The sequence below is a fragment of the Anopheles merus genome, chromosome 3R, assembly GCF_017562075.2.
Source record: "Anopheles merus strain MAF chromosome 3R, AmerM5.1, whole genome shotgun sequence".
Taxonomy (NCBI): domain Eukaryota; kingdom Metazoa; phylum Arthropoda; class Insecta; order Diptera; family Culicidae; genus Anopheles; species Anopheles merus.
In genome coordinates, this window is record NC_054084.1 from 26264950 (window position 1) to 26405728 (window position 140779).

At 46.2% G+C, this 140779-nt stretch overlaps 10 protein-coding genes across 19 annotated transcripts; 6 read left to right on the forward strand and 4 right to left on the reverse strand.

Annotated features, from left to right (window-relative positions):
* Positions 1–4077: 4077 nt before the first annotated feature.
* LOC121597825 (protein expanded) lies at positions 4078–52177 on the forward strand. Its single transcript, XM_041923988.1, has 6 exons — positions 4078–6076; positions 36029–36162; positions 37786–37931; positions 44949–45028; positions 45132–49011; positions 49088–52177. Exons 2-6 carry the CDS (start codon positions 36071–36073, stop codon positions 49708–49710), a joined length of 4821 nt encoding a protein of 1606 aa, XP_041779922.1. The 5' UTR covers positions 4078–6076; positions 36029–36070; the 3' UTR covers positions 49711–52177.
* On the reverse strand, positions 52044–55184 carry LOC121597826 (neutral and basic amino acid transport protein rBAT-like). The gene is made up of 3 exons (XM_041923989.1): positions 53968–55184; positions 52494–53899; positions 52044–52416 (listed from the first exon to the last, which is right to left on the reverse strand). Exons 1-2 carry the CDS (start codon positions 54525–54527, stop codon positions 52528–52530), a joined length of 1932 nt encoding a protein of 643 aa, XP_041779923.1. The 5' UTR covers positions 54528–55184; the 3' UTR covers positions 52044–52416; positions 52494–52527.
* A 2766-nt stretch (positions 55185–57950) lies between these two features.
* LOC121596500 (mitochondrial basic amino acids transporter) lies at positions 57951–62174 on the forward strand. Of its 2 annotated transcripts, none has more exons than XM_041921526.1 (4): positions 57951–58742; positions 59745–60041; positions 60777–61241; positions 61316–62174. In XM_041921526.1, exons 2-4 carry the CDS (start codon positions 60008–60010, stop codon positions 62032–62034), a joined length of 1218 nt encoding a protein of 405 aa, XP_041777460.1. In that variant the 5' UTR covers positions 57951–58742; positions 59745–60007; the 3' UTR covers positions 62035–62174. The 2 variants fall into 2 exon arrangements, with proteins under 2 accessions (XP_041777460.1, XP_041777461.1); XM_041921527.1 differs by lacking the exon at positions 57951–58742 and adding an exon at positions 59133–59611.
* A 34-nt stretch (positions 62175–62208) lies between these two features.
* Positions 62209–65447, reverse strand: LOC121596499 (coiled-coil domain-containing protein 40). The gene is made up of 4 exons (XM_041921525.1): positions 64013–65447; positions 63626–63938; positions 62930–63546; positions 62209–62649 (listed from the first exon to the last, which is right to left on the reverse strand). The coding sequence occupies exons 1-4, from the start codon at positions 65348–65350 to the stop codon at positions 62269–62271; spliced, it is 2649 nt and encodes an 882-aa protein (XP_041777459.1). The 5' UTR covers positions 65351–65447; the 3' UTR covers positions 62209–62268.
* Positions 65448–65953: 506 nt separating this feature from the next.
* On the forward strand, positions 65954–67987 carry LOC121597216 (zinc finger protein 1 homolog). The gene is made up of 5 exons (XM_041922817.1): positions 65954–66185; positions 66258–66504; positions 66564–66799; positions 66872–67018; positions 67091–67987. Exons 2-5 carry the CDS (start codon positions 66379–66381, stop codon positions 67833–67835), a joined length of 1254 nt encoding a protein of 417 aa, XP_041778751.1. The 5' UTR covers positions 65954–66185; positions 66258–66378; the 3' UTR covers positions 67836–67987.
* A 902-nt stretch (positions 67988–68889) lies between these two features.
* On the reverse strand, positions 68890–84754 carry LOC121597215 (calmodulin-lysine N-methyltransferase). 4 transcript variants are annotated; one of them, XM_041922813.1, is made up of 2 exons: positions 83821–84754; positions 68890–71275 (listed from the first exon to the last, which is right to left on the reverse strand). In XM_041922813.1, exon 2 carries the CDS (start codon positions 71103–71105, stop codon positions 69693–69695), a length of 1413 nt encoding a protein of 470 aa, XP_041778747.1. In that variant the 5' UTR covers positions 71106–71275; positions 83821–84754; the 3' UTR covers positions 68890–69692. The 4 variants fall into 4 exon arrangements, with proteins under 4 accessions (XP_041778747.1, XP_041778750.1, XP_041778749.1 ...); XM_041922816.1 differs by having other exon boundaries at positions 68890–71279; XM_041922815.1 differs by lacking the exon at positions 83821–84754 and adding an exon at positions 72126–72229.
* Positions 84755–93129: 8375 nt separating this feature from the next.
* LOC121596370 (plasmolipin-like) lies at positions 93130–96295 on the forward strand. 5 transcript variants are annotated; one of them, XM_041921246.1, is made up of 3 exons: positions 93130–93825; positions 94643–95146; positions 95231–96295. In XM_041921246.1, exons 2-3 carry the CDS (start codon positions 94760–94762, stop codon positions 95372–95374), a joined length of 531 nt encoding a protein of 176 aa, XP_041777180.1. In that variant the 5' UTR covers positions 93130–93825; positions 94643–94759; the 3' UTR covers positions 95375–96295. The 5 variants fall into 5 exon arrangements, with proteins under 5 accessions (XP_041777180.1, XP_041777181.1, XP_041777184.1 ...); XM_041921247.1 differs by having other exon boundaries at positions 93130–93802; XM_041921250.1 differs by lacking the exon at positions 93130–93825 and adding an exon at positions 94202–94224.
* Positions 96296–96438: 143 nt separating this feature from the next.
* LOC121596369 (T-cell activation inhibitor, mitochondrial) lies at positions 96439–98640 on the forward strand. Its single transcript, XM_041921245.1, has 4 exons — positions 96439–96574; positions 96654–97250; positions 97354–97666; positions 97732–98640. Exons 1-4 carry the CDS (start codon positions 96552–96554, stop codon positions 98350–98352), a joined length of 1554 nt encoding a protein of 517 aa, XP_041777179.1. The 5' UTR covers positions 96439–96551; the 3' UTR covers positions 98353–98640.
* On the reverse strand, positions 98565–99302 carry LOC121596372 (ER membrane protein complex subunit 5). Its single transcript, XM_041921251.1, has 3 exons — positions 99153–99302; positions 99035–99087; positions 98565–98959 (listed from the first exon to the last, which is right to left on the reverse strand). Exons 1-3 carry the CDS (start codon positions 99226–99228, stop codon positions 98720–98722), a joined length of 369 nt encoding a protein of 122 aa, XP_041777185.1. The 5' UTR covers positions 99229–99302; the 3' UTR covers positions 98565–98719.
* Positions 99303–102416: 3114 nt separating this feature from the next.
* Positions 102417–116168, forward strand: LOC121597981 (ATP-dependent RNA helicase me31b). 2 transcript variants are annotated; one of them, XM_041924374.1, is made up of 7 exons: positions 102417–102580; positions 105178–106592; positions 106711–106953; positions 107038–107116; positions 107208–107586; positions 107943–108590; positions 108818–116168. In XM_041924374.1, the coding sequence occupies exons 3-7, from the start codon at positions 106907–106909 to the stop codon at positions 108985–108987; spliced, it is 1323 nt and encodes a 440-aa protein (XP_041780308.1). In that variant the 5' UTR covers positions 102417–102580; positions 105178–106592; positions 106711–106906; the 3' UTR covers positions 108988–116168. The 2 variants fall into 2 exon arrangements, with proteins under 2 accessions (XP_041780308.1, XP_041780307.1); XM_041924373.1 differs by having other exon boundaries at positions 106714–106953.
* The last annotated feature ends 24611 nt before the right edge of the window (positions 116169–140779 follow it).

Here is a 140779-nt window from a genome sequence, read left to right on the forward strand (position 1 = left end):
AGAGGGGAACCCATTCCAGGGGATCGGATCGCGCAAATACGCAGCCCGGTTTTGTCGTTCGTCGCAACAAGGGCACGCCAGAAACGGAGGACGGAGCGGATGGGGGCTCGATCGAGCGAGAAACTCGGATGCGAATCATAGTGCAAAGAGAAAAGAGCCAAAGCACACATACACACACAAACACAGGCGGACAGACAGCGATTTACACAGCCTCCAAAACAACCAAAACTCCGGAGCGCAGCTGCTGCTGCTGCTGCGAAAGCGCGCCACAGATCCCCTGCCGAGGATCGAGATTCAGGAAACATAACCCAACATAAACACGGCTTGGCGACTACGGGCCCCAAAAAAAAAAAAAAAAAAAAAAAAAAACGAGGGAAGGTAGGCAGGGTCCCGGCGAAACAGGCACGGAGTGAAGCGATTGATCCGAGCACCCGGGTGCCCAGGGTGCGCAGGGTGGACAGGGTGGATCATCATCCAAAAGCGCTCGGCAAGAAGAGAAACACAAAAACTGCGCCACGATTCGATCGAAAAATGTAACCGAATGGAGAGCGCGAACAACAACGAACAACGAAAATATACAAAAACGCACACCGATGTATGTGTGTGCGTGCGCGTACGTGTCCATCGAGTGAGCAAACCTTTGGTGGTGGTTGCTGGTTGGCTACGAACGCAAACACGAAGGAATGTGCCGTGCCAGAGGGAGGAGAAGGGCCAAAAGAAAGCTATCCTAAAGAATGTGCCACCACCTGGAATGGAGGCACGGGAAAGGAGCTGGAGTGGCCGGGGCCGGGCTAGGGAAGGACGGGGAAGGCTCCGCTCCGGGGCAAGCGCAGACGTGCACAGCCAAGGTGATAAGGATGAGAGGTGAACATTTGCAACTGGGGGCAGATAAAATCCGCCAAGTATTTTGCTGAACAATTGGGAAGAAATCCCATAATATCGGTTCTTTTGTCCTCGAACCTTTCTTTTTTACGTTAAATAAATGTTAAAGTGTAATTTTCAACCATACTGGTAATATTTTTTTAATTAAACTGTTAAAACGATCCGCTTTTGTTAATAAAACGCTTCTTGTACGTAAACCACACTGCCCATCGCTACAGAATCATCCCCTAACCATCCTCAACGCCGCTTGAAGTATTAAACTATATGACTATAAACCAACTCCAGTGGCAAAAACCGGTTTTCACGAGCTCGCCAACGCTCGAAATCGGTGCGATTTTCCCTCGCTGGCGATCATTTTTGTAAGTCGTTGTGAAGGTTTTTGACGTTTCGAGCGAGGGTTTGTGAGGGTTCAAGATGGCCGCCAAAAATCGATTGTGTTGGTGGACAAAATTAAATGGTCAAAAGTAAATACACTCCATCACTCCCGCACCTTCTCCTCATTGACCCGACGGGGTCGTACAACATTTCATGTGTGTGCCATTGTGTTCGCTCCGTCGTCTTACTCGTAACATGTTACGCTATCGCATCAGCTGATCCCGGTGGTGGCCTTTTATATATAAGTATATATAAGTCTTCATTTGCCGGTGATCTTGCCGCTGAGGCAATCGAGGAAAGCCGGTATTGAACATTTAGCGGAGCTCTTATTAATGTATTTATTCCATGCCGGTTCTGACGCGGCCATTCGCGTGCCATGCCGATTGATGGTTACTAAGCTATATCTTACGATTGCTCTGATCTCAAAGCCATTACACATTTCTCTCCATCTCTTTCCAACTCTTTTTTCTGTCTATTTCTCTCCCTTTCCCTTGTCTGCTCTAGGCGTTTGTGTGTGCGTTTTGTTTTTTCACCTATCTCGCTCCAACGGAACGCTCGAATCCAGTCGATTCTCTTTGCCGTTGGTCACGTTTGCTGCGAGCACACGTACACGGGAGACACCATGGAGTTGTGCACTCACAGGCAGTATCACAAAAAAATCTGAAGAATGTGTTTTGGTTTACTATTTCTAATCGGATGATTCTAAATGGTGAAGAGTTACATGCAATTTTAATGTTATAAAGATTGTTTGTTGGGGTTTTTGTATTCCTAGAGTTCATCGTACAGTCTATTTCGGGTACATTAAATATAACGTAAGCGTAATAGGTTTTCTAAGCACGTATTCTTAAACAATTTATCACGGAAAAAAATGCGTTAATTATGTAGCAGACATGTGTTTGTAAATAGGAGAATTTCGAAATAACATTCCGAACTACCAATTTTACCTGGCGTCTCCACACAGCACACATTTTCGTTTAAAAGGCATTTCTTATAAATCCCCAATTGTTGATCACTTTGGAACAAAGCTCGAAATTTTTGTTCGAAATGTTCTACTGCCAGAAAGCCTTAAAAAATCTAAACATCGCCACGAAATGTACTGAAACCACTGGCGGAATGCTGTCGATGGCCTTTCTAAACCGCATCCCACCCAACGGCAACTGTAGCGATGCTTTTGCTCCACAGGACGGAACCCAAGAGTGCAATTTCCCTCCATAGTCTGAGCTGTTGTATTTTTTTTCCTCTTGCAGCCACAGCTTTACATTTCGCCTGGCCGATTTGTGACTGTGTGATTTTTTTTTTATTCGCTCATTCATTCCATGCCCCAGCCACTGCCACCCTTCCACGGGCAATCTAAACCAGCGGGGCCCTTTAAATGGCTACGTCGAACGTTCCAAATCAGCCCGAAATGGCTCTGTGTGTACGGGCGCAGGATTTGGAGGCTTCGCATAGCCACCGCAAAACATGGCCCGCACATGGGCGGGTTGGTTGAAAAAATGTTACGAGAAGCTTTTGCTATCTAAAACGAAGCGAACAGAGAAGGGAGGCCGCGGGCGGGAGCATTCGATCAAATCGAAGTCCACAAAACCCCTGCCCCGCCGCTCTCTTGCCACCCATCATCAAGATGCCTTCCGCGACTTTACGGTGGGGTCACGCGGTAAGAAAGACCCAGCAAGAGCCACGCAGGGAGTGAGCGAGCGAGAGAGACACTCTGACTGATGGCCATGGGACGGTCAGGCGTGTGAAGAGGGCAGGAAGAGCAGGCCTGCAGCGAAGTTCAAACCGCTGAGGTTGCATGCCAAGCATCCCACCAATACACGGACGGGCCGGACCGGTAACCGTGGTTGCAGGTAAAACGCGAGCCCCGGTCCACGATCGCTCCGAAGATCATGTCGCGCGTCCGCGCGCGCTGCCGAAGGTGAAAGAAAAGCGAAGCTGGCAAAAGAAAATAGACAGAAAATAGTTAGATGCTTGTGGAACAGCGCCCGACCTGGGCAGAAGGAGGCTGCAAGGCGAACGTGCTAGAGATAAGGGTGAAGAGAAACACACGGCGTGCGGGAGGTGGAATGGACCCGATGGAATGGGTGGTTGATGGGAGATGCGACCGGTAAGAGCGAGCGAGAAACACGAGCGATAGATCGAGCGAGAAGCAGAGAGAGATATAGCGAGAGAGAAAGAGTGAGAGAGAGAGAATGAAAGAGAGCCAGAGAAAGAGAGAGATAAAAAGAGAGAAAGAGAGATGGAAACCCCTACCGGGCAAGCGGAGAACTGATCGATGGAATATGGTGCAGGCGGTGTAGCGAGCAGCGCGGTTGCGGCAGGCCAACATTCCAGGCAGGGCAGGGCGGTGTGCAGCATAAAAGGAAGGAAAGAGAAGCCGGCCCAACGACCGTGCGGCAAACGGAGAAGCTGCTACACCGCTGTGTGTTTATTGCTGTAAGATTCAGCATACATTTTTCAGCGGTTGGCACGCACACCAGCGCACGAGAAACCAGTCTCGGAAACCACGCGATCATCAACAGCACGGCAGCGGATTCCAAAACGTGCGTACCAAAGCAAACCGAGCGACAATTACGCACGGAAATGTAGCACCACGCAATGGAGAGGAATGCGCGATGAATACTTAATAATTATAATGTTTCAAAAAGTTTTTCTATAACATCCACTTTTCAACAAAACAGAACAAAACTTTAATTAAATAATTTTTCAACAACCACACTAAACCACATCGACTGTAGAATAAAGCGCGCTACGCACTGTAATACCTCACAACTATACAAGGCTTCTACCCCGCGTGCAGCTGCCTGCCGCACGCTGCCCGACGCTACACCAATGCCAACGATACCCCATGGCAGCCATCGTTGGTGTGTGAGTGTGTGTGTGCGGGCGCATTCCAGCGCAATGGCGACGGACACGCAACAAGATGGCTTGTGGAAGGGGCAGCGGGTGCAGGTAGGGAGATAAAGGAATGGTGGCAGCCGTCGTCGTCGTCGTCGTCGTTAGCTGTTCGGACCCTAACGAAAATATTTCCAGCGCGAACACTTTCAATCTGCTGGAGAAACTCGACCGCAAAGGTTTTCCGCTGCGTGAGCTCAAACCGAGAGACCGTTCGCTGCGTGCTTACCCCTTTTTTGCGCCCCCTTGGAGTGCCTGTGTGTGGGTGTGAGTGTGTGTGTGTATACGTTCAAGAAGTGCGAGCAAGTGAGACACGCTACCATTGCTAGAAACACGTACAAGTGAGACCAAAAATTGAGCCGCGGCAGTAGCATCAGCAGCAGCAGCAGTAGCAGCAGCAGCAGTAGAAATAATATTACCGACAGTGAACAATCGATCGAGCACGTTTACTCGAACGCGTTGTCGCGTTGTTTTCTGAAGCGTTTAGCTATTCGCAATTCAATTTTCGCTAAATAATCCCTCCCGGCAGAGTGGCTTAAAAGTGGCTGGCTGAGTGTAGTGACGGTTTGGTGCCGTGACCAGGAAACGCCTAAGCGAAAGCAATCAAACGAAGCGATCTTTGTACAATATAAGTTCCACAAGTGATTTTACACGCATTTCTCGAGCTGTGTATTGCATTCGAGTAAAGCATACAGGCAAACAAAAACCATCAACCAAACACCTCAAGTGAGCAAAGGCTGTGCGAAAGGAACGGCCCATAACAGATACACATAATAGCAAAAGGGCATCGCTACGGCCGAGCAGGCTTGCCACATGCTGTGCTGTGCCTTCATTTCTGTTCCTAACATTCCTGACGCTTTGCAGACGCGTGTACGCCGTGGGTGTTGAATAGTGCATGTACGCGTCGTGTCAGAGGGGTTCTCTGATTTTTTTTTTGTTTTGTTTTTCCTTCCAAAACCCTCGGCTGCCTGTGTTGCATCTTCGCTTGAACAGCGAAGGGCAGAAAAAGAAGAAAAAAAACCGACAACAACTGCCTGCAGTTGCAGCAAGTGCCCCCGTTTCATCGGCAGGATCGATCGGCTGTGGTGTATGTGTGTTTGTGTGAGGGTAAAGTCGGGAAGAATTCCATTCGCTGCCCAACGGAGTCCCGGTTCCCATCTGGTCCGGCCGAGACCGGGTGTGCTGTGCCGTCCTCTATGCAAGGAGTGCAAGTCGAAAACATCGCTTCGAAAAAACAACACCAACCAACGGTAAAACGATCGTGAGAAACAGTGTGTTTTAGAGTGTAACAGTGTGTACTATGTGTATGGTTTTTGTGGTAGGAAAACAGAAAAATACCACCGTCCACGTTAATCAACCAGGGCAGTGAAAAGTTCAAACAAACCAACCCATCAAATCGTTTCTTAAATTCAAGTTTTGTTGTGCTTTTGTCCTAACTTCCGATCCGATCCGTGATCGTGTTGTGCGATCGAATAAAACGTGTTGGTGGGGTTCAGTGTGTATATTTGCGTTTGCCGGGGTCTGTGTGCGAGGAGGTTCAACAGTGCAAAAAGTGTGCCGAATACGGTCCAGTGTCATAACCGAAATCGGATATCCTGGGTTGCATAGCAAGTGAATCCATTTGGGGGGGCGAGCAGATAATCGAAATATTCGAAAGCGGTGTCGTCCATAAATCTACATAGTGCTCGTCTTGATTCAACAAGTTTTATCCAAACCTCAAACTAAACCGGCATCTGCTTTGCAGAAAGATAGAGAGAGAGAGAGCGAGAAAGAGAAAGGTTTTTGGTTTTTTTTGCTACCTTCTGCAAGTCGCAACAAACCAGAATACAGACATAGCATCCTTCAAACCGAGCTCTCCGAGAATCGGCCGACACATCTCCTATTGGATTGGTTTCTTTACGTGTGTCATCTTTATCCAGCATCAATGGTGAGTAGCTGAAACGTCTTTTAACAACCTCGACAAACCGCTTTCGACATCCACTATGATATGAGGGGGGAGGGTAGATTCGTAGCCATAAAACCGATATCACCAACTAAACATAGCCCTCCCCCCAAAATGGCTCTCGTAACATGGCACGGGAGAAATCTACATCACGAGCAAAACCTTTAACATTCATGCCTTTTTTCTGCTGCTGCTGTTGTTGTTGTTGCTATTCGACCCCGAAAGTGATATCAAACGCGGAGGAAAATAGCCTCACCATACCCAAAATAAGAAAACCGGTAAAAAAAGAACCACATTCCACAAGCCGAGAGTCGTTCGAAAAAGGCAAACCCAACCGCGGGGAGAGGGCGCAATGCCGCAACCAGAAACAAAAGGCAAGCAAGCGAGCGAACAGCACAACCACTCGGCGCATCGGTTTCGGGTGTGATTCACGGCCCATGCATGCTCGCCACGCTGCTGCCCTCTTACACGTACACACATGGGGGTTGGTTTTTTGTTGAAACAATGCCGAAACACGGCGATGACGTTACAGCCGTTCGTAGTCAGCGTTCGAACAGCGCGTCACAGTAGTGATGGGCGCGAGCGCACGCTCGCTCGCGTCTGTGTGTGTGCATTTAGTGTGCAGCGAATCGAAACAGAGCCACATTTTTGACATTTTTTGCGGCTGACTCAGCACACACGACTCTGACAGCCGGCCGACGCTGATGACTGTGTTTGTGTGTGTTTGGGTGTGTGATCGTGTCCAACTCAATTCATGCTAACCATAACCATAGGAAATAGCTCCACGAGTCTACTGATAGAGCAAAATAAAGGCAATTGGTCGGGCGGATGATGCGCTGGATCAAACGATAGACACAGCGAGCATTTGCTTGCAGCAGGTCGTTACGTTACGAAATCGCCATTAACATCTACGTCATTCCACGTAACAGTGATAAAATCGTTAATTTTATTATTCAAAACTCAATAAACAGGCTCTCCCGACCAGTCCGGCTCGGCTTGACCTCCGTTGAGACCTCGGAGCCACATACTGCCAGCACTGGTTTCCGCTATCACGAACTGTCTAGAAATCGCAAGTGAATCACTATCCCCACAGCTGCACACAGGCAAAACTGTTGGCCAATAACGAGTGTAAAGTTTCCACAATGTCTGCAGCGTACTCATCGACCACCGTGGTGGGAGTTTGTTGGGAAGCCAAACAGGGAAGCGTAACCTCGGTGCTCAACCTCAACCGCCTCTGTCTGCCGGAGGACTCGGTGCAATTAGCATATTTGCTCATCCCATATATCCACCGGTCCAGCCCGTCTGGCCATTGAGCCAGAGCCAGAAGGTCTAGCGCTAGGCGTGAGCGTTGCGGTGCGTCATGCGAAAAAGGTTCGAAATAGAAATGAACAGCACTACTGCTACGGCCGCGTTCGCCTATACCACGGCCAGCTTCAGTCTTCAGTGATCCGCTTAATCGGTCAGCTTATTATCGAATCAACGGAACAATTCGAATGGTGCAATTTGCTCACAGCACGCTGTCTGGGGGTGTGATGCTCCCCCCGAAATTATTGGCTTCCACTCCATCCATCTAATTATGTTTTCTGCTACAATCGGCAACAATTCGCTAGTCTGTTTTTTTTTCGGTTTTAAATTTCGCTCTCTACGCGAAGAATCACCTGGTTCCGTTCTACGAAAAGAATGGGCCTACTGCAAGCACACTCAAGAACTCGGTTGAGTGTATACAGTTTCATACAGGCTTACGTAAGTCGACTACTTCGGGAACTAGAACCGGGGCCGCGGTTCCGGTTTGGTGGAGAATGTGATTCACGCTCGAAGCATTCACACGTACGGTATGCCGGTTTACAGCTCATATGTTCCTATGACCTCATAGCTTGCCGGGTGTGCCTCTCTAAGCAGGGGGAAACAGTACCTTGCAATTCTTGGTCATAATTTTGGGCGTATCAAAAATCCGCTTTAACTGGAGTTATTGGACACGATGGACGAAACTCCAAACCGAAGATGCGGCATTTTGGAAGAGAAATCTAATTCAGACATTCAGATATTCATTTCATCATAACGAAACTGTAAACTTGACTACAAGCGATGCAAATGAAACGCACGCGCTAGCCATAACATCCCACTGACCGCTGGCTTGCGTTGCTTCGAATGTCCACGAGGTAGCCATACAACGCCTCGCCAAACGTGCAGTGGCACGCAAAACAAGCCACCACAACGCCGTGGCTGTAGTTTCGACAGCAGCACCACCGACCAGACAGGCAAGCATGGTTGATCGAGAGGAAAAATTATCTAGAAAAGGAAAATCACCCAATCCAGTGGCAGTGTTAGCAGCCAAACAAGACCGTTCGGTTGTGTTGGTCCAGGGAAGCAAAACTGGATATCTCTCGCCAGTCGCGCGCTCTCTCGCCATCCAATTTCGAAGCGATGGAAAGCAAGACACACACAACACAAAAAACCAGCCGGACTGGTTCGTTCGCTTCATTCCGTTCCGTAGTACGCGGTTTGGCCAGGAGGAGAAGGAGAATCTGTGGGTGAGTTGGTGGTTTTGATCGCAGCATAACCACACCACCCCAAACCTTATGTGCGACCACAATGGAAGCGTTTTTTTTTGTTTTTCTTGTTGGCGGGTTGGCGGGGAGGGTTTTGGTGGAGACGAAAGGCAGCAGCAAAAAAAAAACCGGTCAGGTGATTCGGGTGTGAGCGGGCACATGGTCCACCCGGAGAAGGGCGGAAGGTTTCATGCGCGGTAAATTCGATTCCGCGTTTGCAGCGCATTCGTGCCTTTCCCTATCCCTGCCAGCGTGTCTCTCTGTGCGGCTTCACTGCAAAACTATGCTCGAGCTCCACTCCATGTTCCAGCATCATGCGCTCGGTCGTTTGCGAGCGATCGAGGAACGCCCCGGCTGTGTTGGTATGCTGCTGGATGCTGCCTATCGCTTGCCGGTAGCGAAAGCGTGAGCCCATGCGCTGGCTGCTCTCGCTCGCTCGCACGCTCGCACGCTCGTTTTGCGTCTTGTGCGCGACTCCCCTGGTATGCTTGGTATGGAGGAATTCCAATGTCACATAATTCGTTCGATTCGCTGCTGCTGCTATTGCCAGTCGTTTCGCTCCCTTTCGCTTTGCCAAGCGGGCTCGAACCGGTGCGCGAGAGTGCGGATCGTACTCTGCAGCTGTGGATGACTGTTTGCATGACATTTAAGCGTACGTACCCAAAAGAGCCGCGATCTCGTTCCTTCGGTGGACACCTCAAAAAGCCTCATTTCCATCCTATACCGGGCCTGAAGGTGTCACAACAAAGTCATCAACAAGCCTGATCCAGTGCCTTATGCAACTGGTCAGCGTTAAACTAATCCCATCTTTACGATGCCATTTCTATCACAATTCGTTTCCCGGGCTGCTCATTGCAGTAGCAGCGCTACCACCAGCAGCAGCAACTATTGCCATGCAGCCATCGTAAAATGTCCACCCCGGGTCCGTGCTCCGTGACCTCTCCCTTACCTACTGGGTCGGCCAGTCGACGGTGCTTGTGAACGTGCAGGCACTCGTCGCCGCCGTTGCCGATGGTTTCGTAATCCAACCTCGTGCGCTGCAGTGTTGCTGCAGTTGCACACAAAACACCTCCAAGCCGCCCCAGGGTGCAAAGGGAAAAAGCAGGGTACTGCCAAAGGGTTGATGCATTAGCATAAACTCGAACACAGAAATTGTGGCGAATTTTCGTTGTTGCCACACCGCGCGGCACGAAGCTAAGTACGCCGCAAACTAGCCGCTAGCTTGTATGGACAAACGATAGAAAATGACCAGCCAATGCAACAACAACAGCAACCAAACTCGAATCGAATCGAAAAGAAAGCGTTCAACTATGGGCGCTTTGGTGTGGCGCTCAAAAAATTCCCCTCCTCCCGTGTGACACCGTTTCTGGGGTTGAGCAGCGCTGTGACGTCAAACTGCAAATCGAAAGGTGGCAGCAATCTTTACAGCCTAGTTTATTTGTTTCTTTTTTGCAACATTCCGTGCGGTTGCTGATTAAATTGTTTATTTATTTACCCTTTTTATGAGTATTTCTGTGTGTGTGTATGTGTCTGTGTGTTCGTGATTAGGACTATAAATGGATTTCATGCCATCAAATACGCAGCGATCTTCTTGCTCACAATCACTTTGTTGTGCTCTTTCACATACTTCTCGATTCCAAAGTAGGTGTTTTTCTACGATAAGACTTTAAGAGGGGCGAAACAGCGTGTTGAGCTACGCGATGACTATGCCGGTTGCCGGCTACTGCCTGTCTCTCGAGGTCGCAAGCCAGCGCAATTGCAACCATTTCGTCACCCGAGTTCCGATGATTGGCGCAATCAGGAAATTGTAAAAAAAACGCCATCCCGTGAGTGGCACAGTGTTATCGGTGGAATTTACGATACATTCTTAACCCTGCCGCTGGTGACGCTTTATTGCAGTACGCTTGCTCGGTGGCATCGCACGATCAGTTCGCCTGAAGTGACAGCAAAAGGGTACGCAACCCTCTCCAGGAAGCACTAGAACAGTCTAGGAAGCCCCTCGCCAATAATTGTGGCTATCAATCATTCGCCATGCTATCGTGATATAGCTTGAGATGGGAAGGGGAGAAGATCGTTTCACTTCCCAAAAGCCTCCGTTCCCGTGTTTTCCTGGGAAGCTGTCGCTGCGTTTTCTCAGAAGCTTTTTGGGACGTCCGAAAACGTGATGCGCTCGATTAATGAGCGTGCGGTTCCGATAATTGTTTGACACTAATTCATTCCGATTCGAAAATTACCACCATTTAAATCGTCATTAGACGGAGACGGTCACGGAGGCCGCATTCCTTCCGAGCTACCTAACCTGCCCCTGGAGCGAGGCTTTGGTCCCTGTTTTACCCTGGCTGGCTGCGCTGGATAAGTTTCACGTACGTTTGATGGCTTCTGGAAGTTGCCCTGTGCTGGGGGTTTGGTGTCGCCCGAAGGGGAAATAAAACGCTTCTCCTTGTAGGCTTGGTTTTAAAGCAAAAAAAAAAAACCTCTTCTCTAATGCACACGACACAAACAATAATAAATAAAGAGAAGAAAACACAAACACGAAACGATCGTTCTAAGCAGCATGTACTCCAGAGACACGAAAAATGAATGGAAAAGAATCCAAGCAGCAGTCGTCAGCCCGGAAACTGTCAGAATATTTTTCAAAACCTCCCATTTTCTACTCTTCCACGCTTCTCCTGCTTGCCTGTCTGGTTTGACCAACGTGTCCCGATGCACAACACGCAACTTGTTCGCATTCCGGTGGTGCTCGTGGTGTTGGTGGTGGTGGTGAAATTAATAAAATTTACCCCTTACCTTTTCTCGGTTGTTTCTCGTGCTGCTGCTCGTTCTACATTTCCCACCTTACTCAGATCGCTCGGGCCGTCTTTCCCTGGGGGGATTATTGCGTTTTTTGGGGTGTGCATTTTTGTTTTCTCCTTCTGAATGATAACACCCGAAGCACCGATCGCAAGGACCCCTAAAATTAACCAGAAGTCCGGTAACCAGAATCGACGGTGGAAGCGAAATGAATAATGAACCACCAAAGCTTCATTTTTTTTCATCATCTGTTCATGCCCAGCAGCAGTGACAGTGACCGCAGCAGGCTTCCCAGAACAAAAAAAAAAAGCAGTTGAGCAGTTGAACAGCAGTAGCCAGAAGAGAACCAACTAACAGCAGATGAATAAAAAAAAAGCGCTACACGACTTAGTCGAACGGTAGAAAAACGCTGCTTGCAATCCGAATGTTGCTCGGAGGGAGGAACGCAATAAAACGAACCTGTGGCTTCCTGTGGATGGCCTGAAGGATTCGCCGCAACCGCAAGCCCTGACAGGGTGTGGAACTTTGAGCCAACGTTTGAACGACGGTGCTTCGTTATCTTTCACCCGTTCATTATATGTTTTTTTTTGTTTCCCTCTTGCTCGGTTCGGTCCGGTTCGTCGTCTGATGCTTTGTTTTTGGGGAGATCTCAGTACGTCAAATCGTTTGTTTCGCCTTCAAAATTCCCCTCTTCTTGATGAATCAGTGCTTTCGCGGGCATCTTAGCATTCTTTGCGAGCGATAATCGTTTCAAACCTTCTCCCTATACCTTTGGTTGGTGCGCTCGGCCCAAAACCTGCTTGCGTTCGTCCTTCTGGCTGCTGGGTTTTACCCTCGCGCCATATTTGATCAATTAAAAATATGATCATGTTCCGGGGCCCCTCGACCAGCGCGCGTCACCTTGCCTGCGATGAATGTCCAAACGGGGAAATTCCATCACGCGCTTCATTGTTTCGGTGTCGGGCCGGTCGGGCAAAGAAAAACACGTTCGATGCGGCACGTCGGCCGGCCGGGTGGGTGGCACCAATTTCGCAACACATCCTGCACGGCTAATCATCGCTGTTTGCCAAAGCGCACAAATCCAATCGAGGTGTGGTGATGGAACGCACTCGCACCCAGAGACCGACCTTTTTTTTTTTTTTGCTCTGTTTGAACACTCTCCACACCACACCTTCCGCGGGGCTGTTGTTTAGGTTAGTGCGAGTGGGGTTGATTTAGTCCATCCTTAAAATTCCACCCATGGCGGTGCGGTGACCGAGTACACCAACCCACTTTTAACCGGCGCACGTGCAGAGGAAGGAAGTGAACGATCGTCAAGCCTATAGACACAAAAAAAACATGTGTCGAAACGACTTCCTGTTTGCGCACCATGCTAATCATTTTGAAGTTGTCGCACAAAACAACACGCTGCCCTATGTCCGTCGGGTGAGATGTTGCGTGAAGCGAAAGACAGTTCTGCATGCGTGATGGTGTCTATGCTGCTACACTCCCATCGGTACGGGACACACGGGATATTAGCATACGGCGGGAAAGCAATGGCGCGATAAGCACCTAGAAGACGCGCAAAAGCAGCATGTCCGCATGTCCGCACTGAGCTCTGAGCGGTACCGCGTTGACAAGACAACCTCGGGTGTACGCCACACCACCGGATGGCGATCATCGATGTGTTTTTTTCCCACGGGGCTAAAAACGAGACTGTGTCGCCACTTGTACGCGTTGCTCTTTTTTTTTCTTCATGGTCCGAGAGCATGGGGCAAGATCGATCGAGCTCGCGTTTTGATCTTCGGAGCTTGCCTCGAACGATTTTAATTAACCGTCCGGGCTCGCACCGGCCCAGCTGCAGGCAAATATTTTAATGATAAAATTTTAATTAATTCTATTTCTTTGCTCCCTTCCTTCCTTTCCTCCTGCTGAATCGATCATCACCACGATCGGAAAGCAAGCGAACGGATGGAAGCTGGTTTAGCTTTTTGGCTTTATTTTATTACCACCGAAAGGTCATAAAAAGGGCATCTATTGCGGTTCGCCGGGGTATGCTTTGTGGCTAAAATTCAATTCCATTCCGTTGGTCCTGTTTCGGAAAGATGATAACGAATACGATTCATTCAAAACGGAACACTGAATCTTGGTGCGATCAGTTTGTTGCGATGAGCGGAGACATTTCATAAAACGCAAAAGTGAATTAAGAATTTCCCCGTTCCCCAATTAAAATTGCGCCCGCGAACCGGGTTTGTCCTAACAGCGCACCCGAAAGCTCGTTTCCATTTTACGTGAAACGAAATTTTGTTGAACCATCCATTTGTTCGTTGGTATCGAACGGTAAGCAGGCTGTTTGGTTTTGCCCAAAAGCCTGCCAGCCGAATTTTATTGCGCTGTTTGTTTATTGAACGAAATGAAAACACACATCTTCACGAAACCACGCATCAGTAAGCCGAAACATGTTTGAAGCTCCGGATAATGATGCGAACCGCCCAGTAAGCTGGGACACCGACCCGGTTTTCGTGCCGAGCAGATCGAGCAGATACCCTCTCGCCGGCTAGGCTGTCGCCAGAAAATCCTATTGTGGAGGCTTTATCGGCATTAAAAATTTTAATTAAAATACACAAGTGTCGTCGCGCCCTCTCGACGATGGCTCGGCGGCGGGACTTGAGTGGGTGTTGTGGAAGTAGGGTGATTCGGCAGAGAGAGAGAGTAAAAAACACACCGAAGGGGGTTGCACCTCTCCAAAATCGGCGCCTTCGTTAGCTGGATCGCTCTTATCGCTTCAGCTTATGCGCCGTTTTTTCCACCCCTTTATTTCGCGTTCCAAAGTCACACACACACACGAGGGCGCGCGCGCGCGCGCTCACACACCCCTTCACTCGATCGACCATTAATGTTGGTCTCATTTTTTTCCAAATCATGGCGCCAACGATAAATTAGCTCGCGACAGATGGCGCATTTACGGAACGCGCGTTCGTGCGTGTGTGCGTGTGTGTGTGTGTCAGCAGCAGTGCACGAATAATAAATGATTCCTCTCCTCCCATGGTCCACCTTCCGCAAACACCTTCACGTGGGGCAACGTATGATAAGACGGCAGCGGTGCGGGGAGATGGGTTGATCTTTCGCGATCTCTCGCTCGCGCAAACAGGCCCGTTTCGATCGTTCGCGACCGAGCGCACGCCTTTTGCAGCTGGCGACAGGTGAAACGGCACTCGAAGCCCTCGAGACATCGAACCGACCGGTGGGCTAATGATGGTGTGCGCGAGCGAGCGGAGGACACCGTCCGTCGCTGTGGCTGTGGAATGTGGCCGCCAGCTCTCGAGGAGCCAGCGCCCGAGTCAATCGACAAAACCCGGCCACCACATTGGGAGTATGAGAGAGCGAGAGAGGCGGAAAGGCACAGCGACACAGATGTATGCCTCAGTTACACGGGGCTGCCTCTTATCCCGTGGTTGCGATTAGTCGCCCCAGGAAGTTTAATGCCACGAGGTTACGCCGAAGAGGCTAAATGTTATAGAGACAATCTCACCTTCGTGGTTCGGAACGTTACAACCGGCTACTTCAGCGTTCGATAGTATCTTTCATTAACGCTCGTCGCATCGCGTAGCCATTGCTATCGGGCTTTTGATCCTTGTCACGGCACCACCACCGCCCATAACGCCGTTCGTTCGATGCGTGCAGTAAACATTAACATTCAACAATAAATATTGATCTTGAGGTACGAACTTGAATTCCTAGAGCGCAGCTAACAGAGTACGAATGACATATTTTAGGATTGGACATTCTTATCTGCCCTGTCATGCCCGCCACTGGCCCTAGAAAGTCGTGATACAAAGACCCTTTTAAAGCTTCCTCTTTCTTTCACGCTCTCTCGCTGTGTGTCGGTCTTCTCCTTCCATCACGCTGGAGCGGTAAGATATCGCGTAAGTAACAGCCCGGCGTGATATGTTTCGAATGCAATAAATTCCTCTAACTAGCTTGCCCGATAACGCACACGCACACGCGCGCACACCGGGGGCTACTTGTGGCTGCTTAGGAAGGCGTTAACCCATATGTACCCTAGCAGCACCAAATATTTGTGGAATTCCAAAGACCAACTACATCTTGGGGACATTCCTTGCTGCATTCACAAACCGTCATCGTGGATGACCTTTTCCATCTTCGACGGTGGATCGGAAGAAAAAAGAGCAGGGCCCTCATATACTCTCAGCTCTCGCGAGTTGCGATAAATTCTAGACCCAGTACCGCTACACTAACCGATTCGATTGCTACGACCCCTTTGCACCAGCGGGATAAAAGGGGGCATTGCTTTAATCATCACCCACCCCACCCGGAGCGGGGTCTGCAGGCGCCTCGGACACACTTTATCAACCCCGGGCAGCATGGTCGCGTGATTGGGCCATAAAAATTCTTTCACCCGTCGCAGGCGCGGTTTTGCATGAGCACCGTTTTTGCGCTCCGGCTCTCCTCGATGGTTCGTACTTCCTTCTCCGTGCCATCCAGCGCTCAAAAGCGTCTTGTCAGCGAGTTTCTCGTTGCTCGCCGTAACGATCGACTGTATGGAGAGAGAGAGAGAGAGTGAGTGAGTGACAGAGAGGGAAAGAGCAGGGTATTGAGATAGGTAGTATTTGCGCAATGGGTTTGCGCGCCCTTTTACCGTCGTACCTCGCGCAATGCGCAGCGTTCGTCCATTGACCGTGTGAATGTGTGCGGCCGTTGTGGCACTATTACGAAATGCTCGCCACAGGGAAAGGAATGTGATGACCAAGAATTCGCCTTCGAAACCGATATGGGCCTTTCCCCCGGCCAGGCATGCAAAAGGCATTGATCCTCCACGTACCCCTCGACGCGTGGTACCCACTCCCCGGCACGATGAGATATAAACTTAAGATACACCCCGCGCTCATTACAAAAGTGCTTTAATGGATAATAGCATTTCTGTGTCGCCGTAACGGTGCGGGTATCTTTACAGTTCCTTCAACTCCACGACAGTTCATCGAACAGAAAGCGCGCTTATCGTTTATCACCGCGCCGTGACAGTGTGGTAAGTGACGACCGGGCGCTTTGCTCATCAGCTGTCGGCTGTGGGATGAGAGTGGCATTGTGCGACATGGAATATGATTTTCGATGGTATATCACCGATCTATCCAGCAGTGTATCACCCTCGAAAAGCGCCGCAAGCGACGAACCTAATTTACAAAACCAAGGACGAACACTACTAGAGGATCAAGCTGATAGAACACTGCCATTAACGAGTTCCCAGCATGCTCAGCAGTAACAGCTGCTGGGACGACAAGCTCATTGAGAATAGCGCGAAACGGACAAGGAATGGAACGGCACACAGACACGGGCGAAATGCGAAAGCTACTTCTACAAAAGAAAAACCAGAAATGTGAGCGACCGGCAAGGTATGCTTCCAGCGAGCCGCGCAACGTTCGTCAGCGGTAGTGCAAAGGAAGCGAATGGCAGGCAGGCCAACAAGGTGTCTCTATCTCCATTTCATCATAGCAAGCAGACCATTGCTGCATACCACAGCCAGAGCATGGCACGATGTACGCCAAGACGCCAACGACGACGACCACGTCCTTTTAGACTCGTTGGGCCATTCGAGGGGGGCGCTCAGTTGGAGTTAGGTGGTATGCCACCCTGCGCACCGTTGCTCTTTTCCTCGTTCCCTTCCCACTTTTTTCCGTGCCCAGCGGAGAGTGTGTTCAACTCTCCAAGTCGTTGGCTTTCGATTTTTATCGCCTATCATTTCCTATTCCGTGGAATGTGTGTGTGTACCTCACCTCACGCCCTGTGATCTCCGAAGTACAAGGGGACGGCATTTCTTCCCGTATTTCTTCTTTTTTGTTTTTTGGTTTTCGGTGCCAATACGGTGCCAATCGATCCGATGATGATGAGCCCACAAACGCCTGGTCGTTGCGAACGGAACCGGATTCCGCTCGCTTCTACCCTCCAAAGCGGTCAACATGCGTAAAAGTTTCACGGCAAACGTACCGACCGCACCGGAAGTCCACTGTGTTCGGTAGAGAAAGGGTAAAGATAGAGTGGTTCGTTTTGCACACCCCGAACATCTTCCAGCTGGGGAGAAACGTTCGGAAAAGTAGGTTGAAAGGCGCCGGTCGAAAATGCGACGGTGATTATCCAATTGCTCGGGAGCTGGATATCATGAGCACGATGAGTATCAGCGTCTTGACAAATGCTGCACTGGCGAGTTTACAGATAAGTACAAAGTTATGTCCCTCCAATTAAGCTCGCAACGTTGTCCGCTTTTCGGAGTATCAGTGATCGAGCTTTTGGGACGCAAAAATTAAGCCATTTCGTCGACCGAAAGCCTGATCCGTGTGCGTTCGGTATTCATTTGAATATAAAAATCGATCTTTATCTCCATCCGAGCGAGACCAGAGCTCATCATAATTGGACGTTCTCGTTTATACAGACAAGATGTTCTTGTTGTTGTATTTTTACAATCAGCCACATGCACATCCACACGACTCTCAAAATTACCAGGGGCCAGGGGCTCGCGGATCACGCCGTATGGCGCCTTAATGCCGATGTCACGTCAAGAGCATTCCCACGCCAACCAAGAGCCGGCGAGAGAGGAGCAACATGACAAACGTCGCCCGTAAGCCAAGATTAAGGTCCCCGCGTGCGGGTCTTTCTGGGGCGGAATTGCCAGAAAAGAAAAAGGATCCCCCCCCCCCCCCCCCCCCCCCCCCTCTCATATCAGGGACGACGTGCGCGCCAGGTACGCACGATTGAGTTACTTTCTCACGCAAAACTGTCCGCCTCATACCGCTGCTTCTTCCCCCTGCGCCAGCGTCAACATTTATTTTGTTCCCCGTTCCCCCGTTTGGTCGCTAATTATGTTTGGCGAACATCGAGCAAAACACGCATAAATTAATTAATTAACTCGTCGTACTGCAGGCAAACACAGGCTGGCAGGCAAAAATAAAAACGAATCACCAGTCGCTCACACACACACACACACACTCGATGACAAACGATCGGTGGTGGATGGTAGCGCGTGATCATTCGTTCGTTAGGAACACACACACACATACAGGAGAAAAAAGAAAAACAATCTTAAGCGTGGAGCGTGGCTCTGACACAGCCCGAGCCGTTTGGAATGTGCCGGGGAAAAAACGGTTTTAATTTTTCGCTGCTGCTGTTGCTATTGATTTTTCTTCCCTTAAGCTAATAAGTGCAAACAGATGGGGGAAGAAAGAAAACGGCACGTTTATATTGGGAACAAATATTTCCTCATTATTGATCGCTCCGCTAATGTGCACGTACAGAGGGACGCGCCGGAGAATGTAGTACACACCGAGCGCTGCTCGCTAGCTCGTACCAACCGCTGGGGTGTAGTGTGGCAACAGAGAACGCCACGTAGCCCACTTCCGTCCTGGGTCGGTCCGTCCTCCTCGGTCAGATCGGCACGTAATCAATTTCCACAAATCTATCACGATCGCGACACAGCACCGATTAATCATCTCTCACACGCAAAAGCCGTTCCTCGCTTACACCGTCGCGTCAGTTACCCGAGCCCGATCGAGCCGGACCGGACGCACCATTGATTTACGTGAAAGCATCTCATTTTTTGTTTGTTGCTGCAAGGAATGAGTGGCCTTCTCTCTCTTCTGGGCAGTAAATTAAACGTCATTTTGCGAGGGGGAAGCAAACATTCCAACTCGGGTGTGGGCACTTGATCCTTGAGCTGAATGGAATGTTGCGACCCAAAACAAAAAAAAAACAGACGACGAGCATTGAACACTGTGTCCGCCAACGCAGTGCAGAAGCATACCCGCATACCCGCGCACCGGCAAGACGAGCCACCTGTGTCCGCCCTGGATGATACATGCAAACCGCACATCATTCCGCGTTGCGGCCTGGCCTGGACTTCGTGAAACAACCCACGCCAGCGGGCGCCTACGCCCGGACGCCTGCGCACCGTCGCCAAAAATGGTTCGACAAAAGGGAAGAGAGAGCCACCGGGGTTCCGTCCCCGGCCCGTAAGGGTGATGAAACTTTTGACCGCGCACCACAGGCGAAACAAAACGCACACCTTAATGAGCGTTAATTGCTGATGAGCTGCCGAGTTTGGGCAGGTTCCGTGGGCGAACTTGTCGTTGATGATGATGTGACTCCCATCCTCGATACTTCTTTTCCATTGGTTGCGTAGGTGTGCAGAGAGGGTGAGGGATTTATGTTTGAAAAATTTGCTCCTACACCGGGGCTGTATGTCCTCTCTCTCTCTCTCTCTATCTATCTCGTCAACGAGCGATCGTTTGCCAGATTGAATGGAATGTGCAAGGCAACAAACGCAACCCCGTACGGCAAGAAACAGTTCCACCCGGAGATGATAGCTATCGCCCTGCTTAATTCTTTTCCCTTCCCCAGGGCCTACAGATGAGTCGGGAAGGCGCAATTTACGACCCTGGGTCTCCGGTGGGGGGTGGAAACAACCACCACAAAGAAAAGCCAGCAGGGAGATTAACTTATTAACAAAAATCTCGGTGGCGTGACGTGTGGGGCTGTTGGAGAAAATCGTTTCGGCGCGAGGGCGTTTCGATGGAATTTCATATGTATACATATTCATGCCAGGGCGAGCGACGACATCTTCGGAAATTATTTCACAACCACCTTCCTTGCTTTACCCTAAAGCGGGCTCTAGCTACATGTTACATTTTATGATCATTGTTATTGCACGCGGCGGGGAAGCGACCAGGGCGTCCCGAAAAAATATGCCATTTTAATTAGAAATGCTAATCACACAATTTATGGTCCCCGGGAGAGGCCCGGGAATGGTGACCGGGCCGCGTCTTTTATTTGCTCAGCGTGCGATTTGTTTTGTTTCTCCCAAAACTCGCCCGACATTGGGTTGGTGTGTTTTTTTTAAAGGATGGATAATTATATTGTTGTTTTTTTATGCGCTTGTTTCATCCTCTCTTTTTTCCCCTCCCATGCTCCTTTTCCTGTGGCAAAATACCCGCAAAGAATTATGATAAAGGTACCGTTTTTTCGCAGGTTTGCAGCGGCACGGGCTGGCGATTTGTATAATTTTCACACTCGCCGCAATTTTTGGGGCGTCTTCTTTCTTTCACGCAAATCAGCAAGACATTAAGAGTCAATGCTCCCTGTTTAGGCGCGCGAAATAAGGCAAGAATTTAGCATAATTTTGCAAACAAAACACTGCTTTGCCGTTCTAGCACGATTTTGCCAATTAGACTCGAATAAATCCTGTTCAGCCTACGCGCGGTCGCTTCCTTTTGCGTTGAAGAAAACGGATTTTCTTTTGTGTTTGTTTCACCGCTGTGTGGGGGGGGGGGGGGGGGGGGGCAGGAGTAGCACCCCCAATGTCCCACATTCATGTCCCCATGTCCAACCGGACCCATTTGGGAAGGTGCAATTAAGCGTTTCTTTCTGGTATGCGTTTTGCTGCGCTGTGTGTGTATCTGACAGCGGCCCCACTGCACGATTAAGACGTTCGTCTGTGCAATGGCCTGTCATAAAGGAGTCATCATACCATTCTCCATCCCGCCTGCACCGTGCGGGGTGCGCGCCATTTTACGCCGAAGTACCGAAGCAGAATTAATTGCGCCTGTAACCTCGGCGTCGTTTTGCGTTCGCGAAGAGCGCTTATCATCCATTGGCAATTGATTGCCTACCATTAACGCATTAATTGATCCCATTTCAAAATCCCGCTGGCGGATGGTGGTGGTGGTGCTGGAGGTGGAAAAACCTGTCCCCGGACGGGCTAAGCTGTCATGGCTGGCACCAGCCATGCGCTTCACTAATTGCGCGCGCACACACACACACTCTAATGCGCTCTAAAATGATCAACGCCTCTAGAGCCCGACCCGACGTGTAGCGAGCGTAAAAACGATCGCCCTTTCTTCGATTCGCACGATCGCTAAAATGCATTCCTATCTGTGCACTTGCTTTTCTGTGGCATCCCGGGGGGGAAATACGCTAATGCGCAAGATGATACGTACGCGATGGGGGATTTTCCTTTTTGACGATCATCCGTTTGGCATCGCAGCGCGTAATGATCCGATTCCGATTCGGCCCAAATTAATCTTCAGGCCGGCTGCCGGTAGAGAAGAAAATCAAAATCCCCATGTGTGTGTTTGTGTGTGTGTGTTTGTGTGTTTGTAACGGTTGGAAGCAAGCAATAGCACCACCGCCGTATGCTAGCCGGCACAAATTCCGCCTCACATTCCAGGGCAAAAATATTTTAATGATCGTGGCCGCCCGCGCGCACTCGCGTGAACTTCTCACCAACAAACAAACCAACAACAAAAAAAGCCAGGCAAGCAATGTGTTTACGCAACGAGCAGGCGAGTGTATCGCACACGGAATTCGGTTTCGGTTTCGATTTTCAGACCAGGCCGCAGCCCGGCGGCTGGCAAACATCTGTTTGCACCCGCGCACGGGGAATACAATGTTTACACATTTGCGCCGGTGTGCCGGTGGTGGTTGCGTGATCATCCGCCGTTGAGATTCACCTGCTACAGGAGAGGTGGAAGGAAAAGGTGGGTGCGAAATTCAATCCCAGCTCGTATTGCACCCGAGTACGTGGGGAATGAAACTCAAGCTAGCCAATAAACAATTAAATCCCAGGGGCGAGATGGTTCTGGCGGGTTGTTTTGTAGGTTTTCATTTGCATTATGTTATCCGCGTAAAAGAGTTTGAAAACTGAATTCTTCTGCTGATGTTCTTACTAGTGATGGGTAGATATGGTAAAACTCTGAAGTCAACTCCCATCCAACTTAAAAAAATTCGAGACTTTGAGTCGCACAGAGTCGTCCGAAGTCGTCCGGAGTCGGTAGGAGTCTGAGTTGTTCGAACTCTTCCGAACTCGCCCGGAGTCGGAGTCATCAGGAGTCGTCTAGAATCTCTTGGAATCTTCCAGGGAGATCCGGAGTCGTCTAGAGTCATTCGGAGACATCCAGAAGCATACGGAATCGTCCAGAGTCGTCCAGAGTCGTCAAGAGTCGTCCAGAGTCGTCCAGAGTGGTCCAGAGTCATCCAAAGTCATCCGGAATCAGAATCAACCGGAGGCATTTCATCTCGTTGGGTTTTTTTCGCTTTGCGCCTGCACTTCTCGAAACCCCGACTCAGGACGACTCCCGCCGACTACGACCGACTCTCAACGACTCCGGATGATTACCGACAACTCCAACTCCGGGCGGAACAAGTAGTTCCGATTTTCCCGAAGTCAGAATCAGAATAAAAATAGCCGGAGTCAGATTGGAGGCGTAAGTGTGCTCTAGAGAGCACACCACTAGTTCTTACACTCTTAAAGGAATGCTTTCCTCTTGTACTGTAGAATCTCACTCTTTCTCAGTGCTCCCAATCACCCAATCAGCATGCAGCTGTGCTGGCTGTGGGGAGAAATTCGAAAGCATTTCTCGCCCCTTTTCCAGCAACACTTGTCTCGTCCGCTCGACTAACGAAACGGAAACAAAACTACTACAACAGCACCTCTCTCTCTCTCTCTCTCTCAAATACACACACCTGTCTATACCATTTTGGCTCCACACTTTGTGTGTGTATCTCCCCCGTGTCGCCGGACATTCCTCTATCGCGGCAGACAATCAACCGTTACGCAGGGCCGCTAGCACCATTAATCATTGGGCAGATTAAGATAAAAAGAGTTTAGAAAAGCGTTTGCTACTGGATGCTGTACGGTCCCGTACACTTCTTAAAGGGAGTCTTGATGGATACGCAATGCTCCTTGTCGTGTTTTTTTTCTGCTTCTGATTTCCTCGTTCACCTCACCTCTCTTAGTGGAAGGCGTTGGCCAAGTTGATCATCCAGAGCCACCGCACCTTCCGGAGGCTTAATAGCGCAAAGGAAAAGGTTACATTCCCTTTCACAAAATCTCTATTTCATCGCGGCCAAAGGCGTTGACGAACGCCAGATCCGTTCCGGTGGGGTCGGTTTGGATGCCCGCGGTGCCAACCCGCGGCAAGGCAATCATCGTCGCCGTCGAGGCGATCCAAAGCTGGAGCGGCGAGAGGTGAACGACGGTTCGGCAAATGTAGTTGGGAGATTAATTTGATTGAAATCCACCTGATAGGAAATTATCGGTTTAGCCGGTGCCGCGGTGGCGAGGCGTGTCACCCGTGCCGTCTGTCTGTGTGCCTTGTAAACCGTCCCGGGAGGCGATTTGTTGGGTTCGTTAACACTGGTGTTGTTGTAGTTGTTTTTTTTTCACTGTTGTAGTTGCCGTTGTTTGCTGTCGGCTTATAGAGCTACCGGAGTTTACGGATCGATCGAGCATGAGCGCAGTCTTAACGGGTGGAAAACAAAGCGCGCAGCAAACGTAACACCTTCCCGCTGGGATTTTTCTTACGCGTTGCGGGGCTCGTTTTTGCTGGGAGGAAAATTAGGTCGAACTAGACGAGGGAAGGCAATTTCACACACACACTAGAGGTGTAACAAATGTAAACAAAGCTTTATTTATTTGAGCTTTTCCAAACACGCGATCGTGCCATTGCATTCCGCCCGAGTAATAAAACCGTACCGTGCAACAACAAAAAACAGCAAGTGATCGTGTACCGTAGGCAAACAGGCACGCTCAATTAAAAGTGCAACGGTGCAGCAAGCAAACACACCAATGACATCGACAAATATTGCACTTTCTCATTTCTCTCTCGCCGCCGCAGCGGCGTAACGTAACGCAAAATTCACTTTCTGCCTGGCCAAATAAGCCACCGTCGTGCGCTAGAGCTCTGTGCGCAAGTTCGCTCTATGCGCAAATGGAGAAATTCATACGCGCAAAGGGGATGAGGAAGGTGACAGTTGTAAATAAGCGTGTGGTTGTTGTTTTTTTTTTAATACATCCCTTCACTCTATCAACCTCCATTTTCTCCCACATTGCCCCCTTCGCGGATCATTCTTGTTGCTTGATGGGGGAGTTTCACACGCGGAGGGAAAGGACGTGTACGGAAAGAAAGTGCACAGCCGGGCTCCCACTGCCTCCCCAACGCCACCACCCCAAACAGCAACAACATCGGTCAAACAAACAATTCAACAACGTGTTTTGCTCGTTTCCTTCCTCAGCTGCATCGATCGCTTGTGTGCATCGGCGTGACGTTTGCATTCCGTTCCGGGCGTACCGCGTGTGTGTGTTTCTGTACCTTTGGAGCGTTGTTTTTATCTTGCTTTTGCCACTTCCACAGCGCAGCTTGGTGCACGGGGAGGAAATATTATTAACATACTCAAGTTCATTACCACCGCAGCAGTGTTGATTGCAGCCGAGTGGCTGGAGAAGATTCAGCAGGGAGAAAAACGGAACAAGAAGAAAATGGCCCCATCCAAGGGTTGTTTGAGGGGAGTACTGCAAACGCCCCGCGTTTTCGTTTCTAATGCCTGCTAGCGGCGTCAGTGATACTTCGGTTGCCGTTGTCTATGTTATTGCATCGGTCATTGGCCATTCCCGTGCAGAATGCAGCTCTACGCTGAACTTGCACGCGCCGAACTGACATTTCCGAGCTGACGTGACGCGGTGCTACAGGAGTTGAACTAGTTTAGCTCGCTTTATTTGCTCCAAAAAGCGATCGAACTCGGTTTCGTGCAATGTTATAACGTTGATATGTAGCTACCTACCTTTTCAAACCTTTTCTCTGCCCAACCATCACGATTCCACGCCGGCCAATCAAGGGGAAGCCTGCAAAAAAAACACACACCGTCGTGACTACTGACACTGGTGGTGGGTCGTGGTGGTTAGAGAATAATCCGTGAGTTGGCTGTTTTTTTTTCTATCTGCTCTCTCGAGCCAGGCCTCCTGCTCGAATTACAGCCATCCAACCCAAGACTCAAGACTTGGCCCGGTTCTAGCTTTGCCGCGGCCTGGTAGCTTATGGCGTTCCGTGGCGTTCCTACCAGCTGCCACTGCGCTGCCGTCCCTTCACTGTTCTAATGGCGGGCGTGCGGGCTAAAACCCTGAGCAAAAGTGAATGTACTCCCCGTAGGTTTGTAATTCAAGAATTGAGCTCCCCCGAAGTACCCAAAGTCTCGCAACAGCGTCTCAGGGCAGGGCAGATCGGTGGCTGGGCTTGGGCGCTCGGATGTGTTGATCCATTTATTTTCGTTTGTTTGTATTTGGCTCGCAAGTCACACTGCAGCCCTCATTAATCTCGTCAGAATATTCATGAGTTTATGTTTTTTTTCTCTCTTGTTTTTTGCAGGTGAGTAATGGTGGAGACAGCTGGGAGTTTGGCTGTGGCGTAAGAACCATTCGTGTGCGCTTATGCAAGGTTGGCTATTTTTGTTCATTCGAGAACATTGATGAAATTGGTAAGCAACTCTGATCACACGGGAAATCGTACTTTAAAACGGTGCAACTACTCAAACAGCGACAATTGCATCATCACTTAGCAATGCGTTAGATCGACACTATACTCCCCATGGCGCCCAATCATGTGAGTTATCATCGTGTCCAATGAATGCATGATGGCACCTTGGTCTGCCTTGCCACTGCTGCCAGCGTGGACATTAATATTCCACACCTAAAGTTTACCATTGCTGCACCCCTTGCCTCATACACACTTCTACACTACAGCGACGAAGGTGTGGTCAATTTTAAAAAATGCTCACGATCTCCAGCCAAAAATTCTTGTGCCAGCCGCCCGTGAGTATAAGTAAACTGTTGAAAAGAAAACAAAAAAAAGCGACGACGTGATACGTTTCGTCTCGTATATTGGCCAAATTTTAAAGCTCGTTTGTATGTACATGCATCATGCGCTGCCAATGTTTCGAGGTATTTTATGTCTTGTTTTTTGCCGGTCGAGGAGGAACCGCACCACCATGCTGGTGTGGCTGAGCTCAAAGTCATGCCGCAACAAGCTATAGTATGTGCTTCACGTGAGAACGATGAAAGGGCGCCGGTACACACATACAGACACGCACACACACACCCAGACGAGTAGTCACTATTTAGCATATTTATTGTAGCGCCAGGTACTACCATGTACCCAACAGCGCATACGTTTGAGGGTTGGCTGTTTTTGTTTAGTGTTGTCTCGCGCCACACACACACACACACACAGCAGTAGCAGCACCCATCGAACTGTGTCGCGAAGCGGATGAAGCGAAAAAACCCTGACCGTGCAAAAAGAAACCGCCCGGCTGTCCTCATTCCCGGCGACGTACACACGTACGTACGTACGTACGGCCGCGACCGCGACCGAAACGCAAACGGGGACCGCTCCCAGATGTTGGTAACTGTTCCATCGATGATCCGCGCAGGGCGAACGGTCTGGGTGTTACGGTTGAGCTGTCCCTGGAGCGCGTATACTGCGGACACTCATGCAGATGGGGGAAAGTGGGGTTGATTAGGAGGAAAAAGACGGCAAATACTTCAAAACACCGAACCCATCCGCCCCGTGCAGCGGACAAGTGCGCGTCCGATTGAGCGTGGATAGAAGAAGAAAAAAATGGCCACGCTAATACACACAGACTCTTTGGCCACACACTCACATGCACACAAGCAAGCCGGAGCCTGAGCATCGGAACAGGGTCTATATATTAGCAGGCCGGTTTGGAGGATGCGTGTGCGAGAAAGAGCAAGCGACAGAGCGAAGGGTTTGCCTTTGAAGAGGGCTGCGATGGAGGTTGCAAGTCTGCCGCAAGGTAGCCCCAGCGCGCACAACCTCAAACAACAACAACGGCGGCGACCACGGCATGGAAAAAGAGAAGGCAACAGCACACACACACATACAACAACAACAACAACAACAACAAAAAAACACGAGCAGAAAAATGAAGTGCGCGGGAGCGAATGATCACGCTCTGGAATGCGGCTGGCCTTCAAATGGCGCGTTTTGTTTGGTCGACCCGGACGGGGTCGGGTCGAGCCGGACGGTGCGCCCCGATATCATCGCCTTGAGTCTGTGTATTTGTACGTGCATGCGTGTGTGTGTGTGTGTATGTACGGGTACTGTTGGTTGAATGCCTTTTTTTGTACTACAATTACCTGCATGCGCTCTCGCCCGCTCTTGTTACGTACGATCAGGCAGGGTGATCGTCACAGGGAAGAAAGAACTTCATTAAAAAACACACAAACACACACATATAGCGGACATGAAAGTATCGACCCCAAAACATGGGACCTCTTGATTGGCCTGTATAAATGCATCTACCCCGGCTGGCAAAACGTTTATTTCATTTTGTAACCTCCTTCATTTTTCGATCACAACACACGGCGCGGCAGGTTCGTCGCTTAAAACCTGGCACTTTGAATCTTTCGTGTTTTTACCACACTAGATGAAGTATTTTCCCCCTTTTCTGTAGCCGACTTTCCGTTCTGTGGCGCATTAAGCAATGAATGTTTTGGAAATCCTTCCCTAATCCCTACACGGTTCACGCACGCTCCGGAATCTGGCATCTGGAAGGACGGCGATGCGCTCGAAAGCCGTACGCTGACGGGTGGTGGTACGTCAAAAGCTGCCTCCATGCTTATTATGGCTTGTATATTTAAAGATCTTCCAACCGTCCGTTTTGACGATACATAAACACATACAGACACACACCGTTGGCGTACATTGGTTAGGAGCGGGCCTTTTCACATTCCTTCCTTTGGACCGATCTTCGGGAATGGAATGCGTCGGACCTCGTCCGTCGACAGCAATGATGATGATCGCGATGATGATGATGATGATGCTACGTTTAATGTTTTGCTTCGCTTGTAGTGGAACGGTTTCAAGCACGGCGAGCGATGTGTCTGTGTGTGTGTGTGCCAGTGCCGAGGTACGTTGAGTTTTTGATAGCATTAATGTGAAGTGTTGCTGAGAATGGATGCGCGTCCTTGTGCTGCGAGCTAAGCGACGTGGAATTTCACAAATTCCTTGACGATGTAGGCAAAATCGATGATGAGAAAGTAAGCATCCCTTTTGAACGATGAATTAAACCTTCAAAGTTTTATAATGTTTGCGCATTGAACCGAAACAATTTACAAGCTGTCCAAGCATTAGTTCACTGTCGATCAGAAACCTCCCCGCGAACTAAAGATGATACAACCACCGATCACTTCAGGGTTCTGGAATTCGCCACTTTCTGCTCAAGGCCATAAACGTGCCACTCGTGCTCGAAAGCAGAGGAACCAAAACGCGAAGAGAACATCAGCACGAGCATCATCAAAAAGAGGTGATGCTTCTCGGGACGCGCATTTTTTGTGGTGGTGCTGCTGCTGCCTGTTGTGCCTGGATGGGCAAAAGCGATCGCGACCGAAGGGAGAAAGAGCAAAAGGGCACGAACAGCAAATGTGGCCAGTGCCTGGAGGAGCGGAAGGGGGGCCTGTTTCGTTTGCCTTCTTTTTTGCATCCCGCTTTCCCAATCGGTTGCCGAAACAATCTCGTTCAAACCGTTCTGTACACACCTGGACACCACCGCCAGTGCAGTGCAGTGTTTCAGCTCCTCCTAACGATGAGCTCCCAACGTCTTCTCCCCCTTTATTTAGAAGGAAACAACGGGTGGCTGCGGCGGAGGAACGGCTGAGCGAGGGAACGTCTCGAATTCTTCGCTCTTCCACTTCACAATTCTACCATTTATCATTCCCGGGTGGAGTGGAGTTTGCCCGCAGGCGAGCCAAACGGTGTACCCTCTGCCTCCCATGGCCGCTCCCGTACCCATCCCCAGTGGGCTAGATTTAATATTCAAGGATGCTTGTCTTTCTTTCGCCTTTTCAAAACCCTTTATTTTTGTCTGAGTGAATATGTTCGTTTCACTACCTTCTTCCTGCCCCGAGTACCGCCGTACCTCGCAGGAGGCTCGGGAGTGCTTTAGCCCTAATCGTACTCTCGGCAAGCCCCCGAAACAGTCGTCCGTTGGATTCTGGGAGCTTTAATTATTGCTTCTGGTGTTTTCATCCTTCTTGATCGCTCGTTTCATGTGTCCGGTGGATTATATCGACGCGACGCTGCAGAAATTACTGTCATTGAGCTTCGAGTGGATTGAATTTCTAACGATTCCTCCCTCCCTCCCTTTAGGGGTTTCTCCCGTAGCATCTGATCAAAACCCCCACGGAGGGACACATGGAGAATTAGACGTTTGTGGAAGAAAATTTATGTATATCCCTTCTGCCGTATTTATTGCTCGGTTGCCCGAGCCCGAGAAGCCGTTCACAAAACCACATCATTACACCTCTCATACCCCGGGAGAATGAAAGGGGCAACGGTGGGGGAAAAAATGCGCAAGCTTAACAACACCAGTACACACAACAACAACAACAACAACAAAAAGGGACCCTTCTCGCAGCGGGAACACACGAGCGACGGGCGAAAGCCGCAGGTTAAGGGCGTACCCTTTTGCTTTTGGAATTCTCTTCAAACAAGAGGGCACACACCTGGCACATCATCGCAGCAGCAGCGTGAAGACCATCAACAGCATCACTACCACCACCACCACCATCATCATCATCATCAGCGTCTTCGTCGTTTAGGATTGTTTGTTCTGTTTTTTCCTGTGCATTGAATCTCGAAGGGATGATGAAATGAGAATGATTGGAAAATGCGCAACAGGCGTCTCTCGAGCCTATCGAGAAAACCCGGGTAAGAGTTGCTCGACAAAGGGAAGCATCTGGAAGAAGCTCTATCATTCAAGCTCGTTTTTTTTTTACTCGTTCTCTGCTGCTGCTGCTGCTTAAACCACTCCGGAATGTGGCCAGCCTGGCAACGAGCCTGGCCAGCTTGGGGTTTAAAAATTAGATATGAATCTTAAAAGCCACAGCAGCAACAGTACACACTCAAAAAAAAAGCGCTCTGCACAGACAAGACGGTGAAGTTTGTTGCTGTGCCGTCGGGGCGTTGTTATTTATATTCCTTCAATATTCAGTGCAGCTCGTAGCTTTGATTTATGAACCTTTTGTTCCCACCCTGCAGTGCGTATGCTTCCCCCGTGTACTATGGAATGTTTGTATGTTAACACGGAAGTAATAGCATCCACTAGCAAGCAGCACGACAATGACCTTGCACTGATTGATCGCAGCCAGTTTAAGGGGGTTATCTGTGTGTGGAACTGAAAAATAAAGAGAGTTAATATAAATGATTGAAATGAAGACCCCGTCAAGATTGGCGTTTTGTTGAATAGACGTCATCAACGGTAATGGCGAATGCCGTACACTCTACACATTCCGCCTTCCCGTGTAAATACCGCCCCACGCCGCACCGCAAGACAAATTAAAAAAACAAAACCAAAGCACCTAATGATTGTTTAATTTGGTGAGGAAGGAATTTCTTTCGCTTGGCCGCGATCGCCGATGGAGATGGAATCGTGAAAACGGAACACTAAACCAGAAATTAAGTCAATAGCGTAAGTTGCGTGCGTCATCCACCCGGCTAATGGGCGATGGATGGGGGTTTTGGGAATGTTTTGCCGACCAGCACTGCGCACGAAGTGCTCACCAACGGCTAGACACCAACGTTTCCTGTGCGTTCAGGGAAGAGTTTGAATTGAAAGGAGTTAAAACAGATCAATATTAAACAAACTATTTCCGTTAAACGAAAGCGCATGGGCGCAAAACAATAATTGTACAGCGACGGAGCTTAGCTGCTGAGAGCTTATTGCGTAAATGGGTGCATTCCTATCCTTTCTCATACGATGAGATAATGAAATGCCCATACAAAAGCATCCATAATCCAGTTGGCCTCACGTGGTACCTACCATCCATGGTTGGGAATTCTTTTACACAATCTCCAGACGCTGGGCAAAGATGTGTAAAAGAGCAAAAAGCATTCCATCTCCATGGGCGTAATCATAACTCCTACGCGTAACGATGCACCCTTGGCAAAGCTGCTGCTTCCCCGCCTCCCCTGGGTTGGAATGTGTAGCCGCAAACCCTTACGGGGATGTGGATTGTATCATTTTGAATTAGCTTCCTTCTTTTTGTTCCGCTCCTCAACAGCACACAGGCATAACCTTTTATTCTCGTGCTGCAATTAGAAGGAGAAGAGAGCGAGGTAACTAAAAAACAACAACCACCAAACCAGTGTTGGTTGTAAATTAAATGCATCCAATACAGGGAAGGGAAGCAAATAAAAAAAACAAAAACGCTCACAAAACCCACCCGGTGTGCTAAATAGTGCCTTAGCGGAACGGAATGTAGCACCGTGAATGGGTCTCTGTGTGAGTGATAAAGCCCATGGAGGGAATGTTTGGATTATGTTATCGTTTGTGTGACGTTTCACATGCAACTGCTAACGCAAAACACTCGCCAACCCTCCCACCCACACGCATGCACCCCAGGAAGGAGTGTGAAACAATTGAATGTGAATAATGCCAGAACCCTTTAGAGTTGCGCATTGTCTCACAATCGGTATTTTATCCAGCAGCGCTTATAAAGTGTGAGCGCAATAAGCAAACACGTTGCTTCATTCCCCTTCAACCACCCCCCCCCCCCTTCCCCATACGTCCCATGTTGCCCCCGGGGGATGGGATGCATATTTGCACGTACACACCAGACACCAACCGGGCTGACGGGAGCGAGAGCAAATGCTGCAGGGGGAGGTGGATGCCATTTTTGCAGCGCAGAATAAAAGTCAGTAGCATGTGGATGCACATGATAAAGTACAGCAAAACATAATCACCGAGAGAGCGAGAGAGAGAGAGAGAGAGAAAGAGAGGCTCCCTGTTGTGTCTCAAACCGTAAAAATAAAATGCGGTAAAAAACACACACAATGATGGGGAGGGCCGTCTCTTCCCTGTCCACGGGAGCGGGTTGTAGCGCGCACGTGTAATTACATTTGGCTACTGGAATTTGAAAATTATATTGTCTGTCCAGCCGTGTCTTTTGTGTAGCAACCGGCAGCAGCAACAGCAGCAGCATCGTTGCCATCGCGGTGCAGCAGTTCAACACGGAAGTTGAACACAAGAAGGCGGGAAAAAGAAACAACCACACACACACACACACACACACACACACACACACACACATGTGATCTCCGACTGAAAAGAATCAGAAGGGGATGATAAAAAGAAAACCTCCAAAAAAACGCACATTTTCAATGCTTCTGCTCATCTTCCCTCGTCTTAAGAGAGGAGTTGGTCTGTTCTGCTTTAAGTCCCCATCCCAAAAAAAGAACAGTGCGTTTGCGTGTGCTTATAATCACTCCCTTGGAGACGCAAGATGGTGAAGAAGCAAAATACAATCAGAACGCACACGCACACACACACACACACACACGCACACGCACACACATACACGCACTCGATTTTCGATTTTCTCCCTCGCGGTTTGGGGTTTGGCTCGGTCATCTCAGTTTTGCTCCACGGCAGCGACCGTATAACAGGTTGTTATTAGCATTAAGTCAATCGGCCTGAATGTGGCCGAACCCCCTTTCCGATCGCGTCCACCACCACCACCCGGTTCGGTCCAAAAGGGACCAGCCCTATGTGGCCAGCGATCGTCGTAGACATCTTTCGGTGCTACCGCGCTACACACACACCAGAAAAAGAAGCGAAGAAGCGAGCGAACGCGCGCGCGCGCGCGCACTCACGGGCGATTCATTTTTCTCTTTATCACCTTCGGGCGGTCTTGGGGGGTACCAAAGACGGTCCCCCCGCTCTCCCGAAAAAAGCGTTTCACCAAAACGTTCGAAAACAAAACCCATCCCCATCCGAAATCAACCACCGACTATCGATCAGGCGGGGATGGAATGGGAAGCGGGATAACCTCGGGAGGGCCAACCTGGGCCGAACCTCGCGATGCGCCCAAGCGGTGGTAAAATCGGTTCAAAGATGGCACGGCGAAGAAGCGCGCTGTGCTTGTGTGTTGAATGTTCTTTTCTCCTGTCAGCCTGCCAGCAGCAGCAGCAGCATCAGGTTTTTCGTTCCGTTTCGTAACGAAGCGAATCTCGTCTTGTACGGGCACCCAGCCGGGCAGCAAGCGGCAAAGAAATTCGGCACGGCCCGAGGCGCTGTAGCACATTCTGGAGGGCGGCTTGAAGAAGGAGGTCTGGGGCCAAGCATGCGGAGAGCTGGTTTTTCTGGTTTCGATCTTCGTTCGGGTCTGCCGTCGGAAACTTCTTGAGGCATTGCGCGCGCGCGCTCGCATTGTTTTGGCGATTCTGGAACCATCTTTGCCACCAGAGTGCCAACAGCGTGCCATGTGTTTTCGTCGCTTCGTGAGGATGCGTTTGAGTGATCGCACTGCTGTACTTCGAAGATGCCCAAAAGGAACAATTTCCATTTTATGTAACACTTCGTGTCATGGTAAAAGTATCTTAAGAATATTTTTTTCATTACACCGAACATAGTCAAAATTAAGGAACAAAATTCAGTCGTTTTTAAAACGTAGATACATTTGTGAATAACGATAATCTTCCCCTTAATTCAATGTCGTTTCTCCTCGACGGCGTCGAGATCGGATGCTGACTATGGTGCCAAAACTTTGCTACAACAGCAACAACGAAACAGCTCGAACGAATGAAAAACACATAAACCCGATTTAGCTCACACTGTCCTTCGGGTGAGGGACGGAGGAAGGCTAGGGAGCGCTCCAACGGGGAAACACGGAATCGCCCAAGACAGGAAGCCGTTTGGACGCAAAGGCGTTAAGCGCTTCGCCCGCTTTCTTGGACTCGTGCGCGCGTATTACGCGAAACCCGCAACAAACGAACGATTTGTACGGCGGCTTAAGCGAGGAGCCCCAGCCCGAGACAGAATTATTTATTTTTATTGCTGAAGCGATACAACACGAATACAGTTTTCAGATCAGAAGAGTCAGAAGAGAAGAGAGATCAGAAATAGGTTTTTTTTCTGACTGCCCTTCTCACTGCAGCACGTCACAGAGTTTTTGGCGCGGTTTGGAAACGAAAGCCAAGCCAAATCGTGTGCCGCGAACTCCAACCCATGGCCCGCTTCGTCGCTTGGTGTTTCTTTAGTTCAGTTTTTTTATTTCACCCCCGATTCTGAGCGTACCTTTGCCAGGGTATTTTGTGTGCTCTCCGGCTGTATATGTGTTTTTCGTGTACCGCTTCTGCTTCCCTTTTCTCCACCGTCGCGTCGTTTGCACGATCAAACACCTCGCGCGGACGCGATGCTGTCCCGGTTCGTACCCTGCTAAAACCCTGCTAAGGCTTTCTACGAGCATGCTGGGGTCCGGCCCGGCCTGCATCGGGCTACCACCCATTACTACCACGAGCTCACCCCTCGGGCAGCGAGCGCCCAGCCGAAGAATGTTTCTTCGCCGTGCGTTAAAATCGCGCTCGCGAGCCTCGTTGCGCGACGCAGAAAGCGAACTTCACCCAGTCTGGCGTGGAGGGAAACGGTCGTCGATCCATCCAACACAACTCTGCCGCGGGAGGCGCGAGGCAGGACGATCATGATCATGACGCTCAAAATGACGATGGTGGCAGTGCCGGCGATGGTGGAGAGAAAAAAAGAGAAACGTCTGAACAAAACGGAACGAAACGGATCCACATTCCATCACCGGTTTTATAACCCGAAGGGATAAAATAAGTATATACACGACGGCGACGCGATGCTGCTGCTGCTGCTGCCGTTGATGATGATCGTGATGATCGTGGTGGAATCGTAGTCGAATGCGGCTATGCGGGGAGAGACGTTTGGGACGTTGTTATGTTTTTGGATCCGCGCGCCAAAGGTTCGGATGGAATGAATACGTGCGGGTTTCGTATTTTCGGACCCAGTTTGGATCACACACACACACACGCACACACACAGGAGGGGTTTTTCGGAGTCCCCATTTAAATGGTGATGATGCTCGCTGCTGTGAGCTGGAATAGAACTGGCGACGGTGATCTGCACAAGCTCCGGGTCGCTCTCAACCTTTGGGGGAAGAGGGACCGCTTTCAACCGTCAGCCAGCAGCTGGCTCTCACATTGTTGTCGTACGCTACGCTAATGCCGGTGCTGCGTGATTTGTGAAGCTTTCCCGAACTTTCAATGCAGTGAACGCAACAAACATCCCAGGCATCGCCATTCACACGGGGCTGTAGTGGAGCGGTTGAGAAGGATTGCTAGCTTTAATGTGGCTTTAACGATCCGTTTGCCTGTTTGCTACCCCTGCTCATTTCGAGCCTGGAATACATTTCCCCGTTTCCCCTCCAGTCGCTATCTCTGTACTAAAACTCAAAGATTCTAGCTGCCCAGGGATAAAGATCATTTTAAGGTACGATCAGCCACACCATTTAAAGCCATCTTTCTAACGCTAGGCGGATGTCCTGCCCATAACCGGCTGCTCCGGGTCCGAGGGAAACCGTCAAGCCTGTCAAGACACGAACGCCGCCGCCTGACGAAGGTTTTCCCTAATGACACCCTTCCGTTCACGGCCACGACGACTGCCTAAGACGTCTAAGACACGCAAACCTTCACAGCAATCAATTTCAATGCACATACAATGTTGCTGCACCGTGTACCACACGACATGCAACGTCCTCCCCCCGTTGCGTGAAACTTTGTTGCATTTCGAATAAAGCATTGGAAATAAGAAAAAGGAGAAAAAACCGATTACCAACGAGCCAACGATTTTCAGCATCCTGTTTGCTGGTCCAGCAAGGAAACTGCGCAAACTAAACCGTTTAATGAGAGCGTTTCCCCAAATTTAGTCCCGACACTAATGTCTGCCCTTTTCTGTTCTTCCCTTCCAGGAAATATTTCGTAAAGGTTACTGCAGATGGTAACGATGCAGCATGCGAGCTTTTTGTACCGTCAGCGCACCCTTAGAGGTTTGCGCACCACCCTCCCGACCTCTGCCTCCGGGTACCAGATTTCTAGCTTTAAAGTAAGTATTAAACCCACTGCACGGTAAGATAGATGCTAAGAAGTGTTTTTGAGAAGCAAATGATGATCGTTTGATGGTGAAGAGTTGGCTGCATTCCATTCGTTCGACAGGTATGCGAAAAAAAAAACAATCAACAATCAACAAAAGCCTCGTTGACCTTCGCCGAGGTCTCAAGCAAGATTGAGTCGCCTTATATCCGTCCCTCGCTCCTCCATAAGAGTGCCAAGCATCGGTGACTGTTTCCGATGCTGTCGTTGATGTCTTTGCTGGTTATGCTGAAACCCCGCATCCACACGATCGGCTTGTGTGTGTGTGTCTTCCCGGGTCGGAAATTCGATCAGTTTCGTTTACACACGGCGATGCTACGACGTGTGGAATGCGGTCGTTTGTTGGAATCTATTTTTGGAAGCCTTTTTTTACTTACAGAACACGCACCATAAATGGGCGGCTGGTAATAATCCGATTAGATTTCATATGGCCGACAACGCTTTGTTCTTAATTTCCGTAATTCCAGTACCACCATCTGCGCGGTGCCGTGACCTTGCTCGTGGCAGCCTCTCTAGGGCCAAACCGCGCATGGCCGACGATTGGCGCCGCACAGACGCATTTGGTTCGATCGTCGAAACAACCCGATCCCACCGTAATTTTGGAAATTCCTTTCGCGGGGTCGTAAAACCCCGATCAACCCGGACCAGAGCACCGGCTGCCGGTGACCTTTAATTTCGGACACACCGTCACAACCAGAACAAAAAAAACACAATCCGGAAGGTCCCCGGCAGCTTGTTGAGATACTGAAATTAAAGGAAACCTTTTTCTTTGCTGTTGCTTGTTTCTCTTTTGACAAACCGATCGACGGGGGTGACCCTCAGGATAAGGTTCCCGTGTTTGGGTTTTGGTTTTTTCTCTCCTTCCCCAGTTCAGTATCTGGTTGTTTTCCCTCATTTCTGGGCTAATGATGGGGTCATTGTGGTCCCTTTCCGGCCCAGCCGGCGTATGATACAGCCCAAAAAACCAGCTCAAATGTATGTGCCCCGACCCGGGTGCGTGGTGACGTTTGTGGCCTCCTTTTCACCCGGACGAGCGGGCGGCACTTGCACGACAACGACGCCCCTGTGCGCTCCTCTCGGTATAATCGAATCAATTAAAATTCCATCTCAATGACCCCATTAAATCGGCTATGACCATCATAAATCACCATACCTACCGTTTAGAGCGAACGCCCGAAATTATATGGTTTCTCTCCGCGGTGGTTGGGGTGGTCGGTTGGCTGCGTCCACCCAGCCCACAGACCGCTTGATTGGGGTAGGATGGTGTTTTGGAATCCGAGGAACGCCACCGGAACACTATTAGGCCAGGCTAGTGCCGGGCCTTTCTCCTTATACCGCCCCACGCAGTGGCCAAACAAATGCCAACTCACTGTGCTCACTCACACTTGTAGCTGTAAAAATGTATTGTAAACTGTTGTTTTTTGTTTTGTAAGATCGCTTTTTCGTACTGTGTAAGGCATGTTTCAAAGATATTGCACCCTTTTTTTCTATCAGTCGATTATTTTATATTAATTTCTTCTCCATTCTCCGCATTATCTCTTTTCTCCCTCTCTCTCTCTCTCTCTCTCTACTCCAGATTATTGGGAACACCGCAGCCACGCACACTCTACTTCCTAGTCGAAGCAAAAAGTCGCGTACGCGAAGTATACGCACAAACATGCCATCACTTCTCGAAGCAAGGCATGCTGGACACGGAGCTGTTCGGGCTGGCCGTACTAATAGGTAAGTGAAGGGGTCGCGGAAGTTGACCGAGGGGAGAAGAGGCAGCAGCACCAGCATGACCGCAACTCCACCAACCAAGGCTGTACAACCTGCTGGGAGGGGTCGTGTACTGTAGCGAGCGTCCCCCCAGCGATAATTAATCGTTTCTCAAAGCGTCGCTCAAACGGGGGAGAGGCTGGGGACCCAGAATTGGGACCCTAAGACGCTAAGGGCAAGCTAATAGAAAGAAGCCTTGCGTCCTGGGTTTCGGTGTTTCGAAAGAGGGTGGTTTGGGTTGGCTGAAGATCAACATCAATCGGGCAGTAATCGAAGGAGGAGAAGCAAAAGCAAAATCCCCCGAACGGTGCAAGGTGCTATTTTTTTGTTTTGTCTATCTTCCTTTGGGCAAGGCTCCCCTTTTTCTCTTGGTTTTCGGGGAAGCTTGGGCTGGAATGGCCGGCCCCATGAACACATTCCATGCCAACACTATCGTTTCTCATATACCTCTTGCTGCCGTCGCTCCATTGGGTGGAGATTGCTCCTCCATCCCTCGCAAGCCACTTGGATTACATTCCGATGATGTTGCTGATGATGATGACGACGACGAGGACGACGATGACGGCGACGATCTCATCTGGGCACGGTTTACGAGCTGTTGGGTTATTTTTTCCCTTTTTCTCGTTCGATAGAGAGGCTGGCATTCTGCGCGCACCGGCACAGGTTCCTATCCTTTCGTGCTTTTTGCTCCCGCTGTCAAAGCCATTGTTTTGAGGGGAAGGGGGGTGGGGGGCTGAGCTGAGGGAGCTAGGGAGATCTATTGTGGTTAGGCCAACCATCACCTGAACCGTTCGTTCGTCGAACAGCTTCGCTTGCTCTTCCACTTACTTTCCATTGGGAAAAGCGCACAAAACAGCGCTCCAATCGAAGTGGATTCCACAACAGCAGACCGCCGTTGCTGAGCGTTGTTTCGTTCCCGTTCCCTGCTTGCTGCTGCTCGACGTCATAAAATTTGATATCTCGCGCCTGCGCCATTAATTAAAAATAAAAAAAAGGTCTAAAAAGAAAGCAGGGCTTTCGGCTTCCGTAGCCTCAGAAGATCGGAAGAATGTGTGGGAGCTGATTGGGGTAGAAGGAATAGCGTTAAATGAGCATATACGTGCCGTATCAACTTCAAGAGAATGATAGAAACTGCTGCAAATTCCTTGTAATGTTGAGAAATGGGGAAGTTATCAATGTACTCCCCAATCAAGATTGATGCAACCAATCATTTCGCTATTCTTCGCTGAACTTCCAAACCAAACCCTGAAGCTGGAAAGTTTTAGAACGTAGAAGAATATCTCAGCTCGACTACAGACCAGACCTGCAGCCGATAGGGCTTTGCGACGCTTGCAGGGAGCAGGAAAACACATTTCTCAAAGAATTGGAGAAGGAAGACAACAAAAAGAGCAAAAAAAAATTGATCGCGCTTGGCATACACACACACACACGTGCACTCAAAACAGAGAGTCCTAAAGGTGGGAAGGAAGTTTGGGGAAGAGATACGGGCGGGCGCAACACCGAACCAGCTACCTGAATTACTGAAACACGCGTCTTATGTCTTTTCTGTGAAGCCCCTACTAAAATGAAATTCCTTGTGCCTTGTTTCTCGTTCCCGTGTTCGCGTTCCCTCCCTTTCTTTCCCTGTCTCTCTCTGTCTCTCTCTCTCTCTCTGTCTCTGTCTGTCTCTCTCTTTCCTTTTCTCGTTATGTTCCAGCCTCCAGGCAGGTCTTCTTTTTCGTCTTCTTTTTCTTCTTCTTGTTATTGAGTCGATCTTCAGCTTCAAACCCCTACGAGATCACTCTGCGCGATCTCTGGGCGTCTTTCCTTTCCGTTCCTTTTCCTACGCGATTGCGGATCGCGCGCGCATTTTTTGCCCTGCTGGGTGTTTGTGTGTGTGTGTATGTGCTGGTTCTTCTTTTTCCTTCCCCTTCCCCCTTTTCCTTTCCATTCCATTCCATTCCCGACTATGCCAAGGGACAGCAAGAAATGAAACCCCCGGGAGGAGGATCATCGACACACGGGAGGAAGAGGGGCTCCCGATCATCATCATCATCGTTCCACCGCTCGCCGTGGGGACGTCGTGGGGCGACGACGCCAAAAAGAAAATCCCCTCTTTTTCCTCCCCGAGTCCGTTGTCCACTAATGCGTACCGCTTCTTCTTCTTCCACCTCGATGCTGTCCACGACAGCATGGCTTCCCGCACCATCGGTTCCAACCGCGCGCAAGCCGGCCCAAAATGCCCGCATTCGCGATTCAATTCCCTTTTTCCCTTCCCCCCCTGCTCCACATCCGCTTCCAACTCCTTCTCGCAGCAGCATCATCATCGTCGTCGTCCCCCCGGGTCCCTCGGCACAGCCATCTGTCGCTCGATACTCTCTATACACATCGTTATCTGCATACCTTTTGGTGTGGCGTGGTAAGGAAGAGGCGAAACCCAAAGTGAAGGAGAGAAGAAAAAAAACATAATGCTTTTCCATGTGGCTGTGTGTGCCGTGTGTGTGTGTGTGCCGTGCCCAAGCGACGTCGTAATATTCCTTTTACCAGCCTTTTGCCTTCTTTCTCTTGCCCAATCTATCTGCCTGCCTGCCTGCCTGCCTGCCTGCCTGCTGCTGCTGCTGCTGCTAATGTCCCTGGACAGGTTTGCTTTGCTGTCCGAGCGCGCGGCAAACGACACCGAGCGGACGGGCTACAGCCAGAGAGCACAGCATCACCACCAAACTCTGGCCGCTCAGCGCAAGCGTTTTCTCTTTCGTGCTCACTAAAGCAATCATGGCCTACGGGCCCCGAAGTTCGCCACCTTCCCGTGCGTTCAGGTCTTCGCCTTCGATCTCGATCTTTTCACCGCGCTTCCTTCTGCGCTGCGCCCCGGGAGCCCACCTCTGGGACGCTGTTGGGATTCATGCTGTTTAAACTCGCCTACTTCCCTGTCTTCCCTGCCTGTGCCCGGCCAGTCGTGTAGCGTTCTTTTTTTTTCTTTGCTTCTTTCCTTCAATTCCCTGCTCTTGTTGCTCCATTCAAGCCGTTCCTTCTCAACCGGCCGGGATGGTGTGTTCATTTTACCTTCCTCGAGTGAATTTTATTATACGTTTCCGTTCCGAAAACGCTTCGTGCTTCCTTGCGAGCGTTATCCTTGTTGCTTCCTGCACCGTACGCGGCAAAAATGCGAGCAGAAGGAAAGGGCAAGGGGCCAAAGCGTCATCACCGCACTGGGGCGTTTGTTCGCGTGCAGTTTCGCCTCGAAGTTTCATTAAAATTCTTAAACTCTCTGCTCGATTTCCTCTGCCAGTGCTCTCCAAGCGAATTTTGGTTTGCAATGAAAAGAGTTACATATAAGCTATAAACTGCTTTGCCTCGCTGTGTGTACAAACGTGATGGGGAGAACGTTTGCAATCACCATAAACGTGTTGCGATGGTCTGGCCGGAGCAGCAGCAACAACCACAGCCGAAAAAAAAACCCATCATCCATCGCTCATACCGATTACCAATCGCAGTGATTGGTGTCAAATTATTCGAATATTTATTGTGCTCATAAAAATGTTTCCAAAAATCAATCTCTAGCATGCGGCGCGTCCTGCACACGAAGAGCAATGAAACTGCCGATTTGCAAAATTAATCAACCGTTGTGGCTGGGGCCCATCCAGCACAACACCTTCAAGTATTTGCCGACGAGAAGGAGCGAGAGATAGAGAGAGAAGGAAAGGGTCTGCTCGTTGCGAATTCCAAATAAAATTCTGAACAAGAAAGCAACAGGCAAGCGAGAACAAGTAAAACCCCCCTTTTGGACGACTCTCAAACAGTTTGGACAAACGAGAAGTATTAAAAAAACCCTTTTGGACAACTCTCAAACAGTACTTACAATCCTCAAACACACACACACGGCGATTGACCATGAAGCATTCCTCATGTTTTGTGCAAGACATTCAACGATGTTGCCATGTGTCTGTGTTTGTTGCGCAGTTAAAGGAATTGAAAATGTGATTTACATAATCGATTTGTATTTGTCATCATCAATTTTGCTTTTGGACATTGATTTTTTCATTCTTTTGAGGGGTGGGAGAGGGAAGAGAAGAAGAGGGAAGAGTTTTTTTTTGTTTCCGTTTTGTGCTCAATCCCAGTCCCATCATCAAGCAGCGTTCGTCGCTTGGCGTTGATGTCTTTTGAATGATGGCAGCAGCAGCAAGAGAACGAACCTCCGGTCCACTGGAACGTTCTTGCGCAGGTTTGATGGCAATCGATTATTTCAAAACGATGGTCAAATTCCTTTGCTTGGGACAATCATTCAAATTGAAAACTATTCAGATAATGTGCTATAAATTTAGGACAAAAATCATAAATTATATATGTGCGTACCTCTGAAAGACATTAATTAGAAATCATTGTTAACCATAGCGTAATGTTAATGGCAGTATAAATGTCTCTAAACAAGCAGATAGCAAAACACTGAATTGAGAAACATCCTCCCCATCAGCACAACGGTGACGTAAAGCTCGCATTAAAAAGCGTCCATCAAAAACATGACACTACCAGGTCAGGTCAGCCGAGTTTCTTCCAGCAGCGGCAGCTGCATCGGCATTCACAACAAACAACCAAACACACACACACACACACACACGCTCTCGACCGCTCTTATGCAACCGTGTTTCTGTGTTTAAAAATGTCACCGAAACGCACCGCGAGTAGCAGCAGCAGCAGCAGCAGTAGTAGTAAGACTGATAGTGTTTAACACCTTTCTTTCCGCCCGGGAGATATTTTTAGGCATCAACGAAACAGTTTTGTTCGCCTTTTTTTCGCCCCGCTCTCTATATGGGTCTTTCCTTCCCTCCCCCGAGAGCGTTCCACCTTACCTGGCCAGAATGTGGTTCAATCTGGTTTTTTAAAGTAGGTTCGTGCGGTTTTGTTTTTCACACCAGCCTAAGGAGCGGTGTTGCTCGTGTTGGCATCGAAACAAAAAAACGGCAACAACACGTGAGCCGAAAGTTCAAACTCTCCCGGGGTGGCAAAATGGCCGCTGGGTGGTGTGGACATCGCCTCTGTGTGTGTATGTGTTTGAGTTTTTTTTCGGGAGGCACCCTGACTCACAGACCGGACCATAACACTACCGTTGCAGGCAGCCTTATGTGGGCTCCCCCTGTGAAACGCGACCGTTCGATCAAGCGCGTGCAAAAGCCTTTCGCGGGCTGCCCGCCCGATCAATGATCTTTCGATGCTTGCAGGAGGGAAATGGGATGTGCTGGGAAAAGGGAGGCACCAAGCACTACCTGGAAGCTCTTTACTTTCTGCGGCATGCCTGTGTCGTGCGCTTATCCCTTCACTTCACACAGCTTTCGATTCATTGCCATCGAGAGGGCGGGCGAGCGCGCGCGCGCACGCTCGCTCGCGCTCTCGATCGCATAACCCGCTCGATCGGGACCGTCTTTCACCCCATCGTCTCCCCACACACGGGGTTGGACACACGGGGCTTGGTACGATCGGTGGAATGGGAGAGGAGAAACAGAAACTGGAATTCCACCTCCGCCTGCTGCCTTTCCTGCATCATCCAGCGGGCTCCTCGCAAAGTGTCGCATTCCCGCATTCTCTCCTCAGCGTCGTGGCATTCATTCAGCGAGCCGGTTGATCCGAATTCCAGCGTATTCCGCTGCTCGTATCTCGGAGCTATGCGCGAGACCCAACCCTAACAGCAAATCGACCAAAGCGACCAAACTCCATCACACACACACAGCCACAACCTTCCTCCGTCGGATCCTCCATCTTGTGGGTCGGGTTTGGAATTCATTCCAATGAATCCGATTCGATTCGATTCAAAACTCGATCTCCAACTCTGGAGGGAGGGGACTCTTGCGGGACTCTGACGGCGATGGTGTGCGTGTGTCCGTTCCGCGAACTCGTAATGGCAGTGTCTCTGTGTGTGTGTGTGTGTGTGTGTGTGTGTGTGTTTGACGATCAATCGCAGGCATTTTTATTTTTGTTGTTTCGTTGCTATTTGTCCCACGTTCTACCAGATCGCACTTATCGGACGGGACGTCAGCGGGTGTTTTGTAAAGAGCATCAGATTGTCTATGTTTCCAAATTTTTTTGTGATTTTCTGAAGAGATCAGTGGTTGAGAATAGTGTTAAACATAGAGTAAATTGAAGTTTAAGACTATTTCAACATCTCATTGACGTCAATATCATTATGAAGCCATATGTGCCTGTTTGAAGACGCAACTGAAAGTTGTTTTTTTTATTCCATTACAATCCTTTTGTTTTCTCATCCCCATTGAATGCGAGAGGAGAAAAATGTAGCTTTAACAACCCCGTGTCATTCCACCGCCACATCCTGCATTGTTGCGTTCTATAGACCACACCGGTCTGGCCCGTTTTTATCATCCCCCATTGCATTGCTTGAATGGATGGAATTCGTTCGCTCATCTCCGATCGATGACTTCATCCGCGTCATGGAGTACTACTCCTCCTAGCTCTCGCTCTCGCCCATGTATGTCCCACTCTGCTCTGCTTTCCCTGTTTACACCATGCACTTGACCCGTCGGAAGAAGTCTCGAGCCGGGGGCTTTGGCAGCAAGCTCTACCATATGGTATGCGTCCACCGCTTAGCGGCGACATGACGCTGGCGCCACGATAACATGGCGTCATATGTATGTGTGTTCTCATACATTGCACGACAATTAGGTGCATTGTTGCAATTGTTCCAGGCCTCTCGCGCTGAATGAAGCACTGTTAGCTCCTAGTCATTCCCGGAAACTTTACATGCGGACGCACACTCCACTGGGTGGTTTTTAATTACTGATCAAGAGGGGGAAGGAAACCTTGAAATACCTCTCCGCAGGCCTTCACTTCCGAGAATGATGGGGCCGGATATGGTGTGTTGCATTATTGCGTGTTCTTGTTTGGGTTGCAACCGTTACAGCAACTCTGTGGGTTCATTTCAATGTAATTCCATTGAAGGATTTTTAAGTAATAGTTACTAACCTTCCCTGATGTTTATTTTTTTCACCCCAACAGATGGCGAGTACCTGTTTGCCGATCCCGAGAGCAAACTGTCCAAGTACGGACCAAAAAGCTGGCGTTCCTCGCACACTCATGTAAGTGTTAGAATAGGGGCGTTCTTTGCTTCTCCTCCCCAGAAACACACACAGAAATGACTAATGACTGTTTTCCTCAATTCCAACCCGAAACCCCACACAGGGCCTGGACGCCAACGGGAAGCCTCTCCTGGAGCTACACTTTCGCGTGCAGTTCTACATCGAGAGCCCGCTCATGCTGCGTGATGAGGTGTCGCGGCACAACTACTATCTGCAGCTGAAGTACAACGCGGTCAACCGGGACCTGCCGAAGGAGTGCTCCGAGCAGAGTTTGCTGCTGCTCGGCGGCCTCTCGCTGCAGGCGGACCTGGGCGACAGTGCACCGGAGGATGCCGGTGCCACCCTACCCACCACACCCTCGATCAAGACGGCGACATCCTCGACTGCGACGGTACCGTGCAGCTCAGCCGCCAACCTGAACAGCACCACTGGCGGCGGCGTCCTTAGCTCGGGCGTTAGCGTTAGCAGCAGCAACAGCACAAGCAGCAGCAGTAACAGTAGCAGCAGCGCCAGCAGTAACACCAGTAGCGCTACTAACAGCAGCACCAGCAGCAACTCCAGTACCACCTCTGCCTGCTCCCCGAACCCATCGGCCGGTGGTGCTCCGTCCGTGTCGTCCACCTCGACAGCAGCTTCCTCAGCCTGCACTACCACCTCGGGACCTCCAGTCCAGTCCAACACCAACATCGCAGCGAACGATGGCGCAAGTAGCTCCACCACCACCACCAGCACCAGTTCGCCCTCGGTGGAGTACTTCCGGCCGGACGAGTACCTTAATCCGGCGCTTCGGTCTGCCTGGGGCATTGCGGCCGTCACCACGTGCCACCGGGACAATCGGGGCCTCTCCCGGGCCGACGCCGAGACGCACTTCATCCGCGAGGCGTGCAACCTGAACGAAGCGGTCAACGCGCACGTGTTCCGGATGAAGCAGTCGAAGAACGAAACCGGCCTCGGCACGGTAGCGCTCAGCATCTACGCGAAGGGCATACGGATCGCGCAGGATGGCAGCTCGGCCGCGACCACCTTCCAGTGGCCGCACATCGGCAAGCTGAGCTTCGATCGGAAAAAGTTCGAAATCCGCTCGGGCGACAGCAAGATCACGCTCTACTCCACGAACGACGACAAGAACAAGATGATACTGGCGCTGTGCCGCGAGACGCACCAGTTCTCGATGAAGATTGCTCCCCGGCTGACAGAGGCAATCAAGCGCGAGGAGGAGGAAAGCAGCTGCATCCACGGCTACCCGTATCTGTGCTCGCGTGCCCTCAACCTGCCGTACAAGAGCAAGAGCGACCAGCGCATTTCGGTCATCTCGAGCACGAGCTCCAACACGACGTCCGGGATCGTGAGCGATCGCGTCCACTCGGAGGACGAGCTGGAGATTATGATCAACACGCCGCCGACGGCGACACTGGCCGCGCCCTCGACGGAAAGCCTCGCACTGGCCCACCTGCTCGACTGTCCGAGCGTTTCGCGCCAGACGTCCTCCGTCGGGCAGGTGTCGCTCAAGGAGCTGGAGGGCACGTTCGCGGCACTGTCGGTGGGCCGGACGGGCAGCGTGGTGAATGCGGCCGGTTCGCTCGTACCGTGCAGCAGCGGCACCAGCAACACCAACAACTGTGCGAACAGTGACAGTGGCAGTGTGGAGGGTAAGCCCGACCGCCCCGGGAAGGAGTGTGAATCGTCGCCGTCGTCCCAGCACAACATCGGGTCGCAGTGCTCGTCCACCTGCAGCACGGTCGTGGTGGCGACGGACTGTCTCAGCCTGCCGCAAAGCTCGACCGCAACGAGCACGACCACGATCAGCAATGGCGGCGGCAGCAACAGCACAATGGTGCAGGCAGCGATCAGCCCGGACCGGCGGCAGACGTCGACCTGCAGCAGCCTGGTGCTTGGGTTCAGCCACACCGCCCAGAATAGTACACTGAGCGTCGCGACCAGCACCTGTCTCGATCACGACATCAACGAGGAGGAGGAGGAAACGCACTCGGGCGTGTACACGATCGCGCACGTGCCGCCGACGGAAACGAGCGGCGTGTACACGATGAACAGCAGCGAGCTGACCGGCCAGTCGTCCGAGATTGCCGAGTCGGAGTCGCACGAAAGCTCGCACTACGGCAGCTTCCAGCCGTGCCAGAGCGAGATGGCGGATCCGCTCGAGCCGGTCGACTCGGTCGACGGGGATTACCATCGGCCCCGGCTCGACAGTGGGCTGAACAGCGAGTTCCGGATGCGGTCCGACTCGACCGTCAGTGCGGCTGGGTCGTTCCGGGGCGATGGGAGCGATCCGACGGACAACAAGCATTCGCTGCTGAGTGCCGAGGAGCTGACCGATCTGATCGTGGGCCGCGGCACCTACCCGTCGCGCAAAACCGTCAGCCACACGCTCGACTCGGACTGTGACTACGTGACGCTGCCGCTGCCGCTCGAGGGCGAAAGCTACCTGCAGGGCAGCGAGGACACGGCCCCGACCGAGGACGAGTACGACGACGAGGTGCTGCCGCCGGCACCGCCCAAACGCATCGACAGCAACATGGCGGCGGCAGTGGCAGCTGCAGTCGTGCCGTGTCCTGCCCGGCCACCGCAACTCCCACAGCCCCCGGTCGAGCTGGCCCAGCAACAACCACCCCCGCCGCCACCCCCGTACAATGCGCATCACGAAACGACGGGACTGCGCGGACCGGACATACGATCGCCCGCGCCTCCCGCGGCCGCTGATCCGGAAGCGCCAGCCATTCCGTTGCGTGACCCACCGCCCTACCCGCAGAAACCGATCGCCATGCGCAAGAGTCCAATCCTTCCGCCAGCCCTTCCATCCGTCACACCGACCGTCCTAACGACAGCGCCCGTGTCCGAGGAAGTCCCAGCACGGTTCATCACAACCCGGCCCCAGATTAACATCCTTAAAGCGCACGCCAGCGTCGTTGGCGAAACGCCCAAGCCCAGCTTTGCCGCGCCGACCGTCAACAACATTGGCAATTTGGCGCAAGCAACACCACCCCCACCTCCACCGCCCGTGCCGACCGGCATTCCGGGGTATAATTTGCACCCGAACCACAAAGCCATCACCTCGCCACCGCCGCCCTACCCGGAGATGCCGAAACCGCCGCCCCACCGTACGACCGCCTGCGTGCTGCTGCCCGTCATCAAGCCGCGCCAGTACCACCCACCACCGCCGCCAACGATGCCACGGCAACCACCGCCTCCCCCGCCGCCCCACTCGCTGGCCACGGTGTACACCAGCCAGCTGGCCCGGTCCCAGATCGAGCTGTACCAGCAGCAGCTGTACAGCGACGTCGACTACGTCATCTACCCGATCCAGGACCCGTCCATCAGCCAGCAGGAGTACCTAGACGCGAAGCAGGGCTCGATCCTGGCGGCGATGGCCCAAAGCCCACCGCCACCGCCCTACCTCGCCTACCATACCGTGCGCGCACACAACCGCAGCTGGGATGCGTGCAAAAACCACGCGATCTATCGCAGCACGCCCTACCTGTCGATGGCGCTGTCGTCCAACTCGCGCTACGCCTCCACCCAGAACCTGTCCGACACGTACGTCCAGCTGCCGGGTGCGTACTCCCCCCTCTACAGCCCGTCGGTCGCCAGCCTCTGCTCCTCGTACGAGCCGCCACCGCCGCCACCGCTACGGCCCCGCCCGATGGTGTCCTCGAAGGCGAGCGCCGGCTCGATGCAGCCGAACGGTGGCGCCCACCTATCGATGGCATCGGCCGGCCCATCGCCCGCCCTGTTCGCCCGCTCCCGCTCGGACGATAACATCCTCAACTCGGTCGAAAGTACGCCCAAGATACGGCGCCATCCGCCGCCACCGCCGCCACCGCCGTACGAGAGCAAGAAAGCGATCCGGAAGCCACCGCTGCCACTGCCAACGCCGATGGAGAAGCTCATCCCGAAGCCCCCGATGGCCGTCCCCTCACCTTCGCAGCCGGTCGTGCCAGCGTTCAATCCGGAACGGCCACCGGAAGGTAAGCTGGTTTGGTTAATATTTTAAGCAGGGCAAGAGTTTAATAGAAACCTTTTATTTTATATTATATTTTGTAGTGCCAGCAAAACCGACACCACCGAAACCGAGCGGCCCGAGCGCGAAGCTGCAGGCGCAGATCAAAAAGCAGTACCCGGACTTTGACCTCAGCACGGTCGCGTCGATGGTGGACCAGCAGCCCGCCAACGACCATACCTCGATCGACATCAAAACGCTGCGGGAAAAGAGCAAACATCTCGATCTGCCACTGATATCGGCGCTCATGCACGATCGGTCGCTGCTCAAGCAGACGCGCGCCTTCGTCATGCCCAAGCACCCGAAAGCGAACGCCTCCAACGGACTACCGAAAGGGTCGAGCGGTGGTAGTGGTGTGAGCGGTCCCGCCAGCAGCACTGCCACACACAACGGCGAAGTCCCAACCAGCAATGGAGGATCTCCACCGGGCAGTCAGCCATCACCGAAATCCAAGTATCCCGTGTCGGGCCTATCCACCACGCAGCTGGCCAAACCGCGCAAGACTTCGGCCAGCCATCGGCATCCGAACGACAAGCTGCCGCCGCTGCCGGGGCAAACGGGCCCAGGGCAGACGGGACCGACGGCCGAGGGCAACAACTACGTCATGGATCCGACACCGACCCCGATCAAGCAGAAAAGCTTCAGCTCCTCCCAACCCAGTGCCTGATGCGGGAGTGCAAAAGGAGTCTACAACGGGCTGCTGCGAAGTTCAACTCTCTTTCACTCTTTCTCTATTTTTACCCACCGACAATGTCCTCTCTTTCTATCATTCTCTCTTTATCGTGGTTGCGACTTTTAATGAGCGACGCAAAGATCAGCAGTGCCAGCGCCGCATCATCATCAACAGTGCAGCAGTATTTTGTAGTATTTATTTGTTCACCATCTCTTCGTTGCGCTCGATATAGCGGACTCGATGCGGGTGTTATTGAGAGTAAGAAAATGGTTCAACATCGGATTGATCTTTAATGATATGAGGTAATGAAGCAATGGCAATATAGGGAAGGAGATACAGATAGGATGAAAGATCGAGCTGGAACAGTTCCATATGAAGGAACAAATGCGCTGCAAATAGGGTGAAAGAATGCGAAGGAGGGACTGGAACCGCAATGGCAACCGTACGAAAATGAAGGAAACAAATCAAACGGAAGGTATAATTGGAAAATTACTCAGGTTTATTACTCTTGTTTTTTTTGCTTTGTTTAGTTCTCTTTTATTTTTATTTTTTCGATGTTTGCGAATTGTACGTATGTGTCCGTGGGCAGAAGAACAGAAAGCGTATCTGTTTCACACTCACACACACAAACACTTTTGTTTTTATAAAACTTTTAGCAGTAGTATTTTAACGATGTAAATAGGGTAGGGCTTAATGCTGACGAGCTGATGGCAGTAAACGATATGCGATAATGTCAAACTCGAATCGAATTAAGGTATTGCTCGACGGACAATACGTAGACATATAGTTCAAGCAGGTGCCAAGGCAACGGAACAACGGATACATGTTGCCCCAAAACATGCAAGCACGCACGCAGGAGGAAAGAGAAACTAAAAAGAATCGTATTAAGATGTAGCTCGATGAAACTGGAGCCGAGAAAAAAAAACTTGAAAACAGTGCGGACAGCAAGGCGGACCATACGTAGACATGTAGTTCAAGAAGGTGCCAACACTCACAATACGGATTGTAACATATTTGCCCAAAACATGCAGCGCACGCACTAAGAGTAAAACATCCAACAGAACATGGTCAACAGGTCTTTTAAGCTACTAACAATTACGGAGAAGAAAGACTAATTTAGAGCCTAGAGAAAAGCGGACTGATCTTGCTATCTAATGGATATAAAAAAAACACACACACACAAAAGAACAAAACGAAAGGAATATCAAAATGATACAAGCGTGATGGTCAAATAGAAAGTGGGAAAGAATTCGAAAAAGAAAAGGATAGAAAAGGATAGAAATCGCAAAAGTGCATCAAATATTGGTAATAATGTTTTGATGGAAATTTTTGGTTTTTTTTGGGAACGTTATTATTTATGAAATTTTTAGAATTCAGTTTTTGGGGTTTTGCCTTATATTTTTTTCTGTTTTGGTTTGCAATGTTTAGTCTTATTCGGTCTTATTTTATCAAAATTGTTCTAACAAACAAAAAGGTAAAAATGGTAAACACACAAACACATTTACAAAAAGGATACATCAGCTCTTATTCATATAGGTTTATAGGTAGGACTCGCTTTATGGATTTTTGCTCAAATAATGGCAAAGATAGTTTGCCATCGTTAGGTGTTCTTTTCGCTTGGTTTTACTAGAGGGTTTGCTATCTATCGTAACACCGCCAAGGGACACGGTTACGTCTCGTCGCTAGTCAACTCCATTCACTGGAGTGCGATGGGATTGACGCACGACGACACGTGTCCCATTCGGTATTGGGCTAAATCGCAAATCTCGGTAAATAACCTGAAAAGATTTAAACACGGGAAGAAAGGAACAATGAAGCAGAGAGAGTGTGTGAGAGAGAGAGGGGAGAAATCACTTGCGAATGTATAAATAGGGAGAGTTTTTTTTTTTTTGGAAATTATCTTATTTCTTACTTTCTGGTTTGGGGGAATAACAGACAGAGTCGTGCCTCCGGAGCGTCCAGATAGAGTGACTAGACCGGTACTAGTGGTAGATTTTAATAGCTATTTAATCCGTTCTGTTCCGCTGTCCAGTGAGAGGGCGACAGCGCAGGGGAACGGTAGATTTAAGAGAAATCGTTCTCTCTCACACACTTTTTCTGTCTCTCTTACCGGTTCCTGTAAGCTTCTTCATCCATTCCTAAAAGCGCAGGACGTTAGATAGTTTCCGCTAGGGGGAAGGAAACGCCAGCATACGAAGTTCGGATATTCAGAGGTTCAGGAGGATCGTTAAGTGTGTAGTGTAGGATAGAGGGAGCACCGATCGGACCGTGTCCCGCTTTACGGTGTACCGCTTTGCGGAAGGATTTGCGTTTTAAAATTTCCAACTATGCGTTTGTTTCTTTTATTAACAAACTTTCAATATACAATTATTATTATTAATAGTGTAGTTTAGATGTTTAGATAGGCAACCAGCAAACCAGCAAATAAAATCTAGAGATCTAATGAAACAATACAATTCAACATTTATGGTGGTCGTGCGTTTTTTATCCTTTTGCGAACCCGCACTCGAAGCAACACTGCATGATGACACACTGACTAATGCCATTGGTTGGGCACTAACTGCGGAACTATGGGCGGAGGGGGGTCATGAAAGAAAGATAAAAAGTTATGGCGTAACTGGGTTGGGAGGATAACATCGTAGGGACCAAGAAGCAGGCTCGATTCCGATTCCTGGATCGACAACAGAGCGACGGAGGGATCTGGAACGGTAGAAAAGATCATCAATAATCTTTTATTCCACCACTAGAAATGTTATCTTCTTTTAGTAAGATCTCACCATCGTTCCTTTAACATCCACATTAACACGTGGCTTATTTGTGTAGCTTCACCACAATCGTCTCCAGGGGGTTTATTTCAAACCGATCGAAGTAAACCCGCTCGTGCTTTAGCGATGATCCTGCCACGATTTCTCCACTGTAGAACATGGCCGTCAGATCCAGCGAGACCCGTTTCGGGCCCAGATTTGCCACCGTAGCGAACGAGTTCCGCCGTGGATACCAGCGCTGTATGACGAGGATTTCGTTCTGGTTCGATTTGATATCCGTGTTCGGTAGCATCTGTCCCTCCTTGACGACCGCGTTCTGGTAGATCGAGGGTGATCGTTTCCGCAGCGCGATCGCTTCAATCACGTAGTCCAGATGGTGCAGCGAAGCGGAAGCACTGCGCGGAAGCCACGGCAACGAGCCGCGGCTTGTGAACTGATTCTGCGCACTGTCCCATACCATCGCGGCCAGATGATGCAGATGCTGCGTATCGACATGTTCTCCCTTCGGATCGTTTGCTTCTTCGAGTGAAATTTCATCCCCATAGAAGATGCTGGGCGTACCGGGCAGTGTTAGCTCCATCAGTGTAGCAGCTAGGGTCGCGTTCGGACTAAGGCCGGACGTAAGTCGACGCTCGGACACACTGCCAAGGCTCCAGTGTATCCAGGGATGGTCGACACCACGCAACAGCCGGCCCTGGATCGCATCCTGTACCGTGCTCGCTATCCCATCCGTACCATTGCTCACGTCCAGGTACACATCCACCAGATCCACCTGCGACAGCACATCGCGAACAGTGTGCTCGGGCAGCTGCTCAACGAACTTCTGTCCCACCATCAGTATACGATCGGGGCCGAGCAGATACTTCCACTCCTTCACGTTCTCCACCAGCAGCGGATCGTCGGCAAAGTGCTCGAGACCCTTCACGTAGAACCCGTCCACACCGGTGCGCGTTAGCCAGAAGCGAAGCACGTCCGACACGACCGTACCGGACTCTGGCTTCGTTGTAATCGAGCGGGACAGTCGCAGAAATTCGCTCGTGATCATATCACCGTCGGTGCGGTTCGGCAGCCGATCGAGATCGATCGTCGGTGGGCTCAGATGCTCCAGGAACGGGTGAATGGGTAGGTCCAGCACGAGCGATATGTTGCGCTCGTGCAGTGTGGCTGCCAGCTTCTGTACGTCCTCCACCTTGCCGAGCACTTCGTCCACATCCAGCAGCGAGGTAACTTCCTGGAAGTGGTCCGGATAGTGTTTCGAGGGAAAGATCGAGTTTAGCCGTACCGCACCGATGCCGAGCGTTTTGAAGTACTCTGCGCGTCCAATCAGACCGCGAATGTCACCGAGACCGTCATCGTTCGTGTCCTGAAAGCTGGCGGGAAACACTTCGTAGAACACCGATCCTTTGTACCAGGTGGCGCTGAAAGCGGTGGAAAAAAAATCAACAGTAGAGAACAGTCCACCCAATACAAACTTCAAAACACTTACGGAGGATTGCACGACTTTGGCAGGGTGGCGATCATGGCCACCACAATCCCGACCATCGCAACGATTAGCGCCAGAAACACGAAAAACGTACACTTCCTTATCAGCGGCCAGTTCCAGTGCACAAACCCGGGCATATCCTTCGTAACGGCAATCCCCAAACTGGCCGCATGGTGCATCGACCCATCCTGACCCGCCTTCACCACGTCGCTCTTCTTGCGCAGGTGCTGATAGCTGTTGTGGCTGAACAGATTGCCCGCTCCAGCACCGACCGGTGCGACCATCCCGATGCCCGAGCTGCCCGACGAGCTGCTCGTCTCGGCCGCCTGGTCATCATCGCCCGTGACCGAGTCCCGCACATGGTTGTCCGTCGCGTTGCCCATGCTCGGTGTCAGGGGGTGGGAAAAATCCAGCGGTGGGCTCGGTGTTTCCGGCAGCAGCAGACACGTCGAGGCGTCCTCCTCCGGCAGAAACGTCGACACCGAGGGCGAGGTCGTTAGCGACTCCGGCAGCAGATCCGCCCCGAGCAGGGTCGGATCGGTTGATATTTGCAGGTGATTCATGGTTGCGCTTTCACACAGCCACTGTCAAGCTGGTTCTTTGTCGTGTTTTCCTTCACCACCGACCAACAATACGTAACGATAGCACACCTCACACTAACAGACCGCGGGGGAGGAGGAATTTTTCGTATCTTCCGGTCCAAAACACTCTCACACACTGAGGTTTTTGCACCACAGATAGCGTATTTTTCCGATCCAATGCTCGCTTACGACGTACGTCGCAATACGACCGTCGGTATGACGCGCACCCGAAAGACCACACACCAGTGTGCTATTCTTACCAGCGCACACCAACTCAGGCCAGGCCGTCCGTCCGTCCGTCCGTCCGTCACAGATGTTAATCTCGATACGCGAATCAATTGCACGGCTGGCGCACAACAATTAGCGTCTATTAACGCCAATCAATGGGTTCGGATGCTGCCGGGGGCTTCGGTTGCCACTAACAACCGCCAATATCACCAACACCACCACGAGCACAGACCGAATATCAATATAATTGTGCGCCGCTTACGCCTTCGCCTGTAAAATTGTTACCCGATTTAGACGTGAAAAGAACGTGTGCTGACTGTCATTCGATGCGACGGTCAGCTTTACCGAATGACCTCCCCGCGAGGATTACGTTATCAAATGGGGGGTGAATGCAACCGAGCAGAAAAGAAGAGGGGAATGTTTTTCCTAGATAGCGAAGGGAAATTTTGACAGTATGGGAAAATCTCACAAAGTGCGCATGCGCTTGGAACATTGGGAAAACAAATCCCATGAAACCGTTCAAATCGCGCGTGCTGGTTGATGCTGCAGGGTGATTCGTTTAGTATGTTTAGTATGAGTGAAATATTTCATTCACTTTTTGTTGTGCTCCATTGATCCATTGGAAGTTTTTTCTTTATTGCAAAATCAGTTATGAAATGGTATTGTCAATAGGTCTATACTTACATTATCATAATATTATATTTATTTTTCAATTGTTCGCCTCGAGGAATGTGCAACAAAAACTTAAAGCTAAACCTTATCTAGCTAAACCCTAATACTAAAATTATGAAATAATGAATATCAATTGTTAACATTTTAAAATTTTTTTTTTATTAAAATTTTAAAAAAATTAAATTTTAAACTTTAAAAAATCTTAGAAAAGGGAAAATCTGGTCAGGACACACGGAAATTACATTGACAAAGAGAGAAGGAAACAAGGAAACGGAAGGAATTAAATAGAGACAGGAAAGGAAAGAACAAAAGGACGGTCTTAGGAGGACGAGCACAGACGAGATGCGAACGGAAGATGAATAGAGACAGGTGGAAGTCAAAGTGAGCAGCCGAACAGTTAAAATTACGTATACATGAGAGGGGAGGATCACTTGAACCATATCGCGTGCGGCGGCTAGGGATTGTTAATTGAGGGCGAAGGGAAAGAACGGGAAGAAATGTTAACGAGTAGATAGAAGATAAGAAAAGGCGCCTTCGTCACACCGAGGAGTACAGTCTTTCCCCGAGTTATGCGAATAATGCGTGCTGGAGACATTCGCATAACTCGGATTTTCGTGTAAGTATCACGTTTTACAGCCAAAATATTCTTGATGAATAATGATATTTTTTAAATAAAATTGATTTCATTTGTGTAATTTATTACTTACTTAACGCGATTCGTGAAGAAAATTTGGTTATTTATGTTTTTTAGTGATTTAAAACTATTGAAAAATATGAAAATTATTATTTATTATTTTTTATTATTTGTTTTATTATTTTTCATTTGACAATTGGTGATTTTTTTTAACTGATTTGACACATGAACTGTCAAAAATAAAAATTCACTCAACTCAAATTTCTGTAACTCACGAAAGAATGTATTCAATTCTGCTATAATTTGTTTTTTAATTTGTGCGAAAACCAAAACATAGAATATCGCAGTCTCCCATTAATGTAAAAATTCAAAAACTTCTATACAACTGACCTATGTATAAGAAAAAAACTGAGTTATGCTTTAAAATTGCATGAAAGTAGGCATTCCAGGGATGTAACAGTGAACAAATGATAAAAAGAATTATGAACTAAAAAAAGAACAAAAATAGAACCAAGAAGTATCTAATGAATTTGAAACAAAAAGTTAAAAAGCGACCTGTCGTACGTACACAAACTTTGCTTTAGCCTTAACTTAAGATAACAAAATATCATCGAACTTTGACCTAAGAGCTTCTTAGCAAAACATTTTAATTGTGAGAATTTATTATCAGAATACGGCTCAAAATAAAAGCAACGAACTATAACGTTTAAATAACTAGGCCGAAACGTAATCTACGGCTCTACAAATGCTATGGATTATATTTAGACAACCTTTTAACCTGGCGTTGAATGAAAATGGCAAGCAAAGCTGACACTACTTTAGTTTTTGGAAGATTCCAGATTTTCGAATAGGACGTGGAGGACCTCAAAAAATTTACGATGTTTTATTCCAGTGTCTCCCAGTTCTAGTAATTTTAGGATCAAGAGGATAGGGTAATTCAATAAACTGATTAATATCCTTATCAGTAGTATCTTCGTTAATAGCGTTCGAAGATATCGATTAATTCATCAATCTTTGCTCCTTTTTAATCCTACTATGAGGTGGAGATCAACAATTTTAATATTCTTACATATTAGAAAAGAGATCATGATGTTATCTCAATAGTACATCAATCCCTGCCCTGCAGGACGCACCCAACTGCAATCCATGTCATGTGAGTTCAGAGTGCACTTTGGAGTTACTTTCCACGATCGATGTCCGCTCACTCGCTCTGACTCTCTTATCGCCACGTTGCATCTCAGACACTCGACCAGACAGCTGCAGTCGACGGTGCATACGATCAGCCACCATGTGCCGGGAACGAGCCACGCTTCACGCGCGCAACAAAGTTACGTTCCGGGAAATTATTTGTACATTCAAACGAAACGTTCCAGCAGTACTTTAAAACGCAATTCTAACGACACAGCTCGTGACGAAAGCGATGTTGTGAAATTGATTCCGGCCGGAAGACACCGGCCGTGCTTGTTGCGTACTAGAAAAAGCCAACTCATGATGCCGACGGACAATTCAAACTAGCCATGTACGCAAAACAGACGGGAGCTTTGTTTTGTGCGTCTTCCTCTTTTCAGTGCAGCAGCTCTTGAATAGTCCATGCGGCGGCGAATTCATGACGGCGGATGAACTGCTGCGAACCGATTTCACATTAGCACAGGGACGTCGATAACCTTCGCCAATGCGGAGGGCAGCTGTAACAGAGATTACAGCGAACCCCAAAAGAAAAGAAAAAGTACTATGTACCACAGCATCCATAAAGCCGATGGGGACTTCTGTAGGATGATCCTGCGTTTCGGGTGTGCCGTCTTGGTGGTTTTATTATTTTTATTTATTTTTTGTGTCCATTAGGCTGATACTGCTTCACCGGCGGGAGAATGGACCGTGCCAGGCTATTCGCGAACGAGCCTACACGCAAGCTGGCCGCGCCAAACGACCCGAAGGCTTATCAGCTGAATGAAGATGAGGTCCGGTTGTACGATCGCGATCGCGCTGCTGAGTGCTGTGTCCGATCGATCCGATCGCTTCGTTCTCCGAGGACCGAGTTCGCCGAGATAGTCTACAGCCCGCACACGTAAAGTAGCCGACCCGATCGGACTGATCAAATAGTCAAATCCGGAAGGCTTTACTGTGCGCAACTGTTCCCATTTTTCCCCCCCGATCGGGTCTGGAAGTTTACACTGCTGTGCTGTGTGGAGGGCAATTGTACGGTCGTTCATTCCTGCTTCCATTTACCTGCTTGTGTATAGTCCGCCCAGTGTATGAACGTGACATGAAACACCGCTAAAACCAATCTCCAATGTAGTTCCGATTGGTGTTAATAAAGTGAAAAATAAATTTCAACTGTAATAGAACCTTCAAGTGGACTTAAAGGAGCTCATCGAAACGAAGAGGCCTTCAAAGGAAAACGTTGTAGTGTACAGCACTGAGGTTGGTGTGGGTTGGTGAACTAGTGTGTTTGCCACAGAGTAAGAAAAACACACAGAGTGTCAGTACCAAGCGCGGTACTCTCCACGTACAAAGAGGTAGCAGACGGTCGCTCCCATCCGCTCGAGAATGCTTGTGCTCAAATACGACAACTTTGTGCCGATACCAATTATAGACAGCTCATGACACAGAGTGTCTCTCTTAGTGCCGTTCTAAGTTTTGTAGTTAATAATCCATACTAAACGGTAAGTATCAACGAGCACGAAACGCTTCATTGTAAAGTGTTTAGGCATGAAGTAAAACTAGCGTAGTCTGCATGATCACCGTCTGCCGTCTTTAGTTCCGAAGCTTTCGTACGATTGTACCAGAACAGCACCGATGATTACGGTTATTGAATCGCAATTGCCTGCTGCTTATCAGTGGCACGCGGGGTAACGAAGGTTATCCCGCTAAACTCGAACGAATTTCACGATCCTGCAAGCTGGTGTACTACCGACATCTTGAAACGTTCCGAAAATTGATTACCAGTAACTCCTCCTCGATTGAGTGGAGTATATTATAGGAAATTATAATTCCTTCGCTCACGCAATTGCAATCCATCTCCAACCTTTAATAGGGCAAATATTTGCACCAATGCTTCTACTACTATCACATACGAGGTCATGCCCTCCGATCGGGGACCAAAAAATTCCATTCATCCGCACGTCCACTCTACGCCGCCGTATACCTTTACGTGGAACGCATTTAGAACAAACAGCAACAGCGCACCAGTCAACACACCCCTTAGTGTTAGTGTCGTACGTACCATGTGCGTTCCATGATGCCGTGGTGGGTAGTTTTCTTAAACAATCCACTGCCGATCAGGAAGTGAAGCAGGAAAGCCGGCAGGGCTTACCGCCCAGCGAAGCCTACACGACGCTGGGGTTATCAATGCTGAGGCACACTCCTCTCTGCTTCTCCATCACGCAACGCACAACTGGTACACTGGTACACTCCGTAATCAGCCGCAAACAACAAAAACCACAGCAAGAGCATCAACAAAAACAACAACCATATGAACAGCAGGATCAGTAATTGCGAGAGATGGCTCGAGAAGACATAGGATGTGATTATGGTTGGAATTCTACCAAATAAACCATCTCCCTGTGCCGAAGTGCAAAACCCAAACCAATGTTGAAAATTTAGACTATTGCTGATAAGTTTGCATTGATGATTGATGATTGTTCTTTTTTCTCCCTTTTTTGCAGATCGCCGACCAACATCTGCAGGCTTATCGTTCCTGAACTGAGCTTTCGTTTGCACAGTTCATTCGACTGGGCGAAAATTGAACAAGAATAGATCATCCATTCTCAGTTTTCTCGGCTTGTGCTTCATTCCATCATTAGAGCTTTATATCAAGCATACACGCGTTCTTATACAACTATCCGCGATCTTTTGTGCTAAGTCTATCCTGCCACATTCTATCTACTAAACTGCCTACTGCCAACAACTAATCTTCAACCTTGGTTCGATGGCTCTGGACTTTGCTGCCGGCTGTTTGGGAGGTAAGTACACACCGAATTCCGGAACCGTTCGGAAGTGCACGTGTCACACACAAGAGCCTTAGGGACTTACCGCCCATCCCTATCTGGCGTGATGTTCACGTTTCGGTCAGACGACTTTGATTAGCGACGTTCCCCACGTCGGACCCGGACATTACGAATTTGGAAGATTTTACAAAAAAGTAAACAAGAGAGACACACTCACAGAAAGATAGAGAGAGAGAGAGAGAGAGAGAGAGAGAGAGAGAGAGAGAGAGAGAAACAGTGATACACAAACAAAGACCTCAAATGTTGATCAAGCTGACCGGTAGGTCAACGTCGCTATCACTCCAACGGTTAAGCACCGCTGATAATGACAATCATCCACGTCCCTTCTTCCGTCGACTTCTGCACAGTGTCACTGAGAATGTGTTTGTTGTTTGTGAACTTCCAGTAAAATCGTTAACCACTTCAAGCCCACCAAGTAGCGCTCCCTTATTATCACTTTCACCGATCCGGATTCATTAGGGCTGGGGCGTACTTCGGGCCTAGCTAAACATGGCTATACCCCCTGCAGGGAAGATCACTCTTCTCGATCGATCTGATCCGTTGATTGTCTTCCAATCCTGTTATGCTCTTTTTTTCTACGAGTCAGCGATTGCAAAACCATCAACACTATCGCACTATTGATTAACCTAGCCGATTGGCCGATAACCTGGGCACGCGATAATCGAACCGATTCCGTTCTTCGCTTCACAGGCTGTGCCGGTGTTCTCGTTGGCTTCCCGTTCGACACGGTGAAGGTGCACCTGCAGACGCAAAACCATCGCAATCCGCTGTACCGCGGCACGTACGACTGCTTCCGAAAGATCGTCGTACGCGAGGGTGTCCATGGACTGTACCGCGGAATGTCCAGCCCGATGGCGGGCGTCGCCGTCGTTAACGCGATCGTGTTCGGCGTGTACGGCAATATACAGCGGCGCACCGCCAATCCGGACTCGCTGTACTCCCACTTCTTGGCCGGTTCGGCTGCCGGGCTAGCCCAGAGCATTGTCTGCTCGCCGATGGAGCTGATCAAGACGCGCCTTCAGCTGCAAGACAATCTACCACGCGCTGCGGAACGGTTCAGTGGACCGATGGATTGTACTCGCGCCATCTGGCGCCGGGAAGGTTTCCGGGGCATCTTCCGCGGGCTGGGCATCACGGCTGCCCGTGACATGCCGGGTAAGTTGTGTAGCAGTGAGTGTGGAGTTTTTCCATGGGTCTACAACTCTGTTTCGTTGTCCATTTATTCACAGGATTCTCCAGCTACTTTGTCGCCTACGAGTACATGGTCCGGTGCGTTGCGAATCCATCGCCGTTCGTTATCCTGATGGCCGGTGGGCTTGCCGGTACCTTCTCCTGGCTCGTTACCTTCCCGCTCGATGTTGTCAAATCGCGCCTGCAAGCGGATGGTATCTCGGGAAAGCCACAATACAATGGGCTCATCGATTGCGTGCGGAAAAGCCACGCCGCCGAGGGATGGGCGTTTTTATCGCGCGGTCTCGCCTCAACGCTGCTGCGTGCCTTCCCAATGAACGCCGTCTGCTTTCTGGTAGTATCGTACACGATGAAGCTGTTCGATGATCCTAAAATTAGTAGCGTCGTTGAGGAGCTTGGTGCAACGGCGGCCACTGTCGAGCCGCCACTGCTGATCGTTCCTACCGTTGTCCCGCAAGTGGCGATCGCGACCGCTCCCAAGCTGTCGGTCCCTGCTCCCGCGTACAACAAGCGTGCCAGCCACCACGACCACGACAGTCACCTGCTAAACATCAAGCAAAACACTTACCGCTTCTTGCGATCGCTCGGTGCATTCAGCGAGGCCGTTTGCTGTGCCGAGATGGGCGAGCTGACGGACGATCTGTACGATCGTGACGAGGCAGAACAGCGGAGGGCAAGCTACGCAAAGCTAAACGAGCTGCTGCTGAGCACCGATCCGGAGGACACCAGCAATCGGTACCCATTTTTAGGCGACTAAAGCTCATGAGACCACGCCATGCAGAGAGCTTTCGAGTGCCACCAAAGACTTGTGTACAAAGATAACGATAGACTAATAGAGTGCCGGATGGAAAAGAGCCCGTGTATAAAAATATATATTTTTATTTAAACTCGATCAAACTGGATTGTTAAAAAACACACACACACAAAAAGCTACTGAAAAACATCCAAAATTATCATCACCTTCAAAACCCCCAAGTATCTACTTCACATCTCATTTCAGCAACTGAAGAATTTTGTTCAGATTATACTTTTGAACGGGGAAATCTTGCTGCAGCGTTTCCACCACTGCGGCAATGTTTTCGTTCACCTCGCGCTGGCGCTGCAGATCAGCCTGGATCAGGATTTCGTTGCGAAACTTGGGCAGCTGCTGTGCGTTGGCCAGTGCCCGATACCGACGGGCACGGTACTGGTGGCGCACGATGTAGTCAAGATTTTCCTGCTTCAGCAGGGATGCCTGTTCTGTTTCTGCGCGAATCAGATTGGTCTGTAGCTTTTCCTCCTCTATCTGGTGCTTTTTGTTCTCGATCTCTGCCTGGAGCAGCTTCTGAGCGGTGTCGATCTCGAGCAGGCTCTTTTCTGCTTGCGATATTTCCTGAAATTTAGAGAGCAAATTGAGTAGTGTGGTTAACCTTTTGTTTCCATTTAGGCCACGAAACTTGGAGGTGGACCAGAGGTCTAATCTATAAATGCGCCGGCTCCTACAGAGCCGGATAGAATCGATTCTCAACCGGACCACACACCCGTATTAAGTTATGACTAATCGGTTACTGCGTGTAGGGTACCTAATAAGTCTCTCTGAAGCCAGTCTTTGTCGGTATGACACATGGTATGACCGGTATGACAAGAAAAAGAACAGAACACTCCAAACTTACCGAAAACAGCACCTTCAGTTTGTTCTTTAGCTCATTGATTTTGTGTTGCATCGTTGACCGGGTCTTAAATTTCCCACCGAACACTTTCTCCCGTGCATTGACCGACTCGAATATGTTCTCCCGATGGTGCACCGTGTTCTCCAGATCGTGCACCAACTTCTCCTGCATGCGCTTCAGCTGCCCGTATCGCACCTGCATCCGGTGGATCTCCGCCTTCATGATGCCGATCTCACTGTTCTGGGTCGTTTCCTCGTCCCTGAACTTCTTCGCCTCGGACGACATCTTGCACTTCGTCTCCCAGGACAGTGCTTCCCGGTGCTTCTCCAGCACCTCCTGCTTGCAGTCCTCGATCTCCTTGCCCAGGTCCTTCAGCTCCTGCTCGAGATTCAGCACCGCCATTTCGGCATCGCGCAGCCGCTCCGTCGCCTGGTGATGAGCCACTTCACACTCCTGCTCGCCCTTCTCATGTACCTTGCGCGTCTTGAACAGCTCCAGACTGGCCGCATCGAGCCGCGTGTTGAGCGCCGATAGTGAGCGCACAATCTCCCGGTTTTCATTCATCACCTCCGCCAGCAGCGCCTCGATCTTGATCGCTTTCTGTTCCGCCAACAGCAGCTCTGCAAAATGACAAAAGGCGAATGTGGAACAAGACACAGTAAGGTACACTGCAGCACACCCGTCACGGCCCTCTCTTACTCTTTCTGGAGTAGTTGATTTCATTCAGCTGCAGGGAGCGCTTTTCCGACAGGGCTACGACGTTCGATTGCAGCTTGACCCACGACGCATTCGCCTCCTTGAGCTGGGCCTCTATCTCCACGATGTCTTGCTGCACGTCGAGCAGCTTCAGCTCGTCCGGGTTCATCTCCTGCCCGCCCGCCTTGCTGATCAGCTGCTCCAGTTCCCGGTTCAGCGCGTCCATTTTGCGCAGCTTTGCAGCAATACGCTCCTTTTCCAGCTTTATCTCCTCGTTGTACTTGTTCGCGTCGGCATCCAGCTCGTCGTGCTCAAGCTGACGCAAAGATAAGAGATGGCTATTGCAAAACAAATCAAACACCAGCAAACCGCCCTCGACGTCTTTCTTACCTTTGCCTTTCGCAGAACGTCCTTCGAATTTTCCACGAGCGAACGCCACTTTTCCAGCTCCAGCAGCACTACCGACAGCTGGTTCTCCGTGTCCGACATGCTAATCTCCAGCTCGCGGCGCTTCTCCTGCGTATCGCGCAGCAGCTTCCCCTGCGCCTCGCCCGCCTTATCGGTGGTCAGCTGATCTTGCAGCAGCTCCAGTATCTGCTCCTCCAGCTCGAACTTTTTGCGATTCTGCTTCTCGAGCGTTTGGCGCAGCGATTTGAGATGATTCTCCAGCTGCAGGCCCTCCTGTTGCGCCTTCAGGATATCGGCCTCGGTTTGTTCGAGAATCAGCGCGTAGTGATCCAGGTCACGCTTGAGCTTATCTTCATCCTCCTGCTCCTTCCGGACCTGCTTCTCCAGCGAGTTGATGTCCCCCTGGATGCGGTTCTTGAAGCCGGCCAGCTTCTCGTTCTGCTCCATTTCCTTGGCCGCCGCCTTCTTGGTGATCTCCGTCTTGCTCTTGATAACTTTGTGCTCCTCGTAAATCGCCTCCAGCTCTTCCTTCGTCTTCACCAGCACCCGATCGCGCTGCTGGATCGCCACTATCACCTCGCCCCAGGCCTGCGCCAGACACTTGTGCTCGTGCTGCAACGCCTCCAGGTCGGTGTTGGCATCGGCCAGGCTGCGGCTAATCGTTTCCCGCTGCCCGTCCTGCTCCCGGATCTGCTCCTCGATCTCTTCCAGCTCGTGCTCCTTGCGCTTCACCTCGTTGGACAGGTTGAGCAGCAGCAGATCGACCTGCCGCTTCTCTTCCGCCGCGGCCAGCGCATCCTTCGCGTCCTTGCTGGCGACCCGCTTCGCGACCGCTATTTCGTCCTTAATCTCCTGCGCCCACTTGGCAAACTCGCTCTCCAGCACGGTCAGGTTTTCCAGCTCCATCAGGTGCTCCTTGTGCATCTTGCGGAACTCTTTCAGCGAGAGCTGCTGCTCCTCAAACTCCTTCCGGTACTGGGCGGCCAACCGTTCCTCCTGCTGCCGCTGGGCGGCCAGTTCGAGAATTTCTTTACCGTAAATTTCGAGCAGCTCCTTCTGATTGTCGATCTCCTCCTGCAGATCGTACAGCTCCGCGCCGACCTCTTCCGATTCCTTCTCGTTCTGTACCAGCCGATGATTCAAATCGGCCACCTCCTCCTCGAGCTGGTTCTTCACCTTCAGCAGGTGAGACTTCAGGGCGGACTGGAACCGCTCGAGCAGCGGATGGTCCGTTTCCAGTACGCCGACACGATCCATGACGGATTCGTTGAATGCGTCGGCCTGCACACTGATGGAGTTTGCATCCTCTTCCGGATTCATCTTGGCTGGTGAAGGAAAACTAAAGTTTCTTGTACGTTTGAAGCGAAAACCTGAACCGTTCTGGAGAAGCGTCTGCGATAAATAAGTTCAATATGGTGGTTGCTATGGACACGTGTTGCTATGCATCATATGTTTGCTGTTATTGGGGGAACGTATTGCAGAAAACAAAGTAAACAGAAAAATGAAAAGAGAATGTGCTAATTTACATGCTTCTAATCATTTATCAATCTTAAAAATGTGTTTGGATTCGTGAAAAATGTATTAAAGGCTTTTTTCATTTCACCGTCGTTGATGCCGAACCTTTTCAAACATGTTTTTTTTTCTCGCTCTTTAGCGGTTCGAGCAGCTTAGAGTCGATTCGAGCAGTTTCAATAAATAGTAGATGCGTGGATATTTTATATATTATTTTACCTACAGTTCCTGTAATGACACATTCAATGAATTTGAAAATGCGATTTTATCTACATAATAAAGTAAAACTTTCTTCATGACACTGGTAATTACATAAAAAAGAACTCGAAACCCCTCTTTCTTTTTTCTGCGCTTTCATTGCACATCACTGTAAACTGTCAAAAGTTCGCGTTCGTAAACAGATGGCACAAACGTAAACAAATCCCAGCCTCGAGCAGCGTTTTGCTGGACGACTACAAAATTATGGAATTTTGTAAAGAAAAACTCATTATTTCTAGTTAAATGTACATCCATCACGTGTTCTGTGTTATAGGCGAGTAGTAGAACGTTTGGAAATAAGGAATTAACCTCTTAATGTATTTATTATAGCAACAAAGCAAAACAAAGAAAGAACAACCTAAGTGAAAGATGCATTTCGTACGATGTAAGTGCCATTAATTCGGTGTATTAATTAAATTTTTATCAATAACAACCACTATCTTTTATGTTTTAAAAGGACATTTTAGCATAAGATACGAATTTCTATAGCAACTATCAACTCTGAACGCTTCATGTAAACAACCGTGCGACGAAACGCTGTACACAGCACTTTGCAATCAGTACTTCAATCACCAATCATGGATTACAACATTAGTCGACTGTGCCGCGTGTGCCTGGAGGAGGGAGTGTTTACATCAATATTCAGCACCGATCTGGTCGCAATGGCACCGGCCAATATGCTCGTGATGTGTGCTAACATAAAGGTAAGGCAATGTGCAATCGAATGAACCGGAAGCAGATAACAAAGGGTGCAACATTACAGGTATCGAGAGACGATGGACTTCCCAGCACAATCTGCAACAACTGTATGTACCGGCTCGGGGTAGCTTTTCACCTAAAGCAGCAGTGTGAAAATTCCGACATGAGACTGCGCCAGTACATGAACGGAGGCTCGGCCATGAGCTACAGCTACACGCTGGACAAGGAAACGATGACGGACGACTCGTGGCTGCTATCGGGCATGGACCATAAAGGCGACGATCAAAAGTCGCCGGAAAAGTGCGCGTCTAGTGAATACTTTTCTCCCCCTTAGAGTGAGGGTTTTATAACACTTTTGCTTCTCATTTGTAGAAAAACAAACAGTAAAAAACGATACCGAGTCAAACTGCCCGAGGAGCGCAAGAAGAGGGGGCCGAAACCGATGCCAAAAATTCCACAAACCTGCTACCAGTGTCACAAATCCTTCAAGTGTGCCGCTCAGCTGCAAATGCATCTACGGTAGGTGTAAAACATCCTAAGCAAATTATCATCTTAATCACATCATTCCCCGTTTTTCCTCTTCTTTCACAGCACACACTCGGGCGAAAAACCGTACGCATGTAATCTCTGTCCCCGCCGGTTCGCTCAAAAGCACAACCTTGCCATCCACCTGCGCACGCACACTGGCGAACGGCCGTACCAGTGTGAGATCTGCAGCAAGCAGTTCTCCGCCCTGGGCAACTTTCAGGCGCACAAAAAGATACACACGAACGAGCGGGATCACGTGTGCCCGTCCTGCAACAAGGGCTTCATTACGTCGGGCGACCTGACCCGGCACATGATCTCACACTCGGGCATCAAAAACTATCACTGTGATATATGTGCGAAAAGCTTCAGCCGGAACCGTGACATGATGGCACACAAGCGCAAGATGCATCTGGAAGAGTGTGGCAGCGAGTGCTACAAGTGCCACGAGTGTCACAAAGTGTTCGCTACCCTGAACAATCTGAACGTTCACATGAGGGTGCATGCGCAGGAGGTGAACGTGGCGGATCCGGTGGGTGAACTTATGCCAGCACACGGACAACAGCAGCAACAGCACCAGCAGCACCAGCATCACCAGCAGCTCCAGCATCAGCTCCATCACCAGCAACAGGCACATCAGCAGGTTCCGGTACCACTCGCCCTACCACCACACGCCCTCGGTCCACCGGGCTCGCTTGGCGTTGGGTTGGGTATGTTGCCATACCCTTCTTCCCACGTGCCAACCCATCCACCGGCACAGGTAGCGTACCACAGTCAAATGCATCCATCACAGCGGCTACATCCTTACTAAAATGGGGCATACATCACCAAGGCTCGGCACCAAGAGGGAAATTGTCATCACAGTATGGAAAGGATCATCACACACGCAATTGCATACATAAGGTAATTATTTATTTAAGTAATAAGTGAATAAAATTTGTATCTGCACCGAAAAGGAGTTCCTTTTTTTTATTGCTCTTCTTTGTCTGGTTTGCTGGTAAGGGCATTTATAACGACCCTTAGAGTAGGCTAGTGGCTACAATGGATCGAACAGCGCTCGATCAACCACAATCGATTCGTGAATTGTGGATTTTTTATCTATTAATTGAAGTTTTAACTCTATCGAATCTAACGCACACGGGAGTGTACAAACGAGGTCGGTTGCGTGTGGTGTCAGTGATACTGGACTTTCTGGAATTTGCAACACACATGCTTCGCGATTGTATCGGTATGGGTGTAAAACCTGGATTTGAGGGGGCTTTAGAAGGTTAAAATTAATTTAAAAAAAGTTTAATAAACTTATAAGGTCGCAATTTGCTCTTCCCTTCTATCCAGGCTCCACTACATTGATTGGTGAATTTGTGCGAGAAATAGGGAACACTATTTATTTTAACTTTTTTTTCTTCTGTTACCTACCTATACCAACAGCCCTGCCAACAATGCGTCATGCACTTACACTCACGACCTCTCTGACTCAGAACGTGTTTTTTTTTATTGCTTGCACACCCATTCGGCACGCCTTTTTGCTGTGGGTGGCGTGGCAAGTACACGGTGGCGCGTGAACTTGCCATGCATTTGCCTCCAGCCAAGCGGCAAATGTAGTACATCCAAATTTAGAACCGAAAGAAAGGAAGCCGGTGATGCTTTTGAATGGAGTTCTAGTGTATCGCAAAACAATAAACATTCAAAACCGTGCGCATGCACCAAATTCCGACACACACACACACGCACTCCGGACTATCTCTGTCTGTACTGTTTGCGCATTCGTTTCATTAATAAAATGGCACATATAGCTACATGTAGCTGTGCGTACCGAGACTAAATCTTTACGCAGCGGCTCCCTCAACACGCAAACGTACCGTTTGTTGTGTAGACTAGAGCTAATTTAGGCTTGCTTGGCTTTGTTTTTTCTTCTCACCTCTCCCATCCCTTATCTATTCCAATGGTTTTCCACTTCCCTACCCTATCACATAAAGGATGTATCCGCATGTCCGGTCTACACCCCATTCTAAGGTTGAATACTTTTGAATCGCTCCAATGCTCTTCCTCTCTCTCTCTCTCTCTCTCTCTCTCTCTCTCTCTCTCTCTCTCTCTCTCTCTCTCTCTCTCTCTCTCTCTCTCTCTCTCGCAACGCTGTTTTTGGCAAATTTCGCCTTCGCTCTTTGGTGGCACCACTTTGCTTGGTTTTAGAACGCTTTTTACTAACGGACACAACGAAGCATCCGCTCCGCATGATCTATGAAAATCGAACGCCACTGCTTGGGGAACTATAAATACTTACCGTGCTTGCTGTGGGAAAATTGAGTTTGTGTTTGGATGCATCTCCTGCAACCATGCGTCCGGTCCGGTTTTCCCGCTTAAGTGCATCCATTATTGGTCCTCTTTTAACTTGATCCGCACACGTGCTCGAAGCTTCCGTTTTCTTTGGTGTTTGTGTGTGTGTGTGGAAGTGTAGAAGGCTTACAATTAAATTACAACTACCCAGCAACTAAAGACCCGGTCGACCAGGCCACAACAGGGGAAAAAAACAAAACATGGAAGACCTCTTTGGCTTGGTCGTCGTGTTTGTGCACGTGCGTGTTTTTGGAATTAGGATCTGCAGTGGAGGAAAACGAACGAGGGCCCAGCCTGCTCAGCCCAACCAATACTGTGTAGCAACGTGGTTGCCTCACAACCGGTGCAGCATGCTACCGCCGCCACCGCACTTGCCGTACTTGTACATCTTCACCAGCAGCGGATAGTGCACGTTCTCGTCGTACCCGTCCGTCTGCTTCAGCTCGAGATGCCGCGCCCAGATCGCTTCGTTGTAGCACTGCAGCAGCTCGTAGTGGAAGCCCCGGGCGACACACTCGTCCAGAAACCGGCCCAGCGTTTGACCGCGGCGCGGGGCCGTGATCAGCGCGACGCCTTCGTCCGCCAGCAGCTGCCAGATCGTGTCGATCAGCTGCGATCGGGACTCGTCGAAGAACAGGCAGTCGGCGGACAGGATGAAGTGGTACCGCTCGTTCGGAGGTTCCCGGTCCGTCCGGGCCGTCTGTTCCCACTTCAGCACGGACGATTTGATCGTGCAGTTGAACTTGTTCAGCACGAGCGAGTGGCGCACATTCTCCACCGACAGCTCGTTCCCGTCGGTCACGTGCACGAAGGCGGGCTGGCCGTACTTCGCAAGCACGAGCCCGGCCAGACAGGTCATACCACCGCCCAGCTCCAGCACCGACGTTCCCTCGAACTGGGACAACCGGGAAAGGATGTAGTAGGCGAGCGCTTCCTCCGACGGCCACACGCAGATGTTCCCGGTGTTGTTGAACCCGATCAGCTCGCTCGCCGTCCAGGGCCGCTCGGGCCCAATCAGCCGGATCTTCAGCCGGTACCGATCGTACAGCCGGTACACGTACACGTTCTCGTCCTTCTCGTCCCCGGCCCGGTCCGCCTCGATCAGGTTAAACTTGGCGAACTGATCGTCCTCGCTCGAATCGTGCCGGAGCGCTTTCGCCAGCAGCTTCCAGCGTCGCCGGGCGTTCACCGTGTTGTGGCGCTTCCGCTCCAGTGCGTCCTCCAGCTCGCGCGCCACATCGGCCCGATTGTTGTTGTTGGCCGTATCGTCCTGGCCGGCGGGTGGACTATTTTTATCACCGCTCGGCTCGACTGTACTGGCCGGCTTGGGGAGTAGCACGGCCGGCTGGCCCTGATGCAACAGCCGCGCCGACCATCGGGTGTCCGCATCTGCGCCACCAATCGGCACTGTGGGTGGCGTGATTGATGTGACGGCAGGGCCGGAGCACGATGCGCCCTCAACACGCCGTTGCCGTCGCAACGATTTAATTGGATTATTCTCCCCATCGCAGGGGCCGGCGAGGGGCCGGGCGGGCGATGGCGCCCGGTCGGCCGGCCCATCGGTGCCGACCGCCCGATCCGGTGTCACCTGTTGCTGGTCTGACATTTTCCAATTTATGTCATCTTCGTGTTGTCGTCGCCGCCTCCATTGCCACCGGTCATCCGTGGCGTCTTGCACGCTGGCACCCGTTTCTGGCGCTTCGTCCCGGGCCGTTTCTTCCCCGTCCGTCGTGCCGACCGAGCGCATTGCGTTGTGTTACACGTGTTTTTTTTTTTGTAGTTTTTGTTGTTGCGTTCGTTGCGTTGCTTCGTTCCGCGTCAACGGTAACTGTCCATGCTCGTGGCTGCTTGCTGATTCCAAGGATTGAGATTCGGTTAATGCCGGAACACAGTTGAATGGGTAATTTGTTGATACATCTGTCTTGGACAATTGGAAGAAAAGTAAGAGACAAGAAAAAAAGCGGTATAAATGTATTAGAATGAGCAGATACATATCACGCACTGTCACTGTCGAGCAATCGAACGAACTCGAGGCAACGGGTCGGTATGAAATGGTTTACTGGTTTGTTAGCGGTAGGGTTTATTTATAACAATCAATTCCCGCGTGTAACCTTACGTCTTCAGCTGCCTGTGTCTATTCTCCCCCGCTCATCGGCCGGTGCGCTAATGCACGCGATTTTATAGTCTAGTCTAGTGCGCCCTATTGGTACGAAACTGTTGGCCACGATTCACGGCATGTTTGCCATTTGTTAGCCATTGCAATAACAGCACACACACACACACACACAGACACACACACGTGCCACCCGTCTAGTTCGTCGCTCGTCGTTCAATGACGAGGCAGAGGGAGAGACTGAGCTCACACACAAACACACCGATTTCCACTTGAGACCTTTCAGATGCTTTCGAAACGATGGGAATGATGCACTCCCCCCCAAGCAAAACCCCCAATATGAACGGGGCCTTCTTTTTCGGGGTGGAGATTTTACACCGTTACGCTGGGGATACACTCCACTCGATAAAGGTTTGTTGGCTGCCGTTCAACTTTGGAATGGATGTGCAACCCCCAGTGTGGCGGGGAGAAACAATCGCTAACCGGTATGGAAGGATGGTACAGATAAACACAGCACAACACATAAAATTCAAAACTGAACCGTTGACGTGCAAATGGGGGGGGGGGGAAGGCATTGGAGGCGATATGTTTCTGAGATAGCACCAGTGGAAGAAGCAGAAGGAATGAGGTAGATCTGATAATCAATTTGCTTACCAAAAACGTCTTCCATACGCGAGCGCGCTTATCAGGTTCGGGCAGACGGTAATGAGGTTCCTGATAAGTGAACCTTGCGTTACTAAAACTTGGGAGAGGTACACTGTGGGCGACATGGAAGCGCGTATGCGTGCACAATGCGAGATAAATAGGGTGATATAGTAAATTAACCACGGACGATAGAAGATAGATTGCAGAAGCAACCGAAGCAAGAAGGGTGTGACGCAATGACGCTCGCATATGATTAGATTTAGGTCACATCGCGATCACGCGATGTACCCAATCTTTGCTTTCTTGGAATCTTCTCAAGAGTTGCTGATAAATCAAGGATTTGGCTTTTGGATCTTTCGATGTGCGTGTTTTTTATGTGTCTCATTTAATCTTATCAATGTTTATTTGATTGTCTCGTAGATTGCTGTTCTATTTCTGGTTGTTTGTACGTTAATAACCTAGTAAAAATTTAATCCAACATCAAATCGAACGGTAAATGATACCTTATACCTTAAACGATAAATGATGGAATTGAAAAGAAATACTTTTATCAAGACAGAATATCGCGTTAGGAGTAATCCAATTGATCACAGGTAGTAGAGCCTTTAAGTAACTAATGCATAACTAGACTTAAAATGTTTGCGGAGAAAAAGAAAAACTTTTATTAAGCCAAAAGTACATCCCTTTCGCTTAGCAAATTAAAGATGGGTAGCTCTGATTCAAATTCAAGAATCTAAATGAATCTCCAAAGTGAATGAAATCCGTGATTTTGAACCACTCATCACTGGAGATTAATGTGAGTGAACCTTTACGAATGATTTATGAAATCACCCAACACTGAAACAAACTCCTTCATTGCTGCATACGTTCTATATTCCATTAGCAAGGTATAGAACTCGCAGTGTGATTTAAAAACACCACTCGAAACACACCTATTTTCATAAAATTTCCCATTTTACATAAGTGTATTAGGCTACGAAGAGCTAGTCTCATCAATGATTCACCGTGAATACAGCTGCATTGTTGAATTAACTTTATCTGCTTTTGGTTATCCCTTAGCAAGGCAATTGGTTTTTGTATTATTTATCCGTAAGCTCTTATTTTTATAGTTAAACAAACTTCTTACTTAGCATTCGTAGTGCATAGTTCTGCGTGTTGAAAAGAAGAAAGTGTTCTTAAGATTGTTGATTTGTGTATCCAAAATTTGTCAGCCATGCGGATGTGTAGATAAACCTATTCCATATTTTTAAGGCAAATAGAAAAATGGCAATTTTCCAAAAGTTTTTCCCGTCATGTTTATTATGCCACAGCCTTGAAAAAGCTTTCTGTGCAAATTGAGGGCGCTTCAATGAAAACTATGTTTTTAAAATAATTTATTTTTATACTAAAAAGTTGCTTATTATTGAGGCGTTTTGATATTTTTTAAATTATTATACTTTATTTCAACAGTTAATTTTTCTTCGCATGGATTTATGCTAATACGCGAGCGATCCTATCAGAAAAAATATAACGACAACGTAATAATTCTCAAAAAAATTCTCAACCATTATTTGACTTCATAATCATTTCTTTATTACCGTCTCAAGAACATATCCATGGCAATAAGCTGTAATTTTGATAATTTATGTACGCCTCACATCTTAAGGGTCTAGAAATGGTTTTAACAAGTAGTCTGAATAGAGTTCTGTAGATGGGGCTCAATCAGTATTAAGAGAGTTTTATTATATAGTCTTATTGGGTCATACAAGACATCCAAATGAAAAAGGGAAGCTTAATGGAATAACCGCAACAACAACGTTAAAACTATGATAAGATTTAAAATGTTACTTGGGATGTGTTTACAGGGTTTCCCAAAGTTTTTTTTTTGGTTGCTTCCCAAACATTTTTTATGTGTTCCCACGAATTTTTGGGCATTGTCCAGATTTTTCTGGGTTCAATTGTATTGTTGTCTAATGGCACGATACCAATACATCCTGGGAACGAAAATCTTTGGGATACGATGAAAAACACGAATTTGTTACACTTGCCGAGTGTCTAAAAATCAAAAGATTGAAATATTACTATTTCCTAAAGAATAGGACAATAAATAAAACAAAAAATCTAACAAATTCTTTGTAATAATTTTACATGTTGTAGCCTCATCACCTGACTTCAAATACTTCATTCATCAAGAAGTTTGGTATCATTTTTATCTTTATCTTTCACAGTAATGTTTTCTCTCTCTCTCTCTCTCTCTCTCTCTCTCTCTCTCTCTCTCTCTCTCTCTCTGTTTATCGCCGTCAAGTTTTTCGATGAAAAAATGCAGCATTGAGCCAAACAACCCATTTATTCATGATTGCGAAACAACAATAAATCACTGCAAACCACACAGTGACTTCATTGTAACACCTCCTTGACTTGCCCATAATGTAAGAAAACATAAAATTCTTATACTGTAAACTGGGCAACAGCCAGACCAGCCTCATTTTGTGGCCATCGTTTGGCTCCTTTTTCTCCATGTGACATTGAGCTGCGGTGCTGTTAGTTGCCTGTCAGATCAGTTGGTGCCAATAGTTTGTCCTGTTTTTTTCCCCCATCGGCACTCGTGCAGAATGTAGATTTCTTCAGGGTACGCAATTATTATGCTGTGAATGTATATACCCACGAACCGGATTGTGTAGCGGTTCGTGTACTTTTGGGGCACTGATTTTCTTTCTCTCACTCTCACTCTCTCTCTCTCTCTCTCTCTCTCTCTTTCCTTGTTTCCTTACCCCCTTACACTCAATCACAAGAAGAGCTCACTATCAAGATCTGTAAACGATCAATTTAGAAACCGTTTCAAGGATTTGTGCTGTGCGTTGTGAAGGTGGTGGAAGAAAAGAAAGGAAGCAAGAGCAATCGCAACCACCCGATTGCCAAAAGTCATGCCCGGCAAGATGGATGTAAATGGACGCTCGATTTGACCCTGCCAATGGTACTGCTGCCGCTGATGATGCTGATGATGATGCTCATGATGATGATGATGATGGTGCAGTAATGCAGCGAGGAAAGAAGTAGGAGCACGGGTCTATTGGCTTCAGCATCGAGGACACGTTCCGCGAGCACAGACGTGCAGCAGATTTATCTTCGTGTATTGCCGGGCGCTCATACACACAATTGCCAATTGCCAATGAGAACGGTTCGCAGCACTGTACTGAGTCACGCTGAATAGCTGAACCAACGCAATCGATTGCTAAATTATGAAGCGCGTATGACGGGGTTCGTACAGCATCACGGGCCGGATTATGTGGTTATTGTTTTTTTTTTAAATAAATCCCCTTCTTTTAACCTGACAAACGGTAAATCATTCAGTTTGATAGTTAACCCCACACTGTTCTGTCGGGGTAGGGCAACTTTTATTTTCACAGCCACCGTTACACACCGAGGTTTGGGAGTTTGGGACGGTCATTTAATTGGTAGCAGTACCATACGATTTTCCTAGTACTCGAGCGCCCCCTGTCCGGGCGATGGTTGTACGTGGGGACAGGCGGCGGGCATTTGGGTTTTAAATGCCAAAAGGGAACTCTTTGCAAACCATGCGAAACACCATGAAACAGTTTGCGATGTAGGCTGAGGTGAATGGTGGACCGGGGCAACGGGCAACAACGGCGACGACAGTGATGCTGACGGTCGAATAAAAATATCGCCAACAAATGGGCGAGCAAATCTAATATCGTTAATTTGAATGTTGATCAAAATGAGACAGGGGGCGGTAGCACCGGCAGAAGAGGTTCTGTGCACGGTACGGCCGCACAGGTGGATCGCACCAGTTACGACTTATAAAAGCCGTGGACAGATACATACAAATACACACGCGGGGGGTCTCGCGCTGGGATGTCCAAGTCAATCGTGTCAAGGATGGGAACGAAGCGCCAAGCGTGCGGATTTTATTCCTTCTCTCTTTGGCGTTCGCTTTGAAGCAGCTAGTAGATGATTATTCACCCTGTCTTTGCGGGAGAAGCGGGGGAGAAATAGGGAATGAGAAATAGAGGAAAAGAAAAAAAAAAGACAGAAATCTTTCAAACACACAACCAATGTAACAGCGCGTCACTGGCCACGCGTTGTCTGCTGGGGAAGGTTTAATTACACCTTCCTTCCTTCTGGACTGGTCGGAACGGTTCAAAAGCCAACCGTTGCCTGAAAGGGGGAGGAAAAAAGAAAGCAAACACAAAGCAAAAAGTTGCCACAAATAATCGCGAGTGGCAGCAAACGCCGCCGTTCGATATGTTTCCTCATTTCTTTTTCAGCTGAAGTGTTGAAGAAAATGTGTATTCTTTTTTTCGCTTTTGAATGTTTTTTTTTATTTCGCCCCTGTGTAACAGCTATAACTCATTTCTTGTTGCGCTTGTGGTCAAACGGTTCAAGTGGGTTCGTTGATGTGATGAGTGTATTAAATGGAGCATAATTTACTGCTCACTGCGCCTGGATTGGATGAAAGCATTGATGTAAGAAAGATGGCAATGCATTTGAAAACACTTCAAATTGGGAGGTAGTGAAGAAAATGTAGGGAAGATAATTAAGTAAAGATGCGTGATTACATGTTTTAAATGAAGCAATATAAATGTATGCATTACAAGATGGGATAATGTTTTGAAATCGGATAGACGAAGCGGATTATAATTTCCAATGTAATTGAAATGTTGAAATCAAGCGTTTTGTCATTGTTTTACACATTGTTGCTGGTCTTTTACAGCACAATCTTTGGTAATTTAGAGTCGGAAGTTTTAATACTATCTTTTGTGCATTAAGCGACATTAACATTTTCTAGCGCAATTCCTTATAGCAGATTTTTGTAACATTTTTTTCCTTGATGGATTGCAATGTTATTTGGATTGTATTGATTATGTTTAGTAATTTTTAACTTAGCGTTAAACTTAGCGTTAACGTTATTACAGGGTTTTGCAACTCAGTTTCTAACCTAAACATCGTTATTCACCGCATGCAAAATGCTGTTCGACATGGATCTAACATTTTATATCCATCATAATAATTCTTCAATTCTACAGGATGATTTTCAACACGTCCTAAGCTGGATTGAGTTAGACAGTTCTTTGTTATGTGTTGAAAATCATGTGTTGAAACTGAAATTTCATTTTGAACCGAATAAACCATTTGACAGCTGTTGAAAAACATTTTGGATGCGTTGAATAATAATGTTTACATTCAAAATTGACTTGGAAAACTCTGTATGAACGATAACACAAAATTTGAATAGATTGTTAAATATTGTTATAAAAATCAAGACACACCAATTAAAAGAAGATAAAATGCATAAATTAATTCATTAACGCTTCATCGAGCTGCTTCCTTTGTGCTTTTTCACCGGGACTTGAAGCTGGATCGTACAGGGTTTTCCAAGTCAGTTTTCAATGTCTACAAAAAATGTCATTGCTTGAAAGATGTTTTTGGACAGCTGTCAAATTGTTGTATTTCCAGTTCTTCCATATGATTTTCAACACGCCTCAAGCTGGATTTAGTTTGAAGGTTATTTGCGATGTGTTGAAAATCATGCGTAAGGCCGGAAGTTTTATTGTGATGCTAATACAATATGGAATAGCTGCTGAAAAACATCTTTAAGTCGGTAAACAATGATCTGCACATTCTAAAGTGGCTTGGAAAACCCGGTAATAGAAAATTTTTTGTTGTAAGTAGTTGTTTGAATCTGAAGGATCTAAATATTATTTTTTTAAAATACCTACATAAAAAGAAATATCATCTGTGTCATATTTAAACTATTAAACAAAATCAATTTAAATCACCTGCCCGGTATAATGCAAATAAGAAGGATAGAATGTATTGTGCAAAGTAAATGTATTGCCTGGTATGGCCTTCGATATGAAAAATGAAATCATTACCCCACACACTGAATTATACATCAGAAATGTCACAAATTTCTTATACTTCAAGGAAACATTGAAATAGAACTAGCAACTAATTTGTATTCTTCTCGCACAATAAACGAAACCGTTCCTTCATTGAGTTATGGGAAGAGTTTTGCCTCATTACGTTCCACATAATTACCAATTCACCCAGTAATACCCAACAGCGGGCACGACGACGGCAGCGACGAAGGCGACGATGACATTAGCACTCCTAATTTGCACAATGGCTCATAATTTCTTCGCTTCACGCAAAAGGTCGGCGCGCGGTTGCCCACAAACCAGACCGACCAGACCCAGACCTTTGGGTAAATACGGTGGGATTGTGCAATTGTGCACCTTCGTGCGCAAAGGGAACGTACATAAAATGCATCGCTTCTAGCTGGTCCGGCAGAAGAAGTCATCATCGTCGTCGTCGTCGTCGTCGCCGCCAGCTCAGCGATCAGCCAAGGTGTCGTTTTTATGTTTGTTTGTTTGCGCGTTGTCTAGCCTGACAGGCTCAGCTGTTGTGCTTTGCTCAACAAGATGCCACTCCCGCCGAAAGGGTGACCGGTAGGAGTAGAATGCATTTCGAACCAATTATCCTATAAATAAAGTAGTGTGCTGCCCCGCCCGTGTGGATGCTGTTTGTTCGATCGGCATTCGCTCTTAAAACTATAACCTTGACTGTGAAACGGTGCTAGGCGAATTCACGGTGGTTGAAAGATGAAGCGGTGGCGTTGCATAACGAGCAAGGGTTCGATTATACGCGATTGATTTAATTGCCCGTAGTTTCGTCTATCATATAAATATTATTCTATCCTACCAGACTGCGGAGTAGAGTAAACAGCCAGTATTTAATCATACCAATCAGATCAGCTTTCTTTTGCGCAAGCAAAAAAAGGCAACCAAAAAAACCCCGCAATTAAATCGTGCGACAGAAGGTTTAGAGAATTTATTTTATGAACGTCTAGCGGGGTGCGTCGAGCGTTCGCAATAAAAGCTAGGCCAAAGTATGTCCCGGTCTGAGAATTCAAGAATGAACGCTTTTTTTTACCGCTGTTTTCCTCCACCACACAACCCCGTTTATAAGACGAATTGATACTCAAAACACATGTTTCAGTTCATTTTTCAATTTGTTTCATTAAGCGGCTGCCGAAAAACACGGAGGCACGATCGTTTATCTGATGTCGTTTTTCTTTCGATCCCACTCTACCTCCCTAGACGATGAGAGGAGAGGAGTGAGTCTCTGTTGCTGCTGCTGCTACTGCTGCTGCTTACCTCGCAGTCTGTTTCTTTCATTGGGATGTGGTTTACATTTTCGCGATCTTCTCCCACATGTTTACACAACGGGCAGGCGTCTGTGTGTAGTAGCGCCCCCGGACAGCAGATGGCCTACCGAAAGCAGCCGGGTGTTTCCTTGATATTCCAGCACGGCGAAAGATCACGATCGTGAAGGGGAAAGGCAGTGAACAGCCAAAGAGCACGGGGGAAAAGTTTAGTTTAAACTATGTGTGTGTGTGTGTTTTTTTCTACTGTAGCTCGCTGGACTGAAACGATCGTAAATGTATTGCCACAGGGCAAGTGTGATCGGGGGTGTCCTTCAAACCATCGCCGCTCGGGGTTGACCCGTGGCGTCCGGTGTGGTCTCCGGATGGCGGAAGATCAGCGACAAAATTTATGAATGAAATCTTATTGCAAGACCCAAGGAGACGAGCGGAGAGGGAAATGAGTGAAAGAGAGAGAGAGAGACTGAGAGGCTAAAAAAACACGATCATGTCCTCCCTCATCCTCGTTTGTTGGTTTGTTTCTTTCTTTTTTTTCTCCGCCATCCGAAGAAGCGACTTTTAATAACAAATTATTTTTACCTCACCAAAAAAAAATCCGATTGGCGGCTCTACTTCTGCGGCACGACGGAACCGTTGAGCCAAACGATTACAAAAAAAATTGATCACAATCGCACACGGCATCGCCTGCCTGACTGCCGCGAGCCTTTCGGGTGAACTTTTATTTCTAGACCGCAGTTTCTATACTTAGCCCTCCCCAGGGGAAAGGGGGAGCGGTTTGAAGGGTAAGGGATTGAAATGTAAATAAGAAGAAGAAGAGAGGGAAAACAAACGCCCTCCGAAAAACCACTCAAATGTCGCCTGCGATCGGGGCCGGATATTTTCAAAAACCCCCGCGATTTAATTTGGCGATGAATTGTGAAGCCAAAGTCACACACGGCGCGGGACTAATTAGACACGCGGACAGCAAAAATAATACACCTAAACACACAAGCTATAAGCGTTCGATCGAAAGGTAGCAGGGATAGATGGGAAAGGGTTTAATTTTAATGCCCCTAGCAAATGCTACAAATCCAGCAACAGGGTCTTGGGTTTTGGGACGCTCGTGTCATATTGGTTTTATGATTTGTTTGTTTGTTTGTCCGTAGAATCACCGCAGTAAACAATTTAAGACGGTGGGCTGCAATTGCGCTCGGAGAAGAGTTTCACTATGTCGTCCGTGCAACCGCAAAACCGTGCGGGGTGTTCTGTTTTCGTTTGTGAATGCAAATTTTACGGCCCCATGCCCCATGACCTGCGCTGCCCGACCCGGTGAAGGTGGCTGTGCAGATGGAACACAATCAACGGTGCAAGATGTTACCGTGCCGTAGTTTTGTGGTTTTGTACTGGACGTCAGTGTTTCCCATCTGTGACAGATGATGGATGGAGGCGTTTGGAAGCATTTTTTTTTAAATATGGACCTTTTTAATGAAATGTTATAAAATGGAGTTTTAAGCTGTCAGTACGAATAGTTATTTTAAATTGCATACTTTGCGAACCATTAATGGTGTAATGCGAATAAATATTATGCCCGTGGAAGAATATTTGGAAATAAATAGAGATTGTGCTGTTTACACCAGGCTTGTCGATTCGTTTTACAATTTTTCATAATAAACAACTGCAACGTAATGAGAATAGCTTTTATATTTCCTCAAATTGTTGTTCAACAAATATCAATGTTAAAGTAATCATTGCAATAGATTCTTTTAATTACAAGTTTTTTGGTTGTTTTCAGAAAATGTCTGGTTGCTTACCATAGTTTTGTTTTGTTCGTTCTCACGATTTTTGGCCATTACCCATAATTGTTTGGTTCAATTGTATTGATGTCCAATGGTACGATACCAATACATCGTGAGACGGAGCCAAAAAATACGGAAACCAAACAATAAATAATGGGAAACCTTGCATAATTTGAAGGATGCGACAATAACTGGTTTGAAAACACAGTTTAGATGAAGATTTAAAACACTGTACAGGTATATTATATACATAAATATATAGTATATTTTAATTTATTCCATTTGGATATTCATTACTCGATTGTTAGTCTAATTTTGAACAATAAATCTCAATACAACATTTCAATAATTTATGTATGATACAATAATTACAATTTATCTAAAAAGTGTCGAAATGTAAAAAAAATATTTGTAGAAACCTGTGTACAACTATGAAAAATATGAAAAAAAATTAAATTATTTTAATTTACATACAAGCACTCTGCTTCTGTGCAATATTATACAATTTAATATTGGAAACATGTTATGAACCTCTCAACCACTAGTTTGAGCTATTTTTGATCGCGTAACTTATGAAAATATATCGCGTAAGTTTGATATGCATGTAAAAATAAAAATAAGTATATAAAAATATTGAAAATAAACGCTTTTTGACGTATTGAACGAATACTTTTACATAATTTTAATGTTTGTTCTTTTTATTGTATTCAAACTCTACATTATTTTTTATGTTATTTATTAGCTATAGATAGGTTAAACTACACTCTTGTTGGTCGTTAGCTGTACTAGCAAGGTGAGATTTTACCATGCCGTTGAACTTGCGCAATTTTCCAAATAGCTGTCAAGCCTCACAGTTATTTTATAAATATTGGCCATTAAGTTATGTAATTAACCTTAAGTTAGGTAGATTTAACCCATGTACAACCCGCGAGGCAAACAAATTGTGAATAAATAAATGAAATGAAACGAAAGTAGCGAGTTTGCTGCGGAAATATACACCTCTGAGGTGAAACGCACCTTTCGAACTGAGGTGAAACGCACCTTTCTTGATTTCTTATGAAAAATGCATTCTTTGTCGCGAAAAAAGTTGTCGCCAGTAAAGTGCAAACTAAATTACATTCGTTATGAGAATTATACAGCTCTACAAATACAGAATATACAAATACACAATATACACAAAACAAAACCATCATTAGCTCGTGCACGTTTTGATGTAATTTAGCCTGTACTTTAGCCGGTAAACGACAAAAATTCAAAAATTATTGATGCGGGGAATACAGCCGTGAAATCAGTGCTTTAAATTGCACAAAAATGTGTCGATACATGTACAAATTTACACGTATTTTAATCAAAAATGTGTTAAACTATGAACGTAGACAAAATGCACTCATTCGATCGCGGTTAAGAGGCGAATGAGGCCAATCGGCTCAAAGTCACTATAAAAAAAAGAAGATTACGGCAAAATGTACCAGCTACTGCAGTTACTGCAAACTGGAATGGGCTTTTATGGTTGCCATTTACATTGGTTCGTTTTTTCCGTTGTTTTGATGCGTTGTTAAGATTCGTTTTGCCCCGTTAGTATGGAGCATTTTACCCCAGAAGAGGCACATTTTGTCCAAGTCAGCTAAAAAATGTTTTAACAATTTGATTGAAACTTTATAGAAAATGATACATTAATTGTCTTCTTAGCAAAAATGGTAAATGTTCCTTAACAGGTCAGCTCAATTGATCCTTAAAGAACCATATGAATCAATGAACTCTACAACCGCTAGTGAAACACGTTGAAAATTAAGCAATTTTCTATTAGTGGTGCGTATTACTCCATGAATTCCTACATAAGCAGATTGGTTCAAACAGTACTACTATCAATTTAATTGCCTCAGTTCATTGTATCATGCCCAAATGTATTACTTTTATTCAATTTCCTCTTGTGCGTCCAAAAAAACATAAGCCTCCCAATCCAATGGAGACGCCTGGTAGCCGACGCAACGAGCGGTCACAAACCACCAGGCTGCTCCATCAGCAAACGGCAAGGGCACGAAATCAGATTCATGGCAGCCCGCCGAAACTGGCCAGCAGCAATACTTATGCCCAAAGAAATTTCTATCCCCCCACAGCAGCCAACGTACTTCTTTTTTTCATTTCCTGATTTCTGCTCACTCTCCCCCTCTCTCTCCCTCTCTCCTGCCATCCGGTTTTTGCTCGATCAGAAACGGTCGATAAGAAACCGGTAGTGAAGCGTTGACCGAAATCATGATTTATGCTCGAGACAGTACTAAAAGACTAGCCGGCGAGTGGACAGCGTGGAGAGAGAAGAAAAACCGCACGTGCGGTATCACGTTCAAACGCACGCACGTACAAACACGTACACATAGGGAACGGCCGATCGAAAACGCATCACATAGACGGAGATGGAAAAAGTACAGGGAAAAGAGGAAAGTATGACGAAGTGGGGGGCAAAGAACAAGAACAAAAGAGCTTCTCGTGTTTCCGCAGTCTTTGCGAAATCTATCAAGCTAAAGGTGAGCGTATGTGTGTGTGTGTGTGCGGACGATGAAGCTTGCAACCGAACCGGATTGTTTTGCGAACCCGCAACTCATCTGCAAGAAACATCCGCAACATCGAGCGCAAGGAACGAACAGCTGATAAACTGGGAAGAATCTGGGGTTTTTGGTTTTTTCCCCCAATCGTCCCAAAACACTCCCTTCTGCGCCCGAGACCTTCCCGTACCTCATCACTTGAATCACTCGTTCCGTTACCTTACCTGTCACGTTGCTTCTTCTGGCTTGGCGTATGGCGAGGGTTGCTACGCGTGTGGAATGTTTCACTCGAGTGTGAGTTGCTCAATGTCAGAATTCAGGTTCACGGTCAACAGACAGCAGCGTGCCAGGCCGGATGCACCAACGAAAAGCGCATTGCAACAAACCACGTGGCTGGTATGCGTCTACTGTTTTGGGGATGTGCTTTATTTCTTTTTTTTTTTTTTGGTGGGCTTGTTTTTACTTGGCAGAACGTTTTGAAAGTGATAACACACACACGCACACTGACACGACGGTGACGATCAAAAACCAAATCACCCGTATCACTTAGTAGGAGGAGTTTTTTTTTTTGAGGGTGCGTTTAGCTTCCTCTTCGTCGAGCGTTTGACGAGATCGGATCACGTTCAGGTTCAGCTTTCCGCTTCAGATTCGCACCAGCGCCGTCAACGTCGAGCAGCTGTCCTCGCACTAATTAAACATAATACTGATTGATGACCACCGCTGGCACACATATACGCACGGACGCACGCACACACACGCACACAGATATTCGACAGTAGAAGGAATGCAAAGCTTGAGGGGTTCTGTGATGCTGGTTTGTTTGATTTTTTGTTTTTTGTAATCTACACTTTCTGACCAGGGCAGGAAACGGACGGAATTACAAGCGGTTTTTTGTTCGCTTTTCTTGTTCTGTGAGCGAACGATTTTTGAATTAATATTCTGTTCCTTACTTTGTGTCCCAATTAAACGGTTCACTTTATTGATTTCCCTATCTTCCTAACAATTGCACCCGGACTGGCCTGCGGACACGGTAGGATTTTGTTCTTGACGGTGGCTGGCTGGCAACTGAAACGGTTTCGAACGAACGAAAACACACACCGCGTGCGGGCAGCTGTCGCGAGCAGGCACCACTTCAACGAACTACGATGCTACCGTACCGGAGCGTGAGACTGAACTGAGCCCGCCAGCGAGCGAGCGAGCGAGCGAACGAAGAGCGAAATAAAACGTATACGCGCGGAAACATGAACACAGCCGTTCGCATAGCGTTCTTCTCTCGGAAGTGCTTTGTGGGGATAGGTAGCAAACAAACAAAAAACATGTTGTTTGTATGTGTGTTTTTATTATTGGTAAGTAAAGGGTACAAGTGTATCGAAATTAAATCAAGCCAAGAGAGCACCAAGTGAGCACGGTCGCACAGAGTGCACTCTTAAATCGCTCGCCCGACGGTCACTCGATGTCTCTCGGATGATGCGGCTGCAGGAGGATGCATCGAGAGGATAGGATCTCACCTCGAGCATCGACGGACTGACCACAAGGAGAGTGTGCTGTGTGTGCGTTTATTCAACCGCCAACAAGCGAAAGTGAAGATCAACTGCTTTGTCAATTCTCTCCTGGCGTTAAATTGGCGCTCCAAATGGATCAAAATTCGGAGCTGAGAGCCGTAGTAAGAGCAGCTCACGATTTCAGGCACGTTTTGGCGCGATTACGGCAGGTCAGGCAGTCCCAAGGGCCAACGGTTTCGGTTGCGCACTGTTTTGTATCATTTTTTTTTTTTGCTTCACTCGTTTTGGGAAATGCCAGCTAAAAATGACTCAACGTGGTGTAGTATGTAGCCGCTAGCGAACGATGCATCTCGCCGTTCGCAGACACCGTTTTGTTTTTCGGTTTATTTATTTACTCAATCCACTTGCTTCCCCCTTGTCGCTCTCTCTCTCTCTCTCTCTCTCTCTCTCAAATGCGCACACGGTCGCAATTTGTTCCGCACTTGTGTTCTTTTCTTGTAAGCACTGTAGGCAACCCTGCAGCTAAATGATTTATGATCGGCTACAGGGACAGCGGTGGACGTTTTTGCTTCGGTGGTAGTTTTCATTTGCGTAAGGGTGGTAAAGTTTTGATGGGAATCAAACCGTTTTTCTGCCCCTAACGAACGTTTCGGACCCTTTTTGCGGTACCCTTTCGTTATTATGATGTGTGACATCCGTTGATGAGGGTGGAAGAAGTAGATTAAGGTGTTGATCCGCCGTGAAGGATGTGTGATGTGTGGGGTAGTAGAATAATGGGTTTTAAATACCACGCAGTTATTAGTTGATAGGAGTTTCGTTTTGCCAACAGTTTCAAATAGGTAGATGATGATATTTTGCTTCTAGTCTCTTTCATTTGGGAAGAAAACTTGTATATACCTTAAGCAATTATGAGCTTTTCTTTTAAAAAAAAGTTATGAAAAAGAACATTTACCACACCATCTTTAGCCACAGTTTGATATCAACGAACATCTGATTAGCGTTTAAAAGAAATAAAATAAATGCGATCCCGTGGTAAAGCTGTCCACACGACTTAGCAACGTGCCGATCGTGCGTTCAAGCCTCCTCCCGTAGTAAGGACTTGATTATCCGGCTGCGTGGTATTCAAAAGCCTTGTAAAGTTCGACATGACCGCATAGGGCACTATGCTAAAAATAAGAAAAAGAAATAGCTAAAATATAGAGTAGAATTTATTTTTTGAAAAAAAGGAATGTTTTCCTATTAAAGTTGATCATTATTTATAGATTGTATAGATAGATTTATAGATACTTAAAATGAAGATTTCGCTGTACAAACTTTATCTTTGAGAACATTTAAATGGTTAATACCAATACAATGATACAATAAAATTAATATAATTAAATAATTTTATTTAAATACCAATGCGTAGTTTCATTTTCAGCATTCGACTCTTGACATTTTTATTATTACAGCAAACTTGTAGAGTAGTTATGTGAAGATATTAATTGTTTGTTAAATATCGCTTTAAAGCCTCTATTCATGATTTGTTTTCTTTGTAGTAATGATAACTGTTAGAAATATTTCCAAAACTAGACATATAAAATAAAGCACTTATCTATTTTACTTTTTCTATTTATAATCTACATTATCGCCCGTTCCTTAACATACACCGCTTACCAAAACTATATGGACAGTCGTTGTTTGCGATGGAAGAAGGTTTATAAAAACGATGAATTTATGAATCGTGTGAAATGCTATTTCACATGTATATATATTTTTGTAATTTTTTACACAATAATTACATGACGTATTACAAAAAATAAACAAATTTAGGCGTATCATAACTATAAAAACCATTCGAAAAATTAGTTTTTCGTACTAAATAATGCATTTAAAAATCATCCAAAAATATGAATAACATATTCTAGTAGGATTTCCAAGAAATACATATATTTGATTATTTTTAAAAAGTGTTTTTATAACTTTATTTAAAAGTTTGGTTTTTTTGAAAATAAAAACCAAAGAATGTAAAAATGATTTAAAAAAAAGTCCAGGAGAACCTTATCAATTTAGTCGATAATGGTTCAAAACTGATCCGATTAAGCGGTATAAACAAAACAAAAACATTTTTTTAGCGGATTCCGAATGTTACACAGTTACACAATTCTCGACTTACGCAGATTTGGAGATACGCGGTTTTCTAAATTTGACAGATCACATGTCAAATCAGTATAATTTGCTTTGGTAAAAAATTGCATTTTTGCTAAAAAATTGAAACTGCTTGAAAGCCAAAAATGTTAGTATTTGTTTGTATTACAACGTTACAGTGTTACGTATTACGTAAGTATTTGTATTAGTATTTGTTCGTATTTGTTAGTATTACGAATCATATCAAATAAATGATAAAGTGTATAAAAGTACTAAATTAAATCAAAAACTTCTAGTAATCAATAGCATTTTAGTCAAAAAACGTGAAATTCGACTTACGCGGATATTAGAGTTACGCGGATTCGTCGGGAACGCAGAAACCGCGTAACTCGGGAACAGACTGTACTTGCCTCAGACTATCCTCGCTAACTATAAACTATTTATTTTAGAGAGTCCTTATACAATGTTTAAGACTTAAAATTTGTAATCATATTTCCATTGTATTGTAATATAAGATATCAGGGAAGATTACACTAAGATTGCCTGACTAGACTCATGATTATTAGGAATATGTACATACATTATATTTTTTATCTGAATTTAGTAAAAACTTGAGCTGTAATAAGCTTCATTAGCTTACCAATATTGACTTTGAAGATCAAAAACACCACCTAAACGAAAGAAAAACCCCGAACCAAGATTCGATTATACTCTGCAAAGATGCAAAACTTTTAAAACACATTCTAGCTGCCCACTAGGTTAGGGCAGCAAAGTAAAAAATGCCAGAAGCTTGGCTGCTTTTAATCTTCAAAGTGAACCACAAAGCACAGCACCACGCACCGAGCGGGGTTGATTGTTTGCTTGTGCAAATGTCTGGCTATAACTAAAACAATTCCACGCAGTAAAAGCCTACGATACAAACACATACACTCTTGCTACACACTCCTGTAGCGTACTAATAATAAAGATGGAGCAAAACTTGTTCACCTCGCTGGATAGAATGGAGGCTGGGCTGGGAGGGTAAAATAAATCTGCAACGCTTTCTCGCTGTACTCTTACCTCCTCGGTAAACCCTTCCCTCTCCCTCCCCTCCCATGGGTTACTTGCATCCAGCGTGCGCTGTAATGGGTAGGGTAGCAGCCGTAGGAAGCGGCGGCTAGCTAGCTAATTTATACATCCCTTTCCGACAATGAACGGCAATAAAGGTTGCGTTTCGTTCCAGCCGAACGTCGTCGGCCGATGGGACGCGTTGCGAGACGAGGGCATGCGAGAAGTATACAAAAGATGAAGACATTCCACAACGGTACGGTGACGGGGAACGAGCCCGGCCGGTCCAATGTGAATGGTCAGCTTTGAACTGAGTTTTCTTTGCCGTTTGTTTTTGTGTGCGGTGGTATTTTTTTTTTTACTCTCCCTTCTCGCTACTGCAGTAGCATGCACGGTTGCGCTGTGTAAACTGTGTGTCTTGCCGGTGGCCCCGAGACAGGAGTAATAACTTCGAGCAGCGGCGAACGCGGCCATCGAGCACGAGGAAGTGTAATAAAATTGCTTTTCACACGCTCAATGTGTCACTTTTCGCACGGGCACTCCCCTGGGGGAGGTTAAGGTCAGATGGTGGAAAATTCCTGGAAAGAAAGCAAAACCAATAAAAGGATTGGCGCAGATATGCAACTGCCCAATGGATCATGGTTGTTTAACATGGAGCAGAAAGATCATATAATAAATCAATCGCGGTTGATGTTATTAGATTTTATTTAAATAATTCGCAGATAATCGTACTGCGATCATGCAAATGTTTACATTCCAATCTGGCGCTACGGAATGCTCTTCCGGATGAAAAACCACCTCCCCGCCGATGAAGCTTCTTAATTACATTATCCATCTTTCTGTACGATCGCGATCGTGCCGCTAATTAAAATAACGTTGTGACATAAAGTTTATTTAGTGATCAATACAGGCGTAGATGTGTACCTACATGTGTGTGTGTGTGTGTGTGTGAATGTGGCCACCCTGAATCGAGAAAATAACTCCCTACAATCGAACGCCAACGATCCAGCATGTGGTGTGTGCGAGTGTGAACGGGAACCTTCCACCGCAAGTAACGATCGACCCTCGTTGCAAGGTGATGAAAGGCGTATTCACCCCATTTTCACATCGCCAGTTCGGGGCGATAGGTATGGGCCGTGTTTCGTAGTGGTTTTTTTTTCTCCATCGAACAGCTTTCCACTTCAACTTCACCTACATTGAAGCGTTGGCTGCTGCAACATATTTCGTCTGTGGGGCGAGCCGAAACCTAGCGCACAGTGGCGCAGGGCAAGCACGACGGGAATTTTGACGATCGCACCAGACAGACTGGTGGTAGCAGATGGTGTTTTACACCGAGCATTACCCCTCAGGTTTGAAACAGATTTCAGGTCATTTATCTTTGCCTTTGAAAATCATGCAAAGTGAAAAGGATAACAACAGGTTCGGTGTAACTAAACTGGCCCGAAAAAGTGTTATTTTATGAGCGCTTAAACAGGATCGAATCTTCAAAGCGATGAGCATTTATGGTAAAAGGTAAACAGACGAAACGATGTTGGAGATTTGTTCATCCTTTTGGCCGTACGATCACTATCGATCTTGATTTTCCCGCCGTTGAATGATGAAGCTGATTGCATAAAAGTTGTCCCCACCCTCAACCATACAATTTAAGCCAGATGAAGCAAGCTGTCCGGTTGGTTCGAGTGACATTTAGTGAGCGCTGTGCACTTCACCTCGATAGATCATTTGCAGCTTGCAGTGGTGATCATACGGGCACACACACACACACACAAATGGGTTGAGAAAGATGTACAGCGGGTGGTTTGTGCTGCAAAATAAACAAAACCAACTGTTTGCCGTGCTTGGTCGTTTTGGCTCCTTGGAATGGGGCATTTCCTGCCCTCGAGCCGTGAGTCGAATCGGTCGGGCTGCCAAACGGTCAACGGCTGTTCATGGCTTTTAAGTGTAGCAGCAGCAGCAGCAGCAGCAACAACAACCCTCAACTGTGCGGTAGTAGGATTTGCAATTACCATGTGCCGCTGCCGGTGGAATTATGATGCTGTGAGGTGATGTGAATGCTCTCTGCCCAGACCTATTGCCTCTTTACTTACTTTTTATTGAAATCTTTTTTTTTCTCCCTCTGCTTCGGGAGTTTGAACTCTTGCAATGAGCGGAAAAATAAATAAAGAGCATCGAAGAGGTTCGACTGGAGTGAATCATTGGAAAAAAGGGGAGCGTAAAACAGCAAACGCAGGTCGGACGATGAAGATGGAACACAGGAAATCAATGATCATTACGGGCTGATTGTTTTTTGTGAAACCGATATCGCTTATGCAAATTTAAGCAACGGGGTGGGGGTGTGTTTGCGGTGCACTATTCAAGTGGGATGTAAATACATTCAGCCGGCACAGGGCGGATACTAATCAATCAATCTTGGGCGGCGTAAAGATCGGCGGCCGTTGTTTGAGTAGGTCTGCGGTTGTGATTTACTAGCGACTGAATGACGTATTTAGAAATCATTGAATTCAACATTTAGCTCTATTTCTAAAAAATCAAAAAATAAATATATAACCTTATAGAAATTTAAGCTGTTTGATTGGTACCAACTTTGTATACGTTTTTAAGACAGTTTTCGAGTAAAATATACACAAGTAAACACAAACTTTTAATAAACATGTCGGCTAGACAGTCACCACAAGACTTATTTTGAAGCGTTTATTTAGTACAGTGGAGCGCCGTTTATCCGGACTCATCGGGACTTGACCTCGCCCGGATATGCGAATAACACGGATAATGAGTCAAAGAATATATTTAAGCACAAATTCTTGATGTTTTTTTTTTTAATTTATCTTATGTTTTGATAAGAGTTAGCAAATTTTTGTTAATTTTATGTTTTTTTCAATGACAATATTTGAAATTTACCATGAATTATTGTGTTTTTTGTTATGACAATGTACTCTGATAACCGTTTTATCAAATATCCTCCTCGGAACACAATGTCACCTTTGTATTGAACTGTCATTTCTCAACAGCACGGATAAACGGATAGCCGAATAAAATGTACAAGGATAAACGGCGCTTACATTTACATTACATTACATTTTAATTCTACATGCACAGTATGTCGGAGAATATACGTTCTTCTTCTTCTTCATCATCATCTTCTTCTTCTTCTTCTTCTTCTTCTTCTTCTTCTTCTTCTTCTTCTTTGGCACAACAACCGTCGTCAGTCAAGGCCTGCCCTTTAACAATTAGTGGGATTGGCTTTCAGCGACTTTTTGATTTACCCATCCTACGTTTGGGAGCACGATCCATTCGGGGCTTGAACCCATGACGGGCACGTTTTTAAGTCGTACGATTTGCGGACTGTACCACTAGACTGGCTAAAGTATCCGATAATTGAATTAAAAATTTGCTTGTATCAAACGTCTTGAAATTATCTCAAGCACAACAAAAATAGCTTCACTGGTTTGCTCAATAGATAGCGTAATACAACTCATCATTATATTGCTGTCCTTTTCTTGCAAAGTGTTTTGCCTAGCCTTCAACTAATCATGTATATCCTTCTAACTTTCCGAGCAAAAAATTATGTGGATAGTCGTGTGGTCAGATTCGAGAGTATCAACACTAACGACCATTACTCAAATCTTACATGCTTCAGTATAAATATTTATCATTGGAGTTTAAGTATTTAAACAATATTGTCTGCTCCCAAGTCACACAGTTCTCGACTTACGCGGATTCGGAGATACGCGGTTTTCTAAATTTGAAAGATTAAATGTCAAATCAGTACAATTTTATTGAGGTTCGGTATAAATTGCATTTTTGCTAACAAATTGAAACCGCTTAAAAGCCAGAAATATTTGAATTTTCTGCACGAATCAAGTGTATAAAAGTATTAAATTAAATCAAAAACTCCAAGTAATCACTAGTATGTAAGTAAAAAAACGAATTTTTGAACGAATGAAATTTGGTTTACGTGGATTTTCGAGTTACGCAGAAACCGCGTAACTCGGGAACAGACTGTATTTTGTTCATTTGTTTTGCTAAAAAAATTATATGGAAGTGTCATGTGATATTTATTTATGAAATAATATTTATTAAATTAAAATTATTAAAGCGTTTTACTGCTATTGAAACCCCTGCAAGATTTTCAATATAATTTACAAGATTGTTTGCTAGATTTTTTTTTGTTTAAGATTTTGAAACAGTCTCTTTCCAAGCTACGCAAATATTGCCTGCCAGGGGCATTCACGTTACTCGAATTTTTGCGTATGTCGAATATCACGTTTTCCAGCCAAAATGAGAATTAAATAGTTATTTATGATTCAAAAAGTGATCAATTTTTGCATATTTTTCGTGTTTCACACAATTCGTTTAAGCGATTTTAAACTTTCAGAAAAACTGCTATTTATTTTTAATTTCAAAATTATTGGAGTATCGATTTGACGTAGGAACTGTAAAAAAAAAATGCGTAACTCAAGTGTTGCGTAGCTCGAGGAAAGACTGTACAAGAATTTCAAATTTAATCCGTTTGATTCAAAAAAAACGAAACGCTTGAAAATATACGCTTCAAATGCATTTTTCCTGCAAGGGGTGAAATACTGCACGACAACCCCTGTTTCATGAGAAGCGCTGGCACAATGGGTGGTCAAACTAGAAAACAATGGTCACGGAAAAATAACAAAATAATTATTTTCCCCCCAAAGATTACTATAAGTTAAACGATTTTTGTTTAATTTTACCATTACTTCCTCGTTGTGATTCATTATTAAAAAAAATAAAATATTTATTTTCATTTCGTCCTGCCAAACGTCACTGGTGTACGGGGATGTGATGTCCGTGCGGATGCCTCCCATAGTCATTTGTTTATTTTCCTTTTTATTTATCAACGAGTCGCCACACAGTGGAGGCGAAACCATCGCTGATTGTGTGTTGTGGGAAGGGTGGACTGACATCCCAGCCGTGCAAGAGGGAGAGAGAGCGAGAGAGAGAGGGAGTGAAAAAGAGAGAGTGTGCGATACGATAGAAAATAGTAAAACATTGCTTACGCACGAAATATACGCCTCCCGAACCGACCAAAAGAAAAAAAAGCGCCACAAACCAAAACAAACGAAAAACCTCGTCGAAAGCGTACCCGCCGCGTCCGTGTGTGTTTATGTGAAATTCCCCCGTTTTTCTTTTACTACTATTGCTGGTGGTGTGTGGTGCACCCGACACGACAGATTCGCTTCCCCAGCCCAGCGCAAGCAGTGGTCACAGCAGTGCGTGCGTGCTGCGTTTCGTGCCATGTGTGTATGCCACAGCCGTCCATCGTCCATCGCTCATCCGTCCAAGACCGAGTGAAAGTGTGCACTGTTGGCGGTGTCTGGTGCTGCCGCGTTTTTTCTGGAGCGTTTGGGGCCCCCGTACGCGAAGCATTCTCGATGGAAGTCTTGTCCGATCGTCGGCGGGCGCATCAGTATTAGCGCCTCAACAAGTGTCGCCTTTTGCGCAAAAAAAAAAAAACACAAACATCGCGCACTCACCATTCTACTGTAATCGTTGCGCCTAGGTGAGCTCATAGCGTGAGTCAAGGTAAAGCCAGATCCATGACATCAGCATCTCGCGGTAGTGCAAGTGAACATAGTAGGCACAGCAGAACGCGCGACGTCTTTACCAGTCCGTCTTGACTCATATACTTGTTGCGTAGAGAGTGTGTGTTATGTTTTGGTGCGCGTACAACATCCTCCCCCTTTTTGCGCGAGTACGCACCAACGCAAAAGCGCATGTGATAGCGTGTGTTTTAAAAACTAAAGCAACATAAACCGCTAGACTGTGCTGACTGTGTGTGGATCGTGTGCCGTATGCTTAGTTGATTCAATTTAACGCGTTCTCTCTATTATTAAATTAGGGCCACCCACGATATCCCCCCCCCCTCCCCCCCTCTGTGTTGGCTATGGGGGTGGCAAGAAAACGAAACTCTGATCGGAGTGTGTGAGTGTGTGCACGCCCTTAAAGTTTTTTGAATTTAACACACCACTTGTCGTCGTCGTCATCAGCATCATCCGTTTAGCAACTGGTCGCTAAACGGTGGCAGGTGGTTTTTTTTTTTGGGTTGGTCTCTCCAACGCCCCCCCAAGGTCGGTCCGTTTTGTGTGTGTCCCGGGATGATTGCGAGTCATTTTCAAACGGTTTTGCTTCCAAATTCGAAGGTGGTGGTCAAATCCGAATGAAAATAGGGGTGGGTTTTCTATGCTTTCACTTTACCTCCTTATCGATCGAGCGCCGAGTGTAACGAAAGGGCCGAATGATTAATTGACGACAATAGCTTTGGAGCCCCAGGTGGACTATTGATTTTTCTTTAATGTAATGCTTGCATTTTCTTTCCCTTTACTGTTTCACCCTCTCGTAGTAATTCCAGGAGAAACATCAAACACCCTGGGCAGCGTAGCAGACCGTAAAGAAAGCGTTGTAGTATAATTAGAACGGCAGTTGTGAAGGGGTGAAAAGAAGCACAAAAACCCACACCATGAGTGAGTTCACGCAAACGGCAACCGTGACGCAGCAGCAAACGGTCGTCCAGCCGTACATACGGTACGACCCGGAGTACGTCCGCACCATCCCGGGCATCGTGAAGATCGTGTGCATCGTGCTGAATCTCATCGGCTTCATCTGCATCGAGTTTTCGTACTTCAGCTACCGGCCCCAGGGGTCGTTCTTCAACACGGTCGCGATGCTCGGCTTCTGGTTCAGCGGCATCATGCTGGTGTTCTATCTGTTTCACGTGTGCGAAAAGTTTCACAAGATCCCCTGGCTAAAAATAGAGCTGTACTTCTGTGCCGGCTGGGCCGCCCTCTACATGATAGCGGCCTCGGTGGCGGCCTCGACCAGCATCGAAGCGTTTCAGGCGGCCGCGGTAAGTTGGGGGCATGGTGCCCCTTGTTTTTTTTTTTCAAGAACACACTGTTACAGGCAGTTAATTGTTTCCTTTATTTTCCAGTTCTTTGGATACTGTGCCATGATCGGGTACGGGGTCGATGCGTTCCTTAAGTTTAAAAGTGTTCGGGCGGGCGAAATCGCCCAAGGTTCCCGTACCGTGCACGTGCAGCAGCAGCAGCAAACGGTTTCCACGCTGACCGCTTAGGAGCAAAGCGAATCAAAGCAATCTAGGGTACACGCAGCACGTCTCCACAGTCTCCTTAACGCAAACCTCCTCATCGTGGTCTCCTTCTGATGGGCTGCCTAGAAATATTGCGACAAAAATACGCTTTTGCTCCAGTTTCTTTTGTTGTTTTGTATAGATTTTAACGTCTTTTACCCCGTGTAACGTGTGTAAAGCTGTTTATTGTTGCTGAACCGGTGCGTTTGTGCGGTCACTTTTCTTTTATCGAACGCTACAAGGAGCTAGTGTTTGACCTTAGCTTGTTATACCTAGCAAGTAATTTTAACCTCGAAATGCCTTTAAGCTAAGCCTTAGCGCTAAACCACCCAAAACGATACACCGCCTTACAAAGTCACCGAAAGTCACCGAAACGGGATAGCTTTTACAAAACCGAAATTATAACAGCGTGTGTGTGTTTGTGTGCTTGTATATTTATAAACGGAAAACGGAGCGGAATCCTCTTATCGAATCTTGTCGCCCGTCGTCATCGTCATCCTTGCCACAGGATGCGTTTTGAAACTCATTTATTTACAAAACAAATGTGCAAATGTGTATTACAGGGTTTTCCAGAAGTTCTCATGACTGTGGGACACTTTGTTGCGTCCTTGTTACTTGAAATGAACTGAATGTAATGGGAATTGGACTCTATAGCACCCTTGTTGGACAAATCTAATAGGAATTTTCAAGGAGCCTGTTCAAAAAGGGTGCCATGTAGTCCAATTACCATCATATGAAGTTCACTTCCGAGAAGAAAGAGTCCAGGAAGTGTCCCACAAATATGAGAACTCATGGAAAACCCTGTAATGTGGCTTATTTTGTAGTATGTCGATGTGCTTAGGAGAGGTTTAGCGGCGATCACAATGTAGAAACAACCTTACTTTATTGAATACACTTTACACCGTATTTTTATTGTTGTGTTAGCTCGCTTGAAAAGAAAGAAAATGATAGAAATTATCCAAATTTTATCGAAACGGCTCATTTTAACGGCTATTTCAACATTGGAGTACTGAACTAGGCGCTGTAGCTGGTATCTATTTGACAGCGATCAGCTGTCAGTGTGTTGTTTTGCTTCGCACCAGCAGAACTTTGTTGACAAACTTCGTGCGGAGTGGTGGGTCTTTCTCCGTCGCGAAAAAAAACCTCCTTCGTACGGCTCGGAATGTACATTTTCACCGGGAAATGGTAAAACGCGTAGCATGCAAACCATACGAGCGATGCTAGAAAGCTACCCCTTTGTGTTTTGTGTCCCGTTTTTTTCCAGTACGCACCGGTATGCGGTTCCGGGCACGCTGCTAGTACGCCGGATGATCAGCTCGTCCGAGGTAGCGACCGCCCTGCGGCCGTTCTACTTCGCCGTCCATCCGGATCTGTTCGGGCGTTATCCCCAGCAGCGGCAGGTGAACGAAGACTCGCTCAAGCTGCTCAGTGCGCATCTAGAATCGTTGCTGACGCAGAAACGAATCTTGCCCTCGACGCCGCGCGCCCTTCCATTTTACATCCGTGCCTCGAATGCGCCGCAGGACCGGGGGACGTTCAATCTCATCAAGGTGCCGCTGGAGCGTACAGTCGACGCAAAGCTGGTGCTGAGGCGAATACTCGAATCCTGCAACCTGCCGACGGAGTATGTGGATAAGATGCCCGCGACTAAACCTAGCTCAACGGCCACCTCATCCAGCGGCAGCCCGTACGAGGAAGGCTTCCAACAGCAGCAGCAGCATCAATCGTTTTACTACAAAAAGCGATCCGAGTACAACTTTGGCAAGGAGGAAGAGGATGCTGACGATTCCGCCCCGTTCGAGAAGGAGTTTGATCTGTTCCAATTTCGGATAAAGAAGGTGCGCGAGAATGAAACGCTAATGTAAGGGCGAGTAGCTTTGCGTTCCCGGTAACGATTACGCTCTTTGACACATTACATAACTGATCGGTTTTTGTGCTCGGTTTGCGCGCGCACATACACACAGGAAATGGTTGCGGAAGCATGTCGTCACCGCTGCGGTGCGCACGAAAGCGGTGCAGGAGCTGCAGGAGGAGGTGGAAAAGTTGCGCGAGGACGTTACGAAGCGGCTGGGATTGCGTGAGATCATCTACGACTGTGGCTGGAACGTGGAGCACTTTCGGGGATGCTTGAAAAGTCTGGAAAAGTTAGCCGAACTGCATCCGGGTGCGCTGGATGGGCTGAAGGATCGGACGGTGGTGTTTGCCGCGTTTACCGGCGTAAGCCTCGAAGGAAACGTGATGCTGTTTACGGGCGATGTGCAAAGGAATTGGTTGGAGGTAAAGGTGACGGGCGATGGACATTATCGTTCTATACAATTTAATTGTTTTATTCATATTTTTAGCTTATTAAAACGATCGATAAACACGATAGCTACCTCAGAAAATTGCCAGCGTACGAGTTCGCGCTCTCCCAGGTGCTGCGCAACATACGCATCGGACGGCGCAAGTTTATGCCGAAAGCGCAAGCGATGGCGTACGCTTCGCATCTGCGCAAGATAACGACGGCACTGCTCGATTATCTCGGCAAATCAAAGTTCCCCAAATCGTGGCCCACCGATCTGTCAAAGTTTGAGCTGGTGGTCGAATCGGAAGCCGGCCCACTCATGGTAAGCCCTACCGGGCAGCTAATAGTGCCGGCCACCTGTCCCGGCTCGCTGCTGGTCGACTTTCTTACGAACCATCTGGAGGAGGCGCTCGAAAAGCAAAGCTCGTACGACCGGCAAAAGCACATCGAGCGCGATCTGCACGCACGCTGTGTCGCTCAGTTCCGGTTGCTGTCGCTGACGAAGGACGATTCCGTGACGCCCGATCGTATGATCGAGTGTCTGGAGAAGCTGCTGGCGCAAGGCGGGCCGGCCGGGCGGGGCCAGCTGGAGCTGGCCGATTTGAATCTTACCATCACGACGTACTACTCGGTGCTGACGGACGGCACGGTCTGTATACCGTGGGACTGGAAGCAATAAGGCGGGAGATACGGGTCGAAGCCAATTTTTAACCATTTTTCGGACCGGTCAATTCAACCGCTGTAACTGGTGTGTGCCATGTGTTTCGAGATTCTAGATTTTGAAGCTGTTTTCCGAGAAACGTAAAACGCGGGTTTAGTGTGTAAATTCAATTAGCTAGGTTATTCAGATGCGTCGTGCGTAGCGTTGAAAGACAATAAACAAAGGACATGTTATGAAGGTGCAATACCTTTGAAAACGTTATTTAAAATTTAAAATAAAAACGTTTCAATTTTCATGTTATCCACACCCCACGCAGCATGATGTACACCACGTGGACCACCCTCGACGGGGGTTTATTTAGAGTTTTAGTATTTGGTTGAATGGTTTAATCGAGATACGATTCCGTCGTGTACGCACGATCGTACTGCTCCGGGTCGGGCTGCTCGTACACTGGGGACAGCGCTTTGCCTCGGTGGTTGAACGTGTAGAACGAGGGAATGTTCGCGAGAGTTTCCCACGATTTCGCCTGCAAATCAACCGCAGCACGAATCTCCTTGAAATCGCCCACCACTTGCAGGATGTTGTAGATGATGTAGATTAAGCTCGCAATCGCTTGGAAAATTATCTATTGAACGGGGGGAACGAAACGAAACGGACATGTAGAAGGGTGATAAAAATGCACAACAGTCACTGCTCTTACATCGATCGGCAGCTGGGTGAATTCCTGTTCCGTGATCCGAAGGTAGGCACGGTCTGAAAAGGTACGGAGAAGATGGTAACGATTTGGAGCTTTCGGCGATCGGTTTACATGCACTTACGCTGGGCGGCGGAGTAAGCCGCATGAAGCAGGGACAGAAATCCGAGCACAATTTGGATTTTATTGAAAATAGCCATGATTGCTGGAGGTCCCAATGGGATGGAAAAGTGGATGATTTGTTTACAAAAATGTGAAAAGACAGCACACTGGGACGCTGCTGACACCGGTGCCGATGACAGATCAGTGGAATTGGTGGAACGAAAACTGTGTTTATGGCTTTTTAGCACATGTTTGACTTGATTTGCGATACAAATCAATTGAATTTAATTTGTTAATAATTAAAACAAACACGAAGATTCTTATTTTGCACTAAAAATTATTTTAAAACAAGGCTACCAATAATGCTTCATTACCCAACTCGATTCGAGTGCATACGTGTAGACTCGCCTGCAGCTCGGATAATGCCGTCCAGAGTGACCAGAAACACTGATTTTTCTGTATTCTTACCAAGGTGTATGAATTTAGAAGATTGATTTTTATCGCTTTTGCTATGCATTGTGGGAGACATTTCCCAAACAGCCAAAATTGCTTAAAGAGTTCATTTTGGCATGCTAAAGATAGCTGCTTGAATTCGCCTTTTGCACTATGCCTTATGTCTTTTGTAGATAAACAGCATCAAAATTCCAGGTGGGTTTTTCAAACAGCGCTTAAGCAGCTTCCTTATGCCAGGGTACCGGGGATTATTTTTCTTTATGTTTTATTTTCTAGCAAGCGTCATCGATGAAATAAACAATAGGATTTGTTTTGTTTATGTACATGTGTATATTTTTAAATCTTTAATATTCATGAATTATACAAAATGTGACACAATTTACTATACAATCACAATCACTTCACTCAATATTCCTCCTTCAATTAACTTAACTAGCTTGGGCAGCAGCGACGAGATGATTGACGGCACCAGTCTATGACACTTTGACAAGGGCCACCTCATACCGATGTCAAGCATTAAAAAGCTATAAAGTTCCAGCAAGTTCGGTACGCTTTCTTAACAAGCTTTCAAGTTCCATCGTGAACCATACACATCAGGCTAATCAGCTAAAAGGTTCCTGAGAGTACCATGTGCCTGTTTAAAAGCTCCATAGTTCCGCAAAGTATCGTATATCTCTTAATCAGCCACAAAGTACGACATCGGAACGATTTTTCGTTAAACAGCCCCAAATCAGCTATAAAGTACGAGCTGGCTATTTGGCCTGTCAATCCCTACATACAAATACATTACTCCGTACCAGCCCTCCTCAATGTTTATACCGGAGCACCCGGAACAGTTATGTCAAGTAGAGAAATGTCATTTTGCTCTGAGTAACTTCATCTTGTCATATTAAAACCCCTTGATATTTACCGATTTTTTTATATGCCTACCGATTCACAGATGACCACCCTAAAACTACAGATTTAAGGAAAAATAATCCCCGGCATCGTAGCATAATGAAGCTGCTTAAGCGCTGTTTGAAAGAAACACCTGGAACTTTGATGCTGTTTAACTATAACAAAAGGCGAATTAGAGCAGCGATCTTTAGCGTGCCAAAATGAGCTGCTTAAGCAATTCTGGCTATTTGGGAATCAACCGCAAAGTCTGTTAAAAAACTCCATAGATCCGCAAAATCTCTGAATCAGCCACAAAGTACGACATCGGAACGATTATTCGTTAACAGTCCCAAATCAGTTATAAAATACGAGTCGGTTATTTGGGATTCCAATGAAAAATTTCGCATTTAATTTGAAATTTGAAATTGCAACTGTCAGAAGAAAACCTTACAAGCGTCCTCAGCACTGCACTGTTGTAGTGTTTTCAGATATGAGCGTGAGTTTTGATAGCACGATTTTCGTGTTATGTTCTCTTGCGTTACGCTCTGAGCTATTTCACTTTAATAAAGAGGGTCTGCATTATTCGATTGTTAAAGACCAACCCGGTGAAAGGTGTTGATATATATACATATTTCTCCCATCCTGATAATGAAGGGTGAACGTAGTGTAAATATTATGTTTTTTTATAAAGGTATTATTTCAATTTTGCTTCATGTAAATTTGGTTTGTATTAATTATAGCAAGAAAATATTCATGTAAAAATAAATAAACACAGAAAAAAGACCATGAAAATCAAAATTTGAACACACCCCTACCAGCATTAAACGGCTTTGAAGGCATTCAGAAGGCATTTAAGGCCTTAGTCGCCTTAGAAGGCGAATAAAGATTTCAACCGAAACTTTCACGGCTGAAACGGGATCTCTTCGAAATCTTTCAACTTTTTGATTCAACGAGAACAGATAACTTGCCGCCATCTTAGCTTGTTTATATACTGGTTTTGCACCCTCACTAATGTAACTGCCAACTAGAGTAGTGACAACGCTTTTAGTTCCGTACAGAGAAAGCGTGTGTTCAAATCCTAATTTTTATTATCTTTTTTCTGTGTTTATTTCTTTTTAAATTAATATTTTCTTGCTATAATTAGAACAAATCAAATTTATGTGAAGCGAAATTTTAAAAACACCTTTTTAAAAAACATAATAATGACTATGTTTACCCTTCATAATCAGGATGGGAGAAAAATGTATCTCATTTCTCCTTTTACTAGAGTTATCGAAATAAGTTTGATATATTAATACCTTTCAACGGGTTGGTCTTTAACAACCGAATAATGCAGACCATATTTAATAAAGTGAAATAGCTCAGAGCTTAACGCAAGAGAACATAACATGTAAATCGTGCTATCGAATCTCACGCACGTATCTGGGAACACTACAACAGCGCAGTGCCGAAGACGCTTGTAAGGTTTTCTTTTGACAGTTGCAATTTCAAATTTCAAATTAAAAGCGAAATTTTTCAATGACATATTTCAAAGGCATTTAATTACTGCTAAATGCACTGCTGATCGCCTTCAATTCGCCGGCGATTATAAGGCGATTAGAAGGCATTTAACGGAAATTTGCGGGTAGGGACGCTTTCTCGGTTCGGAACCAAAAACGTTGTCACTGCTCTATTTGGTAGTTGCATTAGTAAGGGAGCAAAGCCATTATATAAACCAGTATATATGCAGAAAAGAAGTGCAGATTACCCCCTCCCCTCTTCCACTTAACACTTCAAAACAAAAAAGTACCGATGCAAATTGAAGCTCCTACCGAAAAATACCGATGAAATTTTAATAAAAACTAGACGCTCCTACCAAAACCGTCAAACAAATCTGGCCACACTGCGTCCGAGCAGCCTGTCGAGCAGCCCGGAACACAAATTAATCGAGCAGCTTGTGCGGCGTCGAGTAGCGAACTGCTAGATTGCCCGCAGTTTAGAATTGTTGGCGAATCGAGAAAGAAGCAATCGAGAGAGAAGAGAAAAAAAGTTCCAAGTCAAAGAAAATATATTTCCAAGCGAAAAAATTTAAACCGAGCAGCAGCAAAGGAAGCAAATCGAAATCGTGCGCAACAAAAAAAGGTAATTGTGCTGGAAAAGCACACACGGAAAGGGCATTATCTCACGGTAAAATGACGGTGCAGCACGTTTTTCCTATGTGCGATGGCAGAAAATGGACGACACGAGACACACACGGACGGTCGGGTACACTTTTTTGTAAATGGCAGCCGCCGCCGCCGTGCTCTTTCTGGTGTCCGTGTAAAGCGATGGTTAGGTTTTTTGGAACAAAGTGGTGCGGTGCGACGTAACTCCCGTTTTTGTAGGGACTTTCGTTGCCGGCCCGAAGGTCAGCGAGTGTTCTCTGGGGAGAGGGAAGGGGTGAAGGACTTCAGTTTGGTGGCCTTCGCGAGCGAGCAAGATAATCAGCCGAAAATGGTTGAATGAAATTGCGATTTTACAAGTCCGGTCCGTTTGCGGGGTACATTGTGTGCGTGTGTGTATGTGTGTTACCCAAGAGAAAGTTCCGCGCTACCTGGCGTGAGCTGATTTGCAATGGTGGACGACGGCGATAGAGAGAAGATGGATCGCGAAGTTCGATGGGGGCTGGTTTTTTTTAACTTCCACCCTATGCCGCTTAATTTTCATCGTTTTTAACTTCATTAAAAAACGCGACATCTCTTTGTGTGCGAATTTTCGAATATCGCTTTACTTGGTCTGTTCCTACCATTCCAAGCCGAAGGAACGGCGAAGATGGCGCAGAAAAAGAAGCGTGCGTTTGATGGGCTTTTAAGAGTAGGCGAGGCAATGGGAAGGAAGCGGTAGGGCTTCTTCGTGTGTGACGTGTTGATAGTGCGTTTTTCGTTCCCTTTTTTCTTCGAACGGTCACGTCAACTTTCCGGGGGAGGCTCTCTTCTACTTCTGACCATCTAACACTCACACGTAGGACAGGGGACGAAGTAGGCTTTGGACCGGGTTTTTTTTGTCCCGAAACTCCCGAAATCCTCTCCAGTCAGCATCCATGTTGGCTTGGCAACACAAACGACCGAAAACCCTCGTCGAGGTGAAGAGGTTGAACGCACATAACCTCACTTTTTGGTGTGCGGGTACGGTTGCCTCGTTTTGCCGTGTGTACGAAGGAGTGGAGTGGTGTAAATTAAACAGTTTTCTTTGGTGAAAATCGTTTACTCATTAATAAAAGATGCGTATTTTAAAGGGTGTTGGGAGCGGGAGGTGGATGTGGAGGGGGTTGACGAACGTCGTACACAGAGGAGCTTTGTTCAAGAATGTGAGGTTGTGTTTGCTTCTCTCGCTCTTTTTCCGTGGCGTTAACTTTTGTTTCGCGTATAACGTTGCACGCACTCTTGCACACACATATACACGCTCACACACACACACACACATACGCACACACACATTGTGAAACATTAGGGTAATAATAAAAAAAAAAACACTGCGAATTGTGGTTTCGGTCAAACGCAGCCAACTCCCCCTCTCCTAGATGGGGTGTTCAGGGGGAGAACAAGAAGAAAATGCGCGAATCTTAAAGCTTTCTCGCGAAACACAGAGAGACAGACAAACGAATCATCATTGCAATGGCCGACACAAATACACACGCACACACATCACATACATGCACGCGCACACACACACATCCAAACACAGGCATGAGGCAGCAGTATCTAACGCGCGTCGTCCGTTTTGCCAAATTCGTAACCACTGTTGCCATTTGGCTCCGATCTTCCCCTCGGGGGACGGAGAAGTGAATATATAGGGTTGAAGAGAGAATATACACCCCCCACGCCCTCCCCCCACAAATACGTTGCATTTCTTTCACTTGCTACGCACACACGAGCATTTCGCATAAATCCGGAGGTTCAGTGCCTACGTTTCCCTTCGTATGGGATTCACCGGTGTAGCAAATGGTGGTGTTTTTTTTTGCGAAACATGATTGTAATAGATAATTCACATTGATGTGTGGGTTAAGTAGTGCACTTCACTACTATAAAAAGAGAAAGCATTTCCTTCATTTTGTTGGCTGGCAAACAATGATAAGATAAATAATTGTGACACTTGATAACCTTCCGCGATTGATCGCGCTACACTGGAGGGTTTGTGTACGAACGGATAGTGTGAAATAAGAGGATAGATTTTTGGCAATGGTTGCTATGGAAGCCCAACTTGGTAGACAAATGTATCATCATCAGTTAGATACGCTTGTTCTAAACTATTAACATTTACTAATGTAGTAAATTAATGTAATTAATTGTTGTTGGTGGATTAGAATCGACCAACTGCAACCAATTTCATGTTACTATACAAATTCGTACACGTGTATATAAAAAATGTATTGCTACTATGGCAGGTAGTGACATATTTTAATGACCTTCATTGGAAGTACTTTTATGTGCAGTGTTCCTTGCTTGAAAGCTTAAAACCGCTGAAAATAGACCCACTGGGCTACCTAAACGATGTGAGGGTCGTTTCCCTTGCGTATTATCCCCAATTTGTCTGTCCTTATACTCAAGGTCCGAGAGATATGATCGTTAAAATCCATAAGGAATAGGTCTTTGGATGCAATTAAATATTTTATGTATTTGTGTGCAGCAAAAAAATACATATGTATACTCATGAACTAATAAAGATGTTTTTTATTTATTTTTTCTCTCTTTCACATGTAGCGAATTATCCTGAACCGGTAAATACAAAAGAAGGGAATATTGTGTCACAGAATAAAAACAACGTTCCTCCCCTACCCTTTCTAAAGGATAAGGAAGCATCAGCATCCATTAGTGTGCGAGAACGATACAGCGCAAACTGAGAAATAGTACGCAAAAAAAAACGATCCACTTCAACCGCTTTAAGCGAGCGCACGTGTGCGTGAGTTTGCGTGTGTGTGAGCGATTTGAGTACGAACGCGCACAGTAAAATTGTCTACATTGCGAGAGCAAAATTTGGATTTCGATACCGCACGATAAAACCGTACATCCTTCCTCCTCCACGGCTCTAAAACGCCAAAGCAAATCCAGCAGATTCATTGCTGGCTAATAGAGTTTTGTGTTACGCGAGAGAGCGAGAGAGGATTTCTTCCAGAGCTTGTTTTGTTGGGTTAAGATTGATCGCGTTTCCGGAACACACGTTTCTTCTAGGGCAGAAGAATTTGAAGAAAAAAAAAATCATACATTACTATTACCTGTGCAATCATATTGTACACGCGGACGTGAAGAGAAATAGATCACCCCCTCCCGTGAGAAATAGATCATCAAAAAAAAGTGTGTGCTTAGTGAGAGGTTACCGTGTGCAAAAACATAAACATTGAAAAATACGTTACAAGCACCACCCCTTCACACACTCACTATATTGCACGTGAAAGGAGCTGGCTTAAAGAGCAGCGAAGTACGGTGTGAGAATAAAAGACTTTTTAATTTATTTACGTTTGATAAAGCAGCAAGTGTGCGTCCGTGTGTGTGGAGAAGTGCTAAATGTGTTGCGAAGAAAGCAGGTCGAAAACGGCGAACATAAAAAGGATTGGTGGTTTCAAGAGAAGGTGAAGAAAAGTGCTCCCGGGGAAAAAGAGAAAGATCAGATTGAAAGCGTAGAAAATACATTCTTCCTACAACAATAATATACGTATATACAAACATACAAAATCACAATCACACGATAAAGAAACACATTTCAACAGAACGTGGCGATTTTTGTGTGTGTGGCGTTTCAGCGCACACGCTGTGAAGCAAGGAGAGAAGGCAGACACGAGGAGACACCAACCAAGCAGATGCTGTCGGCTGCGTAGCTAATAACGACAAACGGGCATCAAGTGATTAACATTAAACGAAAAAATTGTGAATATTAGATCGGTAGTGGCTTTAGGCAGTAAGTGTGTGGGTATAAGGTGAAAGCTGTAATTTTAAGTGTAAAACAAAAACCCCCGGTACCCAAACCCCGGCGGCGGCGGCGTTGGTGTGTCGCGTAGTCAAAAAGCAAAGAGTAAGAGGAGGAGACTCATCTTGCGAAAAAGGAAAACAAAATCAGAAGCAGAATAATCACACCACAGCCCCTGTGTTGAACCCCACCGTGAACCGTGTGGCGCAAATGGGTACAGTGTAAAATATTGCTAATACTTAGTACTACTATTACTACTACTATTACTATTACCACTACTACGGCAAGTCATAATTGTTTTCGGTTTATCGTTTTTAAACTGAAACTATCAGCAGCAAATACCGGCAAAACATTAGTCTACTTGTAATTTCGTGCGGAAGGCAAAGCAAATTGGTGCGCCTGTGTTTGTGTGTGGCGCACAAAAAATAGGAAATTTTCTATTGTTCAAAAAGTAGAGCGAGAGAGAGAGAGAGAGTGAAAAGAGTTTATAAAAGAATCAAGAGCTAAAAGTCAACTTGTGTCAGCGTCATGATGACTGAAACGTTGAATTCGAATAATCATCTCAGCCAGAAAGGGTAAGTGTAGTTCAAAACGGGTTTGCTCGTTGCTTCTTTTCCAACTTTATTGCTAATCTTGGCTTGCATTTATTCCCTTTTCAGCGAGAACAACAAAGTTGGTGACATGGGATGGAAGGCCAAACTTAAAATACCGCCCAAAGATACTAGAGTTAAGACTAGTGTAAGTAAATCCAGCCGAGCACTGAATCTGCAGCATCACAAATCATACCGACACTTCCGTCTAACTAATGTAACGCACTTCCCTTGCACAGGATGTTACTGATACCCGAGGAAACGAGTTCGAGGAGTTCTGCCTGAAGCGGCCGCTGCTGATGGGCATCTTCGAGAAGGGTTGGGAGAAACCGTCCCCGATCCAGGAGGCGGCCATCCCGATCGCCCTGGTCGGCAAGGACATCTTGGCGCGGGCGAAGAACGGCACCGGCAAGACGGGCGCGTACAGCATCCCTGTACTGGAGCAGGTCGACCCGACCAAGGACTACATTCAGGCACTGATCATAGTGCCGACGCGCGAGCTGGCCCTGCAGACGTCACAGATCTGCATCGAGCTGGCGAAGCACATGAACATTCGCGTCATGGTGACGACCGGTGGAACCAACCTGAAGGATGATATCATGAGAATTTATCAGAAAGGTAAGCTACTCTTGCCTCATACGAATGCATTTCTCTCTTGCCGCTGTTCGGTTTTGTGTGATAATTATGTGTAAATTTTTGGTTTTTGGCACGTGATTTTTGCATGAGCATGTGATGAATAATTCCCTCAGCCATTGACATACATCGGCGCACCACTGTGTGTGTGTGTGTGTGTTCGTATATGTGTATGATGCTAACTTACAGCCAATTTTCTGACGCTCTGTGCTAATCAACGTTGAGATGCTAATTGTGCGCAATCGATTGGACGTTTCCGTTTTTTGAGTATAATATGATTAATTTGGAACCTCTTGCTCTTCTTTGTCCCTTCCGACGATACCCCCGACCAATAACAACAGTGCAAGTGATCATTGCCACGCCAGGCCGTATCCTCGATCTCATGGACAAGGAGGTGGCCAACATGTCCCAGTGCCGGATGCTAGTATTAGACGAGGCGGACAAGCTGCTGTCGCAGGACTTCAAAGGCATGCTGGATCATGTCATAATGAGATTGCCAAAGGAGCGCCAGATCCTGCTGTTCTCCGCGACATTCCCACTGAGCGTGAAGAACTTCATGGAGAAGCATCTGCGCGATCCGTACGAGATCAACCTGATGGAGGAGCTGACGCTGAAGGGCGTCACGCAGTACTACGCCTTCGTGCAGGAGCGCCAGAAGGTGCACTGTCTTAACACGCTCTTCTCGAAGCTCCAGATCAACCAGTCGATCATCTTCTGCAATTCGACGCAGCGTGTCGAACTGCTCGCGAAAAAGATTACCGAGCTGGGCTACTGCTGCTACTACATCCACGCCCGCATGCAGCAGGCCCACCGGAACCGGGTGTTCCACGACTTCCGGTCGGGGCTGTGCCGGAACCTGGTCTGCTCCGATCTCTTCACTCGTGGTATCGACGTACAGGCTGTGAACGTTGTAATTAATTTCGATTTCCCCAAGATGGCAGAGACCTACCTGCACAGAATCGGTAGATCCGGACGCTTCGGACATTTGGGTGAGTACTGTCAATTTTTTTTCATTTCTTATGTTTTTACACGATACATTTCGCGGTTCATTATTCGCCAAATTTCGCAGTGACCATCAAGCTCTGGGAAGTGTTTCAATTGCATTTTCTTTTTTATTTCTCAAGTGCGCACAACGCACTATTGTCACAATTGAATGTGAAAGTATTTGAAAGCAAAATTTTAATTGTAAACTATATATTCTGCCCATGATAACTAGGTATCGCCATCAATCTAATCACCTACGAGGATCGTTTCGATCTTCACCGCATTGAGAAGGAGCTGGGCACGGAAATTAAGCCCATCCCGAAGGTGATCGATCCGGCACTGTACGTACCGCGGCCGGATGATCCCAACAGCACGCAAGAGGAGCAAAACGTCAGTAAATAAGTAAGAAGAACGGAGGAGAAGGAGGAGGAGACGCTTTAGTAGAGGGGTGAGAAGGGTGAAATGAGTCGTGGCGTGTGTGATATATAGAATGTTGGTGTGAATAATGGTGCGCACAGGGGCGTACAAAGAACGGAGAAAACATTTAATTTTTGCACAGAGAGAGAGAGAGAGAACGAAGAAGAGAAAGCAGGTGTGGTGGTACAGAACGGTTTTGGAATATCGGGAGAACGAAAGGCAGGGGAAGCGAGAAGAGGAAGGAGAGGAGAAATGAAGTGTACAAACTACAAACACACAACACAGTAAAAACGTACGTCGCACAGAGTAGGAAATGTGGTGGAGATCAATGACGAGAGCGAGGGAGAAAGCCAAATAAGTCGAAGGAACTTTTGATGCGCCGAAGCATTATAATGTAAGTCTTTTCGTTATCATCATGAATGCCAGAATGCCAAGTTATGTGCGCGTGTGTGTATCGTACGGTGCTTGCGCACTTTAAACAGTGAGGAAAAGAAGATATTTTACGTGACCTAAATTAGAACAATGTTAACAGAACACATCAATGTACACAGAGTCAATAGCGAAGCGGTGGTGTCTCTGTCCAGAGTGTTGAAAGATCGAAGGAGAGAAAAAAGATCAAGAATCATTCAGACGTCGTCATCACTTTTCTTAAGGCCAGAGCAAAGCTTCTCGCCATCGTACAGAAGAAGCAGCGATCACCACCGTGGAAATTTTCAGTAAGCAGTCTTGCCATCGAATCGTGAAAGTTCTCGCTATTGCTTTTCTCAACAACAATGCCTTTGAGATTGCGTTAGTCGCGTGGAAACAAGAGATATGATGTTACCCACCTTTCCTAATGTCGGAATGAACTTTTATTCCTTTTTAGAGAATGCGAGGAAATTTCATTAGGACAGTGTTGCACACTTCTGCAGAACACGAGGAACGGGTAAAATAATAACGGGTACATGCTGCTTGTTGTGTACTATTTTTTTTTGATTGGGTTGCGTGGACAAAGCGAACATCGTGTAAGAGCAATCCAGAGTTTCCGCGTTCTGTCCTGTCCAATTCGAGCTCTATGTGTGATAATCAGGCTCGATTCTAGGCGACGCACGAAGAGTCTCAGAGGCATTTGTAGGGGAAGAGTATAGAACTCTTTTGACAAAATTCACCGCGCGCATACTGAGGGCGGCGGATCGTTTGCGTACAAGGCCAAGCACACAAGGGGCGTTAGAACCGTTACTTCCTTGACGTGTAGCGCCTGAGCGTTCTCTGCCGTGTATAGCGATTCATCGTCATTACATTCAAACGATTGCAATTACTTTTTACGTATATCGACTTTTTCTATCGATGTTGGAGAGCGTAAGAAATTGTGTGCGATTTCCTTTTTTTTTGTTGTTGTGTGAAACAGGCAATCGTCATTCGGTGTCGTTGCTCAAAACGTTAGAGAATACTTTCTATCCCGATTTATAGGCCAACAGACGAACGCGTATTTATTCTTACCACACATCATCAAGTGTACCTCATTCCTCTCTTCGTTCCTCCGTCCCCGTATCGTTCTTTGTGTCTCCCATATTCGGTACCAAAATCATAAAACAAAACCATTATATCATGCATTATGCAACTATTCCTACTACTACAGCCAAGCGTAGAGAAAGAGGGAGGTGGGAAGCCAGCAAACAAAAGGCGTGAAAAGCGCAGTAAGAAGAAAACAGATCAGTCTGCGCGTGTTAGCTCCCTGTTGACCGCGCAGAGGCAAATTTGGAAAACAAAACAGCAGGGGGGAAAGTATGGATTTTTAGAATGTGATGAACGAAGCAGCGAATGAAACGTTTCTGTGGAAGGATGGGAAGATAGTAGGCAGACAGGCAAAAGGAGAAACCGTATACAACAAACGTGGTTACAATAGCTGGGAAGAAATCAGGAACTCTTGGTTTGATAAGATTATGTTCGAATCGGAATGTGAGTCAAACGGCTAACACTACAAAATGGAGGAAATTGTTTTGGACGCAGATTTTTTGTTTGTTTGTATTATTGAGCGCATTACATTTGAATTCTTTTTGGTTCGTAATCGTTATTTCCCTCTCGACGGAAGAATCATGGTCGATACTACTACACATATATGTTTCTGAACAATAGTGTGGTGTGTTGCTCTGTTGCTGTGTTAAACCTTCCCCTATCGCGGGAAACGTGTGACCACCGTGTTGTAGTTGTGTGTTGTGTGTATGTGGCAACCAAAACCCGCTAGAGAAGGGACGCTTATCTCTGCTATCGGTGTACTACTGCGTAGTGCAGTGCAGCAGAAGCGACCCCGAAGCGGACTGAAGGTTCATGAATGTGTGTGATAAGCGTATGACTGGGAATATGATTGGTATTGGAATGCGAGATGTACACAACGAGAAAAAATACACGGCAGGCGGGCTGCTGCCCCTGCCAACACGTACGGTTTGCCTTCAAGTACACAGTAAAGCACACGGACGGAGCACAATGTTGAAGCACCAGGAGTAGTTTCAATACTTTTGTTTTGTTTAATAGTATGCGATTGTAAAACAAAAAACCTAAACTCAGTTTGAAGCGTGTTGGTGCGGGAAGACAGCTCTCAAAACCGTGACAAACGGATGGAACAACCTTATGAGAAAAGCATGTTTTTTCGATAACGCACTTGGAACAAGAGAAAAGAGCATATTGATAAGCTGAGATACAGTGAGAGAAAGAGAGAGAGAAAAGGAGAGCTGAGAACACAATGTACATATGAACAATAGATTAATATTAGCGATTAAGATTGTAAAGAAGAGGGAGAGACGGTGGTGAGAAAAGTCTGCAACAATCTACTTACGAAGCAGAAAGAGATACGTAAACAAAATCGACAACAATGAGACCGAATTTGACGGGTGCAGACAAGCGCACTATGTGTGTGTGTGTGTAATGAAGCAAGTGGAGAGGGAAAAGATACAAACCATGATGTAAAAACGATCCACACAAATCAGCTCATGGATATATAGAAATCAGAAGTGTCTGTAACACCACAGACAAGCCAGGAACACATTAGAGAAAAAGTCCCAATCGGAATCAGTTTGGGAGAGAGCTCCTACGAGAAGGATTATTTCTATACTTGGAACGGCGGTAAACTGGAGATACAAACAAGAATTGAACGCGTGATCCCCGACTATTCCTATTGTCAGAGAGAAGAAGTGGTGGAAATTTCGCGCAGTGAATTGAAGCACCTTTTTTTGGAAAATTTTCGAGCAGCGCAGCAGGGTTGCGAGGAGAAATGGCACCCCTTCAAGTGGTGCTCTCGCCTGACCCTTGTGCCACATGTTAACTGGATTGTAATGAGACTATTGCGGATCCATGCAAGCAGGAAGAGGATGGTTGCAATGAGCAGGATACGTATTTTAGCATCCCGTATTTGCTCTGATGGCTCACAGAGGTGATGAACCTCTGAGATGAGACGACTGCAAATGTGTTTCTTTGCTATATGCTGCACCATCAGTTTGCGTTTGGGCCGCAGTTAGTTCGGGTGTATGCATGCAATGCAATAATTGAGACTGACGATAACAATTGTTGAACTGAAAGCCAAAAGCTAACATGATAAGCCTGCTCGCGTGAAAAAGGAGTTTCGGCTTTGCATCAAATCCAATTCTTGCCAGTTGACATCTGTGGCCTGTGAGTGTAAAGAGTTCGAGGCGTGTAGAGTTTTAGTCAGTCAAAACAGAAGGGAACAACAGCGACAAACGCGCATTGAGTGCGAATGAAGGAGGAGAGTCTTAGCCGCGGCCCCATCTTTGTTTTATCTATTTTTGGGATCAGTGAAAGGACGATCCTCTTTTCTTAACGGCCTTTGACGATCCGGGATAGGTTTTTGTTCTGTGCATACTTAAAAAGACGAAAAAGACGGTAGTGGGCGGCTCGGCTGGGCTCTAGTGATTCAAATGCATCATCTTCCACACCATTTATTCTGCGATCCGTGTTCGATATGTGCTCTTTCAAATTGCGATACTCCTATACCCCATACTTTGAGGCCTCTCTTCTGCTCGACTTGAGCGGGGGCTAGTGGGAAATTAATTTAGACTAATTGTGCGTGCGTATGAATGTGAATGGAAGAGATGATGGTCAAGAATGACTGCGTATTGCACGAATTGGGATATTAGGTGTGTACGATACGTTGATGTGAATGCGTGATACAGGAATGTTAGTTGTGACCATCGATAAGAGTGAATGTTGCATTTCGAATGAATGGGAAGAGACAAGATGAATGTGTAAACGTCTGTGTGCGTGTGTTAATTTACTTTTACAAGTTAGAAAATTGGAGCAAATCGAATGACGTCGGCTGCAGAGACAAACAAATGGAATTCGCGGAGTATTCCGCACATTAGATTGTGCCATATACAGTTTTTTTTTCAAACACCTCATTGGTCGGGAAGATAAATTTCTTTTGTAAAAGTGTGTGATACTCTTTCATCAGGCCAGCAGCTCTATTTCCATCCAACATCGAGAGCTCCTCACAAAAGATGAGTTTAGCGAATACAAAATTGTACACCATCAATAGGCCAAAGTATCCACACAATAAGGGGAATCTTCGGTTGGGAAAATTATCTTCTACCAAAATGTCGGGGAGTAACCATCATCCTTGTGTGTGTGGCCAATCGTAATAAAACCAACGATCTAGGTTGCTTACCCATTTGGACGCCATTGGGACTCGATGGCCATCAAAAGGGTAGAAGCAAGTCCTTTTTAAAATAAAAGGATCATCATTAGATGCCTTTTTAGAAGTTTAGGGGCCTAAAGTGGTTTTTTCGTAGGATCCCCCTATATCGGTGTTGGCAGAATGTTGTCTCTCTTGAGTATTATTCCGGTAATAGCGTATGGTTAACTCATTTAACTCATCGACAAAAAAAGAAAACAAACATACGTATATAGACGATGCAAAGCGAGGAATGTGACAACAAAAAGAAAAGAAAAAAAAACAGCAAAACAATTACTTCAACGTACCTGCATTTTACACGAAGACAATTAAGATATGAAGACATGTCCAGAATCAAAACGCTCTTTAAGAAGTAAAGATCTGAACTGTGTTTTTTACGGACGTGTGGTGTGGTGGGAAAGGACAATTCTGATTTGGTGTAGACCTCCAAGTGTGCTAATTCATATTGCCTACTACTAGTTGAAAATAAAGCAAATCCAATTTTAGGTTGTTGAAGGAAGCGCATTATATAAATTGTATTGATGAAATCTATTCGAAAAGCACGAAACACGTTAGTCGTCAAACAAGCCATCGCTTCCGAACATCCGGTCCGGTTTTCGATCACTACACCTTGGCTTGTGTGTGATCTAGGTAGTTAATGGGTGTAGAATAATTTTTTTTGAATAACCTACGAGAATTAACATTTGCAAAATTGTTCCAATTCGATTTATGACGATGCGAAATTTTGCTTTCAAATATAATTTTGTTAAAGCCAGTGTCCTTTTAAGGGTGATCCACACCACATGCGGATGAAAAAAGAAAACCAGACGTAAGAACGTGTTAAAAAAAGAACTTAAACGCAACGCGGGCGAGAAGCGTGAGCTCTCCGTGACTATTTTACCCGAGATATACGAAAGCTAGTAACATTCAACGCCAACAAAACAAGCAAATCGAAGATTCCTCACAAATCAAAGCTATTTTTTCCTTAAAGGTAGGTCAAGCTATAATCCCCTGGCGGGTGCAGTTCACGCAATTCGTTCAAACTTCGATGAATTCTCATTTAATATTCCGACACAAATTGTGCACCACGACGGTATTCCAAAACTTCGGTTAATCTTAATATAATATTTTACAGCAGCAATGCGATGATAATGAATTGATTACAAATAGCACTGATCAAACTTTGATTGAGCTTCAGGACAAAAAAGCAAACAGTATTCCGATAGCTTATCATGAAATTTGGCGAAACGTGAATGCTCAACAGGGGAGACAGCATAGAAACAACATCAACAATGGCCTATTGAAGATAGCAGTTTTTAAGTGGCTTTGATTTGTGAAACAGGAGAGAGGGAGAGAGATATGAAGTGGGAATAAGAGCAGAGCAGAGTGGATATAAAACAAACATTAATTCATTCCCAATTATAGCACAGAAAGAGAGAGAGAACTAATGAACTGAAGCAGAACAATAACATCGAAATGATACATCTCATAATTCCATCACAAAATGGGACTGCTACCACAAACTACTTCTGCTTGTTAACAGCGAGGAGAAAAAATAATGTACAAATCGGGTGTATGATGTGTGTGTGTGAGTGCGGGATTAGGCACAATCAAATCAGCGTGTCGTGTTGAGCGTGTGTGTGTGTGTGTGTGCTTGCGTATGTGTCCTCGGAGTGAGCGATTTTCTTACTCTAAATCTACTCCTATTGGTGTTAAGTAGCAAATGGAATCGGCGAGTTTTTACACAAAATACCATCCAATCGAGAATAATATTGTCGTATTATAAATCAGGAGGAAAACAAGACGAACCCTTTGTCTTTGCCCTATGGCGATGGAGCAGGGAAGACTACTAATGCGTTTGCGCGTGCGCCTGTGTACGCAAATGCATCTGAAATGGCGCACACATCTTAACGGTGTTACGCAAAGTTAGGAAAAATCGTTTTTAATGTTTTATCACCCACAACAGAGACGCGCACACCATCCAAAGTAGTGCAACAATCAATCAATATCTAACGAGTGAGTAAAAAGGAACCAAGAGCAGGGAAAAGTGGTAAAACAAATAGCAATGGTGTGACGTGTAAAACGTGACGGAGGAGAAAAGAAGCACAATAGAAGAGCGGGAAGAGAAAAGCAACTACAAGTCGTGTTTTTGTGGAAGGGAGAAAGTTTTAACACACACGTTGTTTTACTACAGCGAACAAAATCAACCACAACAATGAAAATCAATCAGTACATGAAAATCAAGCAACAGGAAAATAAACACAAGAATCAAGCAACAACAGCAAAACAAAACATGTAAAAACGATCAAACATGTCTTCCCCTAATCTTTGGTGTGCAGGGCGAACGACGATAAATGTGAGAACGACACGGTACCTGAAATTTGTAAACGTTAACGTAGGAATAGGTTTAGACACGATTTTAACTCACAAAGAGAGATAGTACGAGAGAGAAAAAATGGAACAACAACAACAACCACAACCAGAAGAAAAACAACCCGACATCAGATTAAAAAATGGGCAAAAAACAAAACAAAAAAACATACAAAAGAATAACAACAATTGCCCAAAAAAAGAGAAAAAAGAAGTAAAAAAAGAAGGGAAATAAAACTGCTATCGAACAACACCCAACAAAAAACGATCAAGATTTTTTTTACCACCAAATGCTTACATTTTATCACCGTTTTTTGTGTCATCAGTATACAACGCGAGATGATGTCTTTCAACAGAACCGGCTGCCATAACTTCCAGTATTGCATTGCATGGATCTTTCGTTGAGCTTCTTTCATATGAATCTTCAGCGATGAGCGAAAGAATCTCCAATCGAATTTCTAAAGATTCATGAATGTCCTAAGATTAATTAATCTCGAAAGATTTATGAATCTTCAAAGGCACGTGAATCTATAGGGATTAATGAATCTTGAGAGCAGTATGATTTTCAAAATATTGAATTTGCACACTCCCATGGTACAGTGGTTAACTCGCACGGCTTAAGAATATGCACATCGTCGGTTCAAGCCTCGCATGGATCGTCTCCTCGTAGCAAAACAAACTATCCGGCTGCGTGGTACTTGCCTTGCCAAGAAGTCTCGAAAGCCTGTATAGGCTGGGAATGATCACGTAGGTTGTTCACGCCAAGAAGAATAATATTAAGAAGCTCAAGCGCTATGAATCTTAGAAAAAATGTGATTCTCTTGATATTCATAAATCCCTAGAAATTTGTGAATTTTTCGAGATTCATGGATCTTCCGAGGTACATGAATCTTTCGAAAATCTTTGAGATTTCCAATCGAAATTTATATTCATTGAATTATTTCAAAGATTAATTCCGATTCATGAATCTGAATCAGATTTACCCAACACTAATATAACTACATGAGTTTGCCAGCTGTTGAAAAACCTCTCGCGAGCGTTGAATAATACTCCTATTTATAATTATTGAATATGATGTATAGTTTTAAATTTTTATATTTATATTATCTATGTTTTAATTGAATGGTTTTTTTTCAATTCAAGCTGATGATGAGCTGTGGGAAATTCTGCCATAATATTTACTAGCCGTGCGCAAGCTTTCGGGTATGCTTTCAGGACATTTTACTACAAGGGCTTTCTTCACACGCAAGAAGATTATGGGAAAGCTGTTTGTTTCTTTGCATCATACGAAAGCTTTATTCTAACGAACCTAGAGGCTTTTTGGTGTTAGATGTTAAATAATTTCAGAATGTTTGAAGGAATGCTGAATAGGCGTTTTACTCAATTGTGAAAACCAAAGCATGTGTGAAAAGAGTTTCACAGAAAAGTTTAAGGAGAGGATTTCCGCAACCAAATTGTTTGCCTGTCTTGCCTTTAACCTTTTTCCATGGACAAGTTGTGTTCGTATTACCTTGCGGCACTATTTTCTTCTTTTACTGAATAATTCAACGGTTGAGATTGAACAATGCCATCAATCTCTCGCACCACATCGGTAGACCGGTCCGAGGTCTGTTTATTGATAATAAGGCGAATGGGGTGGGAGGGAGCATAATAAGTTTGTCTTCCGACGGCGAGTTACGGCGTTTTCTAACCCCCATCCATCAGACAAACTTCACTCGATCGGACCAATATACAGCATTATGTTTCGTTTTTTCCGCTTTTTGCATCGTATGCTTCGACGGCGTGCTCTGTTACCCGGTGTGCTGAAAGAGGTAATGCATGGCTAGCTCTCGAAGGGTCTGTTGGTTCATTATTCAAATTCGTCCGGATTCTTGAGCTCATAAATAGCTGAAAAGAGAGAGAAAAATCAGTTTGACGGCACGCTCTTCTCCCTCTGGTCGTGTTCTTACCCGAAACATCGTGCAAAAGCGAATGGGGAAAAAGGTAAAAGCCGGGCCAAAGTAAATTTGAGTATCCTTAAAGAGGATTGGATTGCAGTTTTGCATATACTCGCTGTGTGTTTGTGTGTATGTGTGTGATCGTGTTTAGGTGCACATGAAAGAAGTCCTGATATTCGTGACTTATGCATGCATGTCTTTTTTGTGTGTGTTTGTGTGTGTTTTGTTTGTGACGAAAAGGCGGCCTGATGATGAGCCTTTTTTGTGCTCGTTGCCGCCATTGGTTAGCTTTTAGAGCAGTTGAGCCAGAGACGGGTCCTGGCATTATGAATCCTTTTGATGGCCGTACAGTGAAAAAGCTTTCGCTTTGGGGGCGAGAGAGAGAGAGAGAGAGAGGGTGGGGTGTAGAACACGACGATAAGTTGCAGTGTGTGACTGTGATGTATTTGTGGGCTTCTTTTTTTTGCTTTTCATTCATCTTTGTGCTTGAAGCAGACGGTTATTTTTAAAATCCTTTTCAATTGTTCCTCCTTAAAAGGAAACCCCATAAAATACCTCATAAATAGCGTACTTGATTGCTGACACAAAGGAATCATACATTTCGATTGTTTTCCACATCACTCGTACCGCGAAAAATTGATTTAAAAATGTTTACCCCAGCCCGGAATTAATCCTCGGAAATATCGGTGAACTGTGAAATGCGTTTGACCTTTCAACGATGCTTTAAAAAAAAAAAACATTTTCTCTGTTGCAAAAACCGTCGCTCAATGGGAGTCGCTCTCGCATCACGCAGTCTACTGCAATTATACCTTCCCCTTTCCCACGGGCGGCTGACATCCTTCCGGCTAGGATAAAGCTCATAAAAAAGGACGGGAGGAAACTTTTCCCCGGATGTATGTATCCACCACCGCCCCTGACTAACGACAGTGGGGAAAGCTTTCATCAGTGCGCGTTGCTTTGCCCACTCGCGCACAGTTTGCCCAACCCAACTCTCAATATCAAGGTAATCAATTTTCATCCTACCGGTAATGGGAAAAGCGCCCAATTTGACTGTTTTTGCTTTCTTGCGTTGATGTGTTGTGCCTTTGTTTTTGTCCCCTGCCTATCATGGCGAGAAACGGGCGCGCGTAGAGTAGGGTTGGGAGATTTTGTGTGATTGTATGCTGCTCCACCACCCTGTTGTAACTGTTACATCTCTCTGTCTCGTAAGTCATGGTTTATGTTCGCTCTTTTTTATCCATCCAGTTACGTAAATAGTTTACTTTTTTTCTAACTCTGTTATAGCTAATTACGGCCTTATTCAAATTGTACAAAAGAGCTGCAAAACTGGTGTTGTCCAGCAGCAGTGAAAACGGTGGCGTGGTTTTTATGATTGAAAGTTTTTGTTTTTATCATGGAAACGAGAAAACACTTTTAGTCATTATCCTTATATGTGGTGGGCAGTACAAGCAAAGGGACAGATTAAAAATAAGCCAACAAAACCACCTACAAAACTACAACTGCAACTCCCAAGTATGACAAACACCACCGGACACACCACTCACACTGACTGCATGAGGCAAAAGTTTCAAGGCTGTTTCGGAGCCGCAGCCGCTGTACTGCAACTTGTTTTCCGCTCTTTGAGTTCAAACTGTAAAAAAAGCACAACGAAAACCTGTCCGTAGTTTCTGATTAGACTGAGTGATTACAGTAATGGCAGACAACAAAACACCATGGACAGAAAGTTGGTAAACATGTGCATGCAATGAATCTCGCCACTGATTGTTGGTGGCAGTCCCAATGACGACACATGTCGTTACAGGCTTTGTTTTTGATTTTTTTTTTGAGTTTCTAGGGAGTTGTGATTTTTTAATCCTTTTTTACTGTGCATTTTGTTTCACTTAATGTATAAATGAGGTCTATTTTTTTTTTAAACTGTACTCATTCGTTGCCCGACTGGTCACCGTGCGAGGCAAACAGTCAATTAAGTTTATCCTCGCTTTACCGAGAGCATAGCAGCACGTTTTTACCGAGCTCTCATGGTCGCCGTGAACCGTTGGCCGTGCGGGATATCAGCGTGACAACGCTAATTGAGATAAACTTAACATTATTTATGAAAATCGGCAGTTTGTTCCACCGGTCTGGCCGGAACCTTGCAGAACGAACGAGAGAGGGGAGGCACAGACGCCAACAAATCATATAATTGGCATATTGGTCGATGACTTATGGGGCTGTGGTAGCAGCAGCAGCAGCAGGATCACAGTCGAAGGAAGCGATGCAGATGCTCCAAATCTCTGACACTAAATGGATGAATGGTTCTGGGGGATGGTGAATATGTATGTGTGTGTGTGTTTCAGTCTCGGCACTAAATTGATTCATGGAGTTAATTTTCATTATTTTACCGCCTGCCCCTTGCCGTAGCAGGAAGCTATAGCTTGATATAAAGGATGAGGAGAGGGAGGGAGGGTCTTAATGTCTTGATATTGTAATGGGGGGCTGTGCAAGCGGAGAGAGTGTAATTTGGTTGCATTGTCCATTGCATTACGGGGATGGAAGTTCATAATGATATCTGTACGCTATATCGTGGGGCGGCAGATACGTAGTACATGGGTTGCTTTTAATACAGGGCTTTCCACGATTTATTGGTGGGTTCCCGTAATTTTTTGGGGCTTGTCTGACGATTCTTTCATTCTATCGCACAAACTTTTGGTTCGTTCCCACGATTTATTGGACGTCAATACAATTGAACCGATAAATTCCGAGAGACGCCTAACAAATACTTTGAATACACCAAAAAAATATAGGAAGCAACCAAATTTTTTCGGGAAACAGCCCCAAAAACCTCGCGAAACCCTGTAAGACTCACAGATTCTGCTATTAGAATGGGTTAACTTTTAGCGGGTACTTTCCAGTAATTTGCTGCAATTTGAGTATGTGAAAGATGCATTGCCTGTACAAACCCTGTGCGTTAAGGATGATATTTGACCATGCATTAAAGTTTGAAAAGTGGTATAAGTTGAAGGAGGATTGTTTGTTTTCATTTTGGTTACATGAAAATACCAAGGGTTTGGCTCAAGAACTTGACTGGAATTTGTCCCTAGACTAGTAATGAATTGCAAATCTGCCCCGGTTTAGGAACTGATACACAGTTCCTACTACTCCGATTCAGTACCGTGTCTCCGCTATTGGCCAACGAAGCATTCCCAGCGGCCGGTCGTTGTAGAATTCATCGTAGAAATATAGAAGCTAGGCCTTATCAGAATTTCTGTAGCGGGACTAGGATAGAATTTGTGTAATAAGATTTGCAATGATGCAAAAAAAAACCATGTGCACACTGTAATTGTTATATTTACGCTTATATGATGGTCTGAAGATATTGTTATTAAGTGGCCATTCATGGTTCCTGAGACCTTGTTGTAGACCCATTTCAAGGATCTATAAGACTGCAATTTTGACGTTTTGTTCGATACAAATATTTGTTAATTGTAAAGTTTATCCCACTTCGTGTCCTTTACCATCTGCGAAAATCATTCCCTAAAATCGATTAATGAATTTCCTCAACGCGTTGTCGCTTCGTGTTGGGGAGGGAGGGAGAACAACACAACACAAAAGCCTCCCAAAAAAAAGCTACACATTATCGTCCGTAACCGGCACCCGCTGAGTTAACATAATAATGGGTTCTTTTTCATGTGCGGCTTCTTTCCATCTTTTTTTCCCTTCACCCCCCATTTTGCCTGTTCCATAATGTTGGACAACAAATTTGAAAAATAATTAATTCCCTTTTGTTTTGCACCTAGCCGCGCACGGTCGGTTGTGGAGGGTAGGGGTACAATCTGAAACCGATCGCACTTTTTCCCAATGCGGGAACGAGCGGGCAAGCAACATGGCCGTATTATCAGCCGTTCGATGTGTGTGTTCGTGTACGTGTTGTAGTATCATCGTCGACACTGCCGCACACTCTCCTGCACCCGATGCTGGACGATGTAGATCAGAAAACGATTACAAAAAAAGAGAGTGAAGAAGTAACATGGGTGGGGTGGAAAAAAAATCAAAACACATCAGCATAACATAAACGGTGCCGAAAAAGTGGAAAAGGAAAAAAATGAGGCAACATTTTCAACAACTCTGCCCCAACCGCCACCGCCTGCCCATAAACAAAGGAGGGAGCTTTTGTGGGGCGAACGGGGTAAAAGACAGCCGTTGGGGGGGAGGGATGGAAAAGCAACAAAAATGGAAAGCTGGTAGAATTAAAAGCAAAATATCGATCTCGAGCACGATTCATGCTGCCTTTGGCTGGTGGATGCTGCTTTGGGGCTGATAAAAAAAATGGTAGAAAAAGTAAAACCAACCACACACACTCACACACATGTGACGCTGAACATGAAAACGTAAAAGAACCGAAAAAGTGTGGTATTAAAATACAGCTGGTGGTTTCTTCCGGGTATTATAGCGCGGGCGTTTTTGGGTGGCCGGGGTGGCAGGGTTTGGTGAGCGGCGGTTGCAGCTGCTGCTGCTGCTACTGCTGCTGCTGTCTGCCACGCTGGTTTGGTTGTTTCAATGTTTTTGCATGCTCATATCGGAACAAATAACCGTAAATAAGACAAAGTTTGAAATGTGTGTGAGTGTTGTGTTTGTTTTTTTTCCTTCGCTTCGCTTCTGTTGCCTCTGTATCCTGTCTGGTAGTCTGGGGTGTAGTGGAGGAAGAAGGATTCGGGAAAGATATCCTCATCCGCTACAGTTTTACGGCAGCAGCTCACAACCTCTGCCTGATTTTGGTTCTTTTAGCAATGAAAACTGCTGCCATGGCTACACCTCCAAAAATGACTAACATGTAGTTGGGGTTAGAAACGTGGGCAGTGAAGGAAGCGGAAAAAGTGTACACAAACTCACAAAAAATCACAGCACAATGTTTGGATGAGGACTTTACGGTTTACGGTGGTAGCGCGTTTGAGGATGATGCGAATATCATGCGAGGAGCGTTTGAGTGAAGACTTCTCCGTTCGGTTACTACAGTAACCAAGCCGTACCCCGTGATTTGATATGATGATACATACCGGCGCGGTCCATCAGCACTTGTGAGGCAGGCCAACATTGGAGCAATTCTATCGTACGCTTGGGACGTTCCTCTTCACCAGTACATGAAGTAAGTATAGAACGAGATGTAAAGTTTCCCCTTAATTTGTAACACACTACAACCAAAAACAACCATGCAACGGCAGGGATAAGGATTAGACGAGTACAATGTACCAGAGTGTAGCTTCGGTTTAAGATGTAAGAGGTGGAGGAATAGTCGTCAGGGGAAAGCGAACGCTCTCATCAAGAAGCTGTTGTTTTATTGATGGTTCGGTAGGGCTTTATATTGATGTGCTAAACAGGAGTAGGCTTGAAGGGGTCGTTTTTTTTCTTCGATTTAATAGGTACACAAGTGAGAAATTAAAAGCTGATCTTTGCATCCTTGTAGCATGGATCAGTGTGCAATTATGTTTAATAGCAACGTGTACATCATGGCTCTTGAATGCTCGCGATGCTCCAGGTTATTGTTGGGGGATAATCCACGATAGATTCTGAACATGATTGTTGTCTTGTTCTCTATTCAGTTTTATCTATACCTGTTTTGTCGTCCATTATATGATGTGCAGTTCAAAATAGTGCAAGAACATATAGAACAAATCGATTTCCGTTCTAATCTGCGTTGTAATCCCAACCCTGGTTTAAGACCCTCTGTGTTGTGCCAAGTACTTTTGATAGGAGGCCACACGAATGATAGACTTTCAGTAGGAGTTTCAGGGTGCTAACGAAGATATGTCGGGTACAGACGCAGTCTGTGCGTCGTTTCCATCGATCAATCTTTCATTACTAATTGTTCTCGATCCAACATCTTCCGGATCACAAAGTTCTTCAAAAAAGGTCATGCAAGTGTATTACTCTTTCCGGAAATTATATGCGGGAAATTAGTACCTGCCAACCAACGGCGTTTAACTTTTTCTAAATATTTAAGTTCTTGGATAGATGCATGCTGATTAAATTGACATTGGATTGTTGCTCACAGAGGTTTCGTCATAGATGTTGGACAAACATTATTAAATCATCTAGTAATTTCGCTAGGTGTTGGACATCGGGTACTTCAATAGTAAACGTGATAACTAGATAACGTAGACTGAAAACCTCTGCAATTTGGATGTTGGGAGTGAAAGTAGTAATTACTAAACGAATATTACTTAAAACTCTAGGATTTGGATCCTAGACATAGCAATTCGTTTGAATTTGAACATTTAAAAGTTATTTCAAAAACTCCAACCTAACAGTTGAATGATCCTTTAAGAAGTAATTAGACTTCAGAATTTTTCTAACGGCCATGTTGAGTTCTACCCTCATGCCCTCATAGATATCATCAACAGAGTCACAATTGGAACGTATTCCATTCCGATGCCTCTTGTTATGATTACCCACCGTGCTACAAAATCTCTTAATTAAAAGCAAAAAGATCCCATCCCTCGCCACTGAATTCCACCCTTAAGTTACCAATGAATCCTTTCACCAGTAAAGGACCATTTCGATTATTTTCCATTTGTTGCGTCAAGATTTACTGCCACCCCGAAGGCGTGTGCGCCGTGCTGTCGTAGCCCTATGCAGCAGTGTGCGCTGTTGACATTGGTCCCGTTTCGTTGATCTGCTCCGCTACATTAACGCTGCGGTCAATGATGAAGTGCGAAACATCCCGGAAGCACGGATATCTTGCCTTCTCGTTACTCGCCACTCTTTGCGCATGCTAAACACACAGCACCTTTAGTGGCTGTTATTTTTCCTTTGCTTTTGATTCGCAGAAAACCTAGCTTTGAGCTGAAGCCGCCCGCGGGCTGGTGTGGTGGTTCGATGGTGTACCGTTGTCCCGGGAACGCGTAAAACAAGAAGCAGAGAAGACGAACGCCTGAAGTTGGAAAAGAAAAATCACTAATCTCTTACCGGTCTTCTTCTTCATTTCTTCCCGGTGTCGTGTGGTTTGCTGGTGTGGCGCACTGGTTAAACAGTTCGCACTTCTTCTTCCCCCTCTCGAAGCCTCCTCCGGCCGGATGCCCCGGGCGAAAGCCCACAAATGACGGCAACAATCCGCCGAACGGCTCATTTCGTTTCCATATCGTCTCGGTCGCTTCCGATGAGCCCGGGATATAATTAATTTATTCGCACTGTTCACTTCTGTCGGTTTCTTAACGCCAGCTAATTAGTCAATCTCGTTCGCTTACCCTGCATTTGATGCTTCCGGTCACCGGTGGACGTCGGGGGGACGAACGGCGGAATTGGTGAAGAGAGAGACAGCTCAGCCACGATAATTGAGAGCGCAAGCGGAAGGGAGAAAGAAGAACTCATTCCCCAACAGAGGGTCGTTGTGTTTATCCCTGTATGTCAACACGGTTGTTCGTTTTTTTCTTATTTTGTTTTCTTTTTGTTATTCCGGCATTAACCGGCAGTAAGATCCCGAAGGAACATTTCGGTGTCCGTGTTCCCGCTCCCTCGGTGCCCGAGTTGACAATCTATTTGGACGTACTATCATAATTTAAATGCAAAAGGTTTTTCCTGGAACCCCTGACGTGTTTTTCCCCCTCAGCTGGAAGCTCAACACTTACTGCCGCGTTTCGGTTTAGGCGGGATTTTCTTGTGCCATTTTGTGGCGTTGCACAGCTGTGCCCTAATTTTAGTGATGGTAGAGTTCAGGATGGCTTTGCTGTGGAAAGTAGTGATACGGGGTAGTAAAAAAACAGGGCCCAGAAGTTGAATCACTGTTACTGTGTGGCGCCAGTCGAATGCGCCTTTTGCTGCGAATGTAAATTGTTAAGAAAAACAAACAAACTCAATAACCGGATGGAACGATTTTATGGCATTATTTCTTCCCGCTTTTTTTCTGAGCCGCTGGTTCTCGGCAAGTGCGAACAGCCGTTTTTCTAGACGGCGACCGGTGGAGGACGAAAGAATCGTGCTCGAAGGACCAACCAGAGCAACACCAAAAAAAGCACACAAAAACAATTTTCTCACTGTTTCGTGCACAGTTAGCTAAGACGGTTTTTCGGGGGTTTTGTCCCGTTGCTAGTGGATGAGATAAATTATGATACCCGGGATAATCCTTTTCCCAACCCGACAGAGCTTCGGCAAGGGCTTTTGATGATGGAGAGTTTTTCCTGAGTGAGTGAGTGTGTGTGTATCTATGTGGATTGGAACGTTTTATAACCGTTAGTTGCTTGGGACAGTTTAACAGAAAGCTTAGTGTAATAATTATCACACATTAAAACAGCACTAGCCACACCACTGTCAGCCAGTGGTAGCAGGTGAAGCAATTAATCAAGACTGAACAGGGTGGAAGAGCGTACGTGGCTTTGCTACTGCTCGGTAATCTACAGCTTATCCTCCGTGAGCAGGCGTGACCTTTTTTGTTGTTGCTGCGCTAGTCAGTTGGTTTGGGTCTGCGATATTGGTGGAAATAACCGGGGAACGTTTGGATTTGGATGCTTAGCCTAGGTCGGAAGGATGTGTTGAAAAACTATTTTTCATATTTAAAAAAAACTTTCGACGCTATATGAGAGCTCCAAAGGAAACGCAAATTATGATTGGCTTCGGAACAGATAGGAAGGAAATCCGTAGAAATTAATCGTCCCGTGACATACGCACCTCTGAATGCTTATATTTGTGGTCATCGTGCCGGACACGTTCCAAGACATCGCATGAGTAGCTGCCCCAACAGTTTGCCTCTCATCTGAAAAGCGTGTCTGTTTGACAAACAACGAACACACTGCTGATCGGGCGATATTCGTTGCAAAAACAGTGCTGTTTCTCAAACAGTATCAACAACAACAAAACTCGCCCGTGTGGCCACTTGTCACGAGTTCGGGCTCCGGGAGGGAAAGCGATACTGAAACGTGCCAGCAGCTACTGTCCACAAAGCCTTAGCCGACTCGATTGCAGCAGCTTATCCGCATTGTCCGAAACCCGTAAGCCTGGCTGCTTGAAGATTCCATCGAATGTTTGCTTTATTTCGGTCAAACACGGCATCATGACGATAGTGTGACGTATAAGATGGTAGAATAATATTTAACCAGCCAAAACCACGGTGCTGAGATGGCTGCCGAGGATGTCATTGTAGCTCGAGCACAGGTGTTTAAAGCAGAATCTTGGTAGAGCTTAACGTTGACAAATGCCAATAAGAGCTCATCTTATTCCCAATTGGTCAGTTAGCTCCTCAGCGCTGCTGCCCCTAATCTATCAAAGAATGCAGACTGTCAACGAATGTAACCAATTAGTGAAGTTAAGCTATGCTTTATTGTAAACGATTTGTTGGAATCCCACCCCTTTACGTCGTTTTGCAAAAAGTCCCCTTCCTGGGTTCGCATTGTGCCGCCGTTACTTATGGTTATTCAGATGATCGGTTGCAATATTGACCCCACTGGACGGTAATCACACTACACACGCAAAGTGCGCAACCATATCGTCATTGTATATCGTGTAGTGTAGGAGGGGGTTGAGGGCTTTACTACACATGTTGTTATGCTCAATGGAGATCCCGTTCGAGTTTGCTAGACATTGCAGGAGGATATTTATTTCAAATAAATCCACAACGACATACACCCACAGCTTCTTCCCAGTGGTTGGTGAATAATAGCCTGCACCCTGGGGAAGGAAATCTTACCCCAACGCTTACTCCCCGACCCAAGTGGGGGAGGACCCTAGGGGAGAGGATATTGTGATGGTCGGTGAACGGTTTACTCTAGCCGTAACTAAAACACAACTTCTTGTTGTTTGTTGCTTCCCGTTTTTTTGCTTTTCCTTCTGCCTTGTTGCATGTAACTCCCTTGTTGAGATTCCGGTAGCAGCAGCAGCAGCAGTAGCTACTCGGTACCGGCCATGCACGTGGCCAAGTGAAACATTTTATACTGTTCAGTGCACCGGTTCCGCATCGGTTCCTGTAGCACCACCAGCAGCAGCAGCATGTCGGAAGCAGTACAATGGTACAACGGGAAGGGCAACCCTGCGCTGCTGAGTGTTGCATCTTCTAAGGCAAACCATATCGGGTGCCCTGTGCCCAGTGATGGTGGCAAATGGAGGCTCCATCTCGCTCCTTCCCCCAGGGAGACAAAACGGAGAAGCAACTCTTCTCGAGATGATTCGTTTGGTTGGCTGTTGGGCTCGCACAGGATGAGGATGAGCTGGCACTACTACTATGGAGCTACTAGGGAGGGAAAGGAAGATGAAACAGGGGTCGCCTCTTCTTCCGGAACGGTACAAAATTGAGTTAACCCATCAAGTTCCGGAGCCACTGTCGTAAATTTTCAGCTACTCCAAAATGCCACAAAACTCGATTCCGGAGTCCGTGTCCGTTCCCCTTCGGAGGTTCCGGGGAGCTGAAATGTGGGTGCCCGAAATGGGGTTGCTCGTTATCCAAGGCCAAGACATTTTCTTCCGATTGTACGCCGCTCTTTCCCTCTCACTACAGCAGCCCACACAGCAGTCACTGGAACACACACACCGAACACCCGTTGAGATATGTGCCAGTTCCGGTTCGTTTGGTTTCGCTTGGTGGAGGAGAGGGACTGCTGGTGAGATGTCAACGATTGGACTAACATTTTTCCTTTCCCTTTTCCTTCACATCCTCTCCCATCCTGTGCTCGTGGATGATTTTGTATCGGATGCATTCTTGAACATTCTGCTCGGGGAGAATGTGAAGAAGAGGGAGCTCGGTACGTTCGGATGGCTCTTGGGTGCCTTCGAGAGCGCATATTTCAGTTTCACACTTTGCACACATTGAAATGAATAGGTTTTCGGTCAAATGTCACCAATAATTACTGATCGAAACAACACACACGCCCCCCTGCCGGGACTTCTCTCCATGCTCGACAACACCTTGGAAGTTCCCTCTTTCCGATTTCTGCAAGCTAATATTTATCGTTGCTTGGGTCAGCTTGCACTTGCTGCTGGCCCGAACCAGGGCAGGAGTATTGCAAACGCGCAAGTATCCGATCCAGTACATGTGCCGTCGGTGCCGTCCTGCCCAGAAGCGCTTTGTTGCAGTTTGCTCGGCAAGCAGCGAATGGGGCTGGGGAGCACGCAGGCGAGCGCGCGCAGCCCTTGCTGCTGATAAAGTGCATCCATATGGTGTAAGCCTCAGAGGTCACAGATTTATGCTTTTTCGGCGGTGGCGGCGGGAGGGTTGGTTTGCTGTGCCTTCTGTAGCTTCTGCGTACGGTACGTACTTTGGTTTTAATCGGTGCGCTCGTGTGAGCCTTACTTGTCGTCTAGATGGAAACTGTTCTTGAGCTGGAAGTTATGCCATGTTTTGATAGGTGCCCTTTGCGCTAATCAATTCTTCCCAGCACTACGCTCTTTTGAAGTAGGCGAAAGGGTTAAACTCGTTATGGAAGTTTGGTGGTCTCAGTTCCGGAGCTTGTTATAGTTATTGCTTACCGGTGTTCAGAGCATTGACAAAAACATATTGCGTTTATTGCGAACAGTTGTGATTGACAGTAAATTAGATGGACAAAATTTGTTTTGTGTTTAAAACTTTCCTATGAAGCAAAATTACTTTTTGATCCTCATTTTTAACGTTGAACGTCTCTTCTACAGTATACAACATTTTACTGAAATAGATAAAGTATAGTAGAGATATATATTCATCAAGATTATTAGGATCTAATTTATGGCAACAATGTATAAAAAAACTCTGCATTTCTTTAGCTTACGTTGGGAATTTGATAGCGGGTTTTATAAGTTTATATATTTATTAATCTATTTATTTATTTATTGAGATATTTATTTGTTTATTTGTTGATTTATTCTATAATAATTTAATATTTATTATGATAAGCATAAATTAAATGATCTGTTTTCTGTTGCCTACAAAAATCACTTAAAATTAGAAAATAAATAATCTAATATCCTTTATAAGATCCATCTCCTTAGATTTGGAGTCAAACTCCTTTGGTAATAAAAACAAACAGAAAAAACATGCAAATAGTAAAAAAGTATGGACAAATAATGACAAAAGTATGGACTAATAAATAACCTCAAAATTTCATAAAAACCGTAAACGAAATCTTCAGATAAAGGGGCCCTTTCCGTTTTAAGTTCGTAGGCTAAAATTTCAGCCTGTCTGCTGTTTGCATTGTAAAGTAGTTTTCGAGCAGCTATCTAAATGGTTATAATATACAAGTGGGCTTACATGCTATGCGACCACCTGGACTACATACACTTTGATTCTGGATTCCATCAGTAGATCTCTTTAATGCACCTTGGGATAAATGTAAACACCACCTTGTTTTGCCATTTTCGAGCAGGTACTTGAATCTAATTCTAGCTTTAAGGCTAGAATAATCTAGACTGAAAATTGCAGGCTAGTTTTATGTGTGGTTTTGTTTGGAGTGTTTACATGATTTCAGCCTTCAACTGTCAAACAACATACAAACAAAACTTACTAGAATCGTGAAGGGCCGCATAAATGGTTTCTCAAGGTTTTTTGATTGATTCCCGAATATTTTTGACAGCTTCCCATAGTTTTTTGTTGTGTTCCGATAGTTTTTTAAGCGTTACTCAGATTTGTTCGGTTCAATTGTATTGATGTCTAATGGGATGATACCAATAAATCGTGAAAACGAATGAATAATCCATGGGATGCGATGAATAAATCGTACGACGTGCTCAAAAAAATATGGGAATCAACCTACTGGGAATCCTTGTAATAGATCGTGGGAAACCCTTTAATAGATAATTCATTGGAGTAAAGATATTCGAGAATTTAAAAGCTTCAACCATGAACATTAAATCAGCAATGACATTTAAAGACGTTCAGCCACTTTTCCAAACTCGATCGAATTCGAGGATGATCGTAGCGATTGTCAAAATGACATAAACTGGCGGTTTCCTTGGATGTTTTTTGAACATTTTGCCCTATTGTACGCATTACTGAGCAAGATATACATGACATAAATTAAAGCATCTATTGTATCTAGGCAACTGCAATCATCGTTCCTCTTCGATGGAGTCTGGGAATGTTGCTGATAACTTTTTTTTAATCAACAGCCATGCTTTAGATCATTTTGGTAAGAAAAGCTCACAGTTGAATATATTGCCTTTTGAATACTCAAACCAAGTGTGAATTGCTTCCAGATTTGATTGATACGATTGATGTCTAAATCCTTCTGTGCCATTATACTTTTACTTCAAATAGTCGCGTACCATAACATATGCGGTGTGTTGGGATTACATTCTTCCACCGTGTATGATAAAGCACCCACATGAGTTTAAGCTTCAAACATGTTCGCGCAAACTCATCAAACGTAATCACCTTCTCCTTACGAGCCGCGCTAGAATCTGGAGTGTGCGTTGTGCTGGCTGAACGAACAGTTCTAGAACAGTCTGCTCAACACCGTCCCCTTCCTACCGAGCCTCATCGGATGATCGCGTTCCACCCCAATGAAGATGGTTGTGTTATTTTTCATTCTCTTATTCAACGAGCAACACCACCAATGCGGGAAGCCAAATGTCTAGCATACAGACACATTGCCTCGCTCCGTCGAGAACCGACACTGTGTTGGGCTTGGTGGCAAAATAAATGATATCTGTCAATGAAGCCAATCAGTAGATGGATTGCTTCTCACATTTGCAGCTTCCTCCGGTTAGCGCCTGTGCCGGGGCTATAAATTGGTTGCCTGCACAAAAAAAAAGGTGTACACTTACTGGCGCCCGTAAAAATGGCAATCGAAACACACATTTTTCTTTCCGCTTTTCCTCCCTTAAAGCTTCTTAGTGCACGGGGAACACGCGCGCCATCTGGCTGCCGAGGATACGGGTTCCACTTCCGGGGTAAGGAGAAGGCACGCGCAGTACCCCACGGCGGTGTATACTTATATTGTTTTCTGGGTGCTTTTTTTACACTCTAAATTCGTGTGCTTCCTTTTTGTGTGCAGCAGCTTAAGGGCGGGAGAGCGCTTTAAATCTTAACTATCCATCAAATCTTTCATCTCATCGAACAGCACACCGGCGTGCTACGATCGTCCCATCAATCAAGCACCTCCATGCATCAATGCCTCCACTACCTACCCCCCTGAGGGGAAGAGGGATGGTCATTTTGAGGTGCTTTGAAAGTTTTGAATTAGAAAACTTCTTCCATCGTTGTCGTCGTAATGGTGACCTTCGCGACCTGGAAGTGGAAGGCGAACAAGATGTTTCCATTTCGCTCGAAATCGCTGTTCAAACATTGCGCGCCAATTCTAAAGCAAATACACATCCCACAATTGTTGTGCGGCTAGGGTGTGTTGTTGTTGCTGCTGCCGATCGAAAATGCTTCCTCACGAAAAAGCACTGTAAATGCCAAAAATGTGTGTGTGTGCTTGTGAGCGCATGTCGCTTTTACGGGAAACATTCGTGCCCGAGCTTACCCGGTTTACTTTTCCAATTTCAATTTGCCTTGCCCTCTAAGCTGCAAGGGGAAGGGGAAGAGGAGAAAGGAGTGGATATTTATTTCCATTTTCCGCGCTAGCTAAACCAGCGGGCTTTGGTGGACACGCGGTGCGGCACAAATGGAAATCAATCAGCGGGGCGGGCGTTATAAAATCAATTTGATTCGTGATGGAAGCGGCATTACAGCGTTTCAATATCCTTGCCGAGAGCTTTTTTCTTCTCCTTTCTCTCTCTCTCATGCCATGGTGTACAACGGTACAGCGTGTCGCAATAAGTGACAAGCAATCAGTGCGAGGTTTTGCCAGTTAAAAATAATTATCTACAATCGGGATCGTGGAAAAATTAAAATTGATGCTGCCACATGTTCCGGTGAAACGATCCCGGAAAACTTTAGCCACGGGTTTTCTCTAATCCCTTTGGTGTGCCAATCGGGCGAGATGTCTTGGGAGTGTATCGGTATTCGTCAATTGTCGTGCGAAACCAGCATGCAACTAAATGTTGGGCACCTGTGTTCCTGTACACAGGTGAAAATCAGACGATGAAATCAAGCGATCAATTAGAGCAACAGGAAGATGAATGGCCCACCGTTTGTAACACACCACATTACCAATGTTCTCGTGATTCGATGTCGTTTGTACAATGTATTGCTATTGGTTTTAAAGCACCCAGGGTGCCACTTCTCCTGAAGGATGGGTAGGGTAACCGTTGCCATCGGTCTAGGTAAGCTTGGCTTGTTAGCTCATGGTGGGTGGGCCATATACACTCAGATCAAATGCTACACAATTGCGTGAGTGATCGGGGCGGGAATTTTCCCGGGAAAAAGCAGCTATTGATTAAATCGATTCTTTTAGAAGCTTTGCAGCGAGTGAGAGGGTGGAAGTTGTGGCATCATCGTACACAAAACTCCACTCCATCGCGCATTGTGTACCAAACAGCAATGGTTCAAGTGGTTGATGCTTAATAGATTGGTAGATGGGAAAGGAGATCAACAAATTGTTCCCGGTATTGCCGGCATCACTTTGCAACGCGAGAAAGAGAGAGTGTGTAGCAGCTGCAAAGCTTGCTGAATGTGATTAAGCTGTGCGTTTGATTTCCCTTGAAATGGGCTCGTGCTGTCGTGGAAATAAGTTCAACTTTGAAACAGCCAATGGAGGATGGTCGGGGAAATTGCGCACTGCAAATTAGATTCATTTGGGCCCTTGGGTTCTTTTTATTTCTTACACACGGTGCGCTACAAAGGTGTGTGTCTTTATCATATACTTTACCAGCGATAGATACAATAGATGACCTGATTTTTACATACTTGAATGATGATAAATAGACTATTGCGATAGATTTGACGTATTTTATCGCTCATAAAATGGGGTGAAATGTGTAAGCGGCCTGATTGCATGCTTTGTTTTAGCGTAGGTGTGCCGATTATCTGCGAATCTTGATCGCAAGATATATTAGACCGATAGTGTGGCACTAGATTATTTGGTAACAGTTTAACATTCTTTTTTTTATCCCGGAACAATTGCGCATGTTGAATATACAGCACTGGAAGTATCTCAATTTTTTTTATTTTACTTGACATGATGACCGGTTGATAAGATGACTGAGGTATTGTAAACATAGAAAAGAAGTACAATGTACATTAGAGAACATAATTGTTTACAGGCAAAGAGATTTGACACGATTGAAACATATCTGATTATAGGTTAAACAACTGTTCGATCGATTCAATTGTGTGATGATGATGATAATGTTGATGATAGACGTTACCTCTTACCCCAATACAGGTTTGAGAAGGACGGAAGTATTTCAAAGGTAATATTACTCTGAAGGTTGGTGTAATAAAGAAGGAAAATTCGATCAAGTTACGGCTTGCAACTAAGTGATTGATTTTTTTTACTAATCGAAACAATGGGACAGACACTCTTCAGCCAATGTGACTTTATTTCGTTTAGGCCGGGGTGCATTGTCTGTACTGACTAGTGTAATTTTGATTTTCACTAGCGCATCTGGCGGTGGCTGGTGGAAGGGTTTTTAGTTATCGAGGGAATGGTCATACTGGATCACAGAATAAATTATTATTTTCATATTTTTCATGTGCGAAAATGGATGCAATGAGTGCAGAACATGAGTATCTACCTTGTACAAAACGTTTCTTGTCCGATTTAAGTAAAAAACATGGAAAAATTACATATTTTCTGAAGCGGCTTCAAATTGTTTGGCAAAATGCGCCGCCAGATGCGCTAGTGAAAATCGAAATTACACTAACTAGTACGGACAACGTCCCCGGCCTTAAGGCAATTGTTTTGTGTTGAAGATTTAAGCTAATGACTGAAACTGTAGGTTAGAAAGTTATTAAACCTTAAAATTAAAGTTATTATTAAAGTTATTAAACTTAAAAGTTATGTTAAGTTATTCATAATTAAATAGATAGAACTTAAAATATAGCAACTATTATACCATATGGTAAAGTTGTCATTCATCTGCTTAAATCCCTAGTAAACCTTTCTTGATTGCTACGAGAGTAAAAAAAATTGATCTACAGAAAAAAACAGGAACGTTACTGTAAAAAATGCTTCCTTTAGAGCCAAAATGTAGCGACAACGACTGTAAGGTTCAAAAAGGCTGAATACGAGTACAATAAATTGAATGTATTTAAAATAGATTTAATGATATCTTAATTGTTACTCGAATTCGTCACTCTTTGTGAATGTCCAGATTATATTTTACGAATTACTTTATTCATAGAACTGTTTCAAAATCGATAAAAGTGCATTTCAAGCTAAATGATTAATAGTGATTAATATGTTCAATCGTTTGATATGACAGAGCTATCTGGCTGCATGTGCAAATAATGCCTTTTTCCAGAAGTTTGCTATTACAATGTCTTTTACTTTGTTAATATTCTTGCCATTTTGAAAACACCAACATTTTTTTCAAATTCAGCCAGTCGAAATTCAAACCGATTTGGAAATCGCACGATCGATTAAAGGGCCCTTTCTCGTCGTAAATTATGATTCACTGAAACAATAGTTGCTTTTAATAAAAAAACACATCCGCCCAACCAATGCTTCTTGCGCGTAAATTTACAACCAATATCAAAGGATTACGCTGTAGCGAGCGATCCTTTACCAACCTTCTTGTCAAGCAAAAAAAATGACTCTCACCATTTTAAACCCCATTTAGAGCGCGAGAGATCGCAAAAGGGCTTCTAGCCGTAAGCTAATGGGGTAGAAAATCTTTTTTGAGCTAAAGGCTACAGGCCTTCGTCGTCGTCGTCGTAAGTTTTGGCAATCGTTTCAACGCCTCCACCCCTGGTACCTGTTTTCCTACCGCCGACGGGTTTCTTGCTCGACCAAGGGTTCGCCCGTAAAGACAACGGAGAGGGAAAGATTAATTGTACCGGAAGCCGGAGAGCAGCAGGGTTCGTGGGAACCCCTTTTTTTTTGGTTTTCTATCCATTCCGTTGTTTTATTTCTCTAATTTCTATTCCATGTTCGTGTAGATTGTGCGGGGGTCGAACAAAAAAGGGTTCCCATGATTTCTTCCATTCGACGCGCTGCTTTATTTGGGCTGCGTCAACAGGGAAGCGGAAGCGCGGGTCGCGTTATGGAATGGTGTGACGCAAGCGAGAAATCTCTTCTGCCGAAAGTTGGCGGCTACCACTACACTCTTGCTACCGGTGAGCTATGGTGGTGACCTTTTTTTCCCCCCCTTGTTATGTTGGTTGCCTTTGCTACGATGAGCTGGCGCCGGTAGGCTCTTGAGAATCGTTTTACGCCGTTTAGACAAATTGCTGGCTGCGCCAGCAAAGAGCGACGTACCGGCCGGCGGAGAAGGTGGAAATATGAATCGATTAGGTAAATCCATTATGCTGATATTCGCGTATTTTGAAGCACCACTAGAGCCAGACGCCGGAAGCCGTACCCGCGACGACGTCCTAACACCCGTCCACACATAAGGCGGCAAGGAGCGGAACGGAATGGAGATGGATTTGGATTTGTGACAGCAACTTGGGCGGGGCTCTGCTCCAAACGCGAACGCCGACTTTTTGAGATGGAAAAGATTTGCTCTTGATGCTCGTACCCATAGGATCTCCACTCCGCGGGGCTAAAGAGTTATTGAGCGGCTCAATACCCTACTGAATAGGTACGAATAACACGGCCAAAGGCAAATCATCCCTAAATCCCATCCCGACGGGAGGGCTATCGGTGCTAGTGAGCAGGCAAGGAAGCCCTATACCGATGCTTGGAAGAGAGATAGAGAGAGAGAGATCGCGAGAGCAAGCAAAGCAGTATCGTTGCATGAGTTATGCTCCGGCAAGTGGCCGATATGAGATGGGCGATGCGCTGGGATTTTGCTGTGGATCAAGGTTTGGGTTTGGTGCGTTACGGAGGCATAACAATATCCGCGCACAGTGGGCATGATAAAGAGGCCTCATCGTATTATCGTATTACTCGTTTTTCTGCGTCGCTTAGTCCCACTTTCAATGGTCGTCGCGAAGTTCGCGCAGTTGAAGGTTGATGTTGCTTGATCCCCTTCTAAAATCACGCACACTCCGAAATGTGCCAAAGTGTGCTTAAGCGTGGAGCGCGCCCCAAGTGAAAGCAAGGGAAAGTGTAATTGATTTTGATAAGAGAAAATATTTGTTGATACATTTTCCGAAACATGGACCGAGCGGGCTGTGCCCTGAGGGCGCTGTGAAGCGAAAGGATCGGGAATGTATTTCGCCGATTCGCGCGCGCTGTATGGATTCGATGGAGGGAAAGCATTTTTCCCGCGAATTTTGCCACGAAACCCGGCGCACTGCTAGAAAATTCAGAAGAGCGTAAAAAAAGGGAAAAAACGGGACAAAAAAACAACGTCGCACGCTGACTGTGAAGAGTCCTTCGTTTCGATGGATTATTGGAATCGTGCAAACATGACCTCAGCCGCTGTGAGCTGTGGGCGGGGCAAACGTTGGGAAAAGATAGGCCAGGAGAGACGTTTGATTTTCGCTCGAACAAACCTCTCACCTTCATCAAAATTTCGAGCTCAATAGCGCCACCGTTTACCCGCGCGGGAATAAATTCTTCGTACCGAAATTCCTAGCGCGAGAGCGATAGAGTTCGCGGGGGGTTTAACGGGCATTAGCATTTATTTTATTGGAAATAAATTCTCAGCGCCTTTGTGCTGTATTATTTGTTTGTGTTTGTCTGCGCACACGGAAGGCTCACAGTCGAACGGGAGGGCGTAGTTTGGGGTTCTATTTTGTGGAGCTTCGAATTCAGCGGAAATCTGCGATTCGAATAAAAACCGAAGGAAGTAGTGCTCGCGGAAAGCGTTTTTAGGGCAGCCACAGGGCCCATAAATGCCATTAGTCTTTTCGTCTGTTTCGGTGACAAGATGTATGTTTTCAAGCATCGTTTTTAGCCACATTTTTTGCAATTGAACGTTCTTAAAAGAAAAGAAAACGGACTTGGTACGCACCACAGATCACCGGAGCATCGATATTGAAGGTTTCTAGCGGTTTTATCATTGAACCTCATAAAATTCATTCATCATCAACTGGGGAAATCACACCCACACTGCCAAGCTTCACCCGTTCATAACAATGCACCGTACACGCGAAGGGGCTGCAAGGTTGTTTAAAAGAGCTGTGTAATCAAAATGGTTCGAAAAAATGGCCTATTTCGGTTAATTATTTTCATTCTCAAGCAATGGATCCCCAGCAATAAAAATCGCAATGTGCGCGCACGGCAGGGGTACAGCGGCTGAACCTATTAAACTGCTGCTGAAGTGAGTAAAAATGTCCGTAAAGCAGTTGTTGTAATCCTATTCATTTGCTGCAAAGAAACTGCCGGAACAGTGATTAATTCCGGATGCTGAATAGTGTTTGGTGCTATTTTAGTGACCCTACATCAACTCTTACACCCTCCCGAAAGGGGTACTTGGTGCGTTTTTTATTGACCATAAGAGTGACCGGAAATCTTGCGTTGGGTTAATTTGATTAATTACCTTAGCGTACTAAAACATTGCTTAATCAAACCGACTGGGCTGGTTCAGTTTTTACGGCTTTTGATTCTGTTTGGCTGCTACATCGTGTGCTCAATTCTGGGTTACTCCGTCTTTTGTATGTGTGTGTGTGCGTATTGCAAACTACATTTCATTGAAGTTATCCCTTGGGACGCTTTACTGTATTTTACTGTGAGTTCGTAACATTTATACGATTAATTAATTGTAAAAAAAAATGATGACGCCACGTAGCATGAGTTGATTTAATTAATGGTTCTTCCGTTACAAGTCGGCTCGTTTGTATCAAACACACTTCACAGTAATCAAGACATGCTACGGAGCTGAGGGATTATTTTAAAGCATATTTCATGTTATTAAAGTGATGTGTTGCACTTCTACTCTGTGCCAAAAGCACAACTATGGAAAACAAATCATTATCTGCCACATGGTGTTACCTTGTTGCTGCCCCTTCTTTTTGTTTTTGCAGCGCAATGTTGCGTAATGGAGTCATCGTTAGCAAAACCACGCTCATCGATTTAACCATTAGCGAAAGGGGCTTTTGTTCGACGGGTTCTCCATACCAGCATACCACCAAGCCAGGATTGTAAAGGCAGGCAATGCATTTAGCAAAGTACGTACACTGCCGCACCTCCAGACCGAGCCGGGAGATATCTGTCTTCTTCAGCCTGCAAGTTTGCTTACCGTGACTAACGATTTACGGTTCATTTCCCAAACGGATTTTAGCATCCTTCAATCTACCATGGTTTGCCACCGATGCGGATGTGCATTTACTACACCACCAGTGCTGCAACCGAATAAAAGCAACATCTCTCGTACGTGTGTAGTGTAGGCCAGTGTTCTCCAACCTTTTAAGGATCGCGGACCACTTGGCTTTGAAAATACGTTTGCCACGGCCCACATCCATTGAGGACATAACTACTTAGTTTAAAGTTTTTGATCAAAACTGCTATACGATATGTAAGGTAATTTGTCAATTGTTGCACTCTTACGGGAACAGACAACGTATTTCACATGTTTGAGAAAGATAAAATTACAATAATCTTGTTGTGTGTGTCATGATTATTATTGACATGATTATTGTTTAAAAATAGTATGTATATTTTATTTTAGGCACAAAAATTATAAATATTGGGAAGAAATACTGTTAAATCTGTTCAAAATTTCAATTATTGCGCCATTACAAAAACTCAAAATTTTATTATTGCACTATTCACTATTTCAATCATTGAACACTTTCCAACACACTGAAATAGGCAAAAAAGAGCCCTGAAATGGATGTAGTTCTATCGAATAGTGTTTAGGGCAAAACGAATCGCTGGTACATTACACGTTTGTCCAAAGTCTGTATAATACAGAGGTCGAGTCGTCCAGAACATTTGATCAAAAAGCAAAAAGCTTGATTTTTTTGACAGCTGGATGAAAAAGCTTCTATAGTTTCATCGCAGCATGCATTGTGGTTTTAGTTGTTGTGTATGCAGTGATTGGAAAGCATTTTCGGTCATTTTAACATCGTTTGTTTGTAATATTGTACTTAAAAAAGTTGATGAATATCAAGAAAAGATATAATTATAGTGAAATTATCATTTACAACAAGATCAGTGCCCGAAATTACGACGAAATCATGTGCAGCTCAAGAGGGACAAGAGACCAGATTTCATATTGTGGTCATTTTTAAGCTATGAATTACTTAAAAAACTACTTGATGCCACTGACATGAGAAAGAAATGTATAGTTAAACTAAGTTTTGAGCACAAAATGCACAATTAGCCCTGAAAAGTGTTTGGTTGTTTAGAATCGTTTGTGAGCGCTTTTTCATCTAACTGTCAAAAATAAGCTTTCAAAATGGTGGACCAAAATCGAGCTATGCATCGACCTCTGTATTATATGGACTTTGCGTTTGTCCTTGGTTTAAGCCGGAATCCCGCCAAATAAGTAGCAAACTTGCCCCTGCCACCGCACGTCAATTGTACACAAAATACTGTCAAAATAATAGCACGGTGAAAAAATGAGGCTTTGGCCTGTGCAATAAATAGGATCGAAGTACTTCGTTGTTTCAATTATTAAACAGTGGATTAAAATAAGTGTTTTCTACAAAAAGTTCACATTTTTGATACCGAATCGTGTGAATGAACTATATTTGTTTGATTTAAATCGAAATATACAGTTTAAGTGGTTCATAGAGCGAAATAAACATTATTTATTCAAGCACAATTCTTAGCGGTTTGGCTAAGAAATCTATTCGTTTTGGTCGAAATCAGTCGAAATATTTTCATTTGTGCTTAAAAAAGCGAAAAAGTGCTCGTTTAAAAAAATAAATAAGTAGAATATGCGGCAGAAATGCTCAATATTAAAGGAAAAATGCTGGATTTCACCAATATTTGTAATA

Excerpts from the sequence above, each read along its gene's own strand:
- LOC121596370 (XM_041921246.1), top strand. The coding sequence starts at position 94,760 with ATGAGTGAGTTCACGCAAACGGCAACCGTGACGCAGCAGCAAACGGTC. Across the intron at positions 95,147-95,230 it reads AAGCGTTTCAGGCGGCCGCG|TTCTTTGGATACTGTGCCAT; the intron begins GTAAGTTGGGGG and ends TTTATTTTCCAG.
- LOC121596500 (XM_041921526.1), top strand. The coding sequence starts at position 60,008 with ATGGCTCTGGACTTTGCTGCCGGCTGTTTGGGAG. Across the intron at positions 60,042-60,776 it reads TGCTGCCGGCTGTTTGGGAG|GCTGTGCCGGTGTTCTCGTT; the intron begins GTAAGTACACAC and ends TTCGCTTCACAG. Across the intron at positions 61,242-61,315 it reads GGCTGCCCGTGACATGCCGG|GATTCTCCAGCTACTTTGTC; the intron begins GTAAGTTGTGTA and ends ATTTATTCACAG.
- LOC121596369 (XM_041921245.1), top strand. The coding sequence starts at position 96,552 with ATGTACATTTTCACCGGGAAATG. Across the intron at positions 96,575-96,653 it reads TACATTTTCACCGGGAAATG|TACGCACCGGTATGCGGTTC; the intron begins GTAAAACGCGTA and ends GTTTTTTTCCAG. Across the intron at positions 97,667-97,731 it reads TGCAAAGGAATTGGTTGGAG|CTTATTAAAACGATCGATAA; the intron begins GTAAAGGTGACG and ends TCATATTTTTAG.
- LOC121597826 (XM_041923989.1), bottom strand. The coding sequence starts at position 54,527 with ATGAATCACCTGCAAATATCAACCGATCCGACCCTGCTCGGGGCGGAT. Across the intron at positions 53,900-53,967 it reads CCAAAGTCGTGCAATCCTCC|CGCCACCTGGTACAAAGGAT; the intron begins GTAAGTGTTTTG and ends CACCGCTTTCAG.
- LOC121597216 (XM_041922817.1), top strand. The coding sequence starts at position 66,379 with ATGGATTACAACATTAGTCGACTGTGCCGCGTGTGCCTGGAGGAGGGA. Across the intron at positions 66,505-66,563 it reads TGATGTGTGCTAACATAAAG|GTATCGAGAGACGATGGACT; the intron begins GTAAGGCAATGT and ends GCAACATTACAG. Across the intron at positions 67,019-67,090 it reads CAGCTGCAAATGCATCTACG|CACACACTCGGGCGAAAAAC; the intron begins GTAGGTGTAAAA and ends CTTCTTTCACAG.
- LOC121597825 (XM_041923988.1), top strand. The coding sequence starts at position 36,071 with ATGCGAGCTTTTTGTACCGTCAGCGCACCCTTAGAGGTTTGCGCACCA. Across the intron at positions 37,932-44,948 it reads CGGGCTGGCCGTACTAATAG|ATGGCGAGTACCTGTTTGCC; the intron begins GTAAGTGAAGGG and ends TCACCCCAACAG. Across the intron at positions 49,012-49,087 it reads TCCGGAACGGCCACCGGAAG|TGCCAGCAAAACCGACACCA; the intron begins GTAAGCTGGTTT and ends TATATTTTGTAG.
- LOC121597981 (XM_041924374.1), top strand. The coding sequence starts at position 106,907 with ATGATGACTGAAACGTTGAATTCGAATAATCATCTCAGCCAGAAAGG. Across the intron at positions 107,117-107,207 it reads ATACTAGAGTTAAGACTAGT|GATGTTACTGATACCCGAGG; the intron begins GTAAGTAAATCC and ends TCCCTTGCACAG. Across the intron at positions 108,591-108,817 it reads CGGACGCTTCGGACATTTGG|GTATCGCCATCAATCTAATC; the intron begins GTGAGTACTGTC and ends CATGATAACTAG.
- LOC121596499 (XM_041921525.1), bottom strand. The coding sequence starts at position 65,350 with ATGAATCCGGAAGAGGATGCAAACTCCATCAGTGTGCAGGCCGACGCA. Across the intron at positions 63,547-63,625 it reads AATCAACTACTCCAGAAAGA|AGCTGCTGTTGGCGGAACAG; the intron begins GTAAGAGAGGGC and ends GTCATTTTGCAG. Across the intron at positions 62,650-62,929 it reads AACTGAAGGTGCTGTTTTCG|GAAATATCGCAAGCAGAAAA; the intron begins GTAAGTTTGGAG and ends TCTAAATTTCAG.
- LOC121597215 (XM_041922813.1), bottom strand. The coding sequence starts at position 71,105 with ATGCGCTCGGTCGGCACGACGGACGGGGAAGAAACGGCCCGGGACGAA.
- LOC121596372 (XM_041921251.1), bottom strand. The coding sequence starts at position 99,228 with ATGGCTATTTTCAATAAAATCCAAATTGTGCTCGGATTTCTGTCCCTG. Across the intron at positions 99,088-99,152 it reads GGCTTACTCCGCCGCCCAGC|ACCGTGCCTACCTTCGGATC; the intron begins GTAAGTGCATGT and ends GTACCTTTTCAG. Across the intron at positions 98,960-99,034 it reads TCACCCAGCTGCCGATCGAT|ATAATTTTCCAAGCGATTGC; the intron begins GTAAGAGCAGTG and ends CCCGTTCAATAG.